This window comes from Muscardinus avellanarius (genome assembly GCF_963383645.1).
Source record: "Muscardinus avellanarius genome assembly, chromosome: 13".
Lineage (NCBI taxonomy): Eukaryota > Metazoa > Chordata > Mammalia > Rodentia > Gliridae > Muscardinus > Muscardinus avellanarius.
This window is the reverse complement of record NC_137799.1, coordinates 47,671,594-47,815,772: the sequence shown is the minus strand read 5'-3', so window position 1 is coordinate 47,815,772 and position 144,179 is coordinate 47,671,594. Positions and strand designations below refer to the sequence as shown.

Sequence of the window (144,179 nt, the reverse complement as noted above, 5' to 3'; positions counted from 1 at the left end):
CTATACATACATAAATAAGTTAATTCGTTAAATAAGTAGGATCCTATTGTCTGCTAGAAACTCCTGAAGAGCTTCTTCCCATCAAACACAAAGTGAACTCCAAACTCCTCCTTAAGAGGGAGGAGCTCCTACCACACAATGATGCCCAGGCCGTCTCAGGACTCCTCGCACTCCTCAATGGACTTCCAACCACAATGGGTGCCTTCTTCAATGCATTAAGCTGCTTCTCTTCTCAGTGAATCAGTGGACAGATGGCTAGATGGATGGCTTTTATCTTCAGCCAGTGATGCATCAGTATCCTTAAATACAGTTGGGTTTGTACCTGTTGCTACCTCCACCTGAACTTATCCCCAAGACCCACTCCTCATGCCACAGTCCCCTTCACCCCAGCATCCCTGCACCTCCTTATCTGACATTACATTTATACTACTTGATGCCTCAATTAGCTTGTTTGTTTTGTTTACACTGCTCTACCAAACTCAGTTTTTATTGCCCAGAAAGACATCTTGCACATAGAAGAGAATAGAGAAATCTTAATGTGAGGAAGGAAGGGAGAGAGGGAAAGAAGGAAGGAGGTTTGCTTTTTCCCAAGACAATGCCTTCTTTCCATCTCTGAAAAACTGAAAAGTGTCTGCCTAGGTTCTCATGCATTGTTTCTAGTGCTATCTTCTGGAGCAAGGTACAACACAGGTATCCTCATTTGAATGATAAACATTTGTTGAATAAATGAATCAGTGGACAGATGGACGGCTGGATGGATGGCTTTTATCTGCAGCCAGTGATACAGCAGTATCCCTAAATACAGTTGTTGTTGTTGTTGTTGTTGTTGTTGCTGTGTGTGTGTGTGTGTGTGTGTGTGTGTGTGTGTGTGTGTGTGTGTTACTGGGAATGGAACCCAGGGGCATTCTACCTCCGAGCTACATCCCCAACTCTATTTTTATTCTTTATTTTGAAACGGGGTGTCACTGAATTGCAAAGAACCTCACTAAGTAGTAGCTGAGGCTGTCTTAGAACCACAATCCTCCTGTCTCAGACTCCCAAATGCTGGGATTACAAGGGTGCATCACCATGCCCGGCTTACAGTTGGTTTTTTTAAGTAAATAAGTGCTCAGAAACAAGTATTATTCTCTTCTTCTGATCCTCATTTGTCATCTCTGTTATCATTAGTTCATTAAAGTACATAATCTTTGAGTAATTGTAATTTTTTTTTTGCTAGAAGGCCAAGAAATGTAAATGTAAGAGCTTGGAAAAATACCTAAATATTTTCCATGTATAGAAACTGTTATCATGCTACCCTATCATTACAAGTGAAATATATTTCACTTATCCCAAGGGAACTTTCTAATTTCATCTCCAAAGCAGTAATATTGCCCACTTTCTGCACCATGACCAGTCATTGTTCCTGGAAGTTCCAGAAAATGGTCCTCACTGCAATCGCCTTTTCCTTGTCAAATATGATACTCTCCCCTCCTCTTATCTGCCAGCCTCCCACTCCTTAGGCCTAGCCCCTCCTCCAGCCCTTTCCTTGCCTCTGCTATCATTTTTCTGCCCAGGCACATCTGAAGTGCCAAGTCTTCATCTACTCTCAGAGATTCCACTTTGTCTCCTCTGTTCAGAGATCACATCAGCATCACAAGTGATCAGAACACTGCAACTCAACTCCACATGTCAAAAATACATCCACACATCCCAGCTCTTTGCATCAATTTACAGGAGTGTGGGTTTTATAGAGAAGCTAACTGTGTAGAATATGTGAAGGTAAGCTAAAAGAACAAAGAAAAATAGTTGTAGATTTGATCCTAATGTCTAATAAAGAATGGTAAGGAGTCCTTCCCAGAAAGGATTTTACATTCTCTAGTGTCTTATAGAGAGATGATTTCATGCAAGGTTTGCAGGATTTATCCAAGAGACAATCAATAGTGGCTCAGAACTCAAAACCAGATTTGGACGGTGGCTCCTGTGATATCACACAGTAAATCTCAAGACCCTCCTATTACATGTATACAAACACACACACACACACACACACACACACACACACACACACACACCTTGCCCACAACTTCTACCCCAGCTAACTCTTAGCATAATATCTGACCCATCATAATAATGACCAACATTTATCATTTACCAGACTTTGTGCTGAGCATTTTACAAAAAGCATCCTGCTTAACCCTCCCAACCACAAAAGAAATAGAATGATTATTATCCTCATTTTCACAAGAGGGAGCTTTCACATGGTTATCTCTCTTATTTATCTCTCTTATTTAACCAGCCTCTATAAAGAATCTGTTACTATTCATATGTTTTAGATAAGGAAACAGAAGACCAAAGAAAATAAGTAACTTGAATAATGGAGGTCAAACGTCTGATAAGCGTTGCAGGATGAATTCAAAGCCAGAATTTCATTTCTGCAACGCATGCATCCTCCTTGAAAGCTGCCTACTCCCCCTAAGTCGCTTGTTATAAAAAATACAATTAAATATCAAAAAGACATCTCACAGGGAAGAATAGATGTACCAATGAGCTAGAACAAGTTAGTTGCTACAATTGAGTAGTACTTTAATTGTGAGCTTCTGCAAGCCAGCTATAGTAAAAATTACCAGTACCATTCTGGTCCTGTGAATAAATCAGCATATGACAGCTATATTGAAAAGCTAACCTTCTGCATCTAGCAGATGTAATTCTTAGATTTCTAAGGATAAATGTGTAATGTCCTGTCCTGATACATTAGAAAGGATTTATTTGCTTTAAGTGCATGTATCCACATAGAGTTCCCCAAACTGATACACACCCAGGATATAGGGGTGATTTACAAGCTCTCCCACTTATCACAGAATGCATCCCTCCTCCAAAGCACACAAAGAGAAGAAAGGAGGGAGGGGAGATAACACAAAGAAAGAAATTGCAGGAGGAAAATGAAAATTTGCTGAAGTATTATGCCATCTCATTGCATCTTCTCAATAGTCTGTGAAACAAGTGTTAATAGCTACCATTTTACACTTGAGAATTCCAAAGGCCAAGTAATAACTAAAAGAATATGATTTTTCTGAATAATAACTGGGGGAGTACAGTCTGAACCTAGGTATGTCACCCCCATCTCTGAAGGAGTCAGAGGATGGGCATCTGGCCCCCATTCCACCTCTCACCAGTTGTGTGATTCACAGGAGCTCTCCTGATACCTGACTCGTCACCTGGCAAAAGGACTCACCGGGTTGGTGGGAGAGTGAAAATGAAACTGTTGAGTAGGAAACCTCTTGAAAAAGGGTAGAGCGTTTCATAAAACTTAGCCTCATTACTGGCTATTCATCTTTCACAGCTTAACTCAAAGTCATTTCCTCCAGGAAGCCTTTCCTAACCTTCCTGTCAAGATGCAGTCCCTGTGGTGTACCTTCTCGTTTGTATGCCTTCTCGGAGTCACATTTTTACGTTGACATACGGTGGGATGGCCTGTCTGCCTCTCCAGTCTATAGCTCTGTGAGGGCAGAAACACACCTGTCTTTGCTCAGCATTATTGTAACTCTGGTGCTTAGCACAGTGCCTGGTACTTAGCAGGCAAACGATAAATAAATGTGGAAAAAATGTGTCAGTGTATGTGTATGAGCATCAAATAATACATTTTTATATTCATAAAACAAAATTATAATTGATCATTGTGAAAAGAAAAACTAGCACTTGCCTGTTACCTAGAATTCCCACTGTCTCATCATCCTAACCAGCCAAAACCTAAAAAGAAAAGGGAAAAAAACTCTTCTGTGTGGTAAATGACTGTCATAAAGTCCACGCAACTTGACTCTTTAGGAGAGGCGGATCCACCTTAGGGAGTCATCCTGACAACCAGACATAAAGTAAGGCGGGGCATGACAGCAACATTGGCTGGGGCAGCTGACAGCTGCCAAAGTGACAGGTAACAGCGAAGGAGGAGGCAGAGTGTGAATGTGTGGGCTGGCTCTCCAGCACAGCAGTCCAAAGCATTTAACACAGGGGCCACTGGCCCACACACCTCCGGTGTCCCCAAGAGACACATTCACCAGTCAGTGCAATGCCCGCGGCTCCAGGAAAACCACAGTGTTCAATAAAAGGGAAAATAATATCTGATATAGGCAGTGGATAAGCAACAAGATATCATCAAATGCTCCAGCAACGTTTGTCTGCAAGAGTGAAAATAAAACTGTGTCAGCAATAAATAAACTTCCTCCCTGGACTACTTTGCATAATAGAAGTAGTAGTGATACATGGTTTCCCCAGGCACACATTAGGACCAGTCGTGCCTGCCCCCTTTCTTGGATGTCTTCACACCTCCTACTAAGGTCTTCTAAATGAGAAAAACAAACTTCAGAGAACCTCACTATTGTCTTATATAAGTGACTTTTTTTTCTTGCGGATAGAACCCAGGGGCATCTGCCTTCGACGATGCTCCTCTGCATCCTTTGAAGGGAAAGAGAATGTGGGAGTGGGGAGGGCTGTCTTCAATTTGGAAACATCTTTTGGTGCTTCCCTTTGTGGCTTTGAGGAGGGAGAAGCCTCTTACTACAAGCCTTGTATACATTAAAACATTGCCTTCCTTCCCCTAAACCCTCTTATAACTGAGGCTGGATGTGGCTGGCAATTGGGGCCACGTCTATCCCTACACCTTACAAAAAGCTCTGAAGAGATAGTCCCCACAGTTGAACTTTCTTTGGAATGTGAGGTATTTGCCATTTTTTTTCCAGTACTGGGTATGGAACCCAGGGAGCATTCTACCTCTGAGCTATACCCCCATCTCTATTTTTTATTCTTTATTTTGAAACGGGGTCTCACTGAGTTGCAAAGGGTCTCACTAAGTAGTTGAGGCTGTCTGTGAACTGTTATCCTCCTGTCTCAGCCTCCCAAATGCTGGGATTACAAGTGTGCATGCACCACCATGTCTGGCTGTAAGTGACTTTAGTAAGACATAATCCTGTCCCCACTGCTCCCCAACTGCCCACAAAACTGCAACGTGTGCAGTGCAGATAGCAGGCAAGTAGGGACAGAGGAGGGAGCAAGATGGCTAAGATGACTATGACCATGTGCAGATGCAAATAAAGGAAACTTCCTACAGAGGGGAGCAAAGATGACTTTTGTCACCCATCACTAGGTTTATGGCTGAGACCTCTATCGCAAAAGACAAATTAGCGAGAAGAGAAAAAAAAAAAAAGGTTCATTTAATGTCTGTTTTACATGACATAGGCCCCTCCAAAAATGAAAATCCCGAGAATGGGCAAATCTGTATATTTTTACACTAAGTTTGATGGAGCAATGGGTAGTTGTAGAAATATAATTGGAGAAATACAAAAGTCTGAGCCAGTCATAACAAACTGATTGGGGAGGGTTGCCTACCTGTTCAGATGGTTCTTGGTGGCTGTGTCATTGAGGATAAAGATGTTCTTTTCCTCTAAGTACAAGAAGGGCATCTCTGGAGTAGGGCATCTCTTATGATCTATTTTAGAGGAAAGTCAAAGAATACTTTCCTGGCCTGCATCAAGGGAAAGGGACAAGGACGAAGTCAGAGATATCTTCCTACTTCTACTGTTTTTTCAAATGCCAAGTGTATCCTAAACCCCAGCACTTAATCAGTACGGGAGCAAGAAAATAACAGTGAAATCCAAGGTAGAGCAGCAGTGCGCTCTTCTGTTGGGATTCTCCCTTCCATTCACACGCTCAGCTGACTGTCAGGAGAGCCACACAACTGCCCTGCGTCTCATTTTCTATACCTGTAATATGGGGAAATGACAGTGCTCATCTCATAGGGTTTTCAAGAGGATTAAGCAGCTTGTACATCTGAAAAACAGTAGCTGGCACAGAGGAAGAGCTATTTAAGTGCCAGTTATTCTCATTGTGAGTATCTTTGTTATTATTAATCACCTACTGTGTCGTGTACTGAGCAAGGCAAGGTGGCTGGAATAGGAAAGAAGACGATAAACCGAATCAGTATGTGCAATTTTACATAAGGGGGAAGGAAAGAAAAGCTTTGTGATGATAGTAGTGGGGGCTCCCTCAGTAAGAATAAACAAGAAAAGCCTGTCCGAGGAGTGAACGGCCACAAGGTGAAGAAGTCAACTCCCTCCTCCTGCTAAGACCAGGAGGAAACCTTTTCATGGCATAAGAAGTAATAAGTACAAAGACAGAAGAATGGCACGTTTTCAGGACTCTTAGAAGACCCTTGATGAGCTGAGGAAGCCACGGGAAGAGAGGAGTCTGGGGAGAGTGGGCAGTTGGCCAGGGAGAAGGCAGAGCAGGCTGGGGGCTGGCCACTCAAACGAGTATCGATGCACCCCCAGTGAATCATATCCCCACGAGCTCCTTAAATAAACAGTATGCTCCAGATAAATGCATGAAATAGAAGCTATGCCCATCTTGGGAACATCACATGAAATCTAAATAAGAAGATGATCCAGGCGTGGTGATGCACACTTGTAATCCCAGCATTTGGGAGGCTTAGATCGCAGTTCACAGACAGCCTCGGCTACTTAGCAAGGCCCTTCACAACTCAGTGAGTCCCTGTTTCAAAAAATAAAAAGACTAAAACATATGCCTGGGGGTGTGGTTTGGAGGGTTCCATCCCTAGTATCACAAAAATAAATAAATATATAAATAAATAAATGAGAAGACAGTAGAGAAAAGAACCATTTACCCAGCCCTTTCCATGCAACAAGCCCTGCTCCAGGCACATCGCAGATGGGTTAAGTTGTTTTAATTCTCACAGGAGCTATATGATGGGCCTATCAGTATCTGCCTTTTGCAGAAAAGATACTGAGTTCAATATCAAAAGTGAGAAGGAACTCGTCCAGGTTGACCCAGCTGGTAAGACAGAACTTGGATTTGAATTTTGATCATTCATTCCACGAACAGCTACTCGTTATCAACTGTTTTCCATTAGTCAGAGTTTGTTTAGTTAGGTCATGTCCCATTCCCTCTGGCATTTGACATTTTACCTTCTTTGTAACCGAGAATACAACAGTTAATAATAGTAGAATCTACCTGCAAATGACAGCCATTTGCTGCAAATCATAAAAGGCACAACAAGGCAATCTGTAGGCACAACTCCACTTAGAACTTCTTTAAGACTAAATGTTTTACTATGAAAGAGAAGTTGTGAGCTCTTGAGCATCTTGCAAATTGAAAGATAATTTGCCTTATCAATTCTTGTCCACTGTTCTTCATCCTTGGGATAATTTGGGAGCCCCTGCAGCAGCCTCACTTATATTGTAGTCTTTTATCATATGGATACAAGATATATTTCTTGCTGTCAAAATTAATCAAAGCATCTAAGGAAACCAGAGCAACCCTGTTTACTTTCTCAAAGATCACGGCAAATGTCTACTTGATTTTTTAAATAAGTTAATTTTTTGGTTGGCTACCAAGGCACTTATATTAAGGATAATATATCTTCGCTTCAAATGTTGGGTGATATTTCCTAAATGTTTGCTTTTTAAAGGAAATGAATTCATCTCTAAAGCTGGCAATAATGGGCACTGTATTATTAACAATTTAAATCAAAGTTTAATGCTTCTGACATCACAAAGACACAGATCCCGTGTTATAATAACCTTTGGTAAATGAATAGAAAACTAAATGTAAGCTTCTGAGACAGCTAATCTTAAAAGGTATGATTCAGATGAGAATATTTAAATATAGAGATTATTGATACATGCTCTCATTCCAATCTAGGAGAGGGATAGAGGTTGTTTAATTTTAATGTCACCAGAGGCTGACTGACTTTGCTCGTAACATTTATAAAATATTGAGAATCAAGAAATGGTACAGAAGTGAATTCTGCAGTTGGCTTTTTCAGTTGCCCTTGAAAGCAACTTCCATAAATCTTGGATGAAGACCAATAAGGCTGATGATTTTGATCTTCAATTCATTCTTCTCTATCCTTCCAAAGGTAAATGATCCTGATGGAATTAGAGCTAAGCAGAATAGCTTTCCCCTGTGATCTGCATAGCCAACGACGTGCACGGCCACCATTAGCAAAGCGAAGCCGGTTCCCTCCCGTGGCTGCGCTGTGCACTCGGGCTTGAACGTTGTGCTTTGAGTGAGAAAGACACTTAAACACTGAGCTCAGAAGCTCTCCGTTTCCCTCCCCGCTCCCCAGCTCTTACTACTCGTTTCTGTGTCAGCTCAGAGTGTGAATTGAGTGTATGAGAATCAAACACAAAGCTCTACCAAGCAATTCTTGCAAAAGAACTTTCTTTCTCAGCAAAAGATTTTTTTTTTTTTTTTATCAGCCTGACTCTGGAAAGAGAACTGCAAAAAGTTGCAAGAGAAGTAGGATTTCCAGCAGTCTAAGGCGTCCCTTCCAGAAAATACCGGGGCCTTTCCCACTGAAAATGTAAATGGGATGAATCTTTTTTATCCCTGTGGTGAAACATAATGTCACTTTTTTAAGTCCCACTCAGTCATACATAAGACATGGCATCCTGACATTTGGGATGGCAATAAATGTATTCGTGTGGGTTTGCAACTTCGCTGCAGACCGCAAGGCAAACCAGTTAAAACAACCACAGAGAGAATCATCTATCTTCATAAATTCAGTTGCAAAGAGAAATTCATCATGTTTACTGTCTTTAAGAAAGGAGCAGGTCTTGTAATAAAATGTTCTCTGGTCCAGATTCTTAGTATTTATAGGGTCCTTTTCTCTCTGCCTTTCACAGAGCATGGCACATTCAAAACCACTGGCTGTACCTTCATTAGCATAACATAATAAATAAGTTATGCGTCTCCGAATGAAGAACGTGCCTGGAGAGGGTGCAGAAGGGGTTTTCCTTCCACAGTAAGTAGCATCCTTGAAGAGCTCCAGGTATAAGAAACTGCCAAGCTGAGCATTTTAAACCAAAAAAAAAAAAAAAATGTAAAAGAGACAAAGGACCTTTGCGATAAACATATATCCCTTCCTCCCTTCCTTCTTTCTTTCTCATTCCTAAACCACAGAGAATTATTGTGGGAATATGTTCATTCATTCAACAGACATTCCTTGAGTATTAATATGTGCCAGGCAATATAAAAATAAGAATGCAAAAGTAATGAAACACCCAGAAACAATTTTTTGTTTTATATTTAAATGTTTTGTGACTGCATACATGCAGACAGACAGACACGCACTCTAAGAATGTGAAGTTGATCATTTTTATAAGAACAACAACCGAAAGTGGGTCTTTAGGCCCATCCTTGTCCTTTTCTCCTTCTCTAGGCTCCCTCCAAAAGGGATGGCAAATATTGTAAGTCAAGCTAGAAGGCAAAGAAGTTCGGGGCTGGAAGAATCTCTGAACCACAGCGGTCTGTGAACACTTTATGGCCCATTAGACATTTTGTGGGGTGTTCCTTAACTTTGTCCTTTAAATTGTGTAACCCCATCCATTCTTACTAGTGTCCTGGAAATTTTATATTATCTTTTTGCCCAGCTTTTAATTGTTTTCTAGGAGGCAGGGTATATTTAAATCAGTATCTTTCATATCTGTGTTGTTTGTTTGGTTGGTTAGTTTAGGTTGTTGTTGTTGTTGTTGTTGTTGTTGTTGTTGTTGTTGTTGTTATTGTTTGGTTACTTGAGAGGTTTTGGTGTTATATTGCCAATGGAGAAAAGACCAAAATACAGAAACTGCTGGGACAGAGCAAGGACTCTGGAAACTAATTGACTGGTTTTGATTTTTTCTCTCTCTCTTATTAACTCTGAATTCTTGGAAAAGTTTTTAGCATATCATATGTGGGTAGCAATCCCCAACGCCTAGGGTTATAATTAGGGTTAGGGTGGGTACTAATCCCCACTACATAGAGATTAGATTTAAATGAAATAAAACTTGTGAAGCACCCAGATGAACACCTCACCCATAGAAAGTATGAAATAAACAAAAACTGTAATTAAAACTGGTAAATTTAAATTTAACTCCCAACATAAAAAAGGAAGACTATGGATATTTATAAACATTTAGAAAAGGTATGAATTCAAGGAATAATGGGCAGATAAGGAAAAGGTTTGGCAAACAAATCTCACTGTGTTGTGTCATAGGATACATAAGTTAGGACAGCACCAGGTATATCGTGTCTCTAAAGTTCTTCCTAAGTCACTTGCTGTGCTCTCTAACAATCAGTCACCCTCATCCTCTTCACCGAAGCAGAGTACTTCTCTAAGTGAAAATATGTGCTGCTATTTAATTACATCTAAATAGTAGATATAAACCAGAACATAACTAGGTAAATTTGGACCTTCCTGGGCAAACCAGGCCACGTGGTCATGGCATCTCTAAGATCCCCTGGAGAAAAGCATTGTGCTTGCATGGTTACACTCACTTCTTCCTACTTAAACAAATACATCCCAAAGGAAATGATTTGTGAGGATACCCAAGGCTCTGTCCTCCCACCTAGTCTCTTTCACATTTTCAACAATGACCTGGAAAAAGCTATAGACAACATATTAATCAAATTTAGAGACAGCATTGCCTGTAACAGGATAGTTAACATGAGAAATGTCAGAAGGGAGGTTTAAAAATATCTTTAAACCAGAATATTAATGCAAAGACAAGTAACTTAAAAGAAATAAAGTTCTCCTTTCAGATTCAAAAAAATAAATAACATAAATGAGATGCAGTAAAGGTTCAAATAATCCTTTGTATGAATAATAAAAAATGCCTACAGATTTTAGTTGACCACAACTTAATATGAGCATTTAAAAGACTGCCATGTAAGGGAATACGTTTGCCCTATTTTGCATCAGAGATTTGTAACTAAACCAATATGCTAAATAAATAAAAACAAAAAGTTGGCAGATTTTTAATTCCATAATGAAACTAGCTAACTTATAGGAGAGTGAAGGAATACAAGTCAAGACCACCATGAAGTGGCTGAGGATGGGTTTCTTGTGTTGAGGAGGCTGCACCAGATAAGTCCTAGGGTCCCTTCCAGTGGATTTCTGCATCCCATTCACACTATAACCCACTGCTCCATACCAGGCATATAATGCGTGCATGTCTGCTAACATTGGCTAGCTTCTAGGAACTCATGGGCATCAAGCTTGAGAATCTTTTCCCCCATTTTAAGGATATACCTCACTTCGGAGCCATTCATCTCTCCCTCTGTGTTCCCAAAACATTTTGCCTTCTCCCTGTGTATGTCTTAGCTTTTACTACACTGAACAATGAAGAATCATTCCTGATCAGCCTCTCCCACCAAAAAGGCAGAGTCTGGATTCCATGGGTGCTTAATTGTTTGAAGAATAAACGTTGGATGTAGTAACATGTAAATGAATGAGTGAGAGTACATCTATGCTTTCCATTCTTTCCTCGGGGATATTTCTACCATTTTTAGAAAAAGCTCTTAAAAACAAAACTAAATGTTGAAATGTTAGAAGGGATTTAGGCAGCCTTCTGTGTAAAATGTCCCCCAAACCTGATATAATTCAATCTAAGTGTTTCTCTCTGTGGAATCAAATGTTCAATTCTCCTACAAATTACAAACTAATGCAATTATTTTCCCACTATATAAAATTTTTTTACCAACTGAAATGAACTCATGTCCATAGGAAAGTTAATGTTTCCATTGTACTGCTTTTTGGAATTTAAAGCAATGATGATCAAACACATACTTTCTGGGGAATATTAGGAAAGGGACACACACACACACACACAGACACACACACACACACACACACACACACACACACACACACACACACTTCCCCAGTGAGTTAGTTATTGTAGTTGTAAAAACCAAACCCTGGGTAGCCTACACTAACACTGATTTAAGGCCCAATTCTCTGAGCACACAATATAAATCCTTCCAGCCAAATGCTCACTGATCTGGAACTGGAATCCACAAGACAATCATCTCCAAAGAATCTTATAGTGCAACTAATGTAATGCAATAAATTTAAAAGACCAGCTTGCATTCCTCTTCTTCTGCCACAATAGAAAAAAAAACAAATGCAGGGGGAAAATGAACAAAGAACATTGCAAAATACAGCTGGATCAATAATGCATATCTATTTTGAACCCCTCTAATTTGAATACCTGAATTTCATTTGTCTCTTCGCGGGTTGTTTTTCAAGAGTGTTATAAAATTACATTGTTTGCTAATATACCGATATCTATGATCTTATGAAGTACAAAACAAAATTAATCCCCAGTAATATCAACAATCTATCACAACACGGATTTTGGGGTTTGTCTGCCATTAAGCAGTTATTAAACTTTTCATATGTCTCACAAATAAATCTCTAATTTGATTCTAGTTGCTTAACTTCAACTGAGCATCAGTGTGTAGTCCTTTCCCTACCTAGTTTTTCTGTTTTCTTTCTTCCATTTTCTTTTTAAAAAAAAACCCTTACCAGGAAAAAAGGAAAGTGTTTTAATCCCTCGCTTATCTTTAAGTAAAATGTTCAGTGATCACAGGCAAACAATAAGTCATAAAGTAGACACAGTGATTCGGGCACTAATCTATGGGCACATAGATCATTCTGCAATGGTACATTAATCATTACACTTAAAGACAGGGCAAGAAGGATGACATTTTTTCAATTGTGTTTACTGCAATTCAGCGACATTCAAGAATTTTTAATCTGGACCATTTCTACAAATAGAAATGACTGCATTTTCATCTAGAAACACTTTCCAGCCACACCTCTGAGCAGGATGAAAACAACACCGGAAGAGTAAAACTGCTCCTGAATACAGAGAAGTTGTTTTAGATAGTTAAGAAACGAATAGCTTCCTACATGCAATGCAATCTCCTACCCTCTCTCCCCAGTACTGGGGATGGAACACAGGACCTCACACATGATGCACTCTGCTACTCAGCTACACCCCTGCCCTGTAGCACAACCTTGACCAGGTCACTTAACCTTCCTAAGTCCCCTAAACTTAATCTATTCATGCATTAAATGTGAATAAACATCATTTCTTTAATATAATAGTAAGGGTAGCTAGGCATGTAGGCAAAATCCCGAATAATTTGCACAGCACACACTAGACATTCAAAATACATTACCAGTTGTTGTTTCAAAAGTTATGCCAGGCGTGGTGGTGCACACTTGTAATCCCAGCATTCGGGAGGCTGAGACTGGAGGATTGCGGTTCGTGGACAGCCTCAGCTACTTAGTGAGGCCCTCTGCAACTCAGTGAGACCCGGTTTCAAAATAAAGAATAAAAAGTAGGGCAGGGGCTGTAGCTCGGAGGTCGAATGCCCCTGGGTTCCATCCCCAGACCCGCAAAAAAAAAAAAAAAAAAAAAAAGTTTTTATCTAGCGCACACTTGTAATCTCCGCACTTAGGAGGCTGAGACAGGAGGATCGCACAGGTTCTAAGCCAGCCTCGGCTACTTAGTGAGGCTCTCAGCAACTTAGTGAGACCTTGTTTCCAAATAAAAAATATAAAATAGGTCTGGGAGTGTATCCTGGAGATAGAAAGCCCCTGGGTTCCACCCCCAGTACCACACACACACACACACACACACACACACACAAAGTTGTTAGCTAGCCGGTCATGGTGACATATACCTGTAATCCCAATGCTTAGGAGGGTGAGACAGGAAGATTGTAGGTTTGAGGCCAGTCTCAGCAACTTAGTGAGACCTTGTTTCAAAATAAAAAATAAAATAAAGCTTGGAGTATAGACCACAGGTAAAATGCCCTTGAGCTCAATCTCCAGTACCATAGGGACAAAAATGTTATCTTAGACATCCTCATGTTCCTAATATACTCACAGAAAGTGCTGAATCTGCGCTGGACACTATATGTAAAGATAGCAGGTTACCAGAAGCTCCTGCCTATCTGGAAGAGTGACTCTGGGTAATATCCCTGATTGCCCCATCCCTACCACTGAACACAATCCTCTGTCTCATGATGTAGTCTATGACCAAATGCCAATGCCTGGCACATGCTTCAATCTGACTGAGAGCTCTAAGTCTTTTAGTAAATAAAAACCTTTCTTCTCCACAGAAATTATGGGAGCCTTGATCTATCAGTACTATACCAAACAAACTTTAGTTCTAGACATCGTGTTGAGGAACATATTGACCTAACATATCAAAGTGACTATATACAAATTAGTGACATATCAGTAAATGTCCAGCCTCTTAATACCATACAGAGATCCCATAATTGTGTAGACATGGGCTATTGTGAACACTCTATTAAAGTGAATGAAGCCAGGCGTGGTGGCGCATGCTTGTAATCCCCGCGCTTGGGAGGCAGAGACAGGAGGATCGCGCAGGTTCGAAGCCAGCCACGCAGGCTGGCTTAGGAGACCCTGTTTCCAAATAAAAATGTTAAAATAGGTCTGGGAGTGTAGCCTGGAGGTAGAAGGGCTTCCAGGAACCCCAGTACCACCAAAAAAATAAAAATAAAAAATAAAGTGAATGAAGCCAGGCATGGTGGCACACACTTGTAATCCCCACACTTGGGAGGCGGAGACAGAAGAATTGTGCAGGTTCAAAGTCAGCCGCGCTGGCTTAAGAGACCCTGTTTCCAAATAAAAATATAAAAAATAGGTGTCTGGGAGTGTAGCCCGGAGGTAGAAGGGTTTCCAGGAACCCCAGTACCACCAAAGCAAAAAAGTGAATGAAGCTGGGAATGGTGGTGCATACCTGTTATCCCAGGACTTAGGAGGCTAAGATAGGAGAATTGTAGGTTCAAAGCCAGCTGTGGCACCTTAGTGAGACCCTCGGCAACTTAGCAAGCCCTGTTGTAAAATAAAAAGATGAGAAGTATAGTTTAAAGGTAAAATGCCCGAGTTCCATCTTTAGAACCACAAAAAAATTATTCATTGCTTTCTAATATTACTTTATATTAGATTATATTTTTTAAAGTAAAGAAACCCAAACTACATGGTTTCACCACCTTCTGGTTAGAACTCCAGCTTTGGGGATAATCCCCACCTCTTGAATGGAATCTGAACACTCTGAGTCATCCAAGCCTGAAAACTGGCCAGTCATTACTTGGTGAAGCACGAGTATCAGTTCTGAGGTTCAAAAGAAGAAGAGGTGGAAAGCACAGCCACATCCAGGAGCCAGAGGACTCCAGGGCCATAATCACTATCAGGTGACCAAGAGAAGGCCTTGCAGATGCTGAGAAGAGCTGCCACAAAAAGAAGCAAGAACCAGTGGGGTGGGACTAAAGAAAGCAAATAAAAGCTCTCAGAGTCAGGCGTGGTGGCACACACTAGTAATCCCAGCATTTGAGAGTCTGAGACAGGAGGATTGCAGTTCACAGCCACCCTCAGCTACTTAGTGAGGCCCTTTGCCACTCAGTGAAACCCTGTTTCAAAATAAAGAATAAAAAAGAGTGCTGGGAGTGTAGCTCGGAGGTAGAATGCCCCTGGGCACTGGGTTCCATTCCCAGTACAAAAAAAAAAAAAAAAAAAAAAGCTTTTAGTACTGGTATGAAAGTTGGAGTAATTCTTAAGAAAGAAATGAAATAAACCAACATATGTAATGTGGTTAGCACAATGTTTGTACTCTATAAATATAATGATGATGATGATGATGATGATGATGATGATATACATAATGAACTACAGAGTCTTAAAGGCTTCCATGTATAAGAATTGCATTTTATAGTTTCTTTTGTTGTAGAGAAGCTCTTCAGTTTAATCCACGTAGTGATTCTTCTTTTAGTTTCTTGTGCCTTTGGAGTCTTAATAGAGAATCGAGAAAATGGGAGAAAATTTTTGCCAACTACTCCTCCAACAGAGGACCAATATCTAGAATATAAAGAGAACTCAAGAAACTCAACATTAAGAAAACAAATAACCCAATCAAAAAATGAGCAAGTGAACTAAATACACACTTCACAAAAAAAGAAATTCAAGTGACCAACAAATGTATGAAAAAATGTTCAACATATTTAGCAATCAGAGAGATGCAAACCAAAACTACCCTGAGATATTACCTAACTCCAATTAGAATGTCAGTCACTAAAAACAGAAACAACAACAAATGCTGGCAGGAATGTGGAGAAGTAAAAACTCTAACTCATTGTTGGATGGGACTGAAAATTAGTGTAACCACTTGGAAAACAGTATGGAGGATCCTCAGACAAATGGGAATGAACCTACAATATGACCCAGCAATACCACTTCTGGGTATCTACCAAAGAGAATGGAAACCAAACTACCAAACTAATACATGCTTATCTATGTTCATAAACTGTACAATTCACCATTGCCAAATGATATAATCAGCCAAGATGTCCATCAACAGATGGATGGATTAGAAAACTATGGACTATATACACAATGGAATTTTACTCAGTCATAAAGAGCAGTATTACATTATTTACAGGGAAATGGATGAAACTGGAGAGCATTATGCTAAGTAAGATTTTATAAAGTAAGAAATTGGATGTTCTCTCAAATACGCAGAAACTAGGGAGAAAAAGGGTCATAGGAGGAACTCTAGACGAAGAAGGAGATTCTATAGATGAGCAAATAAGGCGACCTAACTGAGGGGATGGGAATGGGGAAAATCCCCTAATAATTTACATTCACAGACATATCAAATTTATTAACCTAGCCAAACATGAAAAGGAGGGACGGGGAGGGAACGGGATGGGAACTGAGGAAGGGCTAAATGAGTGATGTGTGCATGTATGCCTCTACCACCTTGTATCCCATTAAGATGTATGACTACAATGTACCAATTAAAATTTTTGTGTGTGTGGTACTGGGGGTGGAACCCAGGGGCTTTTCTACCTCTGAGCTCCCAGACCTATTTTATACTTTATTTGGAAACAGGGTCTCACTAAGTTGCGGAGAGCCTCACTAAGTAGCTGAGGCTGGCTTAGAACCTATGTGATCCTCCTGTCTCAGTCTCCCAAGTGCTGGGATTACAAGTGTGCGCCACCACACCCAGCTCAATTAAAAATTTTTTAAACTGCACTTCATTTATATTTGTGTCTCTAGTATCTAACAGTGGCTGGGAGATAGAAGATGAGCAATTATTATTTGTTGAGCTGAATTGACTAAAATAGAAAAAAAAAAAAAAAGAATTGTCCCTGATGAGTAAAGGAACAGGTCACAAAAAAAAATCAAGAACTCATGTTGAAAATCGAGTTGTGTAAGAGAGAGAGGGAGCTAAATATGGTGGCACACACCCATAATCCCAGTACTTGGGAGGCTGAGGCAGGAGGATCACAGGTTTGAAGCCAGCTTTAGCAATCTGGCAAGGCTCTTAGCAACTTAGTGAGACCTTGTTTCAAAATAAACAACAAAATAGGGCTGGAGGTATAGCTCAGAGGTATAATACCCCTGGGTTCAGTCCCCAGCACTCCCCTCACAAAAAAGATGGGTTTTGGAGAGGTGAGCATCAGGCCACCACTGAACGATATTCTAGCTAAGAACGTTCAGTCACCTCAACCCAACGTGAAATTTGTCATTGTTAAGAACTTGGACCTCAGTCGGCATGGTGGCACACACTTGTGATCCCAGTACTTGGGAGACTGAGACAGGAGGATCTTGATTCACAAAGAGCTCAACTACTTGGTGAGGCCCTCTGCAACTTAGTGAGACCCTGTTTCTAAATAAAGAAGTAAAAATAAAAATAGAACTAGGGGTGTAGCTCAGAGGTAGAATGCCTCTGGGTTCCATCCCCAGTGCCAAAAAAAAATTTATATGAAGTTAACAAATATAAAATATATATAAATAAAATATATAAATATAAAAATGTAAATATATATATATTTTTTATATAAAATATATATGGACCTCTTTGCTTTTCAAAATAGAAAGTTTAATTTTCACCTCAAGTATGATGAGTTTTATAGGTAAATAGAAAAAGGTTGTTTTTAAAGGAGGAGGTTGGACATTCAGGAATGCCCAAGAGAGTCTGTTTCCTGGAGGCTGGCAACAATAGCTGACAAAGGAAGAAAGAATGTCCTGAAAGCCACTTCCAGGTCATCTGCATCATTGTTAGCTACTAGCCTTAGGGAATGCAGGAAACCTCATCCGGACAGAGAAAGGCCACACAGCTCAATCGGAGAGGGGAATATGGAGCAAGGGGAAAGGGTGGTAAAGCCCCTTCCCATTTAATACCCTCCCAGTGGGCAGCAAACTGGTGGGAAATGAGGCCACCCTCAAGGAAGGCCCATACACACTCACACAGGGTGCAGGGACAAGAGGACGACCTTCTGAGCACAAAATACCTCTCTCTGCCTTAGATGGGATGCCAGCAATATCCTAAATGCTAGGGTCATTGGTTTTAGATTGGAAAGCTCTGAGAAGGGAGTCGACCTTGCCCAGACAGGCCACTAAAACCCCACCCTTTCTCTCTCAGATGGGGGTCTCAGAAATCCAAAGTGGAAACCAAATCTCCACTAGCATGGGTCCTCCAAAATTGGTAAAAGTTTGATCCCAAAATGCAAAGGTTTTTCAGCACTTGAGCCCGGCCACAGTAAAGCCAGCCCATCCCAGGCACAGCCTGGGATCCTCAGGGTCTTAGTGCAGCCAGAGTAGCCTCCAATTGGTTCTGCCAATGGGCCTCCTTATACCACCTGGGGAGGAGAGTTTAGAGTTCGATCTATCCATATGCAGAGCTTAAAGCTATATCACCAACTCAAACAATAAGTGCTGGCATTCTTAGTTAATTTTTTTTTTTTTTTTTTTTTTTGGTGGTACTGGGGTTCCTGGAAGCCCTTCTACCTCTGAGCTACAGTCCCAGACCTATTTTTTATATTTTTATTTGGAAACAGGGTCTCTTAAGCCAGTGCGGCTGGCTTTGAACCTGCGCGATCCTCCTGTCTCCGCCTCCCAAGCGAGGAGATTACAAGCGTGCCCCACCAGGCCCAGCGCCTTAGTGAATTCTTTACCCAGTAGAAGGGGAGGCCATCCTCAGACAAACACTACTACTGCAAGCTGCCAATTTGGTTTAACAGGGACTTGAAAAGGGAAAGACAGACAGGCAAAAGCCATGAAAGAAGTCTGGCTGAGCACAGAAGCCTAAGCTCAAGTCTGTTTTAAGGGGTGGAGAGCAAGGGCATCTTGGGTGTAAATGCCCTCAACCACGAGGCCAAAAAGGCCCTCCAAGGCCTGGCTCATGGAGCAAAGGGGGACCATTAAATGGCTGAACAACCCCAGTTGGGCTTAGCTTATATAATTTCTCACCCAGCTATTCAGTGAAAGAGTCATGTTTAGACTTGAGACTACTGAGTCTCAGTCATTACCATAAACCAGCTGTCAACATTTTACAAGATGTGCTCATATATTCTACTATAGGCTTTAATTTCCCTGCTATTTTATAAGCATTGCCTTTGACCACTAGTTTCTAGCTTGGGACCATGGAATCCAGGAAGCAAATGCTAACATAGAGTGTCCATGAATTCCCTAAAACTAAAATTGGCATATGTAAGTCTATTGGTATGTGCTTTTTTTTTTTTTAATGTGGAGAGAAAGGTTCATTGTGATAGTAATTCTTAAAGGGGTTTATGGCCCAGAAACACATACTGCATTAGCTTTAAGAAACAAAGAAGGCTTAATTATCATTTTGTTTTGATAATATCTATCTGGAAATTCATAAAGTTAGATACTAAAGACGTATGAATGGGATTTAAATAAATTTAAGTCTATTAACACTGTCTTTATATCCCTGAATTTTACATACAGGTGAGAAGAAAGGATGAGCAAGCAAAAGAGAAAGAAAAAAGGCTGAAATTTTTTTCTTTCAAAAAGATACTGTTTAGCCGGGCGTGGTGGCACACGCTTGTAATCCCAGTGCTTGGGAGGCTGAGACAGGAGGATCGCACAGGTTCGAAGCCAGCCTCAGCTACTTAGTGAGGCTCTCAGCAACTTAGTGAGACCCTGTTTCCAAATAAAAAATATAAAATAGGTCTAGATACTGTTTGCTGGGGGCGGGTGTGCACGCTTGTAATCCCCGCCCTTGGGAGACGTAGACAGGAGGATCGCGCAGGTTTGAAGCCAGCCAGCCTCTCTGGCTTAAGAGATCCTGTTTCCAAATAAAAATATAAAATAGGTCTGGCAGTGTAGCCCGGAGGTAAGGGTTTCCAAGAACCCCAGTACCACCAAAAAAAAAAAAAAAAAGAAATAAAAAGATACTGTTTGAAGAAAGCCAATTTGGTAGCTAGTCTTAAAAAAATATTGCTACTGTTCTGAGAAAGTAGCTGTTCATTTCTACTTGTTCATGTTGATGCCCCTCCCCATTTATTCAGAGAATGATTCAAACATGAAGCAAAGATAAGAAAGGGAGCTCTCTAGTGCAACATCAACACCTTGAATCCCATCTCTCAGCACAAGGCCAAAAAGGACCTGCTTACAGCAGCTGGTAAACAAAGCCACCTACCCATCACATGGACCTGGGCAGGGTGTGCATGGATGACTTGAATGCTAGGCATTAGAGGATTGTGGCTGGTGAAAGCCACAACCTTATTTAAAATCTGTCTTCTCAGCAGGATTCAACCACCCCAATTGCCTAACTCCTTACCAAGATTACCAGATAGATAATGGGAGACATATTTTCTCTTTGGACTGTTTCTCTATAGTACTTTTTTTCTGGTACTTCTTAACTTCCAGTTTCCTTTGGGTGAAAAGGCGTTTTGCATCTACACACTCCAGAAGTCATACATAAAAAAGCACACACACACACCCATACACACCCACCCACACACACACACACACACACACACACACACACACACACACAGATGGCTGTTGTGCTCATGACAATGGTTTTTTTTTTTTTTTTTGGTTGTATTGGGGTTCCTGGGAGCCCTTCTACCTCCGGGCTACACTCCCAGACCTATTTTTGCATTTTTATTTGGAAACAGGGTCTCCTAAGCCAGCACACGCGGCTGGCTTTGAACCTGCGCCATCCTCCTGTCTCTCTCTGCCTCCCAAGCGCGGGGATTACAAGCGTGCGCCACCACACCCAGCAGAAAGATGTTCTGTTGGCTTAAAATGCTTATCCAGGGAAATATTCCAAATGTGTGCATGTATGTTTTCATCGCGTTGAATCTTACTATGATGTATAATTACATTGCACCAATAAAAGTATCTAAAAAACATTTATCCAGTGCTACTTTCCAAAGGTGCCCTGTTGCTCACCTGCTTTAACACATCTATCTATGTAGAAAAATTATTCTTTCTAGGGAATGAGGAGTTTCCTCTGGAGGCATGTAGTTAGTAGTTGTTTTTTGTTTGTTTGTTTGTTTGTTTGTTTTATTTCCTCTAAAAAATGCTGGGGGATAGATGTTGGTAAAGCTAAGAATAGGCATTTTGGTTCTTATTTTAGTTGGAATCAAAAGGGTTTTTCTTCCCCCCTTGAAAAAAAACAAGATAAAGGAATTTGGCCTTTTCGATCTTATGCCAACCCTGAGGTCCTGAGTTCAACCTTTCTCCAAACAGAAAAATGTTTCACCTAATTTTCTGTGCCTCACTCTTCAAGAAGATGGATAGAGATGGCTCACCTGACTAAATGGGCACAACTCACTTGAGAAAATGAGAAATGTAAGCATGTGGTTTAAGTGACTGTCCATTCAGAGGCAGGGTTCAGGCCCTCTGTGCAATTCTGATTTTATAGCTGACCAGGCTGGATGTGTTATTATGCAGAGCACTCTTTCTATTGGCAAGATCCATTGATCCTTAAGCGTGCACTTTCTGGCATCCAATAAACAAGGACGATGGGCAAGCAAGGTTTTCAGCTCCTGGAACGGGTGAAGGGCTAATTAGTTGCATTTGCAGATTAATGACTTTCAACTAGAAAGGGTGAATGCAAAGGGATAAGCTACAGCCACAGTGACAGAATGCAAATAAAAGTGTTTATAAGGGCAGCAGGAGGGGTGGGGGCCAGGAAGGGCCATTGATTGCTTTCACCCTCTGCACTGTGACACTCCCGATGAGGGAGCACATTCTCCCAGGTCCTTTGCCTTCAACAAAGCTAATGCACCAACAGAATCTGTTGACAGATACCAGCAAGGCGGGGTTCAAAACGCCTCTCCCTCTTCTCACCCCAGCCAGTCTTTGCCTCCTCCCTGCTGGAGCTGCCTTCAATTTCTCTTTGCCCTCCTTCTGCCATCTACATAAGGCTTGACTTGATAGCTTTCTGGGAAACTTCCTAGCTAGTTTACAGAATATTAAAGGCTCATGTTTAAATTCTGGTGATTCTCATTTCCTAAGATGACATTATACATCTTTGCCTAATGAGTTTGTTTGTATTATTATTATTACTATTGTTCTTGATGATGATGATGATGATGATGATGATGATGATGATTATTATTATTATTATTATTATTATTATTATTATTTGGTGGTACTGGGGTTCCTGGAAACCCTTCTACCTCCAGGCTACACTCCCAGACACCTATTTTTTACATTTTTATTTGGAAACAGGGTCTCTTAAGCCAGCAAGCCTGGCTTCAAACCTGCGCGATCCTCCTGTCTTTGCCTCCCAGGCGCGGGGATTACAAGCATGCGCCACCACGCCCGGCTTGTCTCACTATTTTTAATCCTATCTCTCAATATAAAGGCAAAGATACAACCTCATTTCTTTGTCTTATTTTATGTTGCTAGAAGGTCTTTCTGCCATTTCTTAAAAGGAATGAAGGCAGGAGTTGTACCCAGATAAAGATCCCTGGTTCCCATACTTTGAGATTTCACTAGCCAAAAATAGCTTCAAAGGAATTGGAAAGATGGATGTAAGATTCAAGACTTTTCTATAGCCCCAAAAAATTCACCAAAAAAATTTATTTACCATAATAATCATTGTGTAAAAGAAAAGGTGTTTAAGCCAATAAAAAAAGTAAGATGGATTTTTAAATGTTTAGCTTGATGAAAAGCACACCACCCTCTTAAACTTCTCATTTACTCATATATTGTTAAATTTATTTTTCTGACCAGTGACCAGTATGTATCACCCACTGGCATTGAACTTTTTTTTTTCCTGTTTACTAGGGATTGAACCAAGGGTCACTCTACCTCCACACTACACTGCAGTCCTTTTTCTTTTTTGTCTTGAAACAGGACCTCGCTAAGTTGCGGAGAGTCTCATTAAGTCGCTGAGACTGACTTCAAACCTGCAATCCTCCTGCCTCAGCCTTCCAAATACTGGGATGATAGGAGCGCATCACCATGTCCAGCTGGTGTTAAACTCTTAAAGTAGGAGCCAGGACACAGTCTGGGAGCATAAATGTCACATCTTTGGGCCGGCTTTTCATGAACCGAACTCCACAGGTAGACAAGGTGATGACCCCCCCCCTTATACATTCTAATTTTAAGGCTTTTTTCTGTGCTGTACTTATCACAACTGTTATGAACATATTTTTGTTTGCTGTCTGTTCTCTCTTTATTCACAATCTGTTTCTAAGATCTAATATAGCACCTACCCATAATAGGCTCACAGATTTTTTTTAACTAGATAAAATGAAAAATCTTATTCTAGTTTCTGCCCTCCCACTTGCCAACCAGGTAGCCTATGGTAAATCATTTAATCGAGCTTTTCTTGCCTTATCAAGCTTCTTTGGGAGATTTAAATCAGATGATGTGTGTGAATAAACTATGTCAGCTGTAAAATTCTCTGTAGCTGTGATTTACCAAAAACAAAACAAACAGGCAGTGGATGAGAAAAAGGCTTCTCTTTCTTCAAGTTTTATTTCTCTACCTACACAATTCTGTCACTGTCTTTTGTGTCAGGTTGGCCCCCGACAGCTAAATTTCTCCTTCTAGTTAAGTTGTATCACCACCAAAGTTGACCTCGAATTTTGAGAAGAGAGTAAAATGAACATAAGGCTAGCCATCATAAAGCAATCTGGTTCCTAGTGCCTGCTCTTCCACCAAAGTTATAGCACCCACTTTGATTCTCTTGTTTTTTATCAATGAAATGGGGGAGGGGGTGCTGACCAGTCACAGAATTCCATTCATAGGAATTCTTTATTGGGATCATTACATAGGTAATAAACACAGCACAGCAAAGAGTTTGCTCTTTGCCCTTTAATATACATTTTTGATGTTAGAATTAACTTTCCATGGCATCTTAAGAAAAGACACGTGTTTGACAGTGGCTTGATAAGGCAATTTTACTTTTGGCAAAAAGGGATCCTGCCACCAGTACAGTCAGGGGTTCAAGAACAACGTGGTGGAAACCTGCTGGGATTTTCCCCCCACAGGAAGGTGTTGCACTGTGCTCCTACTGTTTGTTGGAAATGTTACGTCACATGATTGCTAGAGAGAATGTGGGGGAGGGGTTGGCACTCACAATTTTCAAGAAATGCTAACTTTATTAAATGGTGGTTTTAGAAAAAGGAGCTTAATTCAAACTATTCCTTTCATATAAAAGGTCTAGTTATATCCTCACACCGAGCACTTGTCATTTGCTAGGTACTTTTCTATAATTTAACTCACTTTAAATTATTCCATATAATATAATTAAGCTATTTAGAATTTATTAAATAAAAGAGACTATCATTGCATTTTTCATAGTATATTAGACTGTCTTCCTGGTGTGAACATCTGGAGCCATCTACTAGATCCCTTGGTTTGTTTTGTAACCTCTCCTTCAATGTTGGTATTCCCCAGAAACACTTTTATTTTTTCCCTATGATGGCAAAACATGAGCATAAAAAGTTGAAATTCTTCAAATTCAATTCAACGAATGTTGACTGAGTGCTATAAAATAGTGTATTCAAACTAGTTAAAAAGGCTGAGAAACACTTTTTTCAAGATTATTATAACAAGGGAAAGAGGCTGAACTCTGCTAAAACAAACAAAAATCAGGCATGAAGGTAGCAAAGACTTAGGAGAAATACCTGGAACTACTGGTGGATATTGGAGGCGGGCTAGTGATGTGATGAGGCCATCCGCCGTGGGTAATTGTTACTTGTTGAGGTTAGGCTCCTACCCTCTCCCAGAGACGGTGAATGAAGTCCCCGTCTTGAAGATGACATTCCAAAGAGATGGCTCCCAGGTTCTTGGGAAAGATGTTCCTGCTTGTTTCAAAGTTTACTTCCTAAAGGGCCCAAGAAATCTTTACAATTGCAAGTTTTTTAAAAGAAATGCCCCAAGAAAAGAGAGATCAAAGACTTATAGTCTGGAAGAAGCCTGGCTCAAGTTTAATCAAATTGAGGGGCAGTGTTCGGACCATCTGGGTACCAGAGATACTTTGTACGGCAGATGTGGTCTTCTGTCCTCATGAAGTGTAGTCTCTTTTTGTGTTTTCTTCATGGCTCATTCAATGTAGAGATTTAAATCTCTTCTACATGATAAGCAAACTATATGATCATTCATATACATGGTCTAAATCCCACCAACGTCTGACCAAATTTCTCCTTGCTTCAGTGGGCCAATGGTCTGCCTCTGGCTCATTCTTCTCTCTGGCATTCTGGTTTGTTTGTTTGTTGTTTGTTGTTTGTTTGTTATGGAATAAAGGAAAGTAAATCTCTTATGCTACTTTCACCACTTTCAGTTAGCATGTATTAATTATACACAGTAATGGGGTTCAGTATACTATTTCTACACTGCAGACAGTGTGCCTTCATCCAAATCAGCCTCCCTTTACACACTCTGCCCTACACACACACACACACACACACACACACACACACACACACACATATTCAACCTTCTCAACCTTTATTCATCAATATTATATACGCAGGTAAACTGTTTTTTAGCTTCCACATATAGAAAACATATAATACTTATCTTTCTATGCCTTGCTGATTTCACTTAATATAATGTCCTCCAATTTCACCCATCTTTCTGCAGATGACAGGATCTCATTCTTCTTGTGGCAGAAAATATTCCATTATGTACATAAGACCACATTTTCTTTATTCATCTGCTGATGGAGACTTGGGCCAATTCCATAATCACAGTTAAGGTTAGAGCCACAATAAACAAGTGTGCAAGTTTGTATCTCTATAGTAGGATGGCCAGATCAGATGGTGCATCTATTTAATGACTATCTCAAGCCAACAGAGCTAATGGCAAGGCTAGAAACAAGATTTTTTAATAATGATATTTCCTCTTCTTTCCAAAGTTCAACTACATTTGTTTGTAGCTCATAACTATAAATCATGTATTTGCTTTGCAATGATATATACTAACCTCGGGGTCTTTTTTACTCCACACAAATCTTCCTACACCTATCACTAATATTCACCCTGATGAAGTGGCTCCCAGTTTGCCATTGGGCTTAGAAGTAACGTACTGTTTTCAGTGGTCTCTTCTTTTTGCGCTTTCAGTTGTCATTTGCAAATGCTGATGCTCTTGGTCAGGATCCTCTGCACACCCTGAACCTCTGTCTTCCCACAGATCCCTCAGCTGCACTTTTTAAATGCTCCCCCAACCCTTCATCACATTTAATCACGTGGTAAATTTAAATGATGAGCCCAGAAAAAAGAAGGCTCGTTAACTTTAATAGGTCACTTTTTATGTTTGGGTAAGAGGTCCTAAACCCTTGTAAATTAGGCTGGGATTTATAAACCATGACAAACGTGATGACAAATACTGATTTCTTAGTAAATTCCTTCAACTCTCATCCCCCACACATGATGAATTGGTAGTGTTCCTTCTGTTTTTATTTACACAAATGACTATGCCAGCGTGTTGATACATGGGCAATATACGTAAACCCACGACAGAAGTCACAGATGAGGGCAGAGCCATATATTTCCCTGTTGGACTTCTACTTTAAAAAAATCTCACTGTAATACATATGTGTATGCATGAACAGAGAATTAATAACATACTTTATACCCTGTTTAAAAAATAAAAACAGACCAAATTGAGAGGGATTCAGAGTTTCCCATATAACTGCTGAAACAACTGAGCAGCGTGGTTCTGTTTCACAAATTATACCTCTGTGGTAAGATTCCTCTTCAAGAAAACTATCGAGATCAATCAGCACCAGCCATATAACATCCTTAATCCTACTGTGAGACTTTTATAATTCCCTGCCACCAATGAGTTATTGCTCGACAAGTGTTTAAATATTAGACATTGTAAAGTTTAAATAAAGAAATTATTTACACGGGAATATAAAAAAAGTATATTACCAATTATATAGTTCCCTGAACACTTAATCATGCAGCCAAGTGGAAAAGCCTTCAGGAAGTCTGTCCTCTACCACTGCACGTAATGAAGGGCGCCTCAGGAAATGTGCATTTAATCTCTACAGCCGCATTTCAAGCACCTAATCTTACTTTGCAGTGCACTCTGCCACTTCTTGTCATCCAAACAAAATGCAGGTAAATGATAGAGAAGCTTAGCTTATACCCTTTAAATATTTACTGGCTAGTCGACTCTTAGTAATACACGCTGTAGTGTTAGACTCAATTTCATCCTCCAGTGGTTGGCAGACAATTTGGACAGGCTTACTGAGAAGTGGAGGATCTTTCCTTGCTTTGCCTTTGAGGAGAAGCCATTCCCTTATCGTAAATGAATTAGTTTAAGAACTTTCCCAGCTAGTCCAGTGTATCAACAAATCAGCCAGGCCAGCTGGCTGCACTGATGGCTCACTTAACCCAGCTCTGTGATCTAAGGAGGAAAAGACTGTGAAGGAGGATCCCGCTACCCAGGCCCAGTGGACATGGATCCTGGTCACACAGGGGCCCCTCATGTCCCAAAGTGAAGTTGTTGTCGTTTGCAGGACTAAAAACTAACTTAATTACTGTGTTGATATTTTTGCCTCATAATAGGGGCCTGAGCCTGTATGAAAGGAAACAGGGCTCCTAAAATACACCTGAGGTGTATTTTTTTTTTTATTTTATCAGTACTGTGTATTGAGTCCAGAGGCATTCTATCTCTGAGCTACATCCCCAACGCCTTTTACTTTTTTGAAACAAGGTCTCACTAAGTTGCTGAGGCTGACTATGAAGCTGTGATTCTCCTGTCTCAGCCTCCCAAGTACTAGGATTACAGGTTTGCACCACCATGCCCTGCCTGAGGCTACCTTTAAAATCGGAACCACTGCCATCACGAAGTGAACCAAGGCTAATGCCACTGACTGCGGGTCCTGGTAGAAGTCTTCCCACTCTGCTAATTGTTTGGAATTTTTACTGAAAGTAAGAAATGTTTGAAAGTCCACTGAGAATGTGACTCTCATTTTTTTTTGGGGGGGGGGGCTAAATTGCTGAGAGTCTTGCTACTTTGTTTAGACTGTCCTTGAACCTGTGAGCCTCCTAAGTACTGGGATTATAGGCATGTGTAACCAGGTCCTGCTTCACAGACTATGTTCTTTTTTTTTTCTTTTTTTTTTTTTTTTTTTTTTTTGGTGGTACTGGGGATGGAACCCAGGGGCCTTCTACCTCCGGGCTACACTCCCAGACCTATTTTATATTTTATTTGGAAACAGGGTCTCTTAAGCCAGCTAAGGCTGGCTTCGAACCTGCGTGATCCTCCTGTCTCAGCCTCCCAAGCGTGGGAGGATTACAAACGTGTGCCACCACGCCCGGCTTGATTCTCATTCTTTAAAAAAAAAAAAAAAGAGGCAAATCTATATATACTAACATAAAAATATCAAAAGTTTTACAATTAGTTAAATATCCCATTCATATTTTTAAACTGTATATGTGTTACTAGTATGTATATATTTTATGTATTTATATGTATAGATGTGTTTGAATGTGTATATTGGTATGTATATATTTCTCTTTATAAGGAAAAAGTCCCTGTGGATCTACTTTTGAATCCTATCAGTGATTACCTTGAAGAATAAGATATCAAGAAGTTGGGCATGGTGATGCATGCTTGTAATCCCAGTACTTGGGAGGCTGAGATAGGAGGATTGCAGGTTCTTGGCCAGCCTCATCTACTTAGTGAGGCCCTCTGCAACTTAGTGAGACTCTGTTTCAAAAAATAAAGAATAAAAAAAATAAGGCTGGGGGTGCAGAATGCCCCTGGGTTTCATCCCCTGTACCACAAAAAAAAAGATACCAAGAACATATGAATTACCAAGGTGATCAATGATTACCTTGAAGAACAGGATACCAAGAAGAACAGAAAATCAAAAATTTTACTATGAATTTTGCAATGTTAAAATTTTTACATATGCATATATTGCCACTATCATTTTTAAGGGTAAATAAAAAATAATGTCCCCCTATTTGCTTAAGTTTTTATCACTCTGGCACACTGAGGCATTGAGGCTCAATGTGAGACTACAGATAGGGAAGCAGAGTTTGATCATCTCAGCTCAAAGACAGCAGATAATCTGACTTAGGTAGCTACAGGCCAGACTGTAGACATTACCAGGAGCCTCCAAGTGGCTTTTCAGGATCTCATTCTGAATCTTCCTCCGAGCATCCTGATATCATTAGGAACTCTGCATTTTTTATGGCTAATGAATCAACTGCTTTTAGAGCCTGAGCTTATCACTTGCTTTTCAAAGCATCTCTTTTCAAATATAGCACATATTTTAGGTATGGGTTTCTTTGTGGCTTTGTGAAAATCTTTAGTGTTTTGTTGGGTTTTCTTAAAGGTATTTGTGAATAAGAATACATTATTAAATCCCCTGCCCCAAACCTGCCTGGAGGTTCTAACATGCCCTTCAGACATCAGACAGACCTGCCGGATGCTTTCCTTAAGCAAAGAAAGGCCCCTGTCCCATAATTACTCTCATGTGCAGATTGGCCCAGTATCAGAGCTAACATAACAGAGTACATAAAAGACCAGGTTATAACATCTCTGCTGCTGTAAATTGAAATAATAAACTTTGGCAAACACCAACGACAGCAAATTCAATTTGACAGTCCCCTCAAAGCAGACAAAGAACAACAGAGGGAAGCCAATTCTAAATAGGATTAGGATCCATTTTATTTGATTATTACATCATTGGATGAGGCAATTTGTAATGCAATTCCCCTAAATCGTTAATGCAGCATTCACAAAATCATGGTAGAAATCAAATTATCATTATGTCCTACATCAAAATCACTGATTCTCATGCTAGAGGTGAATTTTCTAACTGCCTTTGGCTTCAAGAACCCCCATCTCTCTGAGCAAATGCACAGGTGGAAGCCCAATACATAAAACAGATAAACAGAAGCCTGCTGACTATGGTGGAGAGGAAGGAGGGCTTTAGCTGACAGCCTGTCCCACTTCTGCAAATCCTCCACCTCCCAGGCCCTCTGGAAGAGCCTTTGTGATGTACCCAAGTCTCCACTATGAGCATTATTTTAAAACCATCACGGTTTGCTTTTAAAAGATGCGAGCTTTGACTCTCTTTTAAGATTGCTAGCTAAAAATAGAGCTAGAAAAGGGAGAAGAAAGGAAAACCATATTCAGACAAAGATGCTTACTGGAAAATCAATTATAAATTCGTCTTTTGAAGGGACTAAGCAATAATGGCTTTTATTGAGCATTTGCTACATTGCAATCACTAACGCATGCAATTTTCACAAAATCCCTATGAGACAGATTCAGTGCTTATCACTGTTAAACAAATTAAAATATTTAGGCTCAGAAAGTTAAACAGCCAGCATAAGTCACACCACTAAGAAGTGGCGAAGTTAGTTCAAAGTCAAACAACCTAGTGGGAGCAGCAACGTGCCTACTACTGTGCCCCTCCACCTGCCTGCCTAGTCCCCCGACCACTGGTACTTTTCTTATTTACCAAATTGTTTTTCTGACGAAATGGCGGGAAGGCATCATGAGGTTTGCCACACTCTGCAGACGTAACTCTGTGCATCCCCTACTGGAACTAACATCCTACTCCATACCTTATACAAAGACCACTACAGCAGCAGCAGTGTGCCTATTCTAATTGACCCAGCCAGAGAACAGGCTACTTCTATCATGAATAAGTTTCTCCCATCTAAAGCTGAGACCAAATGTGACAGACCCTTGAAAGACAAGAATGGAAGCCCAAACAGGTATGACAACCAAATGCAAACCATCGTAGAGGAGCAAGAAATAAGGATGGATCAAGCTAGGGTATTAGGGACCAAATCAGATATGGATAAATAGAGATGGGAAGAGACAACCAAGGACCAAGTCACAGATGATTCCATTAGGGGTCAAAGTAGGCAATTTCAGTATGAGTCAGTGTGAAGCACTATCAGGAAGTAAAAGAGAATATCTTGTGAATGTCCTGGTAGAAATGTGACTTGCAGGAACCTAAGAAAAAGCTTTCCAATGTTCTGTGTATCAGCTTTCACCTTCAATGTGTTCTGTGCGCAGAACTGGCCATTCTACCTTCTAAACAATGGAGAGAACATAGATGAAGTTTTTAAAGTCACAGCAAAATTGACTAGAAAAAGGACAAAATTAACTGGAAAAGGTTCTTTGGAGAAAGACAAATATGTAGTCTTGTTTAACCTGCATGAGATAATGCTGAGAAGAAAGAAAATGAAGATCTCACCTTAATAAAATAGCCCTGCAAGGGAATGCTGACTGCTTGTTCTCTGTTTGCACAAAAACATCATGGCTCATGGGACAAATATTTATCAAGTACCTACTATGTATAGGGATACAAATGTGCAAAATACTTGGAATGTGTGCACCAAAAGGAATTCGCAGTCTAATGAAGAAATAACTAGACGTAAAACTTGACATTTCGTTGTGATGGCACTAGAATAGAAGCATATACACAAAATAAAGAGACATGAAGAAGGAACTGGCAAACCCCATGGCAGTATGGTGGGGAGATTGTCGCAGGCAGTTGAGCAGTCTTGAAAGAAGAAAGGAAAGTTTTCTAAAATTATAAGATTATTCCAGGCATATAGAATAATATGTACAAAGGTAGGAAGGTGAGAAACTGGTTTGCAATCGTTCAACATAGCTGGATTTTAAAATATAATAGATGAAAAGCAAGAGATACACCAGAGACATAGGCTGAGGCTAGAGAGTGGAGAAGTTTTTACATCAGCTATAGACGGAGATTACCTCAAGCTACATACGATGCCTTGTCACAAAATCAAAACACATTCACATCAGTTGGAATGGCTCTCTGGTTGCATGCTTCGTTTCAGACATATTCTCCCTCTGCTGGGACTTTCAGACCTCCCCTCACCATCCAGCAACTAAAGGGTACTGCTTGGGACTGGTAACTCCAACTTACTACCCAGTTCTACACCAGTGTCCATTGTGAATCTGTGATAGCTGTTTAAAATGTTCAGTATTATCCCTGCTGATATTTGGGGACTTTGTCCACAGATGAAAGAAGCCACCGAAGAGTTTCAAGCCCAGGTGACACATGATCAAAATGGCATAAATGTTGTACAAACTTCTTGATTGTCAAAGTTTCCAAAAGGCACTGAAGCCCCTCTCTCCATGTAGATAGTCTAAAACATGCACTGCTTTCTCTCCTGTGGGTTGGCTGCTTTTGATGTTTCTTGGCCTATGGATGACTGCATGCGATGATGCCAAAAAGACTGTGCTACATCCATGAAGACAATTCCATGAGCAAGCATTGAAAAACTGAGGAAATGTCATTAAATGTTTCTCTTGCATCTCTGAGGGAGACAAAGAAAGAGCTGGCTCACAACGTGCCCCTTTGCGTGACAGCCTCTTCCTCATAAGCAATGGAGGTATAGGCTTTGTTTTGTGTTGGAATTCGTTACATACTGGTATAGTAGGTTAACCCCTAGCAGCAAGTAACACCTGGCAGTGGCTTTTGTCCCAGAGCTGTCCACACTATCACCCTCTCTTCACCAGAGGCAGCTACAAGTCTAGAACATTCTCCCAGCTGCATATTTCCAGAGCAAGGTGCCACATGGGGAAGAAAGGAACACCAAGGTCACCCAGCAAAACAAGAAACTGCAGGAAGACCAGGATATACATTTCAGCTCAGAATCTCACCACTTAAACTAAATCTCTCCCAATGTACTATATTTTAGCTAAATTCCATCATTTCTAAATGTTGTTATAAAAATAAGACCTCGATGTTTTTAATTTGTATTTCTTGGTAAATTACATAAGTCTAGTCCTGAATTTTCCCCTGTTCATTTTTTTCTCATCTTTCAATTACCTGCTGATCTACTACTGTGCAAGCGTTTTTCTCCTCATTTACTGAGGATATCGTTGTCCTTTTTCTTCTTCTTTTTTCTCCTAATGCTCACCTAATTAACAGTCAAGCAGCTTTTCATACAAAATCTCCAGGCTTTAAATTTTTCCTTCTGATTAGAAATTTAGAAAAAATAGGGGTTTTAAGTTTCATAAACACTTTTTACCTAGAATTTTATATGCTCAACCATTTTATATGCTTCCATCTTGAGCTAGGCCAATGTGAACAGCAACTCTAAAACTCCCAGAGACTGCAAGATCTGTGTTCCCAGAGATGATCATGGGAGGTGTCAGGGGCAGGGTCCTTTACAGCTGACCACCTGAGCTTGATCACAGGACACACAATGGACCCATCTTTGGGAAAAGCCCAGTTCTTTGAGTCCCTTTATACTGTGCAGTCCTCAACAGTTAGAAGAATCCTTGCTTTCAGACTTTTAGTCATTTAACAATTATTTATTGAGCACTGACTAGTTATGAGGCACTGAATTAGGTGCTGGAATATCACAATAAACAGAAGATATGGAGTATCTTCTAATGGAGTATGCCCCAGTGCATACTACATACAGCAAGTCTTAACCCTGATTTATACTGAAGTCCCCCAAGGATGTGACTATAGAGTATGTACAAGGAAGAATGGCCAATGTTTCTTCAGGCTCTGGCTTATGTTCTTGTTGCCCTTTTAGCGTATATAAATGAATAGCATCGAAGCCTTCTTAAAGTATGACATATTCTTAGTCTATATAAAAGTTCTAATCTTATATCTATTCTATAATTGTTCGATATGCCTTGTTTTCAACCTTGGCTGTACTTGGGGAGTACATGGGGACCTTTAAAGAACATTTTGTATGGACACGGTCCCTGGAGGGTTTTATTTAATTGAGCTGGGGTCAGATGTACACCATAATTGCCAAAGGCCCTGACGGGATTCCACATCAGGTAGACACACGGGCCCCAGGGCACAAGCAACGGGGAGAGCCCCACCCTCCTAAACACCAACAGGACATCTGGACAAGGTCACTCGACTGGCACTCAGTGCTTGGGGACCAGCAAGAGTAGGGGGATATTGTAAGATCGTTTGGACTGACAACAGATATCCAAGAAAGAGAAAAGAAAAAGAGGAAAGCCAATCCACTGGGTCTGTTTGCAGATTTAAAGAGGTAAATAAATTCTGTAAGGCTCTAAGCAAGATTGTCTGGGATTTGCTAAGGGATATGTGCAGAATCCTTATATAATGAGCTTCTTTAAATAAACAAACAGCTTTCTGGCTTTACAAAAGCTGCCGGGTGCTGGAGAGGTTATTAAAAAGGAAGCGAGGTGGTAACTTGGCCTCGCCTCACTGCTGAGAAGGGCCTTGCGGGTTCGAAGGCCCTCCTGCTCTCGTGTATCAGAAGCACTGTCCCTCAAGAGGATGCGCTTATTTCTTGTTTCATCTTGTGATTTAAAAACAGATTCTTCTGGCATCACTCATTGGAGTTATACTCTACTCCACTGGATGGAACGACTCCTGAGACGCCTCCTATTCAGCCATCATGTTCTTCTCCCATTTTTTTATCTTTAGTCTGTCTCTAAGTAGCAAACCTGACTTTATACAGGTCACTACAGCTGTTGTCCAATTGTCACAAAACAGATGATGTTTAGTGTTAAGGATCAGCGATACATGAACAAATATGGATGTACAAAAAGAGATCATTTTTTAATGCTACTAGGGATTGAACCCAAGGGCATTCTACCTCTGAGCTACAGGGTCTCACTAGGTTGCTAAGGCTGGCTGTAAACCTGCAATCCTCCCATCTCAGCCTCCCAAGTACTGGGATTACAGGTGTGCACCAACACACCTGGCTCAAGAGATTTTTTTTTATTTTTGCAGTAACTGGAAATGGAACCCAGGGGCATTCTACCTTTGAACTACATCTCCAGCCTTATTTTTTAATGTGTGTGTGTGTGTGTGTGTGTGTGTGTGTGTGTGTGTGTGTGGTACTGGGGTTCCTGGAAACCCTTCTACCTCCGGGCTACACCCCCAGACCTATTTTTATACCTTTTTATTTGAAAACAGGGTCTCTTAAGCCAGCACGGCTGGCTTTGAATCTGCACAATCCTCCTGTCTCCACCTCCCAAGCGCGGGGATTACAAGCATGCGCCACCACACTCAGCTAATCATTATTTTAAAACAGGGTCTCACTGAGTTGCAAAGGGCCTCGCTAAGTAGCTGAGGCTGTCCACACACCTCGATCTTCCTGTCTCAGCCTCCCAAATGTTGGGATTACAAGTATGCACCACTATGCCCAGCTGAGAGATTATTTTTTTAATGCTTTTGAAAATATACACTCAAATGCTTTAAGAAGTAAATGGGCTGAGAATTTACCAGGCTTCCTAATACCCTGAGGAGAAAATAGCTAAGACTAGATTTAATCAAAGGGGGATGAAAGCTTCATTCTTAACAAGTACAGAAGATCTCGATTTATTTTAAACAGAGTATAAACTTCACACTCTGAATTTACTAGCTATTTCCTGATGCTGCTTTATTTGCTCCATTGGAAGAGTGCTTTCTATGTCTGATTTCTGAGGGCTGAGGAGATATGAGACCCACATGCTTAGCATGATCTTGACTGTTAATCAAGCCTCAAATTTATACCATTAATGTGGAATCTGCAGTAAAACTAAAATAAGATGAGTTTATGAATATGATTAGTACCCAAAGCGCATGCTCTAAATTTCTATACTAAAGGCTGGGCATGGAGCTTTTTAGGAATTGGCCAAGTCTGTAAGGTAAGAGTTTCCTCAGGCCACAGAAGCTCTGTCTGTCCAGCCAATCATCTTGAAGAATTCCTCTGCCATGTTACTTTAGATAGCCTCCTCACAAGCTCAGCACATGGGTTTCCATCCTAGAATAGCAACCCAATTCTATCCATTATAATGTGTATATATACAGTATAATGTCAACTAAACCATGAACCCAAATCAAACCTTTCAAAATGGAAAAAAAATATATATGTATGTATAATATATATGTGTGTGTGTGTGTGTAATATATATATATATATATATATATATATATATATATATATATTATAATTAATATATCTGTTACAGCTACCAAGCTAACTTCTCAATCCTCATGTTATAACAGGGTTCATTCTAATGACTTTAGGGTTGTCTTAAAAGGTATTTGTCCTTAGGCATCTTTTTTTTTTCTTTCTTCCTTTCTTTGCAGTGCTGGGGATTGAATCCAGAGCCTCACATATAGTAGTCAAGAGTTCTACCACTGAGCTACATTGCCTGTCCTTTTTACTTTATTTTGATACAAGGTCTCACTTAGTTGCCAAAACCAGCCTTGAACTTGATATTCATCTGTTTCAACCGCCCAAATACCTGGAGTTACAGGCATGCGCGGGTATGTACAATTTAGGCATCTTTTGTAAAGTGATGTCTGGCCAATCTATATAGGGTTTTTTTTAATATTTGACTTTTTTAAACTCACATCCTATCTAGGCATGGCAGCACACGCCTGTAATTCCAATACTTGGGAGGCTGAGACAGAAGGAGCACAGGTTTGAAATTAGCCTCAGCAACATATCAAGACTCTCAGCAACCTAGCAAGACCCTGTTTCCAAATAAAATAATTAAATGAGGCTGGGGGTATAGCTCAGAAGTAGAATGCCCCTGAGTTTAATCTCTAGGACCAGTACAAAAATATAAGGGCCTGGTTGGATTTCACAAAAAGAGGGAGAGAAAAGAAAGAGAGGGGGAGAGAGGGAGAGAGAGAGGGAGAGTGGGAGAAAGGGAGAGGGAGGGAGGGAGGGAGGGAGGGAGGGAGAGAGAGAGAGAAAGAGAGAGAGAGAGAGAGAAAGGGAGAGGGAGGGAGGGAAGGAGGGAGGGAGGGGGGGAGAGAGAGAGAGAGAGAGAGAGAGAGAGAGAGAGAAACTATAATGAAGGAAGCCATTCAAATAAAACCATATAGCGCTACTAAACTAAAAATGTAAGTCAAACTCCAAATATATTACATATACTATTTTTCTGTTTTCATTCTTTTTTCTGGGACATGTCTTGCATAATTTGAACATGTGCGGCAGTCATCAGCTATGGTTCAGATCTGTCCCCTGAAATATGTATACTAGAAACTTAATCCCCATATTTTAGTGACATTTGAAGGTAGGGCCTTTGAGAGATAATTACTGTTAGATGAGATCATGAGAGTGGGGCTCCATGATATTTCATTAATAGAATGAAGTTAACTTTATAAGTAGAAGAGAGACTGGAACTAGCAAGCTCGCTTGCTTTCTCTTTCTCTCTCTCTCTCTCTCTCTCTCTCTCTCTCTCTCTCTCTCTCTCTGCAATCCCCTGTGCTATCTTGAGACTTTGCTAGCAAGAAGGTTCCCATCAGAACTGGGATGATGGTGCACATCTACAATCTCAGTATTTGGGAGGCTAAGATAGGAGAATGGCAAGGATTTCAGCCTCAGCAAGGTAGTGAGGTCCTCAACAACTTAGTGAGACCTTGTTTCAAGTAAAAAGTAAGATAGGGCTGGGGTATCGCTCAGAAGTAAAATTCCCCTGGGGTCAATCCTTAGTACTACAGAAGAAGAACATCACTCAAAATACAAAATCAAAATTGCTAGGACCAATCATTTCCAAAGATAAGGAGTTCATCGATATTCCAAACACCCAGAACTACTAAAAAACCGGAATCAATGAAGTGAGATTTGGTTAGTTTAGGACGTAGTATCTGTGGAAACAAATGTGCCATTAGCCTTATTAGCCTTTTGAATTTCCCTATAATCTTAATGTTTGGCTTGTAGAAAATAAAACAGACAAAAACAAACAAAACATGTATCATAGACTCAATTACACAAACCACTTCACAGAAAACTATGACTCAATGATATATTCATAAATTATTGCTCAAATTAATAGAAATGAATGTTCATTAAGACAGAATTACAAAACAAAATTAAATGTAAAAAGGCAGAGGTGAACTTTTATGAATGTTGAGAGGCAAACACGCCAAGCTTCTTTGTCTAAAGTTATTTGAAAAGTCTTGAAACCAAAAGAATAAAAAGAATTCCAGTCAGCATTTCCCAGGCAGGAGAGGTACAGAGCACAGAAGCGATAACCCTTCCTCTCCCAGGATTACTGAGAACACTCTCTTCCTCCAAGTAAATTCCACTTTATCAAACCCTAGGAGGGTCTTATACAGCAGCAGCAACCTGCCCTAAAGTGATTTTTCACTGAGACAGCTACTTTAGGCAGATGCTGTAGCAGTGACCCTCAGGAAGGGAAGTCATTGCGTATAGATGGGGAGGCATAAAACTTTCCTTTTCAGAGAGTCGAGGCCTAGGTATCTGAATGTCTTCAGATAATAATCAACATTTATTACATACTCAGAGAACTCTGGTCTTTTGAGAAACATTAACTAAAGAAAATAGGAAAATGTACTTAGAATTCTGTACATGAAAGCAAGAATGGACGAAGAGTCAAAAAAAAAAAAAAAGCTTCTGTGCCTTATTCAATATGCAAGGCATCTCTGGGGGTTTTTTGTCCACCCTTTTTCCAGCCTGCTTAGTGACCTGGGAGATCCACATGGCCTGCATCGAGGGGCACCCTTCCCCTCTGATTTCAATCAATGGAGTTAGGACCAGGGGACTGGGACAGGTGGAGAGTTCAGCTAAGGAAGTTGGGAATGGATATAAAATAATAAAGTGGGTAGGGTCCAAATCAGAAAGAAGGAAAGAACTGAGAAAGATGGTGAGATCAAATCAGAAAGATGAATTAAAAACGATGCTGAGAATCTAAGGAAGCTATAAAGCTAAAGATGAAACCCAGGAAGGTAGGTTTGGCTTACCTGGGAAGGCAAGGCCTGAGAAGAAGAGATGGCAGACAAAACCCACTCAGCCCGTGTTGAGCAAAAGGCAGGGCTCTGCAGGGGATATGTGTGCCTGAGTGCCATTCTGATGGTGGTATTGGCAAAAGGGCTTAGTTGAGAATTATGTCTCCATTTTTGATGTAGGGTCTTGACCAGCCCCTGAGAGATGCTGTTAGAGGCCACAGTTAAAGAAAGCATAAAGAAATGGTTCTTAGAAAAAGTATGTCATTTCAATACAATCCATTTTGAAAAAAGACAAAGAAATTAGTAGGTCAATATGACCAGAAATATATAATATTTAATATAACTGAAGACATAAATCTATACTGTACTCCCTGACTTCTTCTCCTTCCCCAAAACTCTCAGGTTTCAAAAGTGCTCACCAAATACTGCCTCATGGAGAAAATTATCTCAGTGTTAAAGACCATTACATAGCCCCATCATCTTCCCCCAAACTTCAATGATAAACAGTCGTGTTCCCCGGATGTGCATATGAAGTCTAGCAAATATGAACATAAAATAGTGACAGGAAGAAAACAAACCAGAAGCTAAAATTATCAGAGTAACTGATTAGCATATGTATAAGAGACACTTGTACAGATGTGGGATGCTTTCTTTAGAACATGAGTTCTCAGAGCAGTGATTCTCATTTTTGGAGTTGTGACATCTTATCATTTATTTGCTTTTTATGATCATCACCAACCTCCTCCCCAAAGTATATTTTTAAACAAGGAATAATTTTATTCTCAAGCATTTGCTTTATTTTTATTCTGACTGAGAATCACCCTAGAGGATCATACCAGTCAATATACAATATAGTTATCAATGGTTAAGAACCCAGAGGCTGAGCCAGCCATGGTGGTGCACACTTGTAATTCCAGTATTTGGGAGGCTGAGAGAGGAAAATTGTAGGTTTGAGGCCAGCTTTAGTAATGTGTGTGTGTGTGTGTGTGTGTGTGTGTGTGTGTGTGTGTTAGTAGGGATTGTACCCAGGAACATTCTACCTCTTAGCTACACTTCCAGCCCTCTTTTATTTTAATTTTGAAACAGGGTCTCAGGTTGATGAGAGTCTCACTACTTGCTAAGGTTGTCCTCAAACTGGCAATCCTCCTGCTTCAGCCTCTTAAATACTAGGATTACAGGCGTATGCCATAGCAAGTTTCACAATCTTAGCAAATTAACGAGGTCCTCAACAACTTAATAAAACCCTGTTTCAAAATAAAAAGGGATGGAGTATAGCTCAGAACCCTTAGGTTCAATTCCCAATACCACTACCACCAAAAAAAGAAAAAGAACACAGAGACCTTGGCTTTTGCTATTTATTTGCTTTGTTTGTTGTTTGTTTGTTATGGTGTATATTTAATAACCCACTGGCCACAGGAAGGGGTGCGGATGAAAGGAAGAAAACCAGAGTTACAGTAACTTCTGAAAGAGTCTTTCATAGTTTTATGGCATATTTTGAAGTAGACTTAAAAGAGGAAGGGATGGATAGAGATCTGTTTTTTACAGGCACTTGTATACCCTTCCATTTAGGTAAAAGTTATAAGCACTGAGAATCTATCACCACAGACTTCAGTGATTCACTTCATTGCAAACTCTATTGGGCTAAGCCATTTGCATAGGTTTTATTGATTATTTGTATAAATGCGAAAGAAATGCAGCCATGTACAGAACCTTTGATTTTGCCATTTATTTTAAGCCAAAGTTTAATTCTCACTGTAAGATTTTATCAGAAGCTTTCTATACAGACAGAATGCAGGGTAGGATGCAGAGTAACTCATCAGTCTGGGAAAAGGGTAATCTTAAACAGGTTTCTTAGAAGAATCAGAGGTAGAAGGGATCTTTTCTATTGCATAAAAATAAGTCACCCATAAATGCAACTTGAGACTCTAGATTACACTATCAGTAAATTTTAAGTTCTCATTACTTTTCATGACCCTTGTGCCAGATGTGCAGACATGTGATATTAATTGCAGTGAGCTAAGAAAGGCACAGAAAAAAGAAAGGTCAAGTCCTTGATCATGTAACAAGCCCAAACACCTATCAACCTGATAGCTCCTATGTATGCTCCTCTCCATCATTCATTCCTCTGAGTAGCAGACCGATAGGTCTCCAAAGGCACCAAGCATAACATCATCAGGGAAGTAAAATCTCAAAGGGATGGTGTCAGTGCCCAACACCAGTGAAGTCAAATTATGCCATCTCCCTGGAGCTAGAAAGAGAACATGCAGTCTGTCCACACAGCAACCCATGTACTGACATATCTCAACTCACACACTGAGAAACACTAGTCTACCCATTACAAAGCAAGGGCTCTCTTTCATCCACAAGGTGGGAAAACCCTACAGGGGAGAGAAAACTACCCAATTTGCCTGACTGTTTACATAAACCAGCTGCCTGGTCTGGTCCAAATCATTGGCTTTGAAATTATAAGCCAATTAAGATTAATTCTGGCTTTCATCTATGGAACTATTTATACAACTAACACTTCTGCTTCTTTCCCGGGGGGGTGGGGGGGGGATATCTTCAAACCCTTTTAAAATAAAGTTGGTGTTGTAGTCATAATAACATGCAAAAATAAGACACAGCATTATAATATCATTGCAGAGAAAATGATTAAACTCCATTTAGAGGAAATTTCATCACTGCACATTATATATCCAACTGAGGCCTACCTCCGCTTAGTTAAAAGGATGCCATCAAGACAAAGAACAAGGGGAAGAGTCAAGCAAAAAGATGCGCAAGGAAGCGCAAGCCAATAAAATGAAAAAGGGAATAACCTTACAGCTAAACAGTTTACTTTTCAAAGGCAGCACAAGGGCAAAATGCTTTGTGCAAAAAGAAAATTAGTTTCCAAAGTGTATGCATTCTATAAAGAGCCAAGTTAATTATTCAAAGCAGAGGTCCATGAATTCCCACAATTTAGTCATTCTATTCTGACACATTTAGGCCCAGCGAGCTGCTTCTTATCACTAAGACTTTGATAATTGGCTTAGACGTATCAAATAAACTTTCTGGAGAATTCAGTCGTAAGCAGGTATGACATCCTAATAGGGGTTTTATTAGGCCTTTCTCTGTGCAGTAATGTATTAGCAATCACTGTGACATTTTCTGCTCTGGGGGGTTTTGGCCTTGCTCATTTTTTACACTTGCTAGAAAATAAATTTATTCACGGTAGAGATTTAATCCAATACACTACTCTGTTTACCCTGGTTTCTAAAGGAACAGGCCTCTCAGAATTAATGAAAAGTGACATATACATCATAGAAGAAAATGCTCTGTCTTCAGCCAGGCATAACTGAATGGCAAGAATCCCTTCTGATTCTACAGACTTGGGAATTCAGTCAGTACAGCCCTGGTGTCCCTTTTCCTACTCACACTTTTGCCTCCCAGTTCTGTTCAAGGGAAAAAAAAAAAAGAAAGGAAAAGAAAGGAAACCTAGCCAATAGCATGGGTGAATTAAATTTCTCCTCTTACGCAGCAATTGTAGCTTAAAAGAAAATTTCCCTGAGAAAATGTCCACTGCTGAGATCACACTAATGTGCTTTTATCACATAAAGAAGCATCAACAGAGGGCCATCAATGTGAAATCTCAGTAACTTAACACGTTCAATATTTTACCCACTTGATACATTTGTGAGGATAAAGTTAATATAGAAAAATACACAAGAAATCTACATAACTCATTTTAACCTTTTGTTTTCTGTTTCCTCTCTTATCTGGGTTTTTGTTTTATTTTGTTGTTGTTTTGTTTGTTTTGGGCTTCAAACATGTTGCAATTCAGAAACAAAGCCAAAATGTGTTATCTCCTCAAAATACCTGCTCTATCTGACGGATGATACCTAAAATTTCCTAAACACTGAATATAATGTTCTGTTCAATCTTTAATTTCAATTACTTTTGTGAAAGATGCTAGATAAAAGTATGAACAGTTATTTGCCAAACACTATAAAGATATTCTTAACATTCCCCTTTTCAAGTTAAAAAAACTTAATCTCAGGAAAACTTAATAACCAGTCAATGATCACACAGAGAAGAAGGCTGGCACTGGAATCCAAGCATCTAGTCATAGAAGCAAAGATTCTGTAAGCTTCATATACTTTCAGAGTTGACAGCTTATCTAAAGGTATATTCTTAGCTAGGCACTGTGCTAGGCATTCTCCATATGTGGCCTTGCTAAATACTTACAACACCCCTTAATGATAAGTATTAATTTCATCTTACATATGAGGAAACTAAATCTCAGAGAAGTGATGTAAGTTGTCCAAGTGCACAGAGTCATACTATATAAGTACAAAAGACATAATAGAGGCTGAGATTCCATTCCAATCCGGAGCCTGTGTTCATTCCGTGGGCATGGCCTTTGGTGACTGAGGGTTCAAAATGGACCCAGAGAAACAAAAATAGCAGCCCCCAACCATGTCTCTGTACTAATCCCCAGGACCTGGAGATACATTAGTTTTCATTGCTAGGGAAACTTGAAAGAAGCAGGTGAAATTAAGTTTGCTAAAGTGCTGACCTTGCAATAGGAGATTGTCTGCTATCATCCAAGGGGACTCAATGTAATTACAGAGTCCACAGTGGCAGAAGGAGGCACAAGAGGGAGAACCAGAGAGATGCTGCATGAGAAAGACTCTGTCCCATGTTGCAAGTCTTGAGGAATACAGCCTCTAGAATAATCACTAAGACAAGGAAACCAATATTTCTCAAGAACTTCTGGGAAGAACATAGCCTAGCTGACACTCCAAGTTTAGCCCAGTGAGATTCATCTCAGCCTTCTGACCTCCGTAACTATAAGATAATAAATATTTGTTGTGTTGTCTTAAGCTCCTATTTTGTGGTAATTTGGTACAGGAACAATAGCAAGCTAATACAGGATCCTTCCAAGTTAGAGAAAGAATAAAGAATTGCTGAATGCCTGTGCTAGAGTTAATCAATCCTGCCAAATTTAAACAAATGACTGATACAAACATTCCAGAAACGTGGATTTGGAGGCAGATTTTGTTGTTTTATACTTTGGCAGAATTCATGTTACTTTTAATTCTTATTTTGCAAACGCCTTACAAGTAAGTGGTTTACTAAAGAGCCTGCAATTCAATCCTGGAAAGGAGGCTGGAGACAAGATCTGCAAGAAGGCTACTGGAAAAGTTTTCCCTGTTCTTTTAAATAACCACAAGGAAGGGCTTCCTTTCCTTCTGGTTTTAAATTCTAGTCTTCACTTGGAGCTGCTGCAGAAACTGGCATTTATTAATAAAAAACAAAAGTGACAACAAAAGTCAACACACTGTGAGTGGCAGAAAAGGAAAAACAAAGAATGTGGGTCCTTGGTGATTGTCTCGGTCAGCATTCTCACTGCTGATCCACAACAACTGACCACACATCTGAGAGAAGGATAGATTTATTTGCTTACAGTTTTGGGGAATTTAGAGGTTCAGTCCTTGTAGAGCTCAGGGTATGGCAACAGGAAACGTACAGAGGGAGGGCACAGGGCTTTGCTCTCACATCATGGAGGCTGGAAGCAGAGAACAAGCAGGGGAAGGAAGGATATATAATCCTGAAGACCATAGCCCCAAGGACTCCCCTTAGCAACCAAGCTCTGAGTACTACCTTGTTTCCATGCAGGCTAGGGGGACATTCTAAATTCAAACCATTACAGTGATGTTATTGAGTTGAATTAGAAAACCTTGGAACTTGCCTAATTCTAAACTTTTTTTGTTATGTGGATCATATTGAAAATAGCATACATTCAGATTGTGCTTGGTGCCTTCTCCCACCCCCCACTTCCCCTTCCCCCTCCAAACAATGAGTGTCCAGGTTAACCATGCTATATTCATACTTTTACACATATTCAGATGTAGCTCCTCCCTTAATCAACCTCACCCTTCTTCCTCTCCTATTCTTCCATTTCAGCTTTGCTGAGGTTTCCCCTCCATTATATGGAGTCCCTCTGGTATTCATAATAGTCCTTTCTTATGAGATAATAAATGGCCCTTGTTAGCCAGGCGTGGTGGCACAGGGTTGTAAACCCAGCATTTGGGAGGCTGAGATAGGAGGATCACGTTTTGGGCCAGTCTCAGCTAGTACTTAGTGAGGCCCTTTGCAACTCAGTGAGACACTGTTTCAAAATAAATAATAAAAAGGGGAATGGGGGTGTAGCTCAGAGGTGGAATGCCCCTGGGTTCCATAATCCCCAGTACCAAAAAAATAATAATAAATGGCCCTTGTTTAAATCAGCTGAGTTGGGATTTTCAATTATTTGTATCAAAAAGCATCCTGAATGGCAAAATTGAAAGTAAACCAGCTGGGCATGATGGTACACACATGTAATCCTAGTACTTGGGAGGTTTAGACAAGATTATAGGTTCAAAGTCAACTCATGCTTGTAATCCCAGTACTTGGAAGCTGAGACAGGAGGATTGTGCAGGTTCAAAGCCAGCCTCAGTAGCTCAGTGAGGCTCTCAGAAACTTAATGAGACCCTGTTTCCAAATAAAATATAAAATAGTTCTGGAAGTGTAGCATGGAGGTAGAAGGCCCCTGGGTTCTACCCCAGTACCTCAAAACATAAAATAAGACCTAAGATGATGGTGCCATGTGAAGTGGCCACGGCAGCCTCCAGCAAAAGTGACAGAGTGGGTGGAGCGTCTGGATCCTGGCTGGACCTATGGTTGGATGCTCTGGGAGTGGAACGAGTCGTTACAGCACTAAATCCTTGGTGTCCTGCAGGATGAAGAAGAAGAAGAGAAGCTGGTCACTCTGCAGGGCATCCTTTCTGCTTTCCTGGAAGCAGATTCCCTTCTTAATATCTTCAAGGATATTGTGGAACAGTGGTCAGAAACTCAGAATATTGTCAAGTGAAAAAGAGAACAAGATCCAGGTCATTGTCACCCTCATCAAGAAGCAAGCACAGACTGTTGTGAAGCCCAGGATGTGTCAGAAGAGAAGCCGAGAAAAGCCGCCCTGCTCGCTCAGTATGCAGATGTTACAGATGAAGAGGATGAAGCAGATGAGAAGGATGATTCAGGCACCACCACAGTGAACCTAGGTCCTCGCAAATCTCTGTTCTGAAACGTCAACGTGGAAGATGTCCTCAGTGCTCCAAAGTTGGAGTGAGACTCACTGCAGGATGAGTTCCAGAGGAAGAAAGACCAGGACAAGATGCAGAGGGAGCCGGAAAAACCAGCCTAGAGGGAACGCAAGGAATAGGAAGAGAAAGGAACACAAGGAGGGGAACGAAGGTGATAACCCTGGCCTTTCCCCTCTACCCCTGCTCCCAAGTAAACTTGGTCACAGGGAGAACCGGTTGTGATACGTGTATTTAAGAGAAATGAGAAAGTATTGCGGAGTGATTTCCCAAGGTGTTTCCTCTTTTGTTTACATGGTCAAAAGGAAAATAATAATCACTTTTTATAACAAAATGCACCATATATTGGTGGTGTGGGTGATCAGATTATAATAGTTGATATGTGTACCAAAGAGCTACAATGGGGGGGGGGCATCTCTCTCTTTTAATACTGAGGTTCTGTGCTCCTTTTGGCTCCTTTTTTTTTCTTAAGAAAAAAAGATCTTTTTTTTCTTAAGAAAAAAAAAGGTCTTCCTTTCTCTTGATAAATAGCAGGATTCAGAAAGCTAACAGTTATAGTTTTCATCCTGAAGGAACAGAAATATGACTGCTCCTCTAAAATGAAAAGTGGGAGTGAAAATTGCCTGAGAAGCAATATTTACCCCTAAATGTAGTGTTGTTTTATGGCTGAAATAGAAAGCTAATGAAGAATGCTGCCTGGATCTAAATTTTATGTTACATGGCAGGCAACTAAGAAAATGGGAAGATTTTATTTGGGGTGCATTCACGATCTGGGAATTCTTTTTAAAGCTTCAGCCTATAAGAGAAAGTTTTTAGAGATAGTTAACATATTTTTCCTCATCTAGGCTCACATTAAGAAGGATGTGTCAGAGATAGGTACAGTCGCACATGCCTATAATTCCAGTACTTGGGAGGCTGAGACAGGAAGATCACAAGTTCTAGGCAAGTCTAGGCAACTTAGTGAGACCCTGTCTCAAAAGGTGTAATTCAGTGGTAGAGTGCATCTGGGTTTAATTTCCAGTACCACACCAAAAAAAGAAGAAAGAAGGAAGAAGGAGGAGGGGGGGGGGGAGGAGGAGGAGGAGGAGGAGGAGGAAAGAAAAAATGAACAGTGTGTCAACATTGAGTGTAAGCTCTCATTGTTAGCTAGGTTCATTTTTTTTATATAATCATGAATTCTCTTGAGGGCTGGTAGAGATTTTAATCCGGATTTCCCATAAAACATGAGTATTAAGACCTGGTAATAAGGAAGAAACACTGGAGATCTTATTAACACGGATACTTAAGAGTGCACATAGTAGGTGCTTAACAAGTTTATTGAATGAGTGAATGGTGAAACTGGGAGAATCAACAGTGAGCGGGAACTCTTCATTTCTACTTGTCACAAGCCATGGCCAGTTATAAACAAGCCTTTCTCTACATGTTTCAGGCATTTTCAAACTTAAGAATCCTAAGAGAGCAATTTCTCTTATTGATAAGACAAAAAGTAGATATTTTATACTAAGCAGGGATCAGCAAGCAACCAACCACAGGCCAAAATTGGCCATTTTGTTGTTGTTTGTTGTTGTTGTTGTTGTTGTTGTCATCATTTTGGTATGGTTCAAATTAAGAATGGCTTTTATGTTTTTAAAAGATCATAAGAAAAAATACATGATAAAGACCATAGATATGACCTATAAAACCTAAAATATTACCTACCTAGCTCTTTGGAGGAAGTTTGCTGGCCTTTGTTTTATATTATTAACTCTGACATTAACAAAAACTTTTTCCTTTGTGTAGAAGGTTGAAAAAAATCATGGTTAAGAAAAAGGAGACACCTCTTTTTGTTACCTTTACATGAAGTCCTGTAACCATGGCATTGCAAAAATAACCAGCTTTTTGTGTGTGGTGCTGGGGAATACCAGCTTTTTAAAAAATAAATAAACTTTTCCAGGCATGGTGATGCACACTTTTAATCCCAGAATTTCTGGTTTGTGAGGCTGAGAAAGGAGGATCGTGGTTTGCGGACAGCCTCAGCTACTTAGTGAGGCCCTTTGCAACTAGTGAGACCCTGTTGCAAAAATAAAGAATAAAAAATAGGGCTAGGGGTGTAGCTCAGAGGTAAAATGCCCCTGGGTTTCATCCCCAGTACCACTAAATAAATAAATAAATAAATAAATAAATAAATAAATAAACTTTATTTAAGTTGCAATAAATAAATAAAGTAAAATAAAAATGGCATAGCTGTGTGTTAGGATTATTTAATTCTTTGGTTAAAGCTTCATCACTAAGGTTTCTCATGCATAAAGGTTTCAATCCATTCAGCAATTGTGGAAATTGCAAATATTTTATTGCAGTTGATATGCAGCAGACATAAGTGATAAATGGGTACCACTAGATGATGTTTAGTCAAGAAACCAAGAATACCTATTTGTATCCCCTGTCTGATATGTTCTGAGGTTATAGGTATTCAAGGATCAATGACAAAGAACAGCAAAATCATACTCCTTTACACATTGGGCATAGGTCCCAGTCCCCATTATAAAACTCATTGGTAAAGCCAGGCGTGGTGGCGCACACTTGTAATCCCCACGGTTGGGAGGTGAAGACAGGAGGATCGCGCTGGTTCGAAGCCAGCCTTGCTGACTTAAGAGAGAGACCCTGTTTCCAAATATATATATATATATATATATATAATATATATATATATATATATATATAATATATATATATATATATATATATATATATATATATATATATATATATATAGTAGGTCTGGGAGTGTGGCTCAGAGGTAGAAGAGCTTCCGGGAACCCCAGTACCACCAAAAATTAAAAATAAAAATAAAAATAAAAATAATAAAAAAAAATAAAACTCATTGGTAAACTAAGCAGGAACCCTTTGGCTTGGATACAGGAGCCTAAAGCAAGTCACTAAAATTGAACTTCACTAGCTTTTTATTTGGTGTTTTAAACAATTGAAGAGATCAGTGTTACCAGGCATAGTATAGGTGGAAGGGGGAGGAGTAAATATTGAGTGGCCTTAGCTTCTGCTAGCAAGAGATGTCCTAGCCATATTTTCTAGAGGTCACATGAAAGATGTCAGCAGAAAAGAGTGCAACCTATGAAGTGATCTTATAATGTAGAGTAACTTACTGGACCCAATGCACATGGCCTCATCAGTGTCATGAAATCTGACCTGTAAGAGAGAATAGACAAGAAAATATAGAGTGGGAAACTGCAAGAGAAGTCCAAGTTCCTTCTCAGAAGGCTCCAGTATCTAGTCTTTGAAATTTTTAAGGCTTCTCTATCACAAAGTGGTTAATATTGTACCACTCTTAAAAATTAATGTAAGTTTTATTCATAGCTGATGTTTACTTGCCCACATAGCTTGGATTTTCTCTTATACACTATGGGCATTTATTTCCATGGCTCTGTTAAAAAGTAAAAAATCATAATCACATCAAAGTCCAGACACCATACAGAATAATAATGTAGTTATAAGATCCTCACCACAGTGCTTCCTCATTATATCCAGATAGTGTCTAGATGGTGGCTAGCATACTCATGGGATGAAATAGCTGGTTTTACTGACTTTGTGGCAAAACTTCACTTTGGAGAATTTGGTGCGTGTTCTCTGTTTTGTTTGGGGTTTTTTTATTTGTTTTTTTATTTTTTTTTACCTCTACATATCTACATATCCCAAAGTTCACCAGGATACAGTGTAAGTTCTATCCTAATCCATAAAGGAGACCAAGAAAACTGTATCCTCCAAAAACATCTGGATTCCTCCCTCAGATCTCATCAGCACCATCAAGCTCTTTTTCCAACATCCATGAGAGCTCATTTTCTCATTTCCACTTTTCATTACAGTCTTTTCATAGGTTAGCAGCTAAAATGATTATTCATCATCTTTGCATACAAGCTTTTTTTCAATCACATTCTAACCTACCTTTCTAGATTTAAATGATATTCTTGAAGACTTTGATCAAAGATTTTTCTTCCTTTTCTTAATTTTCTATTATATTCTATAAATAGCTCCTGGGTTCCCAACGGAAACATCCTAGCATAAGATCCAGTCCAAACTATTCATTTTCATCTAAAGAAACTTAATCTCCCAAAATTACTGGAAATGGAGAACACAGTGTATCAATTAGCCTTTGCCATATAACAACCACCGCAACACTGATGGCTTAGTATTTTTGCAATTTTGCGAGCTGGCTGGACAGTTCATCTGCTGGTTTTTTCCTATGATCCCTCGTGCAATGCATGTTACTGGAGGGTCAGCTAGAAAGGTCTAAGATAACCTCAATCACACCTGTAGAAGTTGGTATTGTTGTGGACAAGAGTGTCTTGGACCATCTCTGGTGACTAATCCTCCAGCAGACTTTCTTATATAGTGGTCTTGGGGCAGTGGTTCAAGAAGATAAAAGGTGAAGCTACAAGGTACCTTGGAGCCTACACTCTGGAACTTACACAATACCCTCCCACTACACTATACTGGTCAAAGCGAGTGACAAAGTCAGCTCAGGTTCCATGGTGTAGAGGGATAGTCCTCTCATCGATAGGAGCAGCAAAGTAGAATGCATACCAGGATAGAAGGCATTATGTCCACTAAAAAGTCTGTCACACAAGACAAGGGAAGGACCAGTTGCCAGCTTGCAATGATAAAGAATCCATAGAATCCCAAACAAGGACTTCTTAGAAAGCTTCTGCTAAGGGCAGGATGGGATCCAGGAACCAATGTACATGGATGAACCAAGAGGGAATCAGATCATCTTAAGCTGCCTTGCTATTGTTGAATATGTCCTGGTTCAATTTGAAAGAACATGACCATGAGATACACTATTACTGAGAAAAAGGAAAGAATTTGGCTGTACAAAGAGCTACACCCTGCCGGGCGTGGTGGTGCACGCTTGTAATCCCCGTGCTTGGGAGGCAGAGACAGGAGGATCGCGCAGGTTCGAAGCCAGCCGAGCGCTCTGGCTTAGGAGACCCTGTTTCCAAATAAAAATGTAAAAAGAGGTATGGGAGTGTAGCCCGGAGGTAGAAGGGCTTCCAGGAACCCCAGTACCACCAAAAAAAAAAAAAAAAAAAAAAAGAGCTACACCCAGGTCAGCAGTAAGTAAGGGCAGTCTCCATCTTCTTGAGTCTCATCTCCACACCATCAAACTTAAGTGTCAATCTGCCAAGATCTCATTGGTATCTGGAGACTGTTCAAATAATTGAGTAAAGATTTCCTTAATTTGCAAAGACAAGGAATCCATTAAGGGGTTGAGTGTGTCAGCTCCTGCTGTAAAGTAACAGGACAGCCAATTCATTCAAACAGTAAGATGAGAAGAATAAGAATCAAGTCAGGGGAGCCATGTGGTATCATGAAAAGACCATGGGCTCAATTTAAATTCTGTCCCTTCTCTTTCTGTTCTTGGCTGATCTCACTTAACATAATGTTCTCCATATCTTTCCATTTTCTTGCGAATGGCATGATTTTGTTCTTCTTTATAGCTGAATAGAATTCCATTGTGTGTATTTCCCATAATTTTGCAATTCATTCATCTGTTGATGGAGACCTAGATTGGCTCCGTATTTTGGCTATTATGAATTGTGCTGCCATGAACATAGGTATGCATATGTTACTGTACTTCTCTGATTTCAACCCCTTTGGAAAAATACTCAGGAGTGGTATAGCCAGATCAAATGGTGGATCTATTCCCAGTTTTCTAAGGAATCTCCACACTGATCTCCATAGCAGCTGAACTAGTTTGCACTAAGTATGTTTTCTATTAATATGCCCAAACTAGGAAGCACTGAGGATACCAGAGGGACTCCAGATAATGGAGGGGAAATCTCAGCAAAGCCAGAATGGAAGGATAGGAGAGGAAGAAGGCTGAGGTTGATTAATGGAGGAGCTACATCCGAATATGTGTAAATATATGAATATAGCATGGTTAACCTGGACACTCATTGTTGGGAGTTGGGGAAGGGGAACCGGGGGCAGGGAGAGAGGGCACCAAGCACAGTCTAAATGTATACTATTTTCAATATGTTCCACATATAAATAAAATTTTAAAAGTTTCTCTTCTTAATCCTCAGTTTTCTCATCTGTAAATAAGTGGAATTATGTTTACCTGGAAGAATTGCTGTAAGAATTAGAAAAGTTCCTATTACATATTAATAATTATAAGCTGGATGTGGTGGCACACACCTACTATCCCAGTACTTGGGAGGCTGAGATAGTAGGATGCAGATTCAAAGCCAGTCTCGGCAAATCGTGAGACTTTCATCAACCTACTGAAAGACATCCTATTTCAAAATAAAAATAAAACAGGGCTGGGGGTGTAGCTCAGAGGTAGAATACCCCTGGGTTCAATCCCCAATGCTACAAAATAACTGTTGTTGTTGTTGTTGTTGTTATTATTATTTGCTTAATACTATTGTAAGCCATTAATAAATATATGCTTTAATATCAACCCAACCTCTAGTTGCTGGGTCAGACAGTGAAGACACCCTGTATCTTAGATTCTGATGGGACACTGTTAACATGTTTAGAGAAATCCAGCTCAGCCTTTAATACATTCCATGCAAGCCAGGCATGGTGGTGCATGCTTGTAATCCCCGCGCTTGGGAGACGGAGACAGGAGGATTGTGCTGGTTCAAAGCCAGCCACGCTGGCTTAAGAGACCCTGTTTCCAAATAAAAATATAAAATAGGTCTGGGAGTGTAGCCTGGAGGTAGAAGGGTTTCCAGGAACCCCAGTACCACCAAATAAATAAATAAATAAATAAAACACTGCATGTCACCTTCTCTTTCAAGCCTTCCTGGGTATCTGCTGTCTCCATCCTTGTACTACAATATACACATCTGCATAGGACACAGAGAGAAATGCGCTAGAGGTGCAAATCAATCTCATAACTTCCCATGACCTGGATGGAAAGCCCCAGGGTGAGAGGAGCAGCTCACCCTATAGCCCGAAACTGAACACGTCACTAAATGAGGTTTTCTTATGCAGAGTCACAATGCAGTCTTAATAACTGTGGGGTAAATAGAATGATCAGAAGGTTCACTGATGTCTCCCCAAAAACAGTCTTTAAACTACTACTTACAGTTATCTTTAACCTTTAGCCCTTCTCTTCCCCTACACTCAGCCTCCCCCAACCCGTGTCTTAGTTTTTCTCATTAGCATAAACTCCCTTCTAACATGCTAAACGCTAAGTAATAGTTAAGATCAGGAAGTTTTTTGTTTTGTTTTGTTTTGTGGTAACTGCAATTGAATCCAGGAGCATTCTACCTCTTGGCCACATCCCAAACCTATTTCATTTTTTTATTTTGAAACAGTGTCTCACTAAGTTGTGGAGCACCTCACTAAGGCTGGCCTCTAACCTGTAATCCTTCTGCCTCAGCCTCCTAAGTACTGGAGTTACAGGCATGCACCACCAAGCCAATCTGATAAGTTTTTGAGCAGAGAAGAATCATGGCAGAAATGTGACAGAAAGCAGGTGAAGCCTGAGGCTCCAGTAGGCAACAGAGGACCAACCCAGACAGAGCCACAGGTTCGACTCCTTCCCAAGCCTTAGTCTTCTTATCTGTGAAATGGAGAGAGCATAATAACCCATGGTTATTAAATCTGTACTTCTCTGTACCTGATATTCTTACCTATATCAAATTGGAACATATATTTCAGTTGTCTAAGCAACCCAAGTTTGTCGAACAGAGTTCATGCTGTTCTTAGAATCAAATGTGGTCCTTAGGAGAATAAGTCACCTGTTACCAAGGAGAAGGCAGAAAGCTTACCTTAAACAATGAAAAAGGAAAATGCTACTCTGGGCCATTTTTATTTCATTTCAAATATACAGTCAAAGAGGCAGAGAAAATCCTTGTCTTCCAACAAAGATCACATATTATATCTATGAGAAGGTCAGGCTTGTAGCTTCAGTCTTTCAATATTTTTAAAATATATTTATCCTGATTTATAAAGGTACATTCTGTTGATTACAAATGAAACTATTTTCCTTGGCAGTCAAGTGCAGGAAGACAAATATCAAATCTCAGTAGCTACACTTCCAGCTGTTTTGCAAACAGAGATAAAAGATAATCCTTAACTAAATACCATTACTTTCAAGATAAAAAAAAATCAACTTTTAAGTGCATTGTGTTAAACAGAAGAAGCCAGGTTTGCTTCAAAAGTTTCCAATAATTGGAGTTGAATAATATTTATTAAAAGAACTTGTGCACTCTGTTGAAATTGACAGGAGTGGGGCTTTTTGGCTCAGCATGATGCTAATATCTGTAATTAAGGAAATGCTTAAAGAGTATCTGCAAAGTGAGTACTTAGTTTGATAAATCTCTTTGAAAATAAATTTACTAAGTTTTATTATTCGTTTCCCAAAGACACATAAAAATGTAAAAGTCATCAAGCTTTATCACTTCTAGGCCCTATCATTATCTTTGCAATCACTGGTACCACTAATACCACTTTCTCTATCACTACTAATATCCTCCTCCAGATCCAGCTCTGCTCCCAACTCACCATCTTCACCTCTACAACCTCTCACACTACTTTCTACCACCATCATCATGCCCATCTTCATCTCCACATTTCACCATCATTACTGACACTACTGAGCAACCACTGCCACCAAGAGTACCACCATGATCACACACACTGCAGCCACTCTCAGACCTCTAGTTCTATCAAATGCTACTGCTACACACTCTAGTGGTTTCTCCCTCCTTCAATCCAAATTATTCAACTGGGACAAGTGGCAATATTGAAATTTATTTACTTAGTAGTTCATCAATTTATATTTATATGGTAAGTCCAAACTCAATTTATGCTAAACTACTCACAATTTAAGGGAAGAAAATGGCTTATAAATAAACAAAACTTTTTTAACCATTTTAACATTTGGGTTTGTTTTTATTTTTGTTTTACAGTAGCCATCATTGTTTATTTGTTGTTGTTTTTTTTAAATTCACCCAGGCTGGGCGTGGTGGCACACGTTTGTAATCCCCCGTGCTTGGGAGGCGGAGACAGGAGGATCACGCAGGTTTGAAGCCAGCCTCAGCTGGCTTAAGAGACCCTGTTTCCAAATAAATATAAAATAGGTCTGGGAGTGTAGCCTAGAGGTAGAAGGGTTCCATCCCTAGTACCATCAAAAAAAAAAGAAAGAAAGAAAGAAATTCACCCAGTCTTCATCCCCTCCCTCATCCTCACTCTTCAGTCTATCCTCAGGAGTAGAGTTCAACAAGGTGAGCCTCAGGTGTAGGGTAAAACTAAATACCCATTTGACAACATTTTTAGTAAAAGCAGAAAATTTAATGATAAAAATATTACAGTCAAAAGAACTACATCAAAATCACAATCTCAGAAATCCCTGGGGATCAGAATGCTACACTGAATCACCCACTTGGAACAATTTTTATTCACATGTAGACAACTGATAATAAAATGTGTTAAGCACCACCAAGGGGAGAGTCAAAACATAGTGTGTGTTAGGCTTTCTCACCTCCTTCTAAGTGAAAGCCACTGTTGTATGAAAAATAGCTTAGTATGTCCTGAGGATGCCATTTTGTCTCATGTAACTCTGTGCTCTGGATAGGTGCCACTTTTGTTCTGCTTTAACATAGAAACTTTAGTATTTGGATGTGCAGGGGTCTCCATGTAGAGCTTGAATATACCCAGTCAGCCATCCCTGAATACTGGAGGCCTAGGCCTTCTACTTAAGTACCCCACCACTAGAATAAAACCATGTCTCACACCTCCTCAATGCCTGGCTTATTTTACTGATAGACCAGATGGAACTCGCAACTTCTCAGCCTTGGTGGTTACACAACTGCCATAGCGCTAATGCAATTCCCACAAAAATCATTTTTCAAATTATTTGTTTTAGTGATTCAAAACACAAGCTCACACATAAAATATGTTCACAACATTTGCAATTTCCCCATCTCCAATATTTTCATGGGGGAAAAATTTGATCAACTGATATTTCTCAGCTCAGTCACCACCATCATGCATTATAGCTCAAAGTACTTTAACAAGAATCGATCATGCTGAAAGTGTCAAACTATAAAAAGAAACCTGGCAAGAAGCAGATGGAATATTTAAGAAAATGGGGTGAACAGATTTTCGGCTAATGCTAAAGCACAATTAAGTGTGTGGGTAGCCTTCAACATCTGCCCTCATCCTCAGTCTACTTTCTACTGGTTTTTTTTTTTTGTGCCTGTATCCCAGGGTATTGATCCTTGATGACTCATCACTTATGAAGCCCATCACCAGGTTTCCTTGCCAACTGGTTACTAGCTAGATATAGGCAATGAGAGGCAGTGGGAAAAGTAACTGAGTTTCCTCTTCCTGGCTTGTTATCCCAGTCCTTGGAGTCTGAGACAGGAAGATCACAGGTTCAAGCACCTAGCATAAGCCAGGGGTGGTCACTCTATTTGTTACTGTACTACCACACTATTTCCTTCCTTTTTTATTTTTTTTTCTTCTTTGTCCTCTGGACAACATTTTCCCATAATTCCTATATCTGAGTGTGTCAACACTTTTAACCCTGCTCATTCACCTGAAAGTAATTCTACCTCCTGAGAACACCCTGACTGAATGGCAATGAAAAGGAGATGTGGTCCTTATACTGCTCTTTTAAGTCTCTTAAAAAGAGGTCACAGCCAGGCGTGGTGGCGCACGCTTGTAATCCCCACGCTTGGGAGGCAGAAACAAGAGGATCCCGCAGGTTCGAAGCCAGCCACACGCGCTGGCTTAGGAGACCCTGTTTCCAAATAAAAATGTAAAAATAGGTCTGGGAGTGTAGTCCGGAGATAGAAGGGCTTCCAGGAACCCCAGTACCACCAAAAAAAAAAAAAAAAAAAAAAAAAAAAAAAAAAACGAGGTCATCAACAGAGGCAGGCGTGGTGGTACAAGCTTGTAATCCCAGTCCTTGGAAGGCTGAGACAGGAAGATCACAGGTTCAAGGACAGCCTCAAAAGTAGTGATATTCTCATCAACCTAGCATAAGGCAGGTGTGGTGGCACAAGCTTGTAATCCTAGTCCTTGGTAGGCTAAAACAGGACGATTGCAGGTTCACTGCCAGTCTCCACTACTTAGTGAGGCCCTCTACAACTTAATGAGACCCTGTTTCAAAATAAAGAAAAAAAAAATATGGCTTGGAGTGTAGCTCAGAGGTAGAATCCCCCTAAATTCAATCCCCTTTACCACAAAAAATAGAAATAAAAATAAAAGTAAAAATAAACTGGGGTGTAGCTCAGAGGTAGAATGACTCTGGGTTCAATCCCAGTACCACAGAAAATAGAAATAAAAATAGGCTGGAGTATAGCTCACAGGTAGAATAAACCTGAGTTCAATTCCCAATACCACCAAAAAAAAAAAAAAAAAAACCACAGGTCATCAACAAAATCTGATACATAGATTATAACACCTCAATAGGGCTAGGCGGGGTGTGGTGGCGCATGCTTGTCATCCCTGTGCTTGAGAGGCTGATGAGACAGGAGGATCGCACAGGTTTGAAGCCAGCCTCAACAACTTAGTGAGGCTCTTAGCAACTTAGTGAGACCCTGTTTCCAAATAAAACATAAAATAGATCTGGGGTAGAAAAACCTCTGGGTTCTACCTTCAGTACCACAAAAACAAAAAACACCTCAGTAGTCTACCTAAAATTAGCATGAAGTAATATAGTCAGGCCAGATGCTTTTTCCCTGGTGGGCAGATCTTTCCACTTTTAGCTCCATTTACTGGCCCTGAATATATAGAAGACAAAGTGAAAGTTTACATATTTTAATCCTTTTGTGAGGGAGTACTGCGGGTTGAAACCAGGGGTGCTCTATCTCTGAGCTACACCCCAGCCCTATTTTATTTTTATTTTTTATTTTGAAATGGTGTCTCACTAAGTTGCTGAGGGTCTCACTAAATTACTGGGGCTGTCCTGGAACCTGCCATCCTCTTGCCTCAACCTTCTCAATCCTGGGATTAGGGTGCGTGCTACCTCACCTGGCTTATCTTTTATACTTTTATTGGCACATTGTAACACAGGTTCAAAATGATACAAATATGCATGCACATAGTAGTTGGATTATTCACTTCTGCATCCTATCCCACTAACTTGTTCACCTCAATCTACAGAGTAGGAAACAGATTTAGGTAGAGTTCTACCTAGAAAGAGAATAGTGTTTACATAGAATATCTTCCATGCTAAACCTCTTGAGAATCTAGGCATGGCACATGAGTGCAGAAAAGGAAAGAAGCTCTATAACTTTAAAAATTTCTTACAATCTTATAATAATGTAGCTTCCATAACACTTTTATATTATTTGACTTAAATATCACACAATTAGAAAATCAAACTGTAATAGTCTAAATGGAAAGGCAAACCTGCGAGGATAAAAAGAACACTGAATAATGCTGTATTATAAAAAGTAAATAACATTCGGAAAGTAGTTATACAGGGCAATCTCATCTAATGCAATTGTCCCAATTCTTGTTAAAAAAAAAAACTAACTACAAAGCAATTTTCTTTTAATCAAAACCTATTTTTCCATTGACTTACATTACAAAGCCAAAGATGTATTCCCCACAGGAAATATTTTAGCCCTAAGTCTAAATAAAAATCACACTTAACAATGCAACAAACCCTTCTACAGTCAATTATCTAAAGGAAAAGCTATAGTTTTTTTCTGACAGAACAATAATGACACTCAAAATAACTCAGAATACTGTCTCCACAATAACACTCCATAAGGATAGATCCACACAGAAGCAAAATCACCTGGAGGAACTTCAATATAAGGCAGCCACACTATATAATTACGGTAGTGCCACACTATATATATTAATATATGGCCACTCTCTATAATAATCACAACTATATAAAAGCCAAGTTCTAGCCGGGCGTGGTGGCACACGCTTGTAATCCCCGTGCTTGGGAGGTGGAGACAGGAGGATCCGCTGGTTTGGAGCCAGCCTTGCTGGCTTAAGAGACCCTGTTTCCACATAAAAAAGTTTAAAAAAATAGGTCTGGGAGTGTAGCCCGTGGGAGTGTAGCCTGGAGGTAGAAGGGCTTCCAGGAACCCCAGTACCACCAAAAAATAAAAATAAAAATAAAAAAAAATAAAAGCCATGTTCTTTTTTGTGACTATTGCAAAGTGCAATTTGAAGGACATTGGGGAGGTCTCATTCAAGTTTTCCTCATTGCTATTTGATATTTTATTCCTAGTGACACCTATTTCTTTGGATTTCTTCCTTCTCCTGAAGTCAGTCAATCAAGCAATCAATCTCTTTCTCTTTCTCTTTCTTTCCCTCCCCCTCCCCCTCCTCCTCTTCCTCCTCCTCCTCCTCCTCCTCCTCCTCCTCCTCCTCCTCCTCCTCCTTCTTCTTCTTCTTTCTCTCTCTCTCTCTCTCTCTCTCTCTCTCTCACTCACTAGGGATTGAACCTTGAACCCAAGGGCATTTTATTTTAAACAGAGTTTCACTAGGTTGTGGAGGGCCTCTCTAAGTTGATGATGCTGGTATTGAACCTACCATTCCCCTGTCTCAGCCTTCCAAGTAGCGATATTACAGGCATGTGCCACACTGCTCCCAGCTCAGAATCTTTTCAAGCTATAAAAATCCTTTGAAAGAATAACTAGTTATAACTTAAAAGCCATGTTCTCCAAATTATTAGGCCCTCAACATCAGAACAACCAGGAATGCTTACTTTAAAAAATGCAAATTCTAGAGCTGGGCATGGTGGTGCACACTTGTAATCCCAGCACTCATGAGGCTGAGACAGGAGGATCATGGTTCACAGACAGCCTCAGCTGCGGCCCTTTGCAAGTTAGTGAGACCCTGTTTCAAAATAAAGAATGAAAAATAGGGCTGGGGGTGTAGCTCAGAGATAGAATGTCTCTGAGTTTCATCCCCAGTACTGCAAAAAGAAATATGCAAGTCTTATCCTCACCCTGGACCTTCTTGAATGAGCATCCTAGGGATTGGTCTAGGCTTCTGAATCTTAAGGAGCTCCCAGGGGTGTGCCAACATTTAAAAACCACAATTTGGTGTGAATAAGTCTATCAAACGCTTTCCCTGAGTACTGTCCACAGAGAAGAGCATGATTTTGCCCTCTGCATCTCCTGTGCTCTGGGGACACGAGTGTTCTTATTCCCAGAGATGTCAGCCCCTCTGAGGATGCAATCACAGGATCCTCTGGCTGCTGGGGCTTTACAGTTTGTAAAGCATATTTTATTCACTCTATTTTAGTCTTTATGACAGTGCTGGGAGGATTATTTTTACATCAATTCTCTGTTTGAAAAAAGGATTTTCAGAGAAATTAAATCCTTCTCAAAGTTACACAGAACTGGATTCAAAACCGGATCTTCTAGGGCTGATTTGCATGTTCTGGGTTTGGCTTATATGGCTTGAAAAGTTAAATCACCCTTAAGATAAAAAAAAAAGGAAACTGAATGAGAATTACACTAAAATCTCAAATAATCAAAAGATGAGAGCACAGAATGGGATTTAAAAATATTATGTTGGACATTTACAATTCAAAGTGAATTACACTGACTCTCCATAACTCTGTCAGATTGTAATACCACAAAACACTCGACTCTAATCAAAGGCCAACAGAATTTTAGTTGTTCTTAGTCATTTGATTTTACATTAAGTTCTAAGGATTTTTTTCTCCATCTAATGTGGAATTTTATATATTCTGCTATGGACAGAGCACAGTGAAACAAATTATATTTTAGCTCAGGAAAATATAATCTTCTCATTCTAATTTTTAATTTTTAATTTTTTTTTTGCAGTACTGGGGATGGAACCCAGGAGCATTCTACCTCTGAGTTACATGCCCAACCCTATTTTTTATTCTTTATTTTGAAACAGGGTCTCACTGAGTTGCAAATGGCCTCACTAAGTAGCTGAGGCTGGCTGTGAACCCAGCTCCTCCTATCTCAGCCTCCCAAATGCTGGGATTTCAAGCATGTGCCATCATGCCCAGCGGTATTTTAATTTTTATTAAACAAAAATTCTTAACATGCACAAAGCAGAGAGAACAGTGTGACAATCCCACAGGTACCCATAGCCCAGCTTTAGTAGTGACTAAGATCATACCACGCTTGAAAGAAAAAGAAAACCGTTTTAAAAAACACTTCTTCAAATCATATAACAATATGTAAATGCAGAATTCCCCACTGCAAACCTCAAAATACTTCCTAAGAAGTGAAACTGTATATTAACAAATAAATTTATATGCACACATATTTTTAAAGGGAATGAATTGTTTCCCTCGTGGCGATGCATACAAAATGCCTGCTTACAGCTCAAAACTGTGTGCATTTTCACAATCTGCTTGATGGCAGGCACTAATGGTCAGAAAAAATAAAATTTAGTCTTTACAGTCTGTCCTGTCTTTAAGCAAAATGTGTGCAATTTACTTGGGAGCTATATAACAGATGTGGATTTAAAAGGAAGAGACCAGTTATAAAGCACTGGAGGAAGCTGTGCAGATGCCCCTGTTTTTAATGTGTTACTATGTGGATCAAATTTATCTCACTGCTAGTGATCTAGGGCTTCGAGAAGCAGCTCCAGATTATAGATCACCAACACTCTCTTTTAAAGGCCTGGTGTTGTGAAAAGAAAAAGCACTCTCAGACCTGGCCACGCAGGCACACCATGTGGTATCCTGGACACGTTAAACCTACTAAAGAAGGAAGGAGGGAAATGCTCAGGGGACCTCTATGCAAGGATATAGCATATAAAATCAGGTGGGGATAGAGCTCAAGCCTTTCTGCAAAGGCCATTTCTAAGATTCTCTTGTGCACTAGATAGTTCATCACAGCAGAAACTTGAAATCGCTTCTTTATTATGAGGCTGAATACAGTATTCTTTCTGCTTTCCCAGAGCTCCAGCTTGCTACAGACCCAGTACCTATCACAGATCGACTGCTTGCCTTGTGCCAGTCACTCAACTAGGTTCTTTATGTCTGACATTTACCTCATTTCGCTTATATACTCCTTTCTGGTAAGTATTGCAAATGTATTTCAGACACGAAGAAACTGAGATTTAGGTATAGGTAACATGCCAACTTTCAAGGAGGAAGAATGTGGCTGTCCCAAGACTTATACTGGGTTCTTTCTGATTTCAAGGTCTTTTCTGGAATTCTCATAAACAACAGGAGCTAGTATAGAACAATCTGGCAATATGTGTTTAGAACAATCCGGCAATATATAGCCCCTGGCTTGATTCAGCAATTCCCTTTCTGGAAATTTTTCCTGTGGGAAAAATAGAACAAAGTTTCAAAGCAGTACATACAAAGAGACTCACTGCACTGTGGCCTGTAGTATTAAAATCAGCCATCAACAAAGTGTATATTGAGTCTGAAGAAACATCAACAAGCCCACATGCTGAGATAGTAAACACCGGGTTTTTGTTGTTGTTTTAGTTTTTGTTTTGTTTTGTTAGGTGTGCTAAGGACTGAACTCAGGGCCATTCTACATCCGAGCTACACCTGTGGACCTATTTTTTATTATTTATTTTGAAATAAGGCGCCATTAAGTTACAGAGGGCCTCATTAAGTAGCTGGGTTTGGCAGGGTACCTGCGATCCTCCTGTCTCAGCCTCCCAAGTACCGGGATTACAAGCATGCACCACTGTACACAGCTTGTAAAAACTTATTTAAAACATAAAGGGTAAGGAATATATTGATATGTAACCTTTATTAATTTGAGGACAGAGAAAGAATATTTTAGAAGAGTACTATAATAGAATTATGCACATGTGTATGTGTATATAAGGTTGAAAGACCTTGAAAGAGCCAGGTGTGGTGGCAGACGTCTGTAATTCCAGTACCTGGAAGGCTGAGCTAGGAGAATCTCAGGTTCAAGGCCAGCCTCAGCAACTTAACAAGACCCTCTGCAACTTAGCAAAATCTTGTTTCAAGATAAAAAAAAAAAAGAGCTGAGGGTGTAGCTCAGAGGTAGAACATCCTTTGGCTCAATCCCCAATGTAAAAAAAATTAAAACCAAGAAAAAATACAGAAATATATCAAATTTGCCAGTAATTTTACTTCTTTTGAATTTAGCCAGAAAAAAGATACAATTTTTTCCATTTGAAATATTTAATCTCCACTCTTTTCTCCTCAAAGATCAAACTTTGGTCTAACCTTGCTCAGCTTTTTAAAGCACATCAAGGGACGTGTCGTGGGCAATGAAGGGCTTGTCTTTTTTCAGAGGTGTCCTAATGCCTCTGAGCTCCCAGGACCAACTTCCTGAATATCCTTCATTAGAACGGTCATCTCTCCACTGTACACATTTGCGTTATATCCTCACTTGCCTCTGAGACCCTCTGGAAGAGGAAACATACTTTTTTCATCTGTCACATGACACATGTTTAATAAATAGATGATAAAAGAAGAAATGAATGGTTGATGGAGGATGTTTAACTTCAAAAAAATAGGGTATATTCAAAAACCCCCATCACTGGACTACAGTAGCCTGTAAAGAATCAAAGCATTTAATTGGTGGTGATGGGCCTTGCACATGCTAGGCAAGTGCTCTACCACCGAGATACATCCCAGCCAATATCACAACCAATCTTATTAACATGTAAGGGGAGGGAGGAAGGAGAAGTGGGGTGGTATTTAGAGGGAAATGATATGTGCATGTGCTTTATATCAGTTTGAATCTCACTATGGTGAATAATTACAATGCACTAATAAAAGTATTATTAAGAAAAAAATCTATAAGATAAAAAAGAAATAAAGTAAGCAAATAATCCTGAGCTAAAGGTGCTGAGAAAGAACCCCAGGTCATGAAAAATATGTGGGCTGCAGAGTTAGACCACAGATATAAACCTTGAATTTGCCATCGGTTGTTTTGGAGAAAGTCTCTTCATCTCTCTGAGTCTTAGTCTCCATCTCTAATATAGGTGAGATAATAGTAAAGTTTCACGTTTGCCATGAGGATGAAATCAGATAAAATATGCATACAACCTGTGCGCAGTAGTACATTCAGTGAACGTTTACTGTCATAATTATTCATTACGCAGTCCGTTAGGGGAAAGCGTATTTGAGTTAAGACTGGTTCTAGGAGCACAAAATTAAGGATTGCTTTTAGGCTGTTGAGCCAGCACTCATTGTTCTTGTTAACAGTAATGTCCCCAAATCCTCTCGGTGGTCAGATAGATCTCCTGGCTGCTCTATTCCGTGGAGCATTTATTAGACTAGTTTGACTCTTGGGTAAAGAAAAATGACATACAAGCCAAGTGTCTCCAAGACACAAAAGTTTTAAGTCTTTGGTGGTAAGAGTCTTGATTTTATATAATCTAAGGCATTTTCTAATTTAAAAGGAAGAAAAGAAAGAAAGAGAAAAGAAAGAAGCAAGGAAGGAAGATAGATAATAAAGAACTCCAGGGCAGTGTTAGTGGAAATGGGCCCTGGATCAGCCTTTCCTGGGAGGAGGAAGGGAAATAAATTGACAGAATCCATCAATGTGTAAAGTACACATGCATTATTCTTTGATTTGGCAATTGTTCATCAAACAATTTATCCTATAAAAATACTTTCAAAAATGGGCGATTCTACATGAAAAGTGTGAGGCACTCTTTGCACGAGTGAAAAATCAGCAACAACCCAAATCAATAGGGAAATGGCTACATAAATTATGATATTTCCCTCCAGTGATGCAAACTGCTGCTACTGGTAAAATGAAATATAACTGTATTTCCACAATAAAACTGTGCAAGATGTCTGAATAGGTGAACACAGAAATCTTTGTCTAAGAATAGTTAATAATAACAATATATACATAGAAAAAAACTGAAGAAATATAAATTCCACATTAAGGGGCTTTCACATTTTTTCTGTAGGCAGTATCTTATCACTTAAATATCATAAATGAATATGCACTACTCTGGTAATTACAAAACAAAAATTTTATAATTTAAACCTAAGCTGCTAATGGGAGAAAGGTAAAATATGAGATTAAGCCTGACCTTGCTCAAGTCTTAAACTATCCTTTTTGATGATCCCAGTCTCTGAGGCCTTTGACCTGTAGCCAGAGAACTGGCCAGGATCTATAATTCTGTTAGCTCACCTGATCCATCTGACTGATGGTAAACAGGGCACGAGACTATCTAGAATGGTCTTTTTTTCCTATTTTCAAAATGAAAAAAAAAAAACCTAATATACAACCTGGCTGTGAAATACGTAATTGGAAAAAGTATTGCCCCTTGGTTAAAGAAGTGACCTCCAATGGGTAATAATTCCTTTAAATTGAACATTTTGTTACAATTGTCCACAGAACCTTAAAGAGGTTATTTTCTTGATCTGCAGGTCATTCATTTTCTACTATAAGCACCCCACAGTGTAATGTATATACCCTACATATAGAAGATTAATAGCATTTCTTTAGTGCTTTTCCCCTGAACTTCTTGATACAAGTAGTATTTCGTGGAAATGATCTGTTCTGAATCACTTTTGAGCCTCAGCATTGAAGCGTCCCTAGCTGTACTTCTTTCTTATTTCCACCATCATTGCATATTTATCTTTAAAAAATACTTCTGCCCACTTATAATTGAAAAATGAAAATATTTCCCACCTATCAAAGACTGCGAAAATGGACAAAGTCCAAGTTTGATGAGTGCATACTCATGCATTGCTTTGGTATATAAATTAGCACGCTTTTTCTAGAAGACAGTTTGGCAATGTATATCAGAATGGAAAATGTGTATGCTTTTGATCCAGCTGTTTCACACAGGAGTAAAAAGATCTTAGTGAAAATATATAAACAACTGGTACAATCATCAGTACAGGAAGGGTTAAAACTGTGGGACATGCAGACAATAGACTATCAGTTCTGGGACCTAGAGGGGTAAGGTTAAAATTCATGACTACCTGAAATCTCCGAAGGTGACCTTATTTGAAAGAGAGTCTTCTCAGATATAGTCTCAAGATTAAATCACCCTAGGATTAGAGTGGGCTGCCAATCCAGTGATGTGGACAGAGGAAGAGATAGAGACAATGTAGCAACAAGCCAAGAACTGATGGCATCACCAGAAGCTGGGAGAGAGGATGGGGCAGATTTTTCTTCGGAGCTTCCAGAAGAAACCAACTCTGGCAACACTTTGATTTCATATATTTGCTTTCTGATGGTAAAGAAATGAATTTCTGGTTGTTTTAAGCCACTTAGTTTGTAGTCATTGGTTACAACAGCTCTAGGAAACTAATATAAGTATGGTGCCTGGGATTTGTTTAAAATGATCCAGTGATGAAGTGAGATGAGGCTGAGTCAGGAGGAGATATAGATAGAAAAAAATTAAATTACAGACACACAAGGTAGTTATATAATAATCTGAATGCCTTTGGACATAGTTGAAATTTTTCATAATAAAAAGTTAAAAAGAAATACTTTCAGCAAGGTAAAATATCTATGAACATATTATTCAGTTGAACAAAATAGGTCACTAAACTGGTTGGTATCCTATGATTTCTCCTAAAGAGAAGATTCCTGGATGGATGTATATCAAATATTATGCCTAGTAATTATTTAGAGTACTGTGATTTTGAATTGATTTCTTCATGATTGTTGGTATTATTGGATCTTTTTACAGTAAGCATGACTGGTTTAATTGTAAACTGTTAACTTATTTTCAGTAATAATAAAAATGTCCCCTTTAAATTATATCATGACAAAAATTTCCTTCTCTACCTTTCCTGTGCCTATGACAAGTCTAATATTCCTTTCCCTTTCTTAAAGGAGATGGAGATTGCATGTGTCCCCCAGAAAACATATGCTGGAAACTTAACCTCCAATTCAACAGTGTTAGGAAGTGGAGTCTGACAGAGGGGTTTAAATCATGTGGTCTCCAGCCTCTATAGTAGATTAACGCCAATTATAAAAGTACTTGAGTCTTCAAGTTGGATCTCTCTTGCCATGTGATGTCCTTTGCCATGCTATGGCACAGCAAAAAGGCCCCAGCAAGATACCACCACTTTGATATTGAACTTCCTAACCTCCGAACAATGAGAAATAAATTTTTTTCTTTATAAATTACCCTGTTTCCAGTATTTGGTTATAGTAGCATAGAATGGACTAAGACATCTTCCTAAAATCACTAAGGATTTTGGATCAGAATCTCAAATTTTCCCCCATGTGAAGTGTGGTATCATCGTCGGCTGTCACCTTGGGCATTTCCCTCCCACTTTCAGCAGGGGACTTGAAAATTCTGATCCCTCCTCAGACATCACCAGATACTGACATGATGGACAAGGCATTCACCCAGGCCCTGGCTTTCACAGGAAGACACCAAGGCCCATCTTGTTTCCCCATGTATCAAGAGAGGCATTCTTTCCTGTAGTTACATTTAAGTCATGTTAGAGGAAGGAATGCTATTTCAGAGGTTCTCATTCTTCTACCCTTCCCCACTCCTCACAACCAAGCCCTTGGAATCCAAGAAAAACATCCAAAGAGGGTTTAAATTCTAATGGGTAAAAAAAAAACTAGATAGACTTAGAAAGATTGTAATATAAAATGAACAAGATTCTGTTGAGGAATCTCTCTCCTCGCCTTTAATTGCACCAGTCTAAACATAAGCTCAAAGCTTTGATTTCTTGGGGAGTATAGAGGACTAGTGGGAATTGAAACCAGAGACATTATACCTCCAAGATATATTCCCAGCCCAGCCCCCACTAAGTTGCAAAGGCTATCCTCAAACCTGTCATTCCCCTATCTCACCCTCCCAAGTACTGGAGTTACAAATGTGCATACCATGTCCAACAAGCTTTGCCTTTTTTTATAACTTCAACCCAGGGATGCCTCCAGCCACCTGTACAAGCTTTGTTCTGTGGTATATCCAGAAAACACATGAAATGCAGGAAACCCAAATGTGCTGATTCTCCACTGGTTACAGAAACAATAATGGCTATCATTTGCTGAGCAAGCATTATGCATGTTTCATTTACAACCTCTAATCCCACTCTCAAGTTGGGTATTATTATCTCCATTTTACTCACAAGGAAAATTAAGTTCTAAGAAGTGAAGTGACATGAACAGGAAATGGACTTTAAGGGGAAGCCATGGGATTTAAGCATGGGTCTCTTGGAACCTGTGCACTCTGCATGACACCACACAGCCCCAGAAAAGGGAAAAACATGTGTATGAGTATTTCTGAACAGGTATGCTCACCCATATGTATCTACCTGGGCATGCATCCCTCAAAGGCCAAACACAAGGATTGCTGAGGCCACCTGCATCTCCACAAATTGCCAGAACTAAAGAGTAATGAGCACCATTAACTTACTGCCTGTAGACATATAAATTGAAGAGTATCACTTCTGATCATAAGAAATGCCCTTCAATGCCTTCCAGTCAATGGACTCCAATCAGGAAACAATTCTTATTGTCTACCTTCTCCAGTGCTTATATGGGAATGGAAACTCTAATTCTATTTTTTGGAGATGACTGACTCTAAAGAAAAGACAGTGAGCATTGTATGAAAGTGTTTGAACAGACCAACAACAGAAATATCTCCATCACCTCGGTCTGGAGCTTGCCACCCCTTTCTTCTAAGTTACTGTGGGGCCAAGGGACCGAAATGAAACAACTCAACAGAACTGGCAAGCTTTGCAGGGAGGTGGATGAGGGACAAAAGACTCCTTTCATCTGTTCAAAGGGCTTTAATAGAGAAAAAACAAATGTTTTAACTATCAGAAAACTAGACTAGTTTGATTCTCAAATGTATTACAAAATTTTTAAAAATCACATCAAATAAGACCCTTCTTCTAAGAATTAATGTCTCAGATAAGGTAGCCACCCAAGATTAAAACACACAGTTTCTATAGTTTTTTTTTTCTGTTGCCGATATGTTCCACCATTCATGTCAAAGCCAAAGATTAAACATCCTTATATTTTTGTTGTGATTTTACTGCCAAATGCAAATGTCTAACTGTAAGTAAGTCATTACTCTCCTGCTGTTGTAGTCTGATTAATTCTCACAATATTAGCCAGCAATTCATTTTATCCCTTGGCGTCACAAGTCCAGTTGAAGGAGATAAGTGGCTGATAAAAGATCTCTGAGAACAGTTATAAATGATTCACTTTAAAAGAATAATAAAGCAGCCACTGGGTAAGCGCTGCCAAGTAAACCTTCCATACATCGCACAAAACTAATTTCATTTAAAAAACTTCGGCAAATTATAGTCAATAATCTTCACTGTCACCCTGCTGCTCACAAAACTTTTGAGAGGAAACTTAATGCTGAAATGCAAATATTTAATTACATTTTAATGGCGAGGTTTATTTTTCCTAAATCTGGTCATCTGTCTCAATTACATTCTCCATTTTTTACAGTTAACCAGGAATTGTCATTCCCATGGGTTTTAGCAATGTTTTCTCTTCCCTAATTCCTGTTTAGCATTTGCTTTATCCACAAGTTCTTGTGGAAGGGGTTTGGTTTGTTCTCTTTTGTTTTGGATAAGAAAAAACATTTGGCCAAAAAAAAGTATATGTTTAGCAGCAATGCTTTTATAGCTAATTGTCCTTATGTCCAAATAACAGAGCATCTTCGGTGGCTAAACAATTAATTGTCTTTTTTTCTGCCTCACTGCACGGGAACAATTAACATATATTTTTATTTATTTAATACCCAATTAAAACAGTTCTGTATAAACTCAAAAATCCTAAAGCTATATTTCTTTCAAATGCATCCTGTAGTTTAGATTTTACATTACTTTTCGGATATTAGTGAAACTTGACTCTCTGTGTCCCTTTCTCCAAAACCAATATTAAAATCTGCTGTTCCTTTTGTTAAGCATACAACCCTTCATGAGTGTCGGGGAGGTGCTGGTGAACTTGGGCTCCTGAGCTTCTCTTCTTTATTCCAGTCATCACAATACATGTCCAGATCTGCTCTTCCATAGAGTTTAGTCATCCTGGGGCTAGCTCCCACTTCCTGAACTGCCTTCATCCTTTGCTGGCTGCTTCCTGTTAGGTCTCCCTAGTGCCCCCTGTCTGCAGACTCTAAGGATGGGGGAGAAGGAAGGGACTGTGGGTGCCGCTGGCTTCCTGTTCCTTTGAGTATCAGTCACCCCAGCAATGCTCATTCACCCTGGCAGCTGCAGAAACCTGCTCCAGTAACCGCAGCAGATTCCAGTTTGCAGTTCCTCTGGCACTGGCCGGGACAGCCTCAACTCAAGCTCTCATAGACACCAGCACCAGCATGCAGAGCTCCTTCTCCAGGGACCTGGGTTCCAGCTCAAAGAACCCAGCCTTCAAGCTTCTGGGCTTGTAATTCCACTCCTACTCCCCCTTCTTTCTTTTTTTGTTCCCCTTCCTAATGGTTGGTCTCTGCTTCCTGCAGTCCCATGAAGTTATTTCACCCTTTCTGTTCTCTTAACACCTCTTTTAGTGTGTACTAGGGATTAATCCCAGGGCCTTATGCAGGCTAGGAATATGCTCTACACCGGACCCCATTTAACACCTGTAATGCACTTGTGGGGAGAGGGATACTGGGGGTGGAGCTCAGGAGCATTATATCACTGAACGACATCCCTCAGCCCTATTCTATATTAAAACAGAGCCTCACTAAATTGCTGAGGCTGGACTTGAACCTATGATCCTTCTATCTAAGGCTCCCAAGTACCGGGATTATAAGCAAGTGCCACCAACCCTAGCTTTAATATAATTTTTAATATTCAGTTCTTTAAAATGAACTGGTGTGGTTTTAGGTTTCAATCTCCTTGCTGGATCATGACAGCTACATCCTTGCTGACTTGCAAAGCAAATAGACCTGGACTAGAATCCCAGGCCTACAACCCACCAGCTGTGTGACCCCGGCCAACTACTTAAAAATTCTGAGCTTTCATTTTCCTCTGTACAAAATGGGCGTAATATCCTAGAATTATCAGGATTAATGAAATGACTGTGTCATGTAACTCATGAGTAGTAATGGCTAAAAAAAAAAAAGAGAAAAAAAAGAAAAAGAAAAAAACTGAGCTCTTTTTCTCTTTGCCTTCTATAGGTTTGAGTTCTCCCATTTACAGCAGAATCATGCTCTTTTCTTCCTGAGAACAAAAGCATTTTTTCTCCTTCTTGACACCTTATATTGTGGCAGCCTGGTTCTGAAATCATCCTGGTTAACTCTTCCATGATGCCTTAATTCCAGGGCAGTCAAGGCAGCGACTCCTTCAACCCCGTCAGCACGTCTCACATTATAACCGGAATCTTTTCCGCTGCTTTCAGGCAGCCTATCTTCTCTTATCGGTATTTTACCACATGACATTTGTCTTTAAAACACTCCTGCACCTGGCTCTGGAGCTGTCGCTTCTTTCCCCACCTCACCTCCCACTCAGTCTCACCTTCACACACCCCCACAAACCCCTTCACTTCTCTTGCTTTCTGGAAATTCCACATATTGGGAAAATAGCGCCACAACAAACAAACCATGCATGACTTCAATGAGCATCAGATTCCCCCCTGCCCATTCACTTCCCCTTTGTGAAGCTTTTAGGGTTTGGTTCATAATAGGTCCTTGATAAATATTCACTGTATGAAAAAAGAAACATAAGTGAAATCTCCATTTATCCCAACCATCAATCTTTTTTTGTTCCACTCTTTCCAAATTCCTTGACTTTTACCTTCTGAAAGCTGCTATTTTCTCACTCTGAGCAGGAACGAATCAACTTGAGTCACGTTCTCCTTTCTTTTCTACTCTCCATTAATATTATAATTTAAAAACAAGACTTCAAAGACACAGAGATATAAGGTATTCAAAGATATAAGGCAGTGTCCTGATAATCTAACCCTCTTTCATTCAAAAAGCACTCTACTTTACAATTTTTGTGTGTGTGATCTATTGTTTGATGAGGCGCTCAGGCAGTCTCTGCACAGACAAACCGTATTAAATTACTGGGATCCAATTATAGCTTTTGTAACAGTTAAAAAAAGTTACAAAAGTGTGTGTGTGTATGTGCGCGCACGTGCGTGCGTGTGTGTGAAAGAGAGACATATTTGGTTTACTAGCTTCAGTTTTTTTAAAAAATCAATTTACTCATTTATATCTACTTTACTACTACAAAGATTGTGTAGCCAAGAGATACCATTACAAATGTCCATCTGACGTTTTGGCTGTGTGTGTGTGTGTGTGTGTGTGTGTGTGTGTGTGTGTGTGTTACTACACACCATCTCTTCTTATTTTTTGTATTTGGGAACAGGATCTTGCTAGGTTCTGAGAGTCTTGCCAGGTTGCAAAGGCTGTTATTGAACCTGTGATCCTCCTATGGTTGCCTCTCAAGTATTGGGATTACAAGCATGTACCACCATCCACCATGCCCAGCTCTGATTACTTTTTTTTTTTTTTTTTGGCGGTACTGGGGTTCCTGGAAGCCCTTCTACCTCCGGGCTACACTCCCAGACCTATTTTTACATTTTTATTTGGAAACAGGGTCTCCTAAGCCAGTACGCACTTCAACCTGCGTGATCCTCCTGTCTCTGCCTCCCAAGCACGGGGATTACAAGCGTGCGCCACCACGCCCGGCTCTGATTACTTTTTTACTGCTCAGTGTGGCCGATCCATTTCCAGTGGCTAGGTCATACTAAACTTTCAGTTTACCATATTAATATTCTATATATCAATATTCCTAAAAGAATGTTATGGCATCATTTGTTTCTAGTGCTTTACCCTCAATTCCTCTTCTTCAACAAAATAGAAATCTTTTATCATGGATTTATCATTTATTTTTTCCAAAGAGCCATTTATGTTTTAAACATTTGGCAATGAATTCCCAGATACTCAGTGAATTAGGTATTGATCTCAATGGTTTTAAGACGTAAGCAAGACAAGTATAAAATATTTGGGTAACATCTTTCCTTCACACCATGTTAGGAAGAAGAAATCCAGGCTCATCACACTAATGCAAGCTGCCCAAATGAAAATGGGGGTAACAGAACTAGGAGGAAGCAGAGATCCCGCCCCCCCCAAAACAGTGTTCTTTCTCTTTTTTTTTTTTTTATCTTGTTACTTCTTTGAAAACCCCCAAGACTTTTTCTCAAATCTTGAAAATCTAGAAGGTAGTAACTATCCCATTACTTCCAGTCTCTTTTCATTCTGCTTTGATGCATGATCTTTCTCTTTCTAACTTGTGGTGTATAAATAACAATGTGACTATATCAATGTGTCCTCAGTACCACACTGTCCCACCACCCACTCCTTACAGCCTTGTTAATTAAGAGGCAACTCAAATACAAGCAAGAAAACAATTGCTAAATCATTTGCAAACACAGGACTTCCATATTTTAAAAATGGTGGGAGGAACATATGGCATATTCCCTACCAACAAGAAGATTAAACGTTTTTAAGATGAATATTCCGTGTGTGTACCTGGGATGCGCGAACACAAGGGTAAATTCCGATAAATCACAAAACTCTAGGAAATCCCTGAAATATTGAAAGTTTCTTGGAAGCAACAGAGAAATTCTGCCCTCCCGTAACAATCCTTCATGAATGACCTCATGACTAAACCACGGCACACTCCTTCGTATCACTGGATGTTTAGCTTAAAGATAAAAGGAATGCAAAAGATATGATATTCATGTATTATGTCATTAAATCCCCAAAATAGCTCTGTCAATTTTGTACTGTTGTCCCAGGATGCCTTCCTCAGGGTGGAGGGGCAAGCACCTCTTGCACACTGCCATCTGACAGAATTCTTAATGATGGTGCACTGTGTAGCAGTTTGTTTTGCTTTGGGATTTTTGAGGAAGAACATAAACAATGATGTCTAATCCCATTTCTAGTAAGGAACCTGAGGAATACAGTGGATAAATTGGTTGCTTAGGGTGACCAAAATCTTAAGTTCCATCCAACATTAGAAGTGCCGTCATCATCATTCAGGGTCACTATCCAGTCTCTCTCTGGGTCCCAGCTTGGGCTTCCAACTGGCTTTTGTGTGTCTGGGAATTAGGATGGTAGTGATATGGAAACAAGATAGATTCCATGATCTTGTCCTCATTAGAGCATGTCCTGAGTAGTCTTTATCATAAGCTATATTTTATTTCCTTGAAAGCTTAAAAATATCATGGAAAGAATTGTGACAAATCCTAGAGCAAGGCACACCAAGAGACGCAAATTCCAGAAATTCTCCCATCTCCATGGCAATCTTTCCTCCATCCACAGAGGTTAGTATTAGGAACTAGTATTAGGAAGTGTATTAGGAACTGGCTAAGTATTAGGAACTGAGCTAGTATTAGGAACTGGCTAAGCACACAGAGTTCTTACAGGTAAGTCTCAAGAGCAAGAGCTCCTAGAAGATTTCAGGCCGCAGGGTTTTGTCTGTTTTGTTTTGCTTTTAGGTTTGTTTGCTTCTGCAATAGCATAGATTGAACCCAGGAGCACTCTACCACTAAGCTATTTTATTTTTAATTTTGAAACAGTCTTGCTAAATTGCCCAGGCTTGCCTCAAATTTGTGATCCTCTCACTTCAGCCTCCTGAGTAGCTAGGATTATAGACATGTGCCAACATGCCAAGCTCAGACAGCAGGGGTTTTTTTAAAAATTAATTTTGGGGTTTGTTTTTGAAAGAAGGTCTTCCTAAGTTTCTAAGGGCCTCGCTAAGTTGCTGAGGCTGCCCTTAGTCCAGTGATCCTCCTGTCTCAGCCTCCCAAGTTCTAGGATTATAGGCATGTGTCTATATCTGTCTTCAGTCAGCAGTTTATGATGCTTACTATGGCTCTCCTGGGGACATGACTTTCTGCAATAGCAACAGAACTTTGTTTTGGGTCTCTTTTCAAGGAAAGAACTCAAAATAAGGAGAGAAGAAAGAAAAAAATTTTGTTTACTATGCATCTGCATTATGCTAGACCCAGGATTAAGTGTTTTAACTATGTTATTTTTTTATTTTTTATTTTTTTGTGGTACTGGGGTTCCTGGAAACCCTTCTACCTCCAGGTTACACTCCCAGACCTATATTTATATTTTTATTTTGAAACAGGTCTCTTAAGCCAGTGAGGCTGGCTTCGAACCTGCACGATCCTCCTGTCTCCGCCTCCCAAGTGCAGGGATTACAAGCGTGCGCCACCATGCCCAGCTAACTATGTTATTTTATATGCACAAAATTCTATGACAGGTAATAAATTTGAAAATATATGGTATTAAGAAACTTGACCAAATATACACAGTTAGTAAGGTCGTAGACCTAAGATCCAAACATGGATCCATTTGACAATGAAATGCATACTCTTCTCATAAAATTACCTTCTATAAAATAAAAGAATTAGCTAGGTGTGGTGGTGCACTTTTGTAATCCCAGCGCTTGGGAGGCTGAGACAGGAGAATCACATAGGTTCAAAGCCAGCCTTAGCTGGCTTTCAGCAACTTAGTGAGACCCCGTTTCCAAATAAAGTATAAAATAGGTCTGGGAGTGAAGCCCAGAGATAGAAAAGCCCCTGGGTTCCACCACCAGTACCACAAAAAATAAAATAAAATAAAATAGAAGAATTATTAGTGTTTTCTATACAACAGCACATCCTATACATTGATGAACTTGAGAATACTATCAAGTAACTATTCTTTCTCCTTTGCTATCTATGACTGAAAATAATTTGATACAAAATATCTTTTTGCCTTTTTGGGGGGAAATTCTGTCTAAATAAAGAAAATATTGCACAATTACCTAGTAAATTGTTTTTTTACATACCATAGTTTATCATCTGCAGATACTGTCAGAGCCTGATATTTGAGTCATTATGCTTATGAGATTTAATTTTTAATGATGCAAAAATTATGCACAATACACTTTCATTTCTCTCCCAAACCCAGAATCTGATAGCTAATAATTGCTCCTTACTTCGTTTGCTAACGCTCCATGATATTAATTAGAATGCAACTGGAATCAGAAAAGTGACTCTCTGAAAATGGCCTTTATGGATTCTATGCTCATTTTCTCCCAATAAGTTCAAGATTAAAATTGTTGGATATACGCCTCAACAACTTTTTCTCTGACAGACTCTTCTACAAACAAGATATAAGGTCTGCAAAAGCTAGCTGGTGACCTTTATGCTTTGTGCAAGTGCAAAGAACTCTAAAGCTGTACGAGTTGGTGTAACATAGCTGTTGCAACAATAAGCCACCAAATTAATGATTTACCACAATAGAGAGAAATAAACCTCTATTCGTTCACCTGTCAATTCTATGCAGGTGTTCTTAGTCAAAGGATGGCTTCCTTCCACATTATGAATTTAATACCTGTATTTCTTCAATGTATGGTACTGCCATTCCCTAGGGCCTTAGAAGCTTCTGCCTCTAGAGGTACGTTTGCAGAGAATGTTCAAGAGAAACATATGTATATAACTAATATATTACACATGTGAATAAAAATATTAACCATCTCACAAATACCTTACAAACGTTAAAAGTCATTTATGTATGTATCTCTTGAATAATTAGTCTATATAATTTTAATCACAATACCCTGTGAGGTAGATATTATTATTTTCACATTTTACAACTGAGAAAGCTGAGCCAAAGTGAGCTACTAAAACTTGCCTAAAACCACTGCATTAGTTTCTTTGGGCTGCTATACAAATTACCCCCAAAATTATTCTCTGATCATTCTAGAGGCCAAAAGTCCAAAGTTAGCATCAGTGGACTGAAATCAGGGTGTCATCAGGGCTACACTCTCCCCAAAACCTCTAGGAGAGAATTCAGTCCTTGCCTCTCACAGTATCTGGCAGCTGCCATAGTATCCCTTGATTTATGACTATGTGTTTTAGTCTGCTTTTTTGTTGCTGTGTTCAAAATAACTCACAAGAATAACTTAGAGGAGGAGTGGTTTATTTGGCTTGTGGCTTTAGAAGTTCAATTCCAGGTTGGTCAGCTCCAAAGCAAAAATATGATGGTAGAGCATGGTGGGGAAAGCTGCCTGGCTCTTTCTGCAGCCCTGAAGCAGAAAGAGAGAATGGAAGTGGCCAGGAATAGATACAGTCCTTAAGGCCATATCCCCAGTGACTCACCTCCTCCATCCAAGCCCCACTTGCCTTCAGTTAGCACCCAGTAAATCTATCCAAATCATGAGTCTATCAGTGGGTTAATCCACCAATGAGATCAGAGCCCTCATGCAAGGCTCTCACCTCTGAACACAGCAGCATCGTTGACACACAGGCTCCAGGGGCATTCCACAGGCAACGACAGCCTGCATGGCTGTCAATCTGCCCGGTCCTCATGGTGACTTCCCCTCTCAGTATGTCCAAATTCCTTCTGCTCCCTCTTGAAAGGATACATGGCATGACATATAGGGCCCAATCTGATAACCCAGGGGAATCTCTTCATCACACAATCCTTAATTATATCACAAAGATGCTTTTGTCATCTAAGGTAATATTTTGAAGTTCCAGGTATAAGGATGTGGCTATTCTTTGAGGATCCATCTTCCAGACAACTACAATTGTTGGGAGCCATTAAGGCCTTCCCCTAGATTGGTGTCTCTGACTCAGCTGATTGTCCTTCTCCCAGAGTCAACAAGGTTTGGGGTTATGGAAAGTTCAAAGAGGTCTGAGAGAGGATCAGGTGGTGATGATACGAGGGTACTGATAGGCCTATCTGTAATGATGTGTTTTGTATTAGTCTGTATTGTATTCCGGTGGTGGTAGCACAAGAATGTTGATTGACCTGTAGCTGTGTATAAATACCTCTGGAAAAACAAGGTTGGCATTGGCGCAATAAAGACAAGATTGACCCAGAAGCTGCGTTGACCAGGAGTGTCCGCGCAATAGAGAATACTGACCCAGGCATAGTCGTCGACCCATAGGAAATATTGACCCACGAACAGGGGTCGACCAGTAGAGATAGTAGGCTGGCGGCTCCCGCACGTTAGGGTTAAAAACTCTTCGCCTTCACGCCTCACTTCAGAACCCGTACTCTTGCCGGCTGGCTCCGGCATACAATCACCCAACTGCTAAGCCAGCCTCAGACCTAGACACAGAAGCCAGGATACCTGGATCTGGTCTGGAATCTTGCCTATCTTTCTAAACAGAGTTTCCCTCAGCCATGTACTGACACAGCTGTCCAAGAGCTATAGGGCTGGTGGGTGATGGGGGTGCATGAAGGGTAGTTCAATAATAGTCCAAACACAAGGCCCTGTGTTTAATCCTTAGCACCATAAATAAATAAGTAAATCAGCTGCGATTGTTTACAAAAAGAAAAAATTAATGCCAAAATAAAATGTGGAGTCTTTATACATCCTGCCATCCCTCCCTCTGTCTGGGTCTTTACTTAACTATAATATAGAGTATTATAAAATCAATAATTAGAGTAGCTAGACATGGTGGAGCATGCCTGTAATCCCAGTACTTAGGAGGCTGAGACAGGAGGATCGTAGGTTCAAGGCCAGCCTCAGCAACATAAACAGACCCTCAGCAACTTAGACCCTGTTTCAAATTAAAAAATAAAATAGGAGTCAAGCATGGTGGCACATGCTTATAATCCCAGTGCTTGAGAGGCTGAGATAGGAGGATCACAGATTCATAGCCAGCTCAGCAATTTAGTGAGGTCCTTTGCAATTTATTGAACCCCTTGTTTCAAAATAAAAGAATAAAATTGGGCTGTGGGTATAGCTTGGTGGTAGAATACCTCTGAGTTAAATCCCAGTTTGACACAAAAAGCAATAATAATAATAATAATAATAATAATAATAGAGTGCTGTCTTACAAATTTAAGTGGTAGGACACAAGCCCAAAGTAAAGTAAGAAGTGAACCATTATTTCCTCACCCTTCCCCAAACAGAGCAGTGACAGGACTAACAGATGAGTAAAGGGAAGATGTAGGAAAACAGCAAAAGGTGAGGAAGTTAGAGAGTGTGATCTTGACTTGATAATAGAGCTTATTTTACAGAAATGATGACATCCGTAAAAAGCAATCATCACTATGTTCAGAAGTAGCAGAAATAAGGAGCTAAGTCTCTGTCAAGTTACCCCAGAGGAGAAGCTATAGGTAATTTGTGGTTTGGGCACACAGGTGTGCACATGCTTTCAAGTGCTCAGAGTGGGGATTGCTTCTGTAAATATGTATGCAAAAGAAAGGAAATCAGTGTGTCAAAAACATAGCTACACTCTCATTTTTACTGCAGCATTATTCACTATAGTCAAAGTATGAAAACAACCAAGGTGTCTATCAATTGATGAATGGGAAAAATGTGGCATGTATGCAGGACGGACTATTATTCAGTCATAAAAAAGAACAGAGTCCTGTCATTCGTCACGACATGCATGGAACTGGAGGACTTTATGTTGCATACAATAAACCAGGAACAGAAAGACAAATACTACATGCACTCACTTACATGTGGAAGCTAAAAACAAAAAAAGTTGATCTCAAAGAAGTAGAGAATAGAATAATAGCTACCAGAGGCTGGGGATACAAGGGAGAGGGAGATGGAGAGGGAGAGAGAGAGGTATTAATGGATACAGCATGCTCATAATCACTTTTTCTATTCATAAATCTTCAAAGAAATAACCTGAATTTCTTAAATGTCATCATCAAATGAATGATTTCCCAAAGGTGGAAAATGAATTTATTTGCTGACCACATTTCAGTATTTGCTCAGAATAAGTAAACATTAAATTATCCACCCTGCATGGGACACACAGAGAATGGATAGAGGTCCCGATAAACACACAGGAGAGCTCCCCTGAGCCTTGTGGTAGCCACAAGCCCATTGCATTCCACGTCAGGTCCATGGCAAGTGGTCCTGTCAGCACCTGCTTATGCATCAAATAATGTAACTACATTGTCCCTGCGGCACTGAAGTCCAGGTATTTGAATAAGCTCCAAAATCACGTTTCCTGGAAATTCTCTGCCAACTGTGCATTTTTCTTAACAACTTTGTGAAACCACATCGAGGTAGAAAAGACCATGCTTTTTCAGACCGGATAGATTTAGATTTGAAGTTTAGCTCTGAGACTTCAGAACACGATTCATGTATGCCAAGGTCCCTTCACCTCAAATTCTTCACCTATAAACCAATGCAAGCTACTTCACCAGGCTGTTGTATAGGTCAATGAGCAAAGGTACTGTGTGCCTACAATGGCCTAGAGCACCTGTCAAGTGTACACTACATGCCAGTTCTCTCTTTTTTTCCTTTTTGTTTCTACTCTGGCTTTGTTACTTGGAGTCTTTCTACAAATCAACTTAAAAGCTTTAATCTGTAACTAACATCTGGCCCCTGAAGAGTTTCATACCCTATCCTCTTTTGCCTCTTTTGGGCATCATTACTCTCCCCCCCCACCCCGCCCCCAGATGAGCTCTGGCCATGTTGCCCAGAATGTTCTTAAACTCCTGGTATTAAAAATCCTCCTGCCTCAGCCCCTTGAGTAGCTCGGACCACAGATGTGTGCCAACAACACAACCAGCTTAGGTTTCGTTACTTTTCCTCTGATTCACTCTCTGAGTTTCATATCCACTTTCCAAAAAGAGTCAGCAAAGCAAAGGAAGGCGGAGGAAGTGTGGGAGGGTAGCTTTTCTTCTATCACTGCCACTTCCAAGCTGCTTTACAGCACTCAGGATGACCTCTCAGATCAATCCAGGGTCCGCCCTCCCCTAATTTGGCCTGTGCTGGCAAATACACCTGTGATAAGAGCTGCAAGGGTTTTATTTCTCCAGTAATCAAGATAATTTGCATAACAATTACAGCTACTGTGAGAAATTCCACTCCACAACATGCACCATTTGCAAATCTTTGCAATGGAGAATCACTTTTGCAGTTGATGGAAAGGAGAAGGTGGGGGAGCTGGTCATTTGCCATAATGACTTTTTCATGATAAGCAGCAGGCATCTATGATTATTTCCAAAGGCAGTGAATAGGTTCAAAGTCTTACATTATTGGACTTTAATTAGGAGTCTAGTTTGCATACATTTTAAATGTTAATCACTGTTCAGTGGAGCCTGTGAACTCAGATAGGTCATCTCACAACCTACTCTGTCTAGACAGAAGGCATCTTCTTTTTGTTGAGACGTAAGTACTGTGAAGCAATGGCACAAGTTCCTGTTTCTCCCAAGAAAATGACAAAGGATGGAAAGAGGACTCGGAATCTTCAGACTTGCAAATCTCATTACACTTAATTCAACTCTCATAAACTTTCCTTCCTGTAATGTATGTTGCCTATAATAATGCGACACAATTTATACCACCCATAAGTTTCACTGATTTCAAAGACTATTTGAGAACCTCCAGGCATGATCTGAGGCACGGTGGCAACCACAGACGCAGAGTGAAGTATTTTGGGCCCCAAATTAGTCTGAAGCAGATTTGAGCACATCATTCCAAAAGGAAACTAGGCCCATAGTCCACTTTTTGCCTCCTTGCAAAAGGAGAAAAACCAAAAACTGAAGCAATAACTGTCTTTTCTGGGTAAACTTACCTATTATTGTAAAATTTTGTCCACCTTTTTTTCTGGTATCAAGATGTCTTTTTGAAAATAAAATTGGACGCCGGGCGTGGTGGCGCACGCTTGTAATCCCGGCGCTTGGGAGGCGGAGACAGGAGGATCGCGCAGGTTCGAAGCCAGCCTCGCTGGCGTAAGAGACCCTGTTTCAAAAATATAAAATAGGTCTGGGAGTGTAGCCCGGAGGAAGAAGGGCTTCCAGGAACCCCAGTACCACCAAAAATAAAAAAAAATAAAAAAATAAAATAAAATAAAATTGGTTCCTAGTGATGGTAGTTATATGTTATTGTTTAAAGTAAAATCTTGCTTAGTAAAATTTAACTTTTTTTAGCTTTTTGAGAAAAAAAATAAAACAAATCTTGGTAAATTGGTAAATTATCAAATCTCAAAATGCTCACCTGATGCAACCCTTTTCCCAGTGTTCATCAGGCAAGACACCACACAGCACAGGTTGCTAAAGACCATAACACTGACTTTCATTCTGCTGTTTTATGACCTTTCATTTCTGTCCAAGACAAAATGTTTAAAAAGTCAATATTCTCCATTTCCTGGTTCTTCTTTTGATGAAAAAGGACAAACACTTGGGAGGAAAAAAACACACGCAAGGTGCTTGAAGACAGAAATTATTTCCTCCAAGTGTTTTAATCATGCTGTTGAAAACCACTTCCTCGGTGGCCTAATCACATAAATCATAGCAAAAGGTTAAAGACGAAGTTCAATTGTACCAAATTGCCTGTGATGGTTTCTGAGAAATGGATTACTTTCGATTAAAAGGTGAAGTCATTCTCCTACCCATCAGTATGCTTATATGGTTTCTGGATTGTAATTTCATAGCTCCTATCCAAATAACGTGTGTGAGAGTTTGGTTTGGAGAGGTGCATGTTTAATTTCCATCAAGATTTGACTCAAACCTGCACAGTGGAAAGAACTTTTTTGAAATGTAATGTTATATCATAAGCACCGGGTGGCAGCAGCCAGATTTTGTAAGAGGAAAAGAACTGTAATCCAAGTCTATTACCTCCTCCGTGATAAATTATTAAATACCATCTAAAACCATTTTATTTCTTTATTTATTATTCAGGGTTCACAGATACTAAGCATTATAAATAGAAAAGTTTCTCAAATTTTGCTTTATTTAACAAATGTAGTGTGTTAGATGCTACCTTGCAATAATTCCTTTTTTTTTTTTTTTTTTTTTCAGCCTGGGGATTGAACCCAGAACCTTGTACATGCTAGGCAAGTTCTCTACCACTGACCTATACCACCAGTCTGCAATTCTTCTTTAATACTAACTTCAGAGGGCTAACCAAATAGAAAGAGTCTGGACTTTGAATAACAGGAGACCAAGGACCTATTTTCTCTTTAGTGCAGCAGCTCAGATGAGTTATCTAATTCCAGTGAGCCTCGTATTCTTCATCTAAAACAATATTTGTTTGCAATCAAAAAATCTTTTTTTCCCCATTTATTAAGCATTTATTTTGTGCCAAGTATTATGCAAAGCATACACAAATACTATCTCATTTAATCCCTGAAATAATGCTAAGAGGTTGGCACTGTGATTAGCCCCACTTTACAGATGAGGAAAACAAGTCTTAGAGAAAAGTGAAGTGGAACCAGTCATGGTGGCACACACCTGTAATTCCAGTACTTGGGAGACTGGGACAGGAGGATCGCAGGTTCAAAACTAACCTCAGCAATTTAGTGAGACCCTTCACCAGCTAGTGTGACCCTTGTTTCAAAAAAAACTAAGAAGTAAATAGGGTTAGGGAGGTATAATGCTCCTGGGTCCAATCCTCAGTACCAAAAAAAAAGGGAAAAAATGGAACAGAATTAGAAAATCGGAAGTTAGATTTAAACCCAAATCTGGCTAATTCTTAGCCTACTGCTATACTAATATTAGTAAATGATTCTGTTTTTCCCAGGAAACAGTTACTTAATTTGTAATAATCTGAGTTGTATGAAGTAGGAGGTAAAAATCTACATATTCACAACCAGCTGAGATCCTTCCCTCCTTCAGCAATTAACGGCTGTCTATAAGCAATGCTTATTCTTGGTTCTCTAATCCAGGAGGAGCTTAATGCAAGAAATTTTGGAACCAATAATCAGGAGGAAGACCCATCCTAGGCTACAAGGGTGCTCTCTCTAGGCAGGCAAGGTCTTATAGAAATAGAAAATCCTCATTATTAGCCCATACTTATTGAAGAAAGAAACAGATTCCGAGTTGGGATTCCAAATTAGATGTCTCTTCTAAACCCTACTATTCTTGCTCTCAGGCCTCCATTATCACCATTTTAGAAGGAATCTGAGAGAGCCGGGCGTGGTGGCGCACGCTTGTAATCCCCGCGCTTGGGAGGCAGAAACAGGAGGATCGCGCAGGTCTGAAGCCAGCCCCGCGTGCTGGCTTAGGAGACCCTGTTTCCAAATAAAAATGTAAAAATAGGTCTGGGAGTGTAGCCCGGAGGTAGAAGGGCTTCCAGGAACCCCAGTACCACCAAAAAAAAAAAAAAAAAAAAAAAAAGAAGGAATCTGAGAGATTAACTTAATCTCCTTATTTTAAATTTAAGAGACTTGTTCAAGGTCACAGAATCCATAGAAGAAATGGTCTGGACCCCAAGTCTCTGGTCTCTGGTCTCTGTCCCCGGTCCCTATCCATGGTATCACTCTGGTCTTCCCCAAACAAAATGTGCACACACTGTTTGGGGTGAACACAATTACTTCTTCCCAAGCTTCCATGAGGTAACAGTTTGATCTTGCAGGTTTTACTTCTATTTTTATATTCCTTGTTAGTGAATGCATTGATTTCTCTTTTGGTGATTGGGGGGGCAATTTATTGGGAATTGAACTCAGAAGCATTCTACCTCCAAGCTAAACCCTCTGCCCTACTTTATTTTGTTATGAAACAAGGTCTCACTGGGTTATTGAGAGTCTTCCTAAGTTGCTGAGGCTGGTCTTAAACCTGTGATCCTCTGTTCTCAGGGTCCTGAATACTGGAATTACAAGCATTTTCCCCCATGCCCAGGTATTTGGTTTCTCTCTTCAATAGCATTAATTTGTATCTTGGCTCCTTACACTCATAAGAGATAAATTAGCTGTCATTTATTCAGCACCAATTGTATGCCTTAAAAGTATTTTCTCGAATCCTGATTCTCCTGTACCAAAGACACTAATTGCTCTATTTTAAGGTGAGAACATAGTATCAGAGATCACACATGAAGGAAGGCTCCCTCTTGACCATTCTAGCTCTCCTCTATCAAGGCCTACAGCCAAAAATGGCACAGCCCTTTAAGGCACACTCTCTACTTACTGCCCTTCTACATAAGGATCACTTATTTCAGAAAAAGAATGTAAAGTATGCACACAACTACACCAATTAAAGCTGTTTGCATCTGTTAAGGAAGATCCTGCTAAAAAGAGAAAAGGGGTTAAGTGTTTTCTCACTCTGTCCTTTAAATTGCATATAAGCAGTGAACTGATACTTAACCAAAGGAAGCCATCAAGGCAGTTGCTTCTCTGTGAATAGTAGAGCTATGTTATTGAAATTTGTTTTTAATATCTTTTCATTTAATCTAAATCGAAAATGAGAGTTGTGTTTACAAAAACTTAGTTAGCTCCAGATGCATCACACTTCTGTGATTTTAGACAATGATTCCATCTTCACGGCCTGTGCAATGAGCTTTCTCATCGGTGTTACATTTCATATAGCATTGAAAACCCTTGCCAATTTATCACATTTTTACAACCAAGCAAGACATGGAATTAAACTATATAATTCATCTATTTATACAACTCTAAAATGAGTTGTATAAATTCAAAATCAGAATATGTTTTGTGTAGTTTATCTCATGCCTGATCCTGCTGTCAGCTTCCTTCCTCCTTTGTACCGTTATTCCCAATGTATTCTGTCGCTTCTGTGGCCAACGCTCTGCTAATCCACCAGACTTCCTATCAGGATCCCAACTTGTTTTCTTAAGATGTGTTTCATTGTCCTCATTTCAGAGAGAAAGTGCATAGAGCAGAGTTTCTTTAATTTCCCCCAAGCTCTCTAACTCAATAGGCAATGAATATTCATTAAATACCCAGTCTGCGTGGACCACAGCATTAGGAATTGTAAATGACATTACCACACTAAAAGGACAGATCTTCACCCTCCAGGGACTTAGAATCTACCAGCTAATCTTACTAGATGAACTGATTTCTAGCTGACCTTTAATTCTCCTACAAAGATATGAAATTAACTACATTATTCTAAGAGGGATTCTTCATTTAACAAAAAGATTCACTGCGTATTTTCTAAGTGCGTGCTGGTTTATTTAAATGTACCCGAGTCTTGGGAAAACATATTTGTTACTTTCACAAGAATAGAAATAGTTTGGTAGCTGTTTCCTTTTCTGTTTTCCCAACAGTAAAAATTAATTTTGTGACAAAAGTTCTTAAATTTATTTGCTTTTAGATAAATACAAATCATCTTAGTGATAGGCAATTATTTATCGTGAGCCTGTGTCAAATGAAATCAAGAATGATCGTCTAATTTTTCTTTCTTCATGGCTTCTCTCTTTTTAAATACACTCCAAAACTATTGGGTACATATTTGCAAAAATGTGTGTTTGCTTTCTAGACTATCAATTTAATGTGACCATTTCCAAATAAGCTATAAAAACTACCAAACTATTATCACAATCAATATGATATCAAGAAACAAAAATGAGATCTAATTATACTTTACTGTAGTCATATATCCCCTTAATAACATTCATAAGTTACCAGTTACATAATTAAATGCCAGAGGTGTTATCAAAGATACATTTTAAGGTCTAATTAACTGATAATAATTATGGTTCAATCCGAAGTCTACATGATAATTAGGAAGACATTAGCAGAGAAAGTCTGCTAATCTGAAAATCATGAAGCTATTTTCCACCTGTTGCAATAAAGATGGTGGTCCAGATCCAAAGAAATGGTTTCAGGCTCCCAGGTTGGATTCAGAAAATAAAGATGTGGCTTAATGTGTCAGTGGAATAAAATAAAAATCATAACTGATAAACTCTATTTTTATTTTATTGGTAAATTGTAATTATACAGTGATAGATGCATACATGCGCATAGCGCTTGGTGAGCCCTCCTCCGATTCCCACCCACTTCCTCCTCCTCCTCGTCTACTCTTGTTGGACAACATTGTGATTGGCATTGATAAATTTGTGTATGTACATCATGTCCATTGAAGTGTTTCTTTCTTCTGGTCTTCCTTCCCCCTCAACTCCCTCAGCTCCCCTCCCTCACTCCACTATAGTTTCTTTCCCTGTGTCTGAAGTCTCTCGTGTCCCAATTTCTCCCCTAGCTTCCGCATGTGAGGGAAAAAATCTGACCTTTCACTTTTTGTGACTGACTAATCTCACTCAGTATAATATTCTCCAGTTCCCTACAAATGACATAATTTTGTTCTTCTTTATGGTTGAGTAGATTACTCCTAGACTTTGTTTACTTGTCATTGTGATAAAGTACACATAACTTGAGATGTAGCATCTACAGGTCTGTAAGTTTCACAGTTCTGGAACATTAAGTGCACTCACATTATTATGCAATCTCCAGAACATTTTAGTCTTGAAAAACTGAAACTCTTATTTATTAAACAACTCCACCTGCCCCCTTTGCCAGTCCCTGACACCATCAGTCTTCTTTCTAAGAGTTTGGCTACTCTGGTGTGTTTGGGAAACTGGTTCATTTCAGGGGCATTCTACCTCTAAAAAGAAATGGGCATTCTACCTTTCAAAAGGTACTCAGCCCTTTTTACTTTTTTGTTTTGGAAAACATTACTAAGTTGTTGAGACTAGCCTTGAACCTGTGATCCTCCTATCTCAGCCTGGGATAATACTGGGATTACAGACATGTGCCACCCACGTGGTCTGGACTCCCAAGTTTCTGATACATGCAAATAGAAGCATATACGACCATGTGACTGGAGTCAAAATTCTAAGTCCTTGGTGCTTTAGCATCTCAATTATAAAATGAAATCTAGCAAGGTTCTCAATAACTTAGTGAGACCCTGTTTCCACATAAAAAAAAATAATAAAATTGGGCAGAGGGTATACCTCAGAGGTGGAATGCCCCTGGGATCAATCCCCAGCACCACACACAAAAAAGAAGAAAAAAAACAAACACCCTCACACATTGTTAGCCCAATCCCAAGAAATATTCTGATTTTGTAGGTAAAATGTAGAATATGTAGTTCAACTGTACTAGGACTCTGAAGTCCTTCAGCTATGACTCCCTTTACTTCTTCTATCCATCTCATACCAGTGACCAATTTCTCTTCTGGATATAAACACAAAAGAATGGATAGGAGAACCCAAACAGCAATGAACTCTTGCAGAAAAAGCAGAATTGGGATGGGGATGGGGATGGGGATGAGGATGGGGATGATGAAGAGGGACAGTTGACACCATCTCAGAAAGTAGCAAAACACTGCTGAGTCTCCTCCATAGGCCTGGACTCATGCTTCCCTCCACTCTGGCTCTTGCAAAACAGACATTGCATACTCCTTGCACCATCCCCCTCTGCTTCCAAGCCCTGTCTTTAGTGTCCTGAAGTCCCAGGTTGAACTATACTAGCACCACTGGACTGACATTTCACAGATGGCTTAGAAATTCTTCCTTGCCAGAGGTTGGTCATTTCAGTAAAGTCTTTTAATTTGTGGCTATTTTTGTTGTTTTGCTTTGTTTTTTATTATCATCCATACATCTGTTGTAGAAAATGTAAAGCAGATAATAAATAAAAAATGAAAAATAAAAATCACCTGTAATTCTACCACCCACCTCCACAAATACACACACACACACACACACACACACACACACACACACACACACCTTATATAAATTGGATAGCACTGCATTATCATTTTATAATCTTTTTCAATTCAACTGCACTTTTTAACTTAAATCCTGACTCCTAGATGGTTGTGGTTGGGGAGAGCATCGGAGCCAGAGTCCAACATTCACTGCCAGGCACAAATGCAATTCTCGGGCCCAGGTTTTCCAAAGGACCTGACTCCTGGAGGAGTAAGGCCGGGTCTGCTGCTAGAAGAGGCAGGTGTGTGAGGTCAAGGGCAGTGCAAACAAGGCAGCTTTCCATCTCCCTTCTCCCCAGGCCCGCTCCTTCCCTGTCCCTCTTCTTGCTGTTACCCCTCCACAGACAAGGCCCTAAAACTGCAGCCCATCATAGCATGGCTGCCCTGCCAGGAATTCGGCACGGTGCCATTGCAGCAGATGGGCTGGAGAAGAGGTAGTCAGTGTTCATTTCTGTGGACAAACAGGAGTGCAAGCATGGATGTTGAAAACAGGACTCCTAGGTAAGCATTTATCCTTCAACATTCAAATCAAGACAGACACCAGCAGAATTCTAAGCTGAGGGACAGGTTCGCTCTGACCCCAGAGGAACAGCTATCCAGTCTTGGGCAAAGCACTTGCATGGGCAGGGGAGGGTGGCAGTGAGGCCAAGGAGCCCTCTGGTGGGTTCCATTTTGATTCTGCAGAATCCCTCTTCGAGCCAAAACAGGCTTGCTTGGGCGGCCAGCCGGCGCCTGACTAAGCAGGCCATTAGAATGCACAGCCTCACTTCCCGGGCTCTCTAGATACATAAAGAGTCCATAACATTTGGGCTACAGCCTCAGCTCATTATTTGCTATGAAAGTTTATGCAGCCACAAAATTAAATGGGAAAAGCACATTAGGAAGGGTTTGCAACCTTCTTAACTCATGCCTCACAACCGCAAAAGACCACGACAGAGCTGTTAGCTTTGTTACTCTTCCTCTCAATTTGAGTCATAGCAAGTTATTCAGGAGAACATCTCAAACAAGCACGAGCTTCTCATACATTCTAGCGCTTGTGCCCCGTGGCCCAGGGCCCTCCGACAGAGGTAAGCAAGACACTTTTGCCAGGACATTGCTAGGACCCTCTGTTCCAGCTACGACTTTGTAGAACTTCCTGGGCTCATTTCTACATCACCCTCTGGGTGGTTAGAAACAAGATCTGAAGAGTTTCATTTAGCCACAGATTAGATCTTTTATCAGGATCTTTCCTTTTACTAAATCAGAAATTAGTAACCTAAATCAGTTCACCACCTGTTTTTTGTTTATTTTTGTTATTGTTGTTTGTAACAAACACAGCCACACATTTACAATTTGGCTATAGTTGGTTTCTAAACCCACCAGGACAGAGTCAGAAAGCTGCAACAGTCTGTGTGGCCAATAAAGTTAAAAATATGACCTAATCTGGCCCTTTGAAAAAGTTTGCCAACAAAAGTCTGCCAACTTCTCTAATACACACACACACACACACACACACACACACACACACACACACACACTACCTTCTGTTGTAATTTTTAAAAATTGCTTGTTGTTGTAAAGACTGAAAAATAATAGCAATATGGGAGTTAGGGAATTGTGGGTAGTTTCCTTTTTCTTCTTTTTATATATATGCTTTTTCTTAAAAACTACTATGCATTTTCTTATAAATGAGGGAAATTTTTTAAAGAAAATTTAAAGTAAATGTACAGACGTCTGTGCTATGAAAAAGAGAATCTGCAGGATTTACTACAGATGTACAAATTGATGCTTGTTTTAACCTATTTGTGCTACTGAAACCGAAATCCCAAGACCAAATAATTTGTAAAGAGCAAAAAATTAATCCTCACAGTTCTGGAAGCTGGGAGCCCAAGATCCTGGCGCCAGCAGGTGCTTGGTGAGGGTCAGTTCTCTGTTTCCGGGATGGCGACTTGAGGCTGCATCTTCCGGAGTGGGGAAATGCCGTATGCTCACGTGGCAGAGGGCAAAAGGGTAATTGAGCCAAATCAGGGCTGAAGCCTGTTTAACATGAGCCTGAATCCCATTCATGAGGGAGGCACCCTTATGCCTAGTTACCTCTTAAAGACTCCACCTCTTAAAACCATCCATTGACCGTTAAGTTTCAACACCTGGATTTTGGAAGGAATATATTCAAACCACAGAAATGCTAAAACCAGACCAAAGTTTCCATTTTCTTCCACAGGGAAAGGCAAATTCATGGTGACATCAAGTGCAGGTCGTGTCAAGTTCAAGTCATCTGAGAAGGAATCACTGAGACATGAAAAACTTTATTAGGACACAAACCTGGGAGAGAAAATTAACAGAGAGCCATGGGAGGTGTAGAATAGTCAGACCCTGAGCAAGGGAAAAAAGAAGGAAAGAAGCCGGACACGGTAGCGCACGCTTGTAATCCCCGCGCTTGGGAGGAAGAAGACAGGAGGATCGCGCAGGTTCGAAGCCAGCCTCGCTGGTTTAAGAGACAGTGTTTCCAAATAAAATATAAAAAATAGGTCTGAGAGTGTAGCCTGGAGGTAGAAGGGTTCCATTCCCACTACCACCAAAACAAAAACAAAAAAAAGGAAATAAAATTGGGCAAAAGTGTTTGAAAATACGGTTCTGTTCTAAGAGATGTCCAGCAAGGCTGACAGGAAGATCATGAGCCAAGGTCACCAATCAGTGGCATTCCATGTCTTCCAGAGACAGATCTGCTTTCTATCACTGTTCTTTGCCAAGTGACTGGCTGCAGCAGCCTGTGGGGAGCCTGGCCTGGACAATACAGGGATGGATTTGAAGGCCAGCCTCTGGGGTCTCCAATAATTACACTATTGCCATCAGAACCGAGAGATTCATGTTCAGGGCCACCTCAAACAAATCCTATTAAGGGCAGACACACAGAAGTATGTGATTCTTAGTCATTGTGGTGGTGCATGCCTGTGATCTCAGTACTTGGGAGGCTGAGACAGGAGGATCTCTAGTTCAAGATCAGCCTCAGGAATTTAGCACGATCCTCAGCAACTTATTGAGACCCTGTTTCAAGACAAAAATAAAAAAGAGCTGGGGGTACAGCTTGGAGGTAGACTACCTCTGGGTTCAATCCCCATTATCACACAAAAACACATGGAATTCTTTGTGATAACTCATTTTGTACTCCCAACTTAGTATATAAATATGGTTCCAAGGAGACACATACATTTTGGAAGCAGAAGCATTTTGGAAGTACCCATCCTCTTTGGTACTAGGATGGAACTCAGGGCCTGGCGCATGCTAGGCAAGCACTTGGGCTCACTACACCAAGCTCCTTGTTTTATAGGTAGGAATATTTGAGCTACAGCCCCACTCATTATTTACTATAAAAGTTTATGCACCATATAGTCCACTTCACAAAGTTCATCCCATAGAAAAGGGCCTGTTATGGTTAGATATGGAATGGCCCCTTGAAGACCTTATAAATTGGTGTTTGGAGTTGATAATTGAATCATGAGGGTTATAATCCCATCAGTGGGCAAACCCACTGTTTGGATTTACCTGGGTGATGCCCTGGTGGGGGTGGGAATGGGGTTGGGTATGGTTGGAGTGGGTGGGTCCCTGGGAGTGTAGCTTTGAGAATTATGTGTGATTCCTCCTCCCCCTGTGCACCTCTCCCTCTCTCTCTCTCTCTCTCTCTCTCTCTCTCTCTCTCTCTCCCCCTCTCTCTCTCTCTCTTTCTCTCTCTCTCCCTCCCTCCCTCCCTCCAGGATGTGAGGAGTGCAGCCCATGTGCTCACCACCTTCTCACTGCTTCCCGCCACCATGTCCTGAGATCCATGGTCCCTGGCCTCACATGGACTGAACACAATAATACTATAAGAAAATAAATCTTCTTTCCTTTAAGTTACATAGTCAGTCTTTATATCTGTAAGAATGTTAACAAGGCCCAGTGGTCTATTTCATATTCTGAGCATCATTGATTTCAGAGCTTGAGATAATCTGATGATAGCAAAGTCCATGGGAAACAGAGAGAGTTTTGTTTTGTTTTTTAATTTTTTTATTGGTGCACTGTATTCATAGTGAAGAATGAGCCTCAAATTTCAGGTCACTGTCTAGACCTGGGACCAGATTCATCAGTGATAAGATTTTCAGACAGAATTCAAATGGGAACCCCATTCTTTATTTCTTAGAGATGTGACAAAATATCAGATCAAGGCTGGATGTTAAAGCTATTTAGTCTAAAGTTTTCAACTTACCAGATATATTCACTGATGTTAAGAAAATAATGTCTCTTTATAAGAGACATTAAGGAAATAATGACTTTTATTAAGAGAATGCTATCTGAAGAAGTACTACTAGCAGTATCAAGATTCCACCAGTGTTTTACATTATGTCTAGCAGCAGGAGGAAGGCTGATTTGGAGACAGAATGACCACTTAGGAAGTTACTATAGTTGTCCAGGCAAGGATAGAAGTAGAAATGAGTGGAAAGTCTGGTGCAGTGGTACATGCCTATAATCTCAGTACTTAGGAGGTTGAGACAGGAGGATCTCAAGCTCAAGGTCAGCCTGGGCAACTTAGTGAGGCCCTCAGCAACTTAGCAAGACCGTGTTTCAAAATAAAAAATAGAAAGAGCTGTCAGAGGTGGAATGTCCCTGGATTCAAGCCCCAGTATGAAAAGGAAGGAAGGAAGGAAGGGAGGAAGGAAGGAAGGAAGGAAGGGAGGGAGGGAGGAAGGAATCATATCACCTGGCCAAACAAGAAAGCACAGAACTTAGGAATTGCTAAGGAAGACAAAGTATTTCCAGAATGAACAAGTCAAATGGGAAGTAGAAAGGAGAAGAAGAGATAGCCTTTACCCAAGAAGGTCATCAAGGACAGGTGGAAACAGCAGCTGGAAAGGGCAGAGAAGCCAATGAGCAGAACTGGCCTGGTACAGGTTGAGACACTGTTGGGACATTGCTGTGGTGCCATCTGGTTAGTAGTCTGCCTGGTAAATATGGGAGGGCTAGAGGCACAAAACCAACACAGCCAGGTGGGGAAAAGAACAAAAAGAACAGGAAAGCCTGTGCTGAAAAAGCCTGTTGGATAATTTTGAAAGGTCATTGACGACTTCCCCAAAGCAGGCAAGCAGAGCAAAAGTCGGAGTTGGGACTGTATTGCGGAGTTGGGACTGAGGAAGTTATAAGAAGGTGGAGGAATCTAGGCATGAAGGGAAGGATGGTGGAATGATGGGGAAATCATCTGAGGGCTGAAGGTGTAACTGGCCATTAGGCTCTTCCAGACTGCTCGTGCTATTGCCAAGTACTTGGAGACTTGAACCTCATTCCCTCATTTCTGCACTCACTCTCATTCCCGAAACTTAAATTTGCCTAATCTGGTCTCCACATAACTGTATCCTGTAGAATTCAACTGTATTAAGGATTAAACAGGATTTTGTGAGTAAGCCTCAGCACAACCATTTGTGATAACTTGCTGTAAAGGGTGCTATTGGGAGCTAAACTACTCGGGATGTGGTCTCTCTCCACTTTTGCTCACAAAGGCTTCATTTATGTCTTTTCTGAACCTATGCCTCAGAGAAGAAAATAAATTATAGTTAAAAGGTTTGTATATGAGAAAAACATTTTTAATTTTTTAGTAAATCAACCTATAAGCATAATTATATCTTCTCTGTCTTTCTCTGTCTCTGTCTCTGTCTCTGTCTCTCTCTCTCTCTCTCTCTCTCTCTCTCTCTCACACACACACACACACACACACACACACACACACACCAAATGTTATAGAAAGTCATATGAGCTTTTCTAGCTCAGAGAGTGGTAAGAATACAGTTTTTAAAATATTTTTGTGTTGACTGTAGCAAGTCTTAACTGTAAGGATGTTAAGCACTAACTATTATATTACAAATAAAATCTACACCTGTCTCTGTCTAAAATGCCACAGTTTATTATTGTTGTTGTTGTTATAAGAAAAGGAAAAGGCAACCCTATAGGTATAACCCTTCACAAAAGAAAAATATCATGCTGGCAACTCATTATTTCAGATTGTTATTATGTTAGATGATAGCTTCTAGGTGTAAGGCACATACCTATAATGATCACATTAAGGCAGAACCTCATTAATAATAGATGAGATCTGATTATATCCATTCCTGATGTTACTTTAATAACCTGTGGCATTTTTGCAACAAAAATAATAATTTAAACCTTTTGCTCTTAAAAAAAGTATTCTTGGCACACCTTAGCACCAAGCTGGAGAAAATAGACTACTTTTGAATCAAGGAGCATCCTTTACTAGAGTTTCTTCTGGTGCCTTTTAATGGGAGGAATTGATATTTCAAAGAAATAATAATTTTAGACTGAATTTCTGGCCCTTTAGAGATTTCGAGAGAAGAGATTTGATAGGTCTTCATTGTCGTGTGTAGTGATTTTGTTTTTTTAATAGGCTACATCAGCTTCCATGTTCACACAAGATGCAAACAGCTTGCATTCCCTGGCAGTACAGTTGGCCCGGTACAGTTAGAATCCATAAAAACTGAATGGAGGTAGGCATGGTGGTGTGTGCCTATAATCCCACTATTTGGGAGACTGAGGCAAGGATCACAGCTTCGAAGCCAGGGTACTATAGTTTAGTGAGACTCTATTTCAAAATAAAATATTAAAGAGGTCTGGGGGTACAACTCAGAAATAGCAGGTCCCTGGGTTCAACCAACAGTACCACATACACAAATTAAATGGTTATCCCACATAAAGCACTTGATTTGTTATTTTGCATTATCAATAACTTCATAGCTGCTTTTCCTTGCCTGGTTTTTGTTTAATGATCCTTGTTTTATATAGGCACCATGTGGAAGGTTAAATATTACTTCCCAAGATCTCCACAAATTCCCTTCATATGGTAAATGGAATTTGCAGACATTTTCTAAGGAGACTAAAAGATGAGATTACATTGGATATGTGGGTGTGTTTGTGTAATCACAAGGGTCCTGATAAGGCAAGAGGATGATGAGATGACAGGATAAAGATGTGAGTGATGTCCTTTGAAGATAGAGACAGGAGCCACAAGCCAAGGAACACTGGTGGCCGGTAGAAGCCAGAAGAGACAAAGAAACAGAGTCTTCTTTAAGGCCTCCAGAAATAACAATCCCTGTCCAGACTTTACATTTAGCCCCATAATATCCAAACTTCTGACCCCCAAAACTACAATAGAATAAGTTTGTGTTTTAAGCCTTTATACCATTTTTAGTAATTTGTTATAGCAATAATTGGAAACTAATATATCCTCTATCTTCTTTTATTTCAAAGCATATCTACCCTTCCTTCTTCCACTTTTGAAAATAAAGTTCAAATGGGGCAAAGGAAAAGGACAAGAAACTTTAAAAAATATACTTTTAATACATGTGAACTTAAACAAACAAACAATGGAAACCATAGCTTTCCTATTGAAGATCATGTTTGTCTATTATAGAAAGTTTATAATTTTAGGATAGAAAAAGAATAAAACAATTATTGTTTAGTTTCTCTTATTTTCCTTCCAATCTCTTGTCTATATATAAATGTCTTGGCATTTTTATATATTTGAATATTTATTACCAGGTGTTGGAAATAATCAAGAACCACATGTATGTGTTGCTCACTATGTAGATAAAGAATTTTAGAGCTGGGCATGGTGGCACACACTTGTAATCCCAGTACTTGGAAGGCTGAGACAGGAGGATCACAAGTTTGCGGCCAGCCTCAGCTACTTAGTGAGGGCCTCTGCAACTTAGACCCTGTTTTGAAATAAAGAAAAAAAATAGGGCTGGGGATGTAACTCGGGTAGAATGCCCCTGGGTTCAATTCCCAGTCCTCCCCTACACACACACACACCCAAAATTTCAAGAGATCAGAGAAGTTAAAGCTATTTCACCAAGTTTTACCACCTTTGAAGAAAAGAGCCTGGTTTCCAAACGGGGTCTCTCTTGACTTCATTTTAGCACAACACACTGAAGTTAGTGGGTGAGAATAAAACTGTGAGTGGGAAAATCCATCAATTTTGACAAAGCCTTTAATATTCTACTCCTGCTTAGTTTAACAAAGATATAGCAGCTTTGGAATCAAGGGCTAATGAGAAAGAGCCACCTTCCTCCTTCCCAAGTTGACTGCTACTAAGAGGCAATGAGGCCAGGAGGACATTAGGCAGATATAATTGAGATGACTATATTAAAATCCCCCTTTATATCAGCAGCCAGACTTCTTCATACCTCAAGACAAAGAAAAGTAGGTTTTCAAGTTTTATTTGGTTTAGTTTTGTACCTTCCTGGAATCTTCCATGTAAAGACTTTCACATTCATGCCTTCTACATGATGCTTAACAATATTATACTACTCAATTTTGTCCCATTTAAATGTGCTTGTTTTGTATTTTCAAAGAAAAGGAAAAAAGGAAAGAAGGAAAGGAAAGGAAAGGAGAGAGGGAGGAAGCAAAGACAGAAAAGGGAGGGAGGGAAGGAAGGAAGTTTGTCAAGCCTTATGCAGTGGGATTAACAAACTCTCACAATTTTGCATATTGGTTTCATCTATAGACTTCTTTATTATTATTCATTAAACATTTCTATTTGCATCAAGCAATTGGGAATCACTTGCATTTAACAGTTTAATGCCTGTGAAGTCAGTGATGTAGAGACATTAATGTAAATGAAAATAAATTGAGTATTCTGCCCAGTAGGAAAGCACCCTCCTCTAATTCACTGCTCAAGCCAGAGTGCAGAACGTCTAATGCCATGCAATTTCCTCTTTGTGAGGTACAAAATATGGCCTCCATTAATGGTCAATTTGAAGAATGTTTCGTAAGGGAAGCGAACATCCACATCCTGTGAGGTACCGGGAAGCCGTTGTCCTCTATATGGATTCTGGCTAGAACATTCATCCTAAAGGCAATTTGGAGAGAGAGAGAGACAATAGGCAATAAAGCTAAATCATTCAAGAGACATCAGAGAGCTCTCCCCCATGCCTGGCAGTGGGGCTGGGCTGTCGCCAAGACCATTCTATCTACTCACAGTGCATTCTCCCTCCTCCAAGGTCATTCTCCCCAGCAAAGCAGAGAAAGGAAATAGGGTTGGAAGTGAAATGAGATCTTTTACACAGAACGTCTACAGCTACTGTGCTTCACACATTCTCTATGCCACGTTCCTATTCCTTACAGTCCCGGGAACAGGGATTCAGCTGTTTCAGGATAATCTGATTCCATACATGGTCATAGAGTTTGTTTGTGCTTATATTGAGACTAAGAGTGGATACAGAAAAGACTGGGGAAAAGTATTGCCTCTGAGTTATATAAGACTACTAAAATGACATATTATATCCATTCTTTTCTATTGTCCTAATTGCCCTGTATTTTCCCATATGCATCTTCTATATTGTCTGAATTGTCCAAAGGCTAGCCATCATTTTTACAACTAGGAAAACACTTAAAATACATAGTTTCACTTTCTAACTTTTCCTCTACTTTAAGGAGATTTGGATGCACTGATCAGTCACTTACACCTTTCAGCAAGACAGATCTATTTAGCACCTAGCAGGTCCCCAAACTCTCCAACAGAGCTGGAACTACAGGGATAAACAGGACACCCTTGCCTCAAAGGGATGTTGGATGAAAATATAAACGTGTGTGTGTGTGTGTGTGTGTGTGTGTGTGTGTGTGTGTGTGTACTGCAGATTGAACCCAGGGGCATTCTTTTCCGAGCTACACCTCCAGACCTTTTTAGTTTTTGTTTTGAAATAAGGTCTTACTAGGTTATCGAGACTCTCTCTAAGTTGTTAAGGCTGTCCTTGAGCCTGTGATCCTACCGCCTCAGCCTCCCCAAGTACTGGGATTACAGGCTTGTGCCATCATGCCCTGGTAAACACATAATATTAATTTCTCCTAATAATGTATTTCACAATTTTACTCCATGCTAGTTACGAACCCTTTTCTTTGCCTCATTTCTTTTCTATAAGATGGAGATTATACTAGGGTGATTATGAAGATGCAGTCTTGAAGTACTTCAGATGATTCCCAACTTAGAGTAAGTCAACGGGTATTTGTTCCAGTTATTTAGCAATAATTTCCAAATATCACCACTTCTGCTAATGCTCTGGTCCCAATTTAAGAAAACATTGCTCTTGAATTTAGAACCTAACGCTCACTCATCTCCACATTTTTCTCATGAACACAGCTGCAAGAGGTTTATTTATAACAAACGTGGAAAGTCACAGAAGAACGATAAAACCAACAACATCCCTAAAAGTGGCCAAACTCAGTAGAGGCTCTGACATTTTGTCCACAATCCTTCCCTCCTTCTAAGGAAAGCATAGGAGATAGACACGTAGTACATAGCTGGCCATAGTTGCATATGGCTCTAATCCTAGAATTTGGGCGGCTGAGACAGAAGGAGCACAGGTTCAAGATCAGCCTCAGCAACTGAGCGAGATCCTGTTTCAAAATAAAAAAAAATAAGCCGGGTGTAGTGGGAGGCGGAGACAGGAGGATCACACTGATTCGAAGCCAGCCATGCTGACTTAAGAGACCCTGTTTCCAAATAAAAATATAAAAATATATCTGGGAGTGTAGCCCGGAGGTAGAAGGGCTTCCAGGAACCCCAGTTCCACCAAAATAAATAAATAAATAAAAATAAAAAATAAAAAAATAAAATAAAAAGAGCTGGAGGTGTAGCTCAGAGGTGGGATACCCGTGAGTTGAATCTGGAAAGAAACAAAAAAGAAGGGAGGGAGGGAGGGAGGGAAGAAGGAATGAAGTGTAATGTTGAAATTGAGCGAAGGAGGTAAACACGAGCCTAGTTTCAAAAGCGGCTTTAATCAACCAGCGCCTTTGGGCAGGTCTGCCGACCATGAGGAAAGAGACTGAAGAGCCTTGCAATTGGTAGAGTCAGGTGGCAGAGGGGCAGAGGGGAAGTACCGATGTTTAGAGGGGGAGGTTTAGGGTGGGGCTAGCAGTGTGAGAATGCTGATTCCCTCACCACATCCGGAGTCTCACGATGCCTGGAGTCTGTCTCGTGATGTTTGAAGTCTCAGACACCTGGAGTCTCGCAACATCTCCACTCTGGCTTCCGGGATTCCACCTCCTGTCCCTGTTGGGTCCCATGGGGGAAGAGAGGGACTCAACCTATCAGGAAGGAAGGATGAAAGGAAAAGAGGAAATACATACATGCTAGGATACATTAGCCGTAAGAGATTTGTGAAATATCTGTCTTTAGAGGTGCCTCCCAAGCGTGGGGATTACAAGCGTGCGCCACCACACCCGGCTGATAATTTGTTTTAAATGACCAATTAGGTTTTTTTTTCTTTTTTTTTTTTTTCAAAATGGCGACTGAGGGACACAGCACCTCTCAGTAGCTGAAGTAAATAAAGTTTAAATACTGAGAAAGCAGTGTCTAAATCAACAAAATAAATACATACCAGGAACCAAAACACATCCTGGTACCTCGGCGGAACCCTGAACTTGAACAAGAAGAACAAAGATCGGACACAGGACCTGCTGCAGATACAGTCTGACCGCGGACCGGAACGCTGAGCCGCGGGCTGCTTTAGCAGCTGTCCAAGGAGCTGCCTGCCCGATATTACCACGGCAAGATAATCCGGGAATAAAAACGGACTTAGGACCGCATCCTAAGCAGCGAGCAGCACCCACCAGAACTCTGTCTGCCCACCAGCGACCGGATCACATCGGCACAGAGACTCACACGGATTCCTGCACCAAGACAGGTACCTGAGGGCGCCCTAGTAAACTGGGGTCCTAGCGTGTGCGCAGTCTCAACCCCCCACCACGGGCTCAAGCCTCAGAGCACTCTCCTCGCGCATCCTGCCTGTCCCCTACTAGTAATCAGTGCCTGTACACTGCCCCCCTAAATTGGAGCCTGCTTCTGTGGCTAACCCCTGCCACCTTGCCAGAGCCTACCCTCCAGGCTGCAAAAGCACTGGGAGACCCGGAAATCTCCTTGGGGCACCCCCAGCCTCTACGTCCCGCGGGAGGCAGAGACCATTGCTGGACACCGCACACTGGACCCTTGAGCACCTACCCTGCACCCCTGGCCCACCGCTGGGTATTCCCAACCTCCTGGTAGCCAGATGCTTAGTTCTAAGTGAGAACACAGCTCAATACACCTTGGAAGAACATACCAGCAGCAATAGACAGCTGCACCCACTCTCACTAGGGTCCAGTATTAACAGTGCATCCAGCCTGCACTCTTGGAATAGGCAGAGCTCTGGCAGTAAGTGTGGCCACCCAGGAACCAGCATTCATTTGCCCAGGGCACATCTTGGGACCACACCGGCTAGCCCAGCTGGAATTTCCAGAGACACAAGAAAATCCATCGGGCCACAAAATCTGCTCAGGACCTCAGGGGGAAGTTCCAATTACACTTTAGTCACTCTCCACCCCTGCTGTAGGGAAGCACAGGCTGGAGGCGAGGGTGGTGAGTGCAGATCTGCTGACCACAGGTTAGAATTTCGCAGAATCTGTGAACTGTACAGAATCAAATAACAGTGAAACCAGACATCCGGACACATAAACCTAAAGCAGCTAAAGGAGAAAAAGGTGTCCAAACACCCAGAGTGACTTAAGAAGATAAAAATAGAGTACAAAGAAAACTAAAAGACATTGGATGGTATTCTGAAAGCTACCAAGCAATCAGATACGCACATATTATATGGACCTGACCCCATATGCGTAAATAAGGAGGACTGTTTGTTTTACTTTTAATGTGGATGTTATGTTTTATTTTGCTTTTAAAGTGCTTTTGTTTTAGTATGGTTATTGCTGTTTTATTTTTTTTTCTTTTTTTTTTCTTCTTTTAATCCAAACTTCTCTTACTTTAACTTGTTGTTTTATATATATATACATTGGATAGTTTGCCTTATTTTTTTATTTCACACGGCTGCTAGTTCCTTTTATTTTATTCCTCTTCCTTTTTCCTCTTTCTTCCTCTTTCCTTCCTTTTCTTTCATTCTCCTCCTTTGATTGGTTTACCTTCCTTTTTCTTGGATTACATAATAGTCTTGGTATCTTGTGGGGATTCTTTTTTTTTTTTTTTTTATGTCTGTCTGCTCCTACCAGCATCCCTATTTACAAACCTTCCCACACTAACCTACATACATTTCTCCCCCAAAACTTTTCCCCATAATATACCTCATGGTTTAAAACTCAAAGTATTTTTTATATCCATAACTACTCTACTAACAACAAGAGTCCCAGTAGTTAACTCTCTCACATTCCTAGCAAGTTATTACCTTATCATACTTAAAGTCCTTCTCAACCTAACATATCCTCCACCTAATCTGACTCCTTTACCCATCACCCCAGCTCCTCCCACATCACCTACCCTCAACACTGGAAAGGCTCTGCTGACTTGCCGATACCCCTAAACTCCTAATATTAAGATTTGACTAAACACATTACTCACGAACGATGGGTAGAAATCAGAAAAACAGGACAGAGAACACTATAAATATGAGAACCAGGAGTTATGAAGAGACAGCAGAAATCACGAATACTGACCTACTAGAAATGCAAGAAGGGGAGTTCAGAATCTTGTTGTTCAATATGATGAAAGGTTTTAAAACAAGTATAGAGGAGGTTAAAGGTGAAATAGAAACACTAAAAAAGAATCAGAAAGAGGTCTGGAATGAAATGAAAGAGGCAATAAGTGAAATGAAGACAGCAATAGAAAGAAACTCTGGAAGATTAGATGAAATGGAAAACAGAATATCAATATTAGAAGACAGTACATCCCAAACCGAAAACACAGTCAGCGATATACAGAAATCTTTACAGCAACAAAACCTAAACATCCAGCAATTATGGGATAATATGAAGCGCCCTAATTTACGGATAATAGGCATTGAGGAAGGGATAGAGGTACAGGCCAAGGGCATATGTAATATCTTCAAGGAAATAATCTCAGAGAATTTTCCAAATATGGAAAGAGACTTGAATCTTCAAGTACAGGAGGCATACAGAACTCCACTGAGACAGGACCAAAGAAAAACCACTCCACGCCACATAATAACCAAATTGACCAGCATAGAGGCCAAGGAAGGAATCTTAAAAGCAGTGAGAACAAAAGGACAGGTGACATATAGAGGCAAAACAATAAGAATCACCCCAGACTATACAACCCAGGTCAGGAATGCTAGGAGAGACTGGTACGACGTGATTCAGACCCTGGAAGAACATAACTTCCAGCCCAAATTAATCTATCCAGCAAAACTACTATTCAAGATCAATGGGGAAGTCAAAGTCTTTCAGGATAAACAGAATCTCAAAAAATTCATGAATTCAAAGCCAACACTAGAGAAAATTCTTAAAGAAATAAATCATAAGGAAGAAAAAAGAAGCAGACTCCAGAATCAGAGAAGAGAGGAAGTTAATAAGTGGGCCATTTAAGTAAAGAAGAAAGATCACAACACCCAAGAGTAGACAGAACACAAAATGGCAGAAAACAAAAAGCATATTTCAATAATATCACTTAATGTCAAAGGACTTAACTCACCAATCAAAAGACATAGACTGGCAATGTGGATTAGGAAACATAATCCAAACATATGCTGTCTGCAAGAAACTCACCTCACAGCCAAAGACATTCACAGGCTGAAGGTGAAAGGATGGAAAAAGATATACCATGCCACCAGTGACCGAAAAAGAGCAGGGGTAGCAACCCCGATATCCAACAAAACAGACTTTAAAATAAAACACATCAAAAGAGACAAATCAGGGCACTTCCTTTTATTAAAAGGAACAATACACCAAGAAGATATAATGATAGTAAATATTTATGCCCCAAATGTGGGTGCAACCACATTCGTAAAACAAACCCTTCTGGACATAAGATCCCAAGTAGACCCAAATACAATAATTCTGGGAGACTTTAATACGCCTCTCACACCACTGGATTGATCTTCGAGGCAAAAGATGAGTAAAGATGCTTTAGAACTAAAGGAAACCATAAACCAAATGGACCTAATAGACGTTTTCAGAGTATTTCAACCAGGAACTACAGAATACACTTTCTTCTCAGCAGCCCATGGAACCTTCTCCAAAATAGATCACATCCTGGGACACAAAGAAAATACCAGCAAATTCAAAAAATGTAATATAATCCCATGCATCTTTTCAGACCACAATGGAATAAAAGTAGAAATCAACAACAGGAAACTCGAAAGAAAGTATTCAAATTCATGGAGAATGAATGATACACTACTAAATGACGAATGGGTAAGAGCAGAAATTAGGGAAGAAATAAAGAAATTTATGGAAACAAACGAAAACAGAGACACAACCTACCAAAACCTATGGGACACCATGAAGGCAGTACTAAGAGGAAAGTTTATCGCATTGAGTGCCCACATAAAAAGGATGGAGAACCACCAAGTAAAGAACCTAATGACACAACTCAAGGATCTAGAAATTCTGCAACAATCCATTCCCAAAGCCAGCAGAAGACGAGAAATCATCAAAATTAGAGCAGAAATAAATGAAATAGAGAACAAAAAAACAATTCAAAGAATCAATAAAACAAAAAGTTGGTTCTTTGAAAAGATTAATAGAATTGATAAACCCCTGGCCAACCTAACCAAAAGAAAAAGAGAATCAACTCAAATTACCAAAATTAGAAATGAAAAAGGAGATATCACCACTGATAGTGAAGAAATTCAAAACATTATCAGAAACTACTTTAAAAATTTATACTCCAATAGATTTGAAAACCTGGATGAAATTGACAGATTTCTAAACACAGTTAACCTTCCTACACTCAACCAAGAGGACATAGCAAGCCTAAACCAACCAATAACAACCAAAGAAATAGAAACGGCAATAAAAATTCTTCCACCAAAGAAAAGCCCAGGCCCAGATGGGTTCCCAGCTGAATTCTACAAAACCTTCAGTGAACAACTAATACCAATACTTCATAACACGTTCCGGGAAATTGAAAGAGATGGAACTCTTCCAAATTCCTTCTATGAGGCCAGTATCACATTAATCCCCAAACCAAATAAAGATACCTCAAGAAAGGAAAACTACAGACCAATATCCTTAATGAACATAGATGCAAAAATTCTAAACAAAATACTAGCTATACGCATTCAAAACTATATCAAGAGAATAATTCATCACGACCAAGTCGGTTTCATCCCAGAAAAACAAGGCTGGTTCAACATACGCAAATCAATACATGTTATTCACCACATAAATAGAACCAAGAACAAAAACCACATCATCATAGCAATAGATGCTGAAAAAGCATTCGACAAAATCCAACACCCATTTATGTTAAAAACACTGCAAAAAATTGGGATAGAAGGAAAGTACTTCAACATCATCAAGGCAATATACTGCAAACCCAAAGCCAACATTATATTGAATGGGGAAAAACTGCAAGAATTTCCGCTACAGTCAGGAACAAGACAAGGATGCCCACTTTCACCTCTCCTTTTCAATATAGTCCTTGAGACTCTTGCTGCAGCAATCAGACAAGAGAAGGAAATCAAAGGAATCCACATAGGAAGAGAGGAAGTGAAATTATCCTTATTCGCAGATGACATGATCCTTTATCTGGAAGACCCAAAGAACTCAACCAAAAGACTTCTGGAGCTGATCGACAAATTCGGCAAAGTCGCAGGTTACAAAATCAACCTAAAGAAATCAGTGGCCTTTCTTTATGCCAACAACGAATCCACAATGAAGGAAACAAAAACAACAATTCCATTCACTATAACCTCAAAACCAATAAAATACCTAGGAATAAACCTAACCCAAGATGTAAAAGACCTCTACAACAAAAACTATAAAACATTAAAGAAAGAAATAGAAGAAGACCTTGGAAGATGGAAAGATCTCCCGTGCTCATGGATAGGCAGAATAAATATCATCAAAATGGCCATTCTGCCAAAACTGATCTATAGGTTCAATGCAATTCCCATTAAAATACCAGTGACATTCTTCAGAGACCTAGAAAAATCAATCATGAACTTCATATGGAGAAAGAAAAGACCTAGAATAGCCAAAGCAATTCTCAATAACAAGAAACACGCAGGAGGCATTACAATCCCAGACTTCAAACTATACTATAGAGCAATAGTAGTAAAAACAGCATGGTACTGGCACAAAAACAGATATACTGACCAGTGGATTAGAATAGAAGATACAGAAACAAACCCACACATCTTTAGTCAATTAATCTTTGACAAAGGGGCCAAACACATACGCTGGAGAAAAGACAGCCTTTTCAACAAGTGGTGCTGGGAGAACTGGCTAACCATTTGTAAAAAGATGAATCTAAACCCCTATATCTCACCTAACACAGGAATCAACTCAAGATGGATCAAAGACTTAGAAATTAGACCTGAGACGGTGAAGTTAGTAGAGGAGAACATAGGTTCAACACTACAACATATTGGCACAGGCAGTAACTTTCTCAACAAAACCTCCAAAGCTCAGGAAATTAAAGCAAGAATAAACAAATGGGATAACATTAAACTAAAAAGTTTCTTCTCATCAAAGGAAACTATCAATAACCTAAAGAGGAAGCCTACAGAATGGGAAAGGATCTTTACCAGCCACCATTCTGATAGGGGGCTAATATCCAGAGTATACAAAGAGCTCAAAAGGCTCTACACCAACAAAACAAACAACCCAATCAAGAAATGGGCAAATGAACTAAATAGACACTTCACAAAAGAAGAGATACAAAGGGCTAATAGATACATGAAAAGATGTTCTTCATCACTGGCCATCAGGGAGATGCAAATCAAAACTACACTGAGATTCCATCTAACCCCAGTGAGAGTAGCAAGCATAAAGAAATCAAACAACAACAAATGCTGGCGAGGATGTGGGGAAAGAGGAACTCTCTTACACTGTTGGTGGGAGTGCAAACTAGTTCAGCCACTATGGAGATCTGTGTGGAGATTCCTAAGAAAGGTGGGAATAGATCCACCATATGATCCAGCTATACCACTCCTGGGTATCTTTCCAAAAGGGTTGAATTCAGAGAAATACAGCAACATATGCATACCTATGTTCATAGCAGCACAATTTGTAATAGCCAAAATATGGATCCAACCCAGATCACCATCAACAGATGAATGGATAGCAAAACTGTGGGAAATACACACAATGGAATTCTATTCAGCCATAAAGAAGAACAAAATTATATCATTTGCAAGAAGATGGAAAGCCCTGGAAAGCATCATGTTAAGTGAGATCAGCCAAGCACAGAAGGAGAAGATACACATGTTTCCTCTAATATGCCCAAACTAGAAAACACAAAGGATACCAGTAGGACCCCAGATATTAGAGGGGAAATACTAGCTAAGTTTTAATGGAAAGATAGGAGAGGAGAAAGGCCGATCTTGATTAAGGAGCATCTTCACCTGAACATGTGTAAAATTATGAATAAGACATGGTTAACCTGGCCAACCATTGGTGGGGGGGGGGAGAGAAAACGGGGGCGGGTGGGAGAGGGCACCAAATATAGTGTAAATGTATACTATTTATGTTCAATAAAAAAAATTGTTAAAAAAAAAAAGGTGATGGAGCGTTATTTGGAAAAGGGTGTGAGCAGAAGAGGATTGGATCGAGGCCACAGATCAGAGACGAATCTCCAAGAGGAGCAAGACGAACGCTCCATCTGAAATGTAGGGGGAAATGAGTGGACAAGTTAAACTAAAAGTAAAATCCAAAGAAGGAAATTGCAAGCACCGATTCTTAAGGCAATACAAGAATTTTGAGGCAGACTAGGAAAGAAAGTAGGGCAGAAGCTCGAAGAGATCCAGAGGAGAGAAATTTTGGAAGTATTGCTTATTTTGAAAGGAGATTTCTGCATTTCAGGAAGCCAGCCCAAAGTGGGACTCTCACCTCTTGAGCATTCTTATTTTGCAAATTTTTTTCTACTTACAGCATTTAAAAAGAAATCTTTATTTTAAGTTCTTTAGACTGAAAGTATTTTTTTAGATAGACCAAACTGAATATGGATGGGAGTGTGTGTGTGTGTGTGTGTGTGTGTGTGTGTGTTTATTTTACCATACATAGGGGATTGGAACTAAGACTCCTACGTATACCAAAATCCACAGCTATCTCAAGTCAATTATATGAAAGTGGCATAGTATTTACATGTAACTTACACATATCTTCCTGTTATGAGTCTTACTGACACAGTGGCGAGAATGACAGGTCACACTTAATGTCTTTCACAAATACTCGGTTTATTCTACAATGCTCATAACATTCCCATCCTTCTCTAACTAAGCCACTGGCCAAATACCATTTGGTTACCTGAGGCAAAACGGGTCTCTGCAGGTAACCTAGGTTCAGGATCTCTGTCACAGCCGTCATTGATGGTCAAGGTGCAGATGCTTGATGTCCAGGGAGTCAGACTGGGAAGAGCCCAACTGTCATTTAGAGGAATTGTCTAGCAGCTACCAGAGGAATGTTTCCTTCTAGCCGGGCTAACTTCTAGTCTCTTAGACAGTTGGGTCAGAGCCGCCGATCTAGCCATTTGCCAAGTCTTATATAACCTAAATTGATGTCACTAATTGCGTAGGCTCATTGCTTCAACCGTCATCTTGTTTTCTCAGCTGTTTCATCTTATGGACCTATGTCTGGGATGTATGTCTGTTACTTCGTCCTTATCTTGCCTTCCAGTTGTCTCATCCTACAGATGTGTGCCGGGGAGCGTGTCCATTAATTTGTCTTGGGCATGTCAGTTACATCTTTCTTCTGCCTCATCTTTTCATATCTGGCCAGTCTACCTGTCCCTACACTATACCTATATCCTGGCATATATTTCATATAGTCACATTTTTTATATATATTTTGTATGCTCACAACACTTCCTATATAGTTTGTGTAAAGGGGGGTAGTGAGGATGGAATTTAGGTGCATCCTACTTGTAATCTACACCCTCACACCTGTAAGTTGTTATTTTTATTTTATTTTCAAACAGGGTCTCGCTAACTTACAGAAGACCTCTGTAAGTTGCTGAGACTGATCTCAAATCTCTGATCTTCCTGTCGAGCCTCTGATCCTACTATCTCAGCATCCCAAGTACTGGGATTTTACAGGTTTGCACTACCACGCCCAGCTCTCCTATATATATTTAATCACTTGTAGATTATAATACAAAAGCCAACATAATTGTGCTAGGTAATAGCTGTTCTATTGTGTTGTTTAGGGAATAATGACAAAAAATGTCTTGGTACATATTCAGTAGATGTAAAAGATTTTCAAATATTTTTGTCCATGGCTGGATGAATCATGAATGTGGAACTCAGAGTTATGGAAAGTAACCGTGTTCCCACATACAGTAATGTTTGCATATGTTTAAGTGAACATACATATAAGCACATGGTATATGTTTATAAATTTTATGTATATGTAAAGTGTATATGTGTTAAATTTAACAAATAAAATAACCTAGATTTGGTTTTCTTTGAAAAAAAAATGACCAATTAGACATGTCACTTTAATGTGATGGGATTATCCAGTTCTGAAGACAGTTCACCAGATGGAACAGGCTGTCTATAAGATTTTTACAAAGTAGCTTCCACTGATGAACCTCTTTTTCCTAATACTCAGGACCCACTGGACCTATGAGATGAATATATCCCATTTCTTTTCAACTCAGCCAATCTACCATGGCCCTGAGCAGAACCTATAAATCCACCTATAATTTATTAAAGACTTTCAGGGCACTCTGTTCAACCAGTTCACACAGACAGCCTACTTTGTTAAAAATGGTCCCATCACCAGAAAATGAGAAAATACAAGTCAGGGCCAGTGTAGGTTTAGAGCAACTGCATTTAAATGTCTATGGTCTGGAATCCCAAGTATTTCTGAGTGCTGACAGGACAAATCTCTCTGAATTTAGCCACAAATTATGTACTGTGTATCCATGGACAGTCCCCAAGGGGTAGCCCAACATAATTCTATATACAATGTTCCCTGCACTCAAGGAGCCTGTGATTTCTAGGGTAAAATTAAAAACAATAAACACTCAGTTTTCTGTATAATTGTTAGTAGATTGTTTTTTATTTTTCATCTTGAGTCCTTTTAAAATGAAATGCTTTATGAGCATACCATGTGGAAACAACTCCACTATTCATGTGTGGTTTCTAATATATATACATATTTTTACTAGGGGCCAGCAGAATAAAGAGAAATGGTGCATAGGTTATAGATTTCTTTAGAAGGAAGAGGGAAACACTGAGAATACACAACTACACCACTGAAAGGTCTCACCCAGAAGTGTGGCTGCTAGAGCTTGAATATGTCCCCCAAAATTCATATGCTAGAAACTCAGTCCCCATTGCAAAAGTGTCAAGAGATGGGACCTGTAAGAGGTGATAAGATAGCCAGGTATAGTGGTGCACACCTCTAATTCCAGTACTTGGGAGACTGAGATAGGGGATCATAGGTCAGAAGACAAAATCATCAATGTAGTGAGACTCTCAGCAACCTAGTGAGACCCTGTGTTAAAGAAATAAACAAATAAAAAGTGGGGGAGAAACTAGGGATGTAGCTCAGAGGTAGAAGGTCTCTGGGTTTTATCCCCAATACTCCCCCAAAAAGGAGATAAGGTCCTAAGGTTCTCATGAATGTATTACTGTTATTATAGCAGGTTTAGGTTAGTGGTCAAAAGAGTGGTTTCAAAAAGAATGAGATCCGTTCTCTTTCCCCTCTCTCTTGACCTTATACCTTCCACCAAATCAGGAGGCAGCAGGAAGACCCTTACCAGATGCTGGTACCTTGGTATGGGACTTCTCAGCTAGAACTAAACTACATTTCCTTTTTATACTTAGCCCATTGTGGCCTATAATAGCCTATAATAGCCATAGGCTTATTATTTTATAATAAGCCTATGGTTTATTCTGTGACATAAACACCAAATGGATGAAGAAGGTTGTTAAGTAAGACCAGGAAAAGTTTGAAATTTTAATGAACTCTGAAAGTGAGCAGCCACTGTGGAAAACTCGTTTTTGAGGGCCAGTCTTCTGAGAAGTTTGCACACCAGCATTGGGACCTATTCTCTCTCTACAGAGCCAACTCACTCTTGGACTAACTACCTGAGCAAAAATTGCTGGAGGATCCAGTGGAGAAGCTGGCTTCTCTCCTCATGATCCCATATCCAAGTGCTTAGAGGACACATCACTATACTTCCCAAGCACTAACCCAAAACACAGATCATATTTCCAAACAAAGTAAAAGGACTGAGAAAAACACACTGGTAGCTGAAATAGCACCTCCAGAGTGTGGGGAAATAACTGGTGGCATCAGAACAAATAGAGAAGGAAAGACATGTGCCAAGTGTAAGTGCCTGATAAGGTTTGTAAGCCAAGCAAAACCGCAATGGGCTTTAGTTATCTCAGCATGAGTAGTGGTGCTCCACAGAGCTCTTTATTACATTTACTTTAATTTCTTTCTACTATGTGATTCCTACATATCTGTAATTGAACTCAAAAACTCCATATGGTTACTCGGCTGATATGGATGAATGGCAACCATAGATATTTCCTCCAAAGAGTATTTCCAACTAAAGGATAAACATTTCACTTGCTTCTTAATTCTTGAAGAATAAAATGCATCATCTGCCCTTGGGTTATCAGTGTCTAAAAAGGGAACAGGTTCCCCAGAGTGATACAAGCTAGTGATGAATTAGAATTTTATGATTTTTAGTAAGTGCAATGCTTAGCACACTTATTCTTGGTATGGTATATATTTTTGGTGGTGGCACGCAACCTCAGTGTTTCAAGACTTTAATAAGTTGTGGCAGTAAATCTGTTATATACATCAGCTCCTCCAACCCTTTAAAACACTCCAAGATCAGTATCATTATTCCCAGTTTACAGATGAGGAAATTAAAGCTTGAACTATTTAGTAATTTGTCCAAGATCACATAATTAAAAAATAGTAGAGCATGATTCAAACTGAGTGAGATCTGTCAGATTAAAAATAAACAAAAATTCCTATTCTTAATCGTGATAGTTAAACAAAACTATATCTTTACTGGATATAGTTTGCCAGGGAAGCTTTGTTGAGTTTTCCACACTTTGACTACTTTTCTTCAAGCATCTAAACAAAGCTGGATGTTGGAAAATATGTAAATTTTACTCATTAGGCAAAATAGATGCCAAAACTTGCATAGAACTTCCATAATACTCATTGAGACTGGTGGCAGACTGTCCTATAAAGAGAAGAAATAGAAATTGTATTCATAAGTAATAAGTGAGTTTCCATGTTTCCAACTTAAGCCTGTGTGTGTGTGTGTGTGTGTGTGTGTGTGTGTGTGTGTGTGAAAGAGAGAGAGAGACAGAGAGAGAGAGAGAGAGAGAGAGAGAGAGAGAGAGAGAGATACAGACAGACAAACAGACAGACTAGAAATGGAAAAATGGAACCCGGGAGTACTCTATGACTGACCTACATCCCTAACCCTTTTTATTTTTTATTTTGAGATAGGCTCATGCTAAATTGCCCAGGCTGGCCTCAAACTTGTGATACTCCTGTCACAGACTTCCAAGTATGGATTATAGGTGTGCCACCATGCCCAGCTCACCTGGTTTTTTAACCTCCTTCAAATGACTATTGCTTGCATAACATAGAGATCAGGTAGAATTAACAGATTTGGATTTGAATTCAAATTCTACTGTGATGAAATTACCTATCTCCCTAGCCTGTTTATTTGTGGGGAGCCATTAAGGTTTTCCCCTTATCTTTACTAAAAGAATCCTTCTGACTGTCCTTCACCCAAAATCAACAAGGTTTGGGGTCATGGAGGATTCAAAGTAATTAAGGTCTGAGAGAAGATTAGGTTTGTGTTGTTTGTGATGGCACGAGGGTATTGATTGACCTGCCCGTGATGTATGTACTTTGGATTTGTCATTATTGTATTTAGGTGTAAGAAACTGTATAAATACCACAAGAGAAATAAACCGGGAATCAGCAGTAGAGATATCGACCCATGAGTAGACTGGCGATCCTTCCATGCTTGAATTGAATTCTTAGAATTGAATTCTTTTTTTTTGTTTTTGTTTTTTGGTTTTTTTTTGGTGGTACTGGGGTTCCTGGAAGCCCTTCTACCTCCGGGCTATACTCCCAGACCTATTTTTTATATTTTTATTTGGAAACAGGGCTTCTTAAGCCAGCGTGCGCGGCTGGCTTTGAACCTGTGCGATCCTCCTGTCTCCGCCTCCCAAGCGCAAGGATTACAAGCATGCGACACCACGCCTGGCTTAGAATTGAATTCTTTAATCCTCACTCCTCTCTTCCAACCGTACTTTTGCTGGCTGGCTCCGGCATTTACTCATCTTTAAAATAGGCATTATAAAGCTGAGCGTGGTGGCACACACGTGTAATCCTAGTACTCTGGAGGCTGAGGCAGGAGGATCACAAATTCAAGGCCAATAGTGCATGGTAATGTAGTGAGACTGTTTCAAAAATTAAAAAAACAAAATAGAGCTGGGAGTGTAACTCAGAGGTAGAATGCCCCTGGGTTCAATCTCTAGTGCTGTCAAAAAAGGGGGGATTATAAATATGTCAAATCATTTATTTTCTTTTAATTCTAGCCATTTGAACAAACATGTCATTGCAGGGTATTTGTTGTTTGTTTTGTGGTACAGGAGATTGAACCCAGGGGCTTTCTACCTCCAAATCACATTGCTAGCCCTATTTATTTTATTTTGAAACAGGGTCTCACTAATTTACTGAGGGCTTTGATAAGTTACTGAGGCTGGCCTCAGCCTACAATCCTGTGTCAATCTCTCAAGTACTGGGATATGTGCCACCATGCCTGGTTGTTATTGTGATTTTAATTTTCATTTCTCTGGTGGCTAATGATGTAAAATATACTTACTTGTCACTGGTACATTACTGATCTCCTTTGGCAAGTCTATTCATTTATTTTACCCATTTTAAAAATTGGATTGCTATCCTTCTCAGTATTGAGTTTTGAAAGTTTTTAATGTAAATTTTGGCTATATATCAGCCAGGCGTAGTGGCTCACGCTTGTAATCCCCGCGCTTGGGAGGTGGAGACATAAGGATGGCGCAGGTTCGAAGCCAGCCACGCTGGCTTAAGAGACCCTGTTTCCAAATTATATATATATATATATAATAGGTCTGGGAGTGTACCCCGGAGGTAGAAGGGTTCCATCCCCAGTACCACCAAAAGAAAAAATACATATATATATATATATATATATATATATATATATATATAATTTTAGTGAGGATTGAGAACATTTAGAACTTTCATACATTGCTTGGGGGAATATAAAAATTATATAACACTTTGGAAAGCTGCTTAGCAGTTTACAAAAAAGTTAAATGTACACCTACAATATGACCCCAGCTAATCTTCTCTTAAGTTTTTACCCAGGAGAAATGAAGTCATATGTCCAAAAAAGACAACTGTGCAGTTATAGCAGCTTTATTGGTATTAGATAATTATACTCAAATAAATGTCCACTGACAAGTAAATGAAGAAACCAACTGTAGTATGTCCATAAGAAGGAATATGACTCACCCATAAAAAGAAATGAAGTACTGATGCATACAGCAACATGGGTAAATCTTTAAATAATCATGTGAGTGAAAAAGTCAGACAAAAAAGTACATAGTATAAGATTCCACTTACACAGAATTCTAGAAAACGCAAACGAATCTCTAGTGACAGAAGCAGACCGTGGGCACCTAGCAAGAGACAGGCAGAGGAGCACAGAGGGCTTTGAGGGGAGGGACATAAGAGGACAAGGTGATGGATGTATTTATTTATGCATTGTATTCCTCATGGTGATAGTCTCCTGGGTGCATATACACATATGTCCAAATGTACCAAAAGCTACTCTGTAAATACATATAGTTTACTGTATGTTAATCATACATCAGTTAAGATTTATTACCTCCCAGGAGCAATGCCCCAATACAGAGTGAGGGTCCCCAGCAGCCATGCCTATGCTATAGGACCCTGCCTTCCTGATCAGAGCTCACCATCTTACAGCAAGTCACTAAAGATAAGAAACAAAGATGTCAGTGCTTTAAAGAAAGATCCCAAGAGCCAACAAATAAATGAAGAAAGGTGTTCATCATCTGTAGCAATCAGGGAAATGCAAATCAAAACTACATTGAGAGTATACCTCACTCCAGGTAGGATGGTAATCATTCAGAACATAATAATAATAAATGTTGGTGAGGATGTAGGGAAACCAGAACCCTATTACACTGTTGGTGGAACTGCAAACTAGTACGACTCCTTGGAAATCAGTGTGGAGGTTTCTCAGAAGACTGGGAATGGAAGGTGACCTATCGATAGCACTCTTGGGCATTTTCTCAAAGAAAATGAAATCTGAATATTATAATCATACATCACATCGATGTTCATAGCAATATAATTTATAATAGACAAATTATGGAACCAGCCTAGGTGTCAATCAATGGATGAATGGATCACAAAACTTTGGTATAAATACACAATGGAATTTTACTCAGCTAGAAAGAACAAAATTGCACCATTTGCAGGAAAATGGATGGAACTCAAAACTATCATGCTAAGTGAGTACACCCAGTCCCAAAGAGCAAGTAGATGTACATTCTCTCTTATATGTGGGAGTTACAGAGATATTAGATGAGCAGACACTTCGGGGGAGTGATTGAGGGTGATCAGGGAAAGGAAGGGGACAAACTCACAGAGAATGCAATAGTAGAAATAATGCTATGAACATATACAAAAATGCCAATTCCAATCTCCAATACTCGTGGGACTAGGGAGGGAGGACCCACTGGGTAGGGCAACAAGAGTGTGTGTGCATGTATTTTCTAACACTCTGTACCACAATATGATGTAAAATTACAGTGCATTCAATTAAAAAAGAAAAGAAAAGAAAAGAAAGGTCCATAAAGTTCTACTTCTGAGATCCCTGGAGTTGCCCTGGCTGGGACCATCCAAAGCTGGTTGTTTTAACTCTTAGATGTCAGGATCTGAGTGTTCCATCAGTATATAATAGCTTGAGTTGGTTTATGCAGTCTGCAACCCTGAGGGAAAATAAAAATAGCATTTAATTCATTTTTATGATATTTATTATGATATTTTATCAATATACCCCTTTTAAAGAATAGCCTGTACAACCAGGCAGGTGGGTTACACCTCCATATCTTCATTTAATAAAACTTTATCCAATGGTGTGTTATGTGCCAGGCATTGTAGCAGACTTACCTTACACAACAGCCTGTATAAAAGCCTCATGTTTATGGTTGAGAACGCTCATGTTAAGAGGGTTCAATTATTTGCTTAGAGACAAAGAGTTCCTAGCAGGTACTGGGACCAGGAGCTGAGCCTAGGCCTGTCTAACTTTAGAGGCCACACATTCCCCTATCCACATTCTCTTCCTTAGTAGGAGTGTGTATGCCCTTACATCTACAGTGAATTCTCAATGTTACATCTACAGAGAATTCGCAATGTCCAGCCCCATGGCTTGTGGCTCAGGAAGCCAGGGATCTCACCATGCTTCCTGGATTCTGCCTCATGGCTAACTGTTGCTCCAGAGTGTGCCCTATGAGACTCCTCTCTTGGGAACAGATAAGTTATCTATTCTGGAGGGCAAGGACAATCAGGGTCCTTTTCCCTGGCATCTACTCCTGTTATCTAGTAATAAAGCCTACTATTCAATGACAAAGCAGTAGTAAAATTCTAAAATTAAAATGGTCAACCCCAACCATAGGAAACGCCCAAGCACTGCTTCCTCTGGTCACAAGTCAAGATAATGGGACTGTAACATTCTACAGAGAGCTCACTGGAACATTGAGCACTTAGGAAAATATTAGGCTTAAAGCTGTATTTTAATACTGCTAATTATTTAAATAGCACTAACTCAAGTTAAAACCAGAAACCTCACAATACTTTCTTTCCTCCAGGAAAAAAAATCTCCTACCAGAGCAAAAGGAGATTTCTGTTTTCAGTTTTAGAGATTTAGTTATCATTTAAATGTGTTAATTTTGAATTAAAAATAAAATGAAAGGGGAAAATCCAAAGGTCTTCACTTTATGTATTTGTCCTTGTCATCTACATGTAAAAGTATGAAAACTACCCAATGTTTGTGGGCACTCCAAACCATCAGGTCACTGATAAGAGGAAAACAACTCAAACAAGCATTCAATAATCTGCTAACCTTAACCAGCATGTACATATGATAAAAATTATGAGCCAGGTGTGGTGGTACACATCTGTAAACCCATGACTTGGGAGGCTGAGACAGGAGGATCACAGGTTTGCAGCCAGCCTCAACAACTTACTGAGGCCCTCTACAACTTCGTGGGACCTTGTTTTAAAATAAAAAAGAAAGCCAGGCATGATGGTGCACACTTGTAATCCCAGCACTCGGGGAGCTGAGACAGGAGGATCTTGGTTCAAAGACAGCCTCAGCTACTACTTAGTGAGGCCCTTTGCAACTCAGTGAGACCCTGTTTCAAATATAAAGAATAAAAAAAAAATAGGTCAGGGTGTGTAGCTCAGAAGTAGGATGCCCCTGGGTTCCTTACCCAGTACCGAAAAAAAAAAAAAAAAAAAGAAAAGAAAAATAGGGCTGAGGGTATGGTCCAGAGGTAGAATTCTTCTGGGTTCAATCCCCAATATCAAGAAAAAAAAATATGCATGCATGAAAAGTGTTTTCAATCACAAAAACAACATAGGGTAATATCTGTGATTTACTAAGTGACAAAAAATTGCAAATATAAGGATGCAGCCTGATTCTAGTGTGTATGAGAGCGTGTGTATATGAGTGTGTGTGTGTGTGTGTGTGTGTGTGTGTGTGTGTGTGTGTGTTAGGAAGAGACTATACCTAGATATTTATAACAGTGATGTCCAAGTATGGGTAAAATGTTTTTCCTTTCCCTTTTACTTTTTATCAATTACTAAAACATATATCTGCTTAATGTAATGTGGTATCCCAGACTAGATCCTGGACAGAAAAAAAGGACCGTGAAAAACCTCATGGAATATGAATAAAATCTGTAGCTTAATATACCAATATATGTAGTTAGTATTAATATACCAATGGGTAACATCTCAGTTTTGATAAGTGTACCATGGTTATATAAGATGTTAACATTAGGGGAGGCTGAGAGACGGGTATATGCAAACTCTCTATACTATCACTGAAACTTTCCTATAGATATAAAATTATTCTTGAAATAAAGTGTTGATAAAAATATGTACATGGCCAGCCACAGTAGGAACCATAGTAGAAGAGCTATTCTTATTTGTTAGAATTTCATAATCTAGCATACAAAGTTTTATTTTCTAGATGTGCCTGGTTCTTCCACCTGGGTTGTAACTTCTTATGGTCTAGGGTTGTGCTGGGCTTTTCTGGTAACTCCCAGATTGTACAATGGCCAGTGCAAGGCTAGAGATACATAAGTGAGACTGACAGGCTATAGGGGACTGACTTGTCTTGAAGTAGAAGACACCAAAAGACCAAAAGACTGCACTGTTGTATGACTTTTCTCCTTCTTGTAAGAGCCAATAAATCACTTCCAAGAACATTTTAGATTAATGATAGAAAAATATTAACAAATAAATTAGTTTGAACCATGTGAAATTGCACTTTAGGCCAAAAAATCTAATATTTGCATTTTATATGGCTCAATTTTTTAATAAGCATTTTATGTTAATCACGGAGAGGACTTCTAAGATGATAGATACCTAACAAATATCAATATAGGACTTACTGTTGTTATTATTTTTCTGAGCTCCTTCCTATAAAGTTTTAATTTTATACTCTCTACTATATGCTTTTTTTCTTCAGAAGTTATATAAATAATAAAATTCTTCCCAGAGGTTCGAGGCCAATTTCCAAAGCACTAGTTCAAAACTCATACAATCTCTTGAATATCAAGTGTGTAGTGAGTAATTCATGGCTTTTAAAAAACATAACCAGCATAACCATGGTAATCTTGTAATCCCAGTACTTGAGAGGCTGAGACGGGAGGATGAAAGGTTCAAGTCTCAGTGACATAGTGAGGCTCTCAGAAACCTAGTAAGACCCTGTCTCCAAAAACAGAAATAACATTGGGCTGGATGCCTGGCTTCAAGGTAGAATGCCTCTGGGTTCAATCCCCAGTACCAAAAACTAAAAATAAAAAAACTAAAATTTTAAATTGACTTATCCTGTGCCTTTTAAGATAAATTACAATAGATTCAAGATAATCCTGTAAAGCCTCACACGCCACACTCATCCACTTATCCCAGTATAATTTCTTGAGTGGGGAAGAAAAAGGAAGAGGCACAATCAGGGCTCCAGGAAGCACATGCCACCCTGATTGTTCAGATGGGCGAGGCCACACAGCACCTGTTTCTGTGCACCTACAGACCAGGAGAGGCTGAGGACCTCTGTTCTGAAGGCTGGGGCTCTGTGAGCTCCCACGTCAGAGCACTGGAGTCTGTTCATTTAACCCCATGTAAGGAGTTTATTGAAAGAGAGTACAAGCTAACATCTGTAAGGAAATCTGCTAGGTTTATAGCTGCGTTCACTTAGAGCAGTACTTCTTACACTTCTTAAAATTAGCGAATGCTTTTTTTCAGACACAATCTTACAATTTGTTTATTGATCTAATCATTTTCCCGAGTGTTTACTGCATTCAGGAAGTGCCCTACTACTGTAACTAATAAAATCGATTCTGTCTCTGTGCAGAAGAAATGAGTTGTAGAGACAAACATTAAGTCAGGTGAACACTGAATGAGAATTCTAAGCTGGACCTTGTGGCAAACACCTTCAACCTCAGTACTTGAAAGGATCACAGATTCAAGACCAGTAACTTAGTGAAACTCTCAGCAACCTAGTGAAACCTTATTGTAAAACAAAAAATTTAAAAGGCTGGTGGTGTAGCTCAGAGGTAAAAAGCCCCTGGGTTCAGCTCTCTCAACCAAAAAGAAAAAGGAGGAGGAGGAGGAAAAAGGAGAGGAAGAAGAGGAAGAGAAAACCTAATTACCTAAGAAGATCAGGGAAGGGTTCTTTGAGGCAGTTACTTTAAATGTCATAAGGGAAATTCTCTAATGCACATGATGTACTTTAACATACATATCAATATCAATCACTAAGGCAAACATGAGAAAGAGGGAGGGGCTGGAAATGGGCTGGGAACTGGATAAGGGCTAATTGGGTGATGTGTGCATGTATGTCTCCACCATCTTCCATTCCATTAAGATGTATGACTACAATGCACCAATAAAAAATAAAAAGAAATAAATGTCATAAGGGGATAGCCTGGCCATGAGCAATGGTGCACACCCATATCCCAGTACTTAGGAAGCTGAGACAGGAGTATCACAGGTTCAAGGTCAGTGTGCAGCAACTTAGCACTATCCTGCTTCAAAATAAAAAATAAAATAGAGCTGGGAGTGTAGCTCAGAAGTAGAACACCCCAGTGTCAATCGCCAGTACCACATACACACACTAAAAAAAAAGGAAGGAGGGCAGCCACGCAGAGGGCAGGAAGATTTCTGAATGATGCAAAGAGAACAAAAGTACTTAAGGTGGGACAATGAAAATCAAGAGTGGTGCCAACTTGCATGACCATGTGGATTCTCTCATATAATACTCAGCAGTCTAGGTAAAGACTAGAGAAGATGGGCGTCGTGGCGCACGCTTGTAATCCCCGCACTTGGGAGGCGGAGACAGGAGGATCGCACAGGTTCGAAGCCAGCCTCGCTGGCTTAAGAGACCCTGTTTCCAAATAAAAATAATATAAAAAATAGGTCTGGGAGTGTAGCCTGGAGGTAGAAGGGTTTCCAGGAACCCCAGTACCACCCAAAAAAAAAAAAAAAAAAAAAAGAGAGAGACTAGAGAAAACATATTTTGGATTGAAACAGAACTGAGAACTGGTGATTCAACCGGTGTTATACAGGGTCTAAGAGGTGAAAAAAATAAAGGTGCTTTCAGAAATACAAAAATGCAAATATTACTGCAAGAATATTTACCTAGGTAGAATCTGTTGTTAAAGCCTTCTGCCATCCTGGTAGAGATCTGCGTGCTTCTGATCCATCATGGAGACTTTGAGGCACTCAGAATTGTCATGCATATTTCACTAAAACTCAGAGATGTCTGAAACAGAAGTGAAAGTTCGCATCACCGAGACTATATCATTTCTCAGAAGACAGCCATCATCTATATATCAGCGAATAGAGCCTCAGGCAGTACTTTCTTCCATACTTTCTATAATTCCATCCCCCACTTGGGGAATATTGTAAAATCTGTGATCATTTGCCATGTCCCACACATTATCCACTATTAACATACATCAAGGTTTCACATTTGTAATTTATGTGTTAGCACTTAGAGAATACCTCGCTAGTTATTTTAAATAGATAAATCAAATCAAAATTTTGTTAATAAAATATTAGAAATGTCATAAAACTTCTGATTTATTTAGCAGTGTCTAACATTCCTTGATTTCCATTTATTTCAAGTTTTTAGGAAGAGAAATGGCTAGCCAGCTCATCCTGCTCTTAATTTTATTCCTTTATTTAGGAGATTACATCTCAGCTCCAAAACCATTTTTAATAATCAGATATGCAAGTTTTAACTGTTGATGTTTTTAAAAGAATAGACATGATTAATTCATGAGGCTTCAGATATACTCAAATAATGGATTCGTTTGTATGGCACATTTGATTCATGTCCGATAGTCAAGCTTTTGTATTTTAATTTCATCCATATATCTAGGAATGTATGCTCTCATTTGCTTAAAAGTCAGAGCTGCCTATGCAATAGAAAGAAGTGAATATGGACTGAAACTGCTAAGGTGTCCATGCAGATTCCTCAGGGCATCCACAGGGAAGCACTAGGACGCAGAGATTGAACACAACAGGTCAAAGAGAAAACTGTGTCCATAGACTACACAAAGGTTTTTCCCAAAGGTAGAGCCCCCCCAGGAAAGATAAGAATCTTGATGCATAGAAAGTGCTGAAAGGAAAGGACAAAATCTGGATAAGCACACAGAACAGTGGAAGAGATACAGAGAGCTATTTTATCCAGACTGGGTCTCAAGTCTGAGGCAGATTCTCAAGTCGAGGAGCCACCTTATGCGCATTTTGTTTCTAGAGAGTCTGAGAGGCAAAAGGTTCATCACTGGCTCTTTGAAATAATTACCAAAGTTCTTCATTTACTGAAATCTGTTTTATTATCCCTGCGTTATTTCCATCACAATGTGTGTGCACGTGTGCACGCACGCGCGTGTGTGTCTGTGTGTATGTATGTGTATATGTGATGAAAACTTGGGGGAAAAACCTCACAAAGCTCAATTTGCATTTTAGAATGAATAGATTGAACAGCAAAAGGATTCATAGTCTTTCGTCATATTATAGGGCCTTAACATGTTGAGACTTTATCATTTACCCAGTAATAGTATTAACTGACAATACTGAAGACAGAACTAAGATTTATTACAAAAAGATTAAATAATACATGACAAAACACTTAAGATACAAAAATTAGTTTGATCTTTTTTTTTTTTTTTTTTTTGGTGGTACTGGGGTTCCTGGAAGCCCTTCTACCTCCGGGCTACACTCCCAGACCTATTTTTACCTTTTTTATTTGGAAACAGGGTCTCCTAAGCCAGCGCCGCGGCTGGCTTCGAACCTGCGCGATCCTCCTGTCTCCGCCTCCCAAGCGCGGGGATTAGAAGCGTGCGCCACCACACCCAGCTAGTTTGATCATTTTAAGATCAATGTTTCTCATTTCTACTCAGTGTTGACTAAACTTCACAAAACATAAAGATTAGAGAGACTAAGATAGGAAGATCTCAGGTTCAAGGCCAGCCTCAACAACCTCGTGAAGCCCTCAGCAACTTAGTGAGACCCTGTTTCAAAATTTAAAAAAATAGTAATAAGGGCTGGGGATATAGCTCAGACAAAAAAAAAAAAAAGTATGGTAGTCTAATAAAGTGCTACACTTTCTAGCTTAAGTTCTTCTACCCCTAAGAGATACTGAAGTAGAACATTTAAAGGGGTCTTTAAAAACTACTGCAGCTCTTTGTATAAACTCAAGCCTAAAGCAATAACCTCCTTTCACTTTCACTTTTTCCAATTTTCCTTATTGTTCAAAATGAAAAGAAATGGGACGCTGCTCTCGCCTCCTGTTTATGACCGCTCCCAACGCTCTACTGCACACGACCGGTGCTCACATTGCTCCTTACGTGCTGCACACACACTAGAGAGCAAGCCCAAGAGTAATAAGAACCATTTGGCCAAGAAGAAATACTGCAAAGAGTGGAGCTTACCAGAATGTCAATTTAAAAATGTATAAATACTCTAAAGGAAAGACAAAGAAGACCTTCCTCTGCCCCACAGAAGGATACCCGAGGACAATTAGGAAAAACAGAAGAGTAGCAAAGATTCTTAGTAATGACTCAGATGTGGCAAAGCCAGTTCTTACGAGAGATAAAAAAAATAAAAAGAAATGGCTAACATTCAATTTCAAATTGGGCAAAGATCAAGTAGCCAAAATAATTTTAAACAAAGACATAGGACTAGACGATCTAATGCTAAGTGTCTCATTTTGCATTTTTGAATTCTCTGTTTCTGTGAATGACCTTCCAGCAATGTTGCCTATACCATACGACGGTAATGAATAAAATAAACGAGCCAGTTAAAAGCACAAGGAAAGTCTCTGTATTCCTATAGCTCAAAGTCAGAATTCAAAGTCTCTATTACATAGCCTTTCCAATAAGATAAAAGGGACAAATGCAGATACTTGAATTTAGCCCTAAAAGAAAGTTCACCCTCTTAAATAAAGCACTTCACAGCTATGCTCTCTAAAGTTCTTGTCATGAGCTGTCTCCAACTACATTCCTATTAACCCATTCTCGGAACCACCTCTGATATATCTTTGAAAAATATCATGACATCAAATTCTGGACTTCCGGGAAGATGGCGACCGAGAAAAGCGGGGCTTAAGAGCCCCGCTAACAACAAACCTACATTACCACAAAATCAGCGCCTTTCATAGCCAGAAAACACCATCACCAGTGAAACAAAAAATTACCAGGCTCCAGAGAGAAAGCGGACTGAGAACAGAGCCACAGAGGAGATAACCGGCCTATCGCCCGAGGACGTGGCAGACGCGGCGGCGGCAGCAGCGCCATACTGCCGGCGAATTCACGGGACGGCTACAGCAAGCCGAGGTGAGCCACTGCGGAACAGCCAGGCGGGATTTCTCCGCGCAGAGAGCATCTAAAGTTCCCAGTGGCCGAGCTCAGCACACGCTGCAGGGATTCAGAGTGGAAACCAAAACCAAGAAGAAAAAACCAGCCCCACAGCCGAGGGCGTAGCAGCGGCGCCATATTGCCACCGGCAGCAGCAGCACCGAATCCAGCGAGGCCAATACAGCTACATCTGCGTACTCAAGAACAGTGAGTCAAATTGCGGGCCACAGAGGAGAAATCCCAGTACTGTACTCCCTGGGACTTGACCCAGTGGGGGAGGGGCGGTGGCAGAGATATCACACCATAGGAGAACGTGCAACCTGGCACCCCCCACAGTCTAAAGCAGCCTCTAGCGACTCTCTGGGTCGGAGACTCTGTGATAAAACCCAGTAAAGGAGTAGTGGGGTCCGAGATACTACTGACTCGAGATCCAGAACACCTTAAGGGAAGTCATAGTGACCCAAGGGAAGAACCCAGAGAAAGCACAAACATCCGAAATCATGGGAAAGAGGAATAATACTGGAGCAATAAATGCCCACAACCCCACAACATCAGAACCCAATAAAACTGAAAATCAGAGATTTCTAGAAGATCAAATCAGGAAAATAACTGTAGAAATAATAGAGGTGCTTCGAAAAGAACTCAGAGAGAGCCAAAAAGAGATAAAGGATGCAATTAATGAAGTAAAGGCCTCAATTCAAAGCACAAACAACCGATTAGAACACATGGAGAACAGAATCTCGCTCTTAGAAGATGAGCAATCCAAAAATGAACGCATAGTTTCTAATCTAGAAAAAAATATCCGACAGCAGGAATCTGATATTGAAGAAATATGGGCCCATTTTAAGAGAGCTAACCTAAGAATCATTGGAATAGAGGAGGGAAAAGAAAGTGAAACCAAAGGGATCAACAATCTCTTCAAGGAAGTAATAGCAGAAAATTTTCCAGACATAGAGCAAGAGGTCGATACACAGGTCCAGGAAACTTATAGAACTCCCTTTAGACAGGATCGGAGAAGAGGATCCCCACGCCACATAATTGTCAAAATGACCAATGTGGAAGCCAAGCAGAGAATCTTAAAGGCAACAAAAGCAAAGGGCCAAGTGACATTCAGAGACAAACCAATTAGAATCACTCCAGACTTCCCAAACCAAGTTATGAGAGCCAGAAGGGCTTGGAGTAACATATTCCAAACTCTGAAAGAAAACAACTTCCAGCCAAAAATTTCCTACCCAGCAAAACTTTCTATCAAATTAGAAGGAGAAATAAGAAGCTTCCATGACAAACAGAAACTGAAGGAATTTATGTCTTCAAAACCAGCACTAGAGAAAATACTCAAAGAGATTAACTACAAAGAAGAAATAGGTAACACACTCCAGAACTAGAGAAACAAGATTTTCCATCCAACAAACAACTAAGATTGGTTATCTGTGGAGATTCATTATTTATGTTAGTCTTTTACCTATCTCTAAAGGGTATTGTTTGCCTTTAGTGTTGTTAATTTCTAGGATTCCTAGTTGGAATATTAATACACCTTCAGATATAGCATTTGGAAATATTTTATCCCATTCTATTAGTAACTGTTAACTCTGTTTACATTGTCTTTGGATATACAATTTTTTTTTTTAGGGAGTTTGTATACTCCTCTGTTGCCTGTGCCTTTGAAATCATAACCAAGAAATCACTGCCAATTTCAATGTTGTGAGGTTTAATGACCCAGATTTTCTCCTAAAAGTTTATAGTCTTAAGATTTATATTTAGGTCTATTATCTATTTTGAGTTAATATTTGTATATGGGATTAGGTAAGGGTCCAATTTTATTCTTTTCCATGTAATTATTATTTTTTAACAATATTTAGTTAAAAGATTAATATTTCCACCACCAAATGTTCGTGGAAACCTTGTCAAAAATAACTTGACAATATAGGGAAGAATTTAGCTCTAGGCTTTTATTTAACTCCAATGGTTTATAGATCTGCCTTTAGAATAGTACTACACTGTTTCAATTATTGTAGCTTTATATGGTTTGAAATCAGAAAATATATATCTTCTAGCTTTGTTCTTTTTCAAGATCGTTTTGGGTACCTAGAGTCCATATTCCATATTAGGATAGATTTTTTTCTGAAAAATAAATATATAAATATATGATAGTTTCACCTAAAAAATAGAAAAAAATATTCTCTGGTAAGAAAGAAAGCAAAAAGAAATATTGAAATGTTATCTTTAAGTCATCAAAAGCTTGGTATCAGACAAATGAAACTGTTATGTGAGATTATCATTTTTAATTTTAGATAAATTGCCATAATACTAGATGTCAACTACTAAGCCAAGCATGGGAGGGAGGGATAGGGAGAGAATGGGGTGGGGATTGGGTGGGGGCTGACTGGGAAAAGTGTGCATGTATGTCTACAAAAGTATGTATCCTACTATGATGTATGAATACAGTGCACCAATAAAAATAAATAAATAAATAAAAAAAAAAAACAAATTCTGGCATTTGCAGTGTTAAGGTTGGTGGAGAAGTGTGTAGCAAGACCTCCCCTCATCTTGCACAGTAAGGCTAGGACTTTGCCAACAGAGTGTGAAGATGCACTGGGTTGGAATGGTCAGGTGAACCAAGATCAGGAAGATCTGACTTTGCCCAGTGACCTGAAGGGGAAGCTATCCATGTTGTACACTTTCCTAGATCCAGAGAGAAAAGGGAATAATTGATCAGCCTTTCCTAATTCCTGGACAATTCTGAAAGTCTTACATCATGGACATTCCTTCACTCTCTTTGGTGGGACATTCAATATTATTTGGTGCCTCAAACACCACATATAATACAAGAGGCACATGTCACCGGGATATAGGAAAGCCCCCTTTGCCCCTGTTCCAGTGATGTCTCCCTCTTTGTGCCCAGGGAATTATTATGATGGAACCAGACCCAGAAGAGCTTACTGCTATATGATGGTCTTCCATATTTACACTTCAAAAAGAGAAGTCACATTTGAACTACCCTAAAGTGAAAGAGGACAGAGAAGAAAGCAGCTGTATCATTGCCTCAGCCCTTCCCTGGCCTGCAAAGGCAGCAATGTATGGTCATGTCGGATCCATTTGAACTCAAGCTGTGAACCAGAATACTGGGTGCATAGGTTAAGGCATCCTTCAATCTCAATCACTCCTCTTTCAAATCCAGGTTTTTATTGGACCTCCAATAGCTTTCAAAAGTATCTCAGGAAATTCCTAATTTTAAGGCCAAACAGCTAAAAGGAAACTTATTAATGTTAAAACTGATTCCAGTATGCGAGGGCAGAAGTTGGTATCAGCAGGAATCCCGTTATATGCATCAACATGAACAAGGTTTAAGTTTGAGGAGGTGGCCTATATAAAGAGGTTTTTCCAGAAGAACAAGAAAGGAAAGCTTATAATCTGGTAAAATGTTCTGTGAAGAATGCTAAATTTGATCCGAAATTGAAAAGTGCCATTCTTACCAAGTAGTCCTTCAAAACTGAGCCCTGATCATCTTAATACTTTTACATCTAACTACCAGTTAAAACAAGTAACAGCCAGGTTCAGTGGTGCACGCCTGTAATCACAGGTACTCAGGAGGATGAGGCAGGAGGATCACAAGTTCTAAACCAGCATCAGCATCTCAGGAAGGGCCCATCTTAAAAATTAAAAAGGACTGAGGATGTAGTTCAGTGGTAGAGTGTCCCTGGGTTCAGTCTCCAATACTGCCTCAAACAAAACAAACAAACCTGGTATGGCAGCACACGCCTGAAATCCCGGTATTTGGGAGGCTAAGCTAAGAAAATCCAAGTTTTGCAGCAATCCTCAGCAACCTTGTGAGGTCCTTTCCAACTTAGCAAGACCCTGTTTCAAAATAAAAAATAAAGGGACTTCCGGGAAGATGGCGACCGAGAAAAGCGGGGCTTAAGAGTCCCGCTAACAACCAATCTCCATTACCACAAAACCAGCGCCTTTCATAGCCAGAAAACACCATCAACAGAAAAACAAAAAAACCACCAGGCTCCAGAGAGAAAGCGGACTGAGAACAGAGCTCAGGGCCACAGAGGAGACACACGCGCCCGAGGACACGGCAGCAGCGCCATACTGCCGGCGGCAGCGGCGAACTCAGCGGACGGCTACAGCAAGCCGAGGAGAGCCGATGCGGAACAGCCAGGCGGGATCTTTCGGCGCAGACAGCATTTAAAGCTCCCAGTGGCTGAGCTCAGCACACGCTGCAGGGATTCAGAGTGGAAATCAAAACCAGAGAAGAAAAAATACGCCAGCCTCATGGCCGAGGGCGTGGCAGAGGCGCCATATTGCCACCGGCGGCGGCAGCAGCAGTGAATTCACCGAGTCCAGTACAGCTACATCTACGTACTCAAGAACAGTGAGTCAAATTGCGGGCCACAGAGGAGAAATCCCAGTATTGTGCCTCCTGGGACTTGACCCAGTGAGGGAGTGGTGGTGGCAGAGATATCACACCATAGGAGAGCGTGCAACCTGGCACCCCCCATAGTTTAAAGCAGCCTCTATCGACTCCCTGGGTCGGAGACTCTGTGATACAACCCAGTAAAGGAGTAGTAGGGTCTGAGATAATACAGACTCGAGATCCAGAGCACCTTAAGTGAAGCCATAGTGACCCAAGGGAAGAACCCAGAGAAGGCACAAACCTCCGAAATCATGGGAAAGAGGAATAACACTGAAGTAATGAATGTGCACAACCCCACAACATCAGAACCTGATAAAACAGAAAATCAGAGATTTCTAGAAGATCAAATCAGGAAAATAACTGTAGAAATAATAGAGGTGCTTCGAAAAGAACTCAGAGAGAGCCAAAAAGAGATAAAGGATGCAATTAATGAAGTAAAGGCCTCAATTCAAAGCACAAACAACCGATTAGACCACATGGAGAACAGAATCTCGCTCTTAGAAGATGAGCAATCCAAAAATGAATGCATAGTTTCTAATCTAGAAAAAGATATCCAACAGCAGGAATCTGACATTGAAGAAATATGGGCCCATCTTAAGAGAGCTAACCTAAGAATAATTGGAATAGAGGAGGGAAAAGAAAGTGATACCAAAGGGATCAACAATCTCTTCAAGGAAGTAATAGCAGAAAATTTTCCAAATATAGAGCAAGAGGTTGATACACAGATCCAGGAAACTTATAGAACTCCCTTTAGACAGGATCCGAGAAGAGGATCCCCACGCCATATAATTGTCAAAATGACCAATGTGGAAGCCAAGCAGAGAATCTTAAAGGCAACAAAAACAAAGGGCCAAGTGACATTCAGAGGCAAACCAATTAGAATCACTCCAGACTTCCCAAACCAAGTCATGAGAGCCAGAAGGGCTTGGAGTAACATATTCCAAACTCTGAAAGAAAACAACTTCCAGCCAAAAATTTCCTATCCAGCAAAACTTTCTATCAAATTAGATGGAGAAATAAGAAGCTTCCATGACAAACAGAAACTGAAGGAATTTATGTCTTCAAAACCAGCGCTAGAGAAAATACTCAAAGAGATTAACTACAAAGAAGAAATAGGTAACACTCACCAGAACCAGAGAAACAAGAGTTTCCATCCAACAGACAACTAAGATTGGTTATCTGTGGAGATTCATTATTTATGTTAGTCTTTTACCTATCTCTAAATTGTATTGTTTGCCTTTATTGTTGTTAATTTTTAAGATTTCTAGTTGGAATATTAATATACCTTCAGATATAGCATTTGGAAATATTTTATCCAATTCTATTAGTAACTTTTAACTCTGTTTACATTGTCTTTGGATATACAATATTTTCTTTTATTTTTTAGGGAGTTTGTATATTCTTCTGTTGCCTGTGCCATTGAAATCATATCCAAGAAATCACTGCCAATTTCAATGTTGTGAGGTTTTATGACCCAGATTTTCTCCTAAAAGTTTATAGTCTTAAGATTTATATTTAGGTCTTTTATCTAGTTTGAGTTAATACTTGTATGTGGATTAGGTAAGGGTCCAATTCTATTCTTTTCCATGTAATTATTATTTTTCAACAATATTTAGTTAAAAGATTATTATTTCCACCACCAAATCTTCGTGGAAACCTTGTCAAAAATAACTTGACAATATAGGGAAGAAGTTAGCTCTAGGCTTGTATTTAACTCCAATGGTCTATATATCTGCCTTTAGAACAGTACTACACTGTTTCAATTATTGTAGCTTTATATGGTTTGAAATCAGAAAATAAACATCTTCTAACTTTGTTTTTGCTTCGAGATTGTTTTGGGTATCTAGAGTCCATATTCCATATCAGGATAGATTTTTTTCTGAAAATAAATATATGATAGTTTCACCTAAAAAAAAGAAAAAAATATTCTCCTGTAAGAAAGAAAGCAAAAAGAAATATTGAAATGTTATCTTTAAGTCATCAAAAGCTTGGTATCAGACAAATGAAACTGTTATGTGAGATTATCATTTTTAATTTTGGATAAATTGCTATAATACTAGATGTCAACCACTAAGCCAAGCATGGGAGGGAGGGATGGGGAGAGAATGGGGTGGGGATCGGGTGGGGGCTGACTGGGCGATGTGTGCATGTATGTCTACAAAAGTTTGTATCCCACTATGATGTATGAATACAGTGCACCAATAAAATAAAATTAAAAAAATAAATAAATAAATAAAAATAAATAAAATCAGGCATGATGGTGCACGCTTGTAATCCCTGTGCTTGGGAGGCAGAGACAGGAAGATCGCGCAGGTTTGAAGCCAGCCACGCTGGCTTAGGAGACCCTGTTTCCAAATAAAAAGTATAAAATAGGTCTGGGAGTGTAGCCCAGAGGTAGAGGTAGAAGGGCTTCCAAGAACCCCAGTACCACCAATAAGTAAATAAATAAATAAATAAATAAATAAATAAATAAACAAAATCAGGCTGGGGGTGTAGCTCAGAGGTAGAATGCACCTGGGTTCAATCCTCAATAACACACACACATACACACACACACACACACACACACACACACACACACACACGAATAAACAAGTTAAATGATACCTGGGAAAAGCAATTAACCCCAGAGTGTTGAGACACTAGACACTGGAGACACTAGAATTTATGACCTTTTCTCTCCAAATAAACTGATGGCATTTAAAACTGTGTGTGCAGCAGGCCCCTCCTCTGGCTCTGACACTCCAGTGTCCAGCTGTCTTCCTGAAGAGTTTTGACTTTGCCGGGATGTTGCCCTGTGCCGTTGCTTGGGCTATCTGCTCACTTCCAGCTTCCCCATCAGTCATAAAAATAATCCTGTCATGGGAAATCTCCCAGGTTCCCATAGAACAGCTGAAGGATCTAGAATGCAAATCATGGGATTCCTTTTATTAGGATGATACATTTCTTTTGAACAACAACAACAACAAAATGTATGTGTGTGCTCTTTAAAATGAAGAAACTTTAATGACATAATCAACTGCAATGTATGAACCTACTTTAGGAACCCAATTTGAACAAACCAAATGAGAAAACCCACTCTTGTGATAATCAGTTAAACTGAAATGTGGACCTTTGGTGGGTGTCATAGAATATTAGATGAGCCAAGGGAAAAGTCCTTATTTATCACAAGTCTATCCTGAAGTATTCACAAATGAAACAGCAAGATACTAAAATTTTCTTTAATAATCTCAAGACAAAAGTAGGAGATTAGATGAAACAATATGAGCAAAATGTTGATTATTGTTGAAACTGAATGACAGATACATATAGGTCCCTTCTACTTTCCTGTGAATATTTCAATATTTTCACAATAAAAATGTTTTTAAAAGCCAATGTTACCACTTATCTCTAAATAGTTCATAACTATCATTACTATAATGTATCTTAGCACAAAATGGAAATTATCTAAATATAGTAGCAATTTTTTAAAAATTATGATATATCAATTTGATGAAAATTATACAACCATTAAAATGACAACATGAAAGAGAATATCAAAGAATATATATACAGATTCAGTATTTTTAGAATTAGAATTGAATCCACATTATGATCATACTGTTTAAAATATGTGTGAATTATGAAGAATAGAAGAATACATTAAAAAATGAACCAGGCATGGTGGTGCATGCTTGTAATCCCAGCATTCGGGAGGCTGAGACAGGAGGATCACAGTTTATGGACAGCCTCAGCTACTTAGTGAGGCCCTCTGCAACTCAGTGAGACCCTGTTTAAAAATAAAGAATAAAAAACCAGGATGAGAATATAGCTTGGAGGTTGAATGCCCCTGGATTCCATCCCTAGTACCACAAAAAAAAAGAAGAAAGAAAAAAAAAATTGATTTTTCCTTCTTTCTTTCTTTCTTTCTTTCTTTCTTTCTTTCTTTCTTTCTTTCTTTTTTGGGGGGGGGGGTACTGGAGATTGAACCCAGGGGCATTCGCATTCTACCTGTAAGCTACACTCTCAACTCTTTTTTATTTTATTTTTTTAATTTAAACAATGGTAACGCTAAGTTGCAGTCTGTCCTCAAACCTGTGATCCCTTCTCTCAGCCTCCTAAGTACTGGGATTACAGGCATGTGCCACCACACCAGTGCATATTTGTATGTTAAAGTGTAGTGAGTAGGGCATGGTGGCACATGCCTATAGTCCCAATACTTGGCAGGCTGAGACAAGAGGATGACAGGTGAGAAGCCGGCCTCAGTGACTTAGGGAAACCTTTAGCAATTTAGCAAGATACCATTTCCAAATAAGGAATAAATAGGGCTGGGGGTATAGCTCAAAGGCAGAATGCCCCTGGGTTTAATCCCTAGCATAACACACACACACACACACACACACACACACACACACACGAAATGTACACACACACACACACACACACACACACACGAAATGCAGAGAAATGTTATAATGTGACATAATATTTTCTAACAATTAAAAAGCTGACATGAACAAAATCACAAAGAACCAATAAGGACCCACATGTGTTGGGATGCAGCACGATACAGTGGAAGTTGCATTGGCTTTGGAATCAGACAATCGAGAAGTTAAACAATCTGAGGTTTCCTCATTGCTATTGTAAAGGTCTTCAGGATTAGTGCAAAGGGTCAGAGATGTAAGGGATTAGGCTTGCCAGTAAATGCCTGACACAGTGTGTGCACACAGTGAGCATTCCATAAGCAGTACTTAGCACTGTTACATCACAGTGGGAGAGTTCTGAGGAAGTAGGAAAAAAGGGAGTATACTGGTGGGGACATGTTCAGAGTCTGTGGCAACATACTTTCTCACAGGAAATAAAAATAGGGCAAAATGCCTTAAAAGGCCTTTAAATTTTTGTGTGGGCTTGTTGGAAAGGATTGGCTGGATAGAGGCCAAGACTTGTGTGAGGGAGGAGCACCGAGCAAAGGCAGGCTGTGGTGAGTGAAGGAGGCCGTGCTGTGGAAAGAACTGGAGAGCCATAGAAGAGCACACTGTATTCAAAATACTCTGCAGTGAGCAGGCAAAACTCCAGGTCTAGAGTTAGGAGGAGATGAGCCAAAAGGAGGAAGCTAAGAAAGGGTACTGAGAGGGCCCCATCCGAGTAGGATGCAAGGAATGCTTATGTATTTTTATATAGGGCTGAAGAGGTAAAACTTTGGGTAGTGACAGGCAACCTCTAGTTGGGATTGTTGTCATAGAAGATAGTTTCAAGACCTGAAATTCATATGTTTACCTCATCCTACCCCTCTATTCAACAACATGAAAAAAAATTTGTCAAAAAAGGAGAAGTTCCCATGGCTATGGCAAGGGGTTATGGCAAAGCTTTGCCAAGAAGCCTGGCTTACGAACCCTGAGGCCAGTGCTCTTTACCTCTCCATGCTACTGCCAAGATGGATAGCCATTGGCATTACCAAGCCAATTTCTACCTACATTTTTATCTACATTCATTTTAAACATAGGTAGTTTTCCATGTCTTCAAGCATATGAGTAAATGTAAACATGTTTGTGTATACTTTTATTAGTGCATTGTGATCACACATCAGAGTGAAGTTCAAAGTGATAAAGATACACACATGGCACTTGGTGTGTTTCCCTCCAGATCCGACCCCACTCCCCCATACATATTAGTGACATTGGCAGTGATACCTTCATATATACACACATAGTTTTGGGGTTTTTTTTTTTTTCAGTACTGGGGATGGAACCCAGGGGCAGTCTACCTCTGAGCTACACCCCTCAGCCCTGTTTTTTATTATTTATTTTGAAACAGGGACTCATCGAGTTACAAAGGGCCTAACTAAGTAGCTGGGGCTGGCCTCGAACCTGCAATCCTCCTGTCTCAGCCTCCCAAATGCTGGGATTGCAAGCATGCACCACCATGCCTGGCCACATAGCATTTTTTAAACTGTTTCCTTCATTAGTTCTTTTTCCCCTTCTCTCCACCCTCCCCTAACCCTCTTCCACTACTTTACTTGTTTCTCTTATTTAAAGTCCCTTTGTTTCTTATTTTTCTCTCTAAATTCTACAGATGAGAAAAAATATGACCCTTGATTTTCGAAGACTGACTGATCTCAGCATAATATTTTCTAGTTCCATTCATTTTCCTGTAAATTACATAATTTTGTTCTTCTTTATGGGTAAGTAAAATTCCATTGTGTGTATATACCACATTTTCTTTATCTGTTCATCTGTTGATGGACACCTAGATTGTTTCTATGATTTAGCTATTGTGAACTGTGCTGCTATAAATATAGATATGCACACATTGCTGTAGTATTGACATAAATTCTTTTGGAATTATACCAAGGAGTGGTATGGCTGGGTCATATGGTGGCTCCCTTCCTAGTCTTTTGAGAATCTGTCATGCACTTGTTCTTTACTTTAGTATTTTTCATATCAGAAGCCCCCTACTGACATCAAGATATTTTCCTGCAGGTTAAAAAAAAAAGGGCAATATATTGAGCATGTGTTCAGCAAATATTCCTTTAGCACCTACTATGTGGCAGATACATAAAAGCAAATGGCACAGAGTGTGTGTCTGTGCCATTTCCCAATCTCCCACCCAAGGAGCCTCACAGTACACTAGAGAAGACAGCAGTACAGCCCTGCAAATACGCTTTGTCCAATGTGCCATGGAACTGAAAAGAATTTAACTCAATGGACCTGAGAAGGGAAACAAAAAGAAAATATCTCACTGGGAGGATGGCGGAGGAAGGAATGGGTGGTCAACTTGGAGGGACAAGAAGGTGGCCAGTTCCAATAATATGCTTCTGATACAATGTTTAGAAAAAAGAGAGAAAGGCGGTAAGGACAGAAAATGCAGCAAGCACATTAGGGTAGGAGTTAAGTGAGGTTTGTAGAGAGAAAAATCCTAGCCAAGGAAACTGGCAGCAGAGTCCAAAAGAAAGCAAACACCAGCTCTTAGACGGTAAGAAAGTATTCCTTAACAGAGAGAGAAGAAACTTATTTATTGTCTGTGCACCCTAAATATAATCAGGTAATTAAAAGTGAGTCATTACCAGGTAAAGTATAAGAAGAAATACAAATGGCCAAAAAATATATGAAAAAATGTTCAACATCATTAGCAATCAGGGAAAGGCAAATCAAAACTACACTGAGATTCCATCTAACTCCGGTTACAATGGCAATCATCAAGAACATAATACCCTGTTTCAAAATAAAAAATAAAAAATTGGGCTGGGGGTGTAGCTTGGAGGTAGAATGCCTTTGGGGTTAATCCCCAGTTCCGTAAAAAAAATAAAAGAACATGATATTTTGTAGTGCTGGCAAGGATGTAGAAAAGCAGGAACCCTTGATGAAAAATTCGTGCAGCTGCTATAGAGATCAGTGTGGAGGTTCCTCAGAAGACAGGGAATGGAATTATCATATGACCCAGCTATACCACTCCTGGGTATCTTTTCAAAGGAACTGAAGTCAGAATATTATAGTGATACATGTATATCCATGTTCATAGCAGCATGACTGAAAATAGCAAAATTTTGAAAACAGGCTAGGTGTCCATCCACAGATTACAGACTATGAAACTGTGGTAGATACACACAATGGAATTTTACTCAGTCATAAAGAACAAAATTATTTGCGGGAAAATAGATGGAACTAGAAAACATTATGCTAAGTGAGATCAGCCAGTATCAGAAAGAGATGGGTTGAAGCTAGAGAGAAACAGGGAGATAAAAGGGTCTTCAGATAAATGAGGAGAGATACCAGTAGAAGAGTGGAAGAGGATGAAGGGATGGAAGTGACGGGGAAGGAGACTTGATAAGGGAAACATCTCAAATGATGCTATGAACATATTCAAAATTATCAAAACCAGTCTCAGTAACGTGTAGGGAGGGCATGGGAGCAGGATGGGGCCCAAAGGGAAACTCACCAAGTGCTGTATGCAGGTGTGTTTCTTTAACTCTGAACCTCATTATGATGTATAATTACAATGCACTGATATAAGTATATTAAAGATAAAATAAAATAAAAATGAGTCATCATCAGCTAAAGTATAGAAGCCTCCAAGAACAGAGCAAAGCACGGTCTTGTGCAGTCTAGCAGCAGCTTTCAAACCTATGTTTTGAGGCATTAGTGTTGGGATCAGTATATTAATCCTGGTTTCTTGGAAAAGTTTCCTCCCCTCTCCTTTTTTTCCTGGATTCATGTCTCTTTTCCACTGGCTTCCCCTTCCCTCTCCCCCCTCAACCTTGCTCTAGAGATTACTTGTGGTGCTTACATTTGAAATCCCAACTGAAAGATACTTGGTCTCTGCAGTGTGATCTCTCTGGTCCTGTGTGGTCTCCACCAAATTGCTCTTCAAAATCATCCAGTGAGTGACAGCTCCCAAGAAGGAAACTTCCTTCCCTGAAGAATAATGTCTGTCGGTAACGAGTTATATAGGTATATTCTTACAAGATAGAATTATTAATACATCTTCAACTCCAAACTCCACTCCGAGGAAAATTTATGAGAGCAAAAACACATTGTGCGCCACATAGCAAAGAAGCAAAAGGAACGGGAGCCAATGCTGACAAGGACCTGCTTTGGGCTGGGCACCACTAAGTACTTGACATGTGTTGGTCATTGTTTTCTTTCCTTCTTTCATTCAGTTGTGTTCTTTCAAGCATTCATAGTCATCTCTGTACTTTACATCATTTCCACTCAGGATTAATTTGGAAATGACCTGAGCAAGGAGACTGCCCATGCTAGAATCAGAGGAAGTCTGTTTCCTCAAACTCTCAGATTCATATTCTTTGTAAAAGTTCCTATTGTTTTTCAGATGATAGAGCATTTAAGGATACACTGACATGAACACTGGTATTTCTTAAAACACATAGTAGGCATAAGGAATCCTGAATACTCTTCTGAGTTTTACCTTGGACAAGTAAGTCTTCACGTTCAACATTAGGACGGATGCTGAAACTGGTATGGGCATAAACCCAGAAATAAGAAAGAAGGCATCATAAGGACTTAGCTCACCCACTTGGCAAACTGTCCTGAGCTGGCCGGGCATCCCTGACCACTGATTGACATTCTCTGCTGCATGCTTGCCTGTGCCTATTAGAACATTAAAATATTAATAGGGTCTTGGTACCTGTCAGTACTAATTTTGGAAAAGAACAAGGACATGTTGGAGCCATGGTATTGATAAATTTGTAGAATATGTTAATCATAAAACTCATTATTCAGTGAAGTTACTGTTTTATTTCAATGGTTTTTCTCCAGTAATCATTTTTTATATTTAACAATTTCTCATCTCCAATGAAGCATACTTGTTCTTCAGAAATCTACTTGTTATGTATTTTATAATATCTTACAGAAATATCGAACAATTTATGTGCCCTATCACATAATGACAGATTTTTCTAATAAATAGCTTGACTTAACTAAGAAATGAGTAACTATTGAGGTTGGCATAAAAACAATATGATCCTGCTTTTATTTTATTTTCCTACTTTTGTTGGTGCACTGTAACTATGCATCATAGTGAGATTCAGTGATACATTCACAGATGCACCCATCACTTGGCATCTTTCCCTCTGTATCCTACCCTACTCCCCCTTTCTTTTATTTTTTGATTCATTAATTTCTTGTCCTATGGAAGACCAGCAAAGCCCAAGGCCAGCTTCTCAAGCCACCAGTCCCAGGGTAGGGACATCTGCCATGTGCAAGCAACACGGTGCCTGTGGACTTCAGAAACATCCCCCCCCCCAGCTCCATCAGAGACCTTCTGGCACCTGCAGCCTTACCCCAAGCCTTCTGGAATTTAGCATTTTTCTGGTTGGCAATGACCATTAGAAATCCTGGCTTAATGAGACCCTGTTTCAAAATAAAAAATGAAAAAGGACTGGAGATATAGCTCTGGGTTCAATCTACAGGCCATACCTTGGATGTAAACACCTCTGAGTTCAATCCTCTATACCAAGAAAAGAAATTTAAAGGTAACTAAGAAGTTTTGTGGGGGTTTTTTGTACCTAAAGTCTTCAACAGAAATTACACACAGAGGAAAAGGATAATTCATGTAGTCCTTGGGAAGTAATCACAAATTCTCAGGATAATGATTCTAATCCACTTTAAGGATGAATGCCACTACACCCAAATGTCTTCCCAGTCTTTATTCTCCTCAATCTATTTTTTCCAATAACACTTCTAAGAAATCAGTACTTCACATATCTAAAATAAAATAACAGTGGCAAAACCTATATGCCACTTATCCTCCACAGCCAACTCCATATAGCCCAATCTATATCTAAATACTCAATGTTCAAGTCATACTTTTTTATGGTAATTGGGATGAAACCCAGGGGACTTCTACCTCTGGCTATACTCCCAGGCCTATTTTATATTTTATTTGGAAACAGGGTTTCACTGCGTTGCTAAGAGCCTCACTAAGTAGCTGAGACTGACTTTGTACCTACACAGTCCTCCTGTCTCAGCCTCTTAAGAACTGTGATTACAAGTGGCACCACCTCACCTGGCTGCTCAAGCCAGCCTGCCTGCCTGCCTTCCTTCCTTCCTTTGCAGAACTGAGGATGGAACTCAGGGGCATTCTACCTCTGAGCTAAACCCCCAGCCCTAATTTTTATTGTTTATTTTGAATCAGGGTCTCACTGAGTTGCAAAGGGCTTCACTAAGTAGTAGCAGAGGCTGTCCACGAACTGCTATCCTCCTGCCTCAGCCTCCCAAATGCTGGCATTACAAGAGTGCGGCACCATGCCCAGTTCAGGCAATACTTTAAATAGTGCTATTACCACTGACTGTGGCACCGTGGCCCAGCAAGAAGAGGGCTCTGATGAAAGGGCGAGGAATCCAGGTGGAACCAGAAAGTAATTTGACTGACTGCATTATCGCCATCACTATTTATGAAATAGTTCTTAATGTGGCTTCAAGCAGAAACAGAAATTTTTTCAATTTGGAAGCTAAAATAACTTCCATTTCTCCTGATCTAAGCTGTCCACCATAAATCTTTTAGAGATGTGTGTCTTTTTCACACAGCCAGTATTGCTCTCCATGGCCCAGACCCACAAAATGACAAGCTGAAATACTAACATCAGGCTTCTTTGTTCCTGATAGGCCACAACTAAAATACAAAAACTAAACAAAACCCTGTTGAGGGAGGCATTTTCAGCTTTCAATATTGTGCAATTCATGGTTAAATTGATAATCTAGACCTCATCTCATGACCTTGATGAAGCTCAGTATTTCAATTGTAAAATGTAAATCTCAGCCCACTTCCTCGAAGCATTCAGTGATGAATTATGTGAGAGGCAGCATCACACCAAATGGAATGCTTGAGAAACGGGGTGTCGTAATTAACACGTGATTCTCCATCTCCTTTGTGCTTTCTGCTCCTGCCGTTAGAAATCTGAAAATCAGTTCTTTTCTCAACTTTGGTATTCCAAATATAACTGAGGATCTCCTGGGTGAATTAATTCACCCCTTGTGGGCTAATTTATCATGCTACAATCAATGCTTAGTCCATGTCACTGCAGGGGTAAAGAGGATGATAGGAAGTACGAGAGACTGTTGATGCCATGAACATTTTCCTGTTTAATTTCTGCCATAAGCACTTCCTCTCATAATTGACTTTCCTCTACAGGCCTCGCATGGGTGTGGCAGGGATGAGTGAGTGTGGTGTGGGTGAGAAGGATGAAGAACGCAGCTATCAAGACTCCCAGTCCATTGATATCTGCTCCATTATAGACCCAACTAGTAACATTCTTCATGGCAAGTGTGTGTGTGTGTGTGTGTGTGTGTGTGTGTGTGTGTGTGTGTAACTAGGGATTGAACCCAGGGGCATTCTACCTCCTGTTTTATTTTTATTTTATTTATTTATTTATTTATTTATTTATTTATTTATTTATTTATTTTGGTGGTAATGGGGATGAAACCCTTTACCTCCAGGCTCTCTCCAGGCTACACTCCCAGACCTATTTTATACATTTTATTTGGAAACAGGGTCTCTTAAGCCAGCGAGGCTGGCTTCAAACCTGCACGATCCTCCTGTCTCTGCCTCCCAAGTGCGGGGATTACAAGCATGTGCCATCACGCCCAGCTTTATTTTTTATTTTAAAAACAGGGTTCCACTAACCTGCGATCCTCCTATCTCATCCTCCCAAGAACTGGCCTTAGAGGCATGCACCACCATGCCTGGTGTTTTTTAAGACAATGGCTCTCCTTGCCTGAACTTTACTAACCTTGCCACAATAATATATAATAGGCTGATTCTATGGATTGAATTGTGTTCCTCTCCTCCCAAAAATTTATTTGTTGGAAGTCCCAATAAACCCTAATGTGATGGCATTTGGAGTTGAGGTCTTTGGGAGGTAATAAGGTATAGATAAGGTCATGGTGGTAGGCTCCTCATGACTGGATTAGTGTAAGATGATAAACCAAAACACTGGCTTGCTCTCTGTCCCCGTACTTGTGCACACAAAGAGGAGGTCACATGAATATACAGTGAGATGACCACTGTCTGCAAGCCAGGACAAAATCTCACCAGAACCCAAGCATGCTGGCGCCCTGAGCTCACACATCAGCCTCCAGATCTGTGAGGAAAAAAATGTGTGTTGTTTAAGCCACCCAGTCTCTGGAATTTGTTATGACAGTCTAAGCTAAGACAGGTGGAGAGACGGAGAGATGTTGAGAAGAGGCATTTCCACAAAAAACAAAGCAGTTTGAAATACAACAGACAATTATTTCATCTCATTCATTCTAATATTTATGAAGGTTTTATTTAACGCTGGTTGGCTAGTGCCCAGGACTGGCACCCTGGTAGATTAAGCAAGTAGAGTTTTTTTTTTAAAACAAACAAACAACAGCCTACAAATTGAGGAATGAGAGAGGGAAAAGAGCCCCTCTCAGAAAATGGAGCTGTTAGTTCTATTTTCTGCACATGATATTCTATTCCAGTGGTGGCAGAGAAGGTGAGGTGCTTTCTGATTCCTCCACAAAGGAGTTGGGCCCTCCTGTGGCTCGAGACACTGAGAAAACTCTGGCTGCACATGCATGGGCTCCAGCCCTTCTGCAGCTGGGCTCTCCTCTTGTCCAGTGACGAGCAATCCCTGTGGCTCTGAATTGAAGCACCAGGTAAGTTTAACTGAGCTAAATGAAGAGGTCACTGGCCTCCAACAAAGGGTCAGTTAAAATTAAAAGTGCATGGGGTATGGTGCCACATGCCTATAATCCCAGTCTTTGGGAGGCTGACACAGGAGGGTTGCAGGTTCGAGGACAGTCTCAGCAAGTAGTGAGACTCTCAGCAACCTAGTGAGATCTTGTTTTAAAATAAAAATTAAATAGGACCAACGAAGTAGAAAGCACCTCGGTTCAACTCCCAGTACCACAAAAATAAAATAAATTAAAAGTGCTAAATTTACTATAGGTCTGGGATTTTTTCAGTTCTAGCAGTGGCAAAGTTGAAGCTTTCTACTTGGCTCTGTTACATTAGGACTCATGCAAGGCTGAAATACACAGCAATGTCAGCCAGTTGCCAATGGTCAAAAGCAAACGTACTTTCAGAGGGTAATCTGAGTTTCCCCCCGATTAAAAAAAAAAAGACGAAGAATCTAGGCATAGTGATGCACATCCCTGTATCCCAGTACTTGGGAGGCTGTGACAGGAGGATCGTGGGTTCAAAGCCAGCCTTGGCAATTTAGCGAGGCCCTCAGCAGCCAAGTAAGACTCTGTTTCAACATAAAAAGAAAAATAGTGCTGGGGGTGACTATAGGCATAGAACACTCTCAGGTTCAATCTCCAGTACCAAAAAAATAAAAATAAAAATAAAATGTCTGTGCCATGCAGGCAAGTAAGACATGGAAATAAAAGCTATGCCTAGTACTGCAAGGTTTGTTGTTTAATAAAACTGATTTGGATCAACTTGAGATAAGCGCTAAGAGTACACGGTTTTACCTTGTTCTTTTTTTTTTTGTTTTCGTTTCTGATCTGGGCTCAAAAGGCACATTGCTAGTGATTTTCCAGTGGCACAGTGTAGTTCTAGAAGAGTTAAAATAAGAAACTCTACCTGCTTAATCTGCCAGAAAACACAGGAGAGGGGCAATCAGCTCTAGGAAGAGTCGCTCTGAATGAAGTATGCCTGGCTGCTTTAGGCCATGCTGTTTGTCAGTCTTTCAAAATTCAAGTCATTACCAGATGCTGATCTACTATAATATTGTGATATTTTATCTGATTACACTTACCTGATTGTGCCTTATCTGCTATTTGCCTTCCCATTCTTCCATGTATATTAAATGCAGGTGCTTTTATTATTCCGAGAGCTAGGAAGTGTTGACTGCTCTGAATATAAATGGGGATATTATATCATTAACTTGCTCCAAAAGCAGGGCCATTCACTGTGTAAATCACATGCAAGGTACCTAGTGGAGACACAATAAACCATAATGTCTTGAGAAAGAAAGCAATGAGGAATGGATAAGGAGATAAAAATTTAAGGCATTGTCGAAGATGGGTAATCTTCAAAATCCTATCTGGTTTCTTCAAACTAGCATTTGTTGACAATATAACCTTTATATCAGAAACTTTTTTAAGTTCATAAGAATAATCTTTTGGGAGAGTCATCACAACCTGGAATGCTATTGCTAGAAGGACTGCATAAAAACACAACCACCAGCATTCTGCGTCTAAGTCAGAACACTGTCGTATTAGTCTAATATTTTAAAGGTGTATTCTTTACTTTGGCCAGTATCATCTTACCCTACCTGGATGCACTGCTCAAACACCGCGAACAAATGGCCAGATGCTTTCAGCATTTCCAGGCGAATAATTTAGAATCAGGTGGTAAATTTCAAAGGACGAGATCTGCAGTGAACGAAGGCAGAACCGTGACAATGTGCGCCTGCCCAACAGTCTGGGGTTCTACGCTCTGCTTGGCTCCCACTGTGCTGGCCTCGCGAAAAGTTAATCCACAGTTATTTAAGTGGAAAGATTCAGAAAATCCATTTTCAGAGCAAATGTTATGTGAGAGTTTATATGAGCCACTGCCCTCGGTTGTCCAGAGTATCAGATGGCCTGCTCGTTCACCAGAGTGTCAGGCTCCTGACTGACTGACATAGCACCTCGGATCCGGGGCTCCTATAGGAGCAGGAGCGGCCACCTTTGCTGGAAGGAGTGTGGCAGAGTCACCTTCTATCACATCTGAGGGTGTGGGACTGGAGAAAACAAGTGCGAGGATAACCAGAAACAGGAAGGGGAAGGTAACCAAGGAGGATATGATTTCTGCTCTCAGTTTCTTCTGGGTTCCCTGGGCAAAGAGAGCAAAGGCCCAGCACATGGATGCTCCTTCTCCTTCCCACCTTCACCATCACACAGAAATGCACAGAGTAGCCCATTTTTCTTTTACTTGCGCCCATGTATATAAAACGACGCTGTAAATGAAAGTTGCCCTTTTATCATGGGAACCTTTATTATTCCTGTATTACCATGTTTTGTTTTCAACCTATATGCTTAAAAAAATATGACTATGGAAGATGGTCTGATCTTTTGATTAATTCTAAATTTGCATATATTTTCTTGGGACAGACATCTTAATAAAATTCTCATGATTAAATTTCATATATTTGTTTGCATAGAAAGTAATTTTAACTATGTATTGTTTTATATTGTTTAGAAGGTCTAGTCTCAAAAAGTAGTAAAAATGGGACTTCCGGGAAGATGGCGACCGAGAAAAGCGGGGCTTAAGAGTCCCGCTAACAACCAATCTCCATTACCACAAAAAGAGCACCTTTCATAGCCAGAAAACACCATCACCAGAAAAACAAAAAAACCACCAGGCTCCAGAGAGAAAGCGGACTGAGAACAGAGCTCAGGGCCACAGAAGAGACACACGCGCCCGAGGACGCGGCAGCAGCGCCATACTGCCGGCGGCAGCGGCGAACTCAGCAGACGGCTACAGCAAGCCGAGGTGAGCCGATGCGGAACAGCCAGGCGGGATCTTTTGGCGCAGACAGCATTTAAAGCTCCCAGTGGCTGAGCTCAGCACACGCTGCAGGGATTCAGAGTGGAAATCAAAACCAGAGAAGAAAAAATACGCCAGCCTCATGGCCGAGGGCGTGGCAGAGGCGCCATATTGCCACCGGCGGCGGCAGCAGCAGTGAATTCACCGAGTCCAGTACAGCTACATCTACGTACTCAAGAACAGTGAGTCAAATTGCGGGCCACAGAGGAGAAATCCCAGTATTGTGCCTCCTGGGACTTGACCCAGTGAGGGAGTGGTGGTGGCAGAGATATCACACCATAGGAGAGCGTGCAACCTGGCACCCCCCATAGTTTAAAGCAGCCTCTATCGACTCCCTGGGTCGGAGACTCTGTGATACAACCCAGTACAGGAGTAGTAGGGTCTGAGATAATACAGACTCGAGATCCAGAGCACCTTAAGTGAAGCCATAGTGACCCAAGGGAAGAACCCA

General features: G+C 40.0%; 1 pseudogene across 1 annotated transcript; it reads left to right on the top strand.

Annotated features, from left to right (window-relative positions):
* Window positions 1-45,389: 45,389 nt before the first annotated feature.
* On the top strand, window positions 45,390-122,414 carry LOC308272184 (annotated as a pseudogene). The gene is made up of 4 exons: window positions 45,390-46,046; window positions 88,241-88,377; window positions 88,480-88,636; window positions 122,222-122,414. The product of its transcript is annotated as an uncharacterized misc_RNA (transcript).
* The last annotated feature ends 21,765 nt before the right edge of the window (window positions 122,415-144,179 follow it).